Source organism: Typopeltis vanoorti, chromosome 14 (genome assembly GCF_054136105.1).
Source record: "Typopeltis vanoorti isolate ZY-2024b chromosome 14, IOZ_Tvanoo_1.0, whole genome shotgun sequence".
NCBI lineage: Eukaryota > Metazoa > Arthropoda > Arachnida > Uropygi > Thelyphonidae > Typopeltis > Typopeltis vanoorti.
The window spans coordinates 4889-149067 of record NC_143562.1 but is presented as its reverse complement, the minus strand read 5'-3'; the positions used below and the strand labels follow the sequence as shown (position 1 = coordinate 149067).

General features: G+C 37.3%; 1 protein-coding gene across 1 annotated transcript; it reads left to right on the top strand.

The window, feature by feature from the left end:
- Positions 1-33097: 33097 nt before the first annotated feature.
- Positions 33098-100357, top strand: LOC150099116 (EF-hand calcium-binding domain-containing protein 6-like; the record flags this gene model as incomplete). Its single annotated transcript, XM_090404261.1, has 4 exons — positions 33098-33220; positions 75910-76143; positions 79369-79770; positions 100089-100357. Coding segments are annotated over exons 1-4 (1028 nt in total), but the record flags the coding sequence as incomplete, so codon positions are not given.
- Between the last annotated feature and the right edge of the window lie 43822 nt (positions 100358-144179).

Genomic DNA, 144179 nt, shown 5'->3' with positions numbered 1-144179 from the left:
TGCAAACAACTGAACATCCCCCTGCAATCCATTGACAATGTTTGATATAAAGGTTAAACAATACAGTTCCCAGTAATGAGTGCTGTGGGACCCTTCTTGTAACCTTCTGCCTCCTTGATATTGTCCCACCATACACAACTGTCTGATATCTATCAGACGGCCAATTCTGAATCCAGTTGATTAACCCAGCATCTAAACCCACATGCTGTAACTTAAATATCAGCTTATCATGTGACACCCTGTCAAATTCCTTTGCAAAATCCAAAAAAAAAAAAAATGGCAGTATATGCCTTTCCCTCATCAACAGCTGTTGTCACTTTAGTATAAAAGGCAATCATATTTACTAAAGCAAGAGTGCCCCTTAAAAAATCCATGTTGACTCTCACAGACAACTCATCTTCCCAGTGCTGTATGGTCCCCTCACTAATTTCTTCAAGATCTTAACAACTACTGATTAAACACAAACTGGTCTATAGTTAGACTCATCCAGTCTGCTACTGCCCCTATGCAATGGCACTGTCTTACCTTCCTTCCATTCCCTGGGTAAGTAGCCAGACTGTAGCCAGACTTTCACTGAAAAGCCAGGTCAAAGGAGCTCACTTTTTTAGCACAATCTCTGAAAACCTGTGGTGAAATACCATCCAGTCCTACAGCTTTACTGACATCCAAGGTATGCAGTATTTGGAACACACTCTTCTCTTCACTTCTAAACCTCAAACTTGCCCTATTCCTCTAGTGTTAACACTTACTTCTTCAGGATGTAATACTCCAATAAAGTGTTTATTGAACAACTATGTCCTCTGCATCAGTCACTCTATTCCCATTTTTATTCCACAATGTCATTTTTTCACAATCATTTCTCCTCCTACTGGTCACATAGCTAAAAAACTCCTTAGAATATTCTTTGGATCTTAGTGCTAATCTCTTCTCACATTCCAGTTTTGCCTTCCTTACCATACTAGTCACTCTTCTGGCCTGTGTTCTTATATTCTTCATGCATCTGCTCTCCATCCCTCTCCTTATATCTCTTCCATGGCCTCCTTTTTACCTGCAGTTCTTGTTTGATTATTATTATTATTATTATTATTATTACGGGTATCTCCATGGAGTCAGTAGACTCATCGCGGGAGACCCAAACTAGCAAAACAATATCTGTCATATCTCTTCTTGAATTCATTTACAGATGAAGAGCTCACAACAAAGTCAGGCAATGAATTCCACTCATTCACCACCCTCCAGGCAAAAAACCTTGTTCTGACACCTTTGTTAACCACACTCTTCTTTAATTTCCAGAGATGACCTCTTGTTCTTCAATCACTATCACACAGCTGAAACATTTCCCCTGCATCAATCCTATAAAAACCTTTTAGTAATTTGAATGTTTCTATCATATCCCCTCTTCTTCGCCTATCAGCCAATCTCTGCAATCCACAAGCTCTCAATCTATCAATGTAGGGAGCATTTTTTATATCACTCACCAACTTGGTCACTCTTCTCTGAACCCTCTCCACAGCCTCCTCATCTCCAAGGAATCCAGGTGACCAGACCTGAGCACAGTAATACAAATGTGGAAGTATCAATGCTTTATAAAGGGGAATAATAACCTCTTTATCTCTGGATGTCAGTGTGTTCCTCAACAACCAAGTAATCCTATGTGCAATCTTGGACACCTTAGCAATGTGTCCTCTGAACTTCATCTGCTTATCTACCAATACCCCTAAGTCCCTAGCCTCATCAATCTCTTGGAATACCTTTCCATCGATGTAGTACACAGCTGGTAATCTTTTAATCCCAAAATGCAAGACTTTGCACTTTTCCACATTGAACTGACATCCATTTTCTTTTGCCCATTTTACCAGCTTATTTAAATCCTCCTGCAAACTTTCAACATCAGCTTGATTTTTTATTGCACTACACAACTTTGCATCATCAGCAAACAACTGAATATCTCCCTTTAAGCCGTTTCCTATATCATTTATATACAAATTAAACAACATTGGCCCAAGCACAGAGCCCTGAGGCACACCACTGGTCACCTGCCTCATTCTGGACTCGGCTCCTCCATACACCACCTTATGGTATCTCTCCCTGAGCCATTCTCCTATCCATATCACCAATTTAATATCCATTCCCATCTGCTCCAATTTGCGTAACAGTGTTCTATGGGGTATCCTGTCAAAAGCCTTAGCAAAATCCAGAAGTACCACTGTGTAGCCAGTTCCTTTGTCCAACTCTGATGTTATTCTATTATGGATAGTTAATAGATTGCTAAGGCAGGATCTACCTTTAACAAAACCATGTTGGCCTCTATAGAGTATCATATCCTGATCCACCCATTCTTGAATTTTGTCTTTAACCAACTTTTCCAATACTTTTACCACTACTCCTGAGATGGTGATTGGTCTGTAATTCAATACTGCTGTTTTAGAGCCACCCTTATGCAAAGGAACCACTTTGCCTAACTTCCACTCCCTAGGGACCATACCAGAGTTCAAACTTAAATTAAATATCCAGGTAAGAGGGGTTGACAATTCATTTGCACATTCACGCAACACCCGAGCTGATATTCCATCTAAGCCTACCGCAGTGTTTGCATTTAAGTTTCGCAATATATTTAATACCTCTGATTCTTTAGCTTCAATTCTCACATTAGGTATTGCTATAGGTATAGAGATATCCTCACTTGGGTGATAGACTTTTGAGAAGTGATCACTCAGTAACTCGACTATTACATCTGATTTTGTCACCTCAATACCATCAGCACCCACTAAGGTTATCTTTCCGAAGTCATTCTTCCTCATACTTGCCACATAGCGGAAGAACTCTTTGGGATTACCCTTGATCTCTTTGGCTAAGGTCTTCTCATAATCTGATTTAGCTTTTCTTACTATGCTGGTAACCTTCCTAGCTTGAGCCTTGTACTGCTCATGGGTGTCCTGATCGCCCTTCTCCTTGTAAATTCTCCATAACATTTTCTTTTTTTGTAGTTCAAGCTTGATACTACTGCTCATCCATCTAATGCCTGCCTTGTTTGACCTCCTGACCATGGGGACACAATCTGATATTGCTTTCCTCAGATACCCACTGATTTTATCCCAAGCACTGCTAACATCTTTCCCTTGCAATATGTTCTGCCATGGGATGGCTGCAAGCTCACTCCGAAGCTTGTTATAATTGCCTAACCTGTAGTTTCGTACATACCCCTTCTTAATAGAAAAATCCACAGATTTTGCAACCTCCCAAGTCAATACCACATGATCGCTTTCACCAACTGGAGGTAACGAGGTCACCTTACTTATGCATATAACCTCTGAACCAATAACCAGGTCCAACACTCTCACACCACGTGTCCCTTCAGTTACGTGCTGTTTCAAGTAATTATCTCGTAGCAGATGTATGAACTCCATTTCCTTTTTGCTACGTGATATTTCCTCCTTCCAATTGATATCACCATAATTAAAATCCCCCATAATAATCACTAAGCCTTCACTCATTGCACTAAGTTGCTGATGCATGAATTCAATATCTCCCCCTGTACTCCCTGGCCTATAGCAGCATCCAACTGTATATTTGGTTGCGTTGGCCACTATTTCGCACCAGACTGCCTCAAATGAACTCTCATTCACATGTCTATCATCATGATATACTACTTTCTTTGGCTGCAACACATCAGCTATCATCAACAGTACTCCTCCTCCTGTTCTATCTTCTCTATCCTCCCTGAAAATACTGTACCCATCACATTCAATTCCAGTGACCACATCTTCTGCTGACAGCCAAGTTTCACTAATGCCTACAACTTTTGGTGAGATTTCACTGACTAATGCCAAAAATTCTTCTCTCTTATTTCTAATGCTTCTAGCATTGGTATACAAAAATTGCAGATTCCCTCTAGATCTTGTACCGGCTTTAGAACTGATATATAAGTCACTAACTACCGTAGTCCTATGCCGATTTTTTTCCCCTCTCTTCTGCAATTTATTCTGCCTATAAGGATCAATAAATACACAATCAGTGCTAAAGTTTCTCTCTGTTACACTCAACCTTTTCAATATTAGTTTCCCTGCCCAATAACTTCAACCTGTTCAGAAAACAATAACTTCTTCAATCTCTTATGTCCTTCCATGTTAAGATGCAGTCCATCTCTAGCATACAACTGCCTTTTTCCTTCAAACACACTCCAAACATCAACAAACTCCAGACCTCTTTTTCTGCACATTCTTGCAATCATATCATTCATTATCATTGCTCGTCTACTTAACTCGTAATTGTCAAAACGAGGCAGCACACACACTATTCTCCCATTGACACTTTTCCTCTTCACAATATCTAATAATGTTCTTAAATCTTTTCCTACCCGATTTATACTACTTCTCAGGTCATTCGTACCCACCATAACTATCATCTTGTCTGTTTCATGCCCTCTCTTTATTGCTAAAGCCACTCTTTCTATTGTACCATCAGCCAAGCACTCCTCATGCATACCACTCTCCATACCCTTAATCATAGCATCACCATATATTTTACCACTATTAACTTCATTCAAGTTCACACTCATGGACTCATTCTCTACACTATTCAGCATGACTCTCCCAGCTTCATTACTCAACTCTCTATTACTTACCCCCCCACTCTCACTACATCTCATTTCTTCTTGGCCACTTGTGGTTTTATTATGTTGACTCCCAATCACTCCCATACTATTTATTACTGAATCATTCACGAAAGACTCACCCATATGTAATCCTGTTCTAGTTACTTCAGCTAAAGTAATCTCTATAGTCCTAATTTCTCTGTTTAACACATTAAACTCAGCTTTAACTTCCAGTATCTCCTTACCGATCACTTCCACTTCCTCATGAAGAAGATGAAGGTCATTTTTCATTTTCATAAACTCCCGCCGAAGTTCTTCCGCTACGGTCCCGATGTCAGCTTCCATTCCTAAACGCTCCAGCCTATCCCGACACTTCTCACATACGTCGACATTTTCTTTCTTTTCATTTTGCCAGACCGACCACAGATCCTTCACATTTTTCGGTGCATACATGTAGCAGTTTCCGCAACGCATCCATTGCGAAAAATCTAACGCTGAGGCAGCCTTTCGTGTAATAGTAGAAGTCCTGCGCGCCGCTGACGTACGTTTCTTGTTGAACGCCATCTTTACACGTTGATATAGTGAAACAAACGGCAGTGAAAACACAATATATACAACACAATTCTAAACAATAATACCACTGAAGGACACTTGTTTCTAACCGATGCACAATTTTAGCACAATTTGTGACAAAAAGCCACACTATATTTAACTTTAAAAACACGTTTTCTAGACTAGCTTAACTCGACCGCCACATTTACCAAGGACACTAGCGCCATCGTCCAATTTACACCAAATTCTCGTGGAATACAGCTTACTACATATCCAACTGCCAGGATGCATACATACCTCAAGCACCACATGCCACAAAGTCCTGTAGTGTTACACAAAATAGAGTCCTTAAATGGGGGAGGACTTTGTGACATGCCATTTGTAACTATAACTGCTTCCATCATTCAGATAATGCCAAGGAACTACTAGAACTAAATACTAAATGCTCTACTATACTATGTTATACACTCTACTGTAGCTAATTTACTTACAAGATACTATAAGTATAAAATACAGGGTGTCCACAGATGTTTACCTTGATTTCAACTGGATATAATATTTTAACAATGAAACTAACTGAATAAATTTTGTTGCAGGTAAACTTGAGCACTCATAAAGTTTCCATACTGGTATCGTCAGTATTCTGCTTTTGCCACCAGGAGTGCTGATGCTGATTTTCATCAGTAATGGCTTCAGTACAGGAAAAAGCCCAATGTCTTCTGTGACTAGCAGAAACAAAATCTCCAGTTACAGTGCAGCGGATGTTTAGGGCACAGTATGGAAAGAGCACACCTGATGGCAAGCTCATTAAGTCATGGAAGACAAAGTTTTTATAAACAGGTTCAGTTCATAAGGGTACAAGCAGTGGCATTGGTTTCTGAGGAGACAGTTGAGGCAGTTCAAACTGCCTTCACCTGGTCACCGCAGAAGTCAAAATTCAATGTGTGGTGTGGACTAATGCATGATTGAGTGATTGGCCCTTTCTTCTTTCTTGAAAAAGAAATTAATGGGAATGTATACTTAGACATGCTCAATAATTATGCGATTCCCCAGCTACAGGAGATGCAACCAAATGTTATCTTTAACAGGTTGGAGCCCCTTCATTGGTCTCGTGATGTTTGCAATTGTCTTAATTGAGAATTCCCGAATCGCTGGAATTGGCAGTGATTGTCCAATTCCATGGTCCCCGAGGTTTACCGGACATTACACCCCTAGACTTTTTTCTTTGGGGTATGTTAAGTATCTTGTTTATGCATCACCAGTTCCAGACCTTGTGATTTTGTGACTGCGCATCAGAAATGCAGTTGAAGGAGTCACACAACAAATGTCGGAGAATGTGTGGCCTACTATTGATTACCACTTGGATATTTTACTTGTTACTGGCAGTGCACATGTTGAAGTTGTTCATTGACTTTTTCTTCTATATGTTATGCATTGAAGTCTAACTTTATGTTCCATTTCAAGTATCCACTGAAGAGTTATAATATATTATGATCAGGGTAAACATTTGTGCACACTCTGTATATTTAACTGTACTAAATAACGAAAACTTATTCCCTCTTCTACCGAAGATGCATCCGACTCTGACCTCACCTCCTCGGTAACACAAAAATAATACAATATAAACAACTAAACTCCAAAAGCAGCAGCACTTGTATTAATGAAAAAAAATATAGCACAATTTGCTACAGAAGTCACACTGTACACTTTTAAAAACACATTTTTAGCACAGCTCAAATCCACTGCCACGTTTTCAGCAACTCTAGCACCCCCCCCCCCCCATACTTAACTGTGTTTTCTGAGTTATTTCAATTAGTAATTTGATAGATATGATTATTAGCGGCACATAGCGCCAATAAGAAGGAATAAAATGGCGTCCAGATCGCCATCTTTGTCCAAAAATTTTAATATAAAGGATTTTATTCAGTGTACTGTTTGTGAAATGTATGCTTTGAGGAGAGTGGTTGGAGACATTAGACAATGATAGTGGAGTGAATGTGTGCCGAAAGTGTATGGAATGTGAGGATTTAAAGTGTGTTTCAGATCGTGAGAGTGATATCGTTGTTGAAAGTGAGAATGCAGAAAATAGTGATATGTGAGGTATATGAATAGTGATATTTGAGAGTTAGTACCAGATAGCTGTGAGAGTTGCGTTGTAAGTGAGAATGAAGGTAAGAATACAGAACAAATAAATGAATTAACGGATAATAAAAATGATGAGACAGATACAATGAGTGAGATCGCACAGTTACGCGGAGCGATTCATAGGACAAATTGGCAGCTGAAGCATTGGCAAAAATGTTTACCGAGCGTACCAACTAATAAACGGCAAAAGTATGAAAAGAAAAATAAGAGTATGATAGTGAGTGTAAACAAAATGAAAGAGCGAATGTTGTACAGAGATTCTTTTGTAAGAGGTGTGATAGATGAGACCAACCTAGTGTGAACATTAAGGATGTAAGCGAGTCAATTAGAATGCAAAAGCAGAGGGTGAAAGACTTGATAGTATTAGCAGTAATGAATGATTTGAAAGGAGACCAAATGACTATGAGAGAGGATTTGAAGGAATTACTTGAGGTAGCAAAAAGAGAAGAATGAGAGAGTTAGGATGGTGAGTCTGTTGTCATGGGATGACAGTGAAAAGTATAGAAGGAGGGCCAAAATTGCTAATGACTTTATGTGCAGATTATGCAGGAGCAGTGGTGTGTATTTGTAGATGTGTGGAGTGAGGTCGATGGGTGAAAGGATTTATATAAGATAGATGGTTTACATTTGAATGGATTTGGTGTACGGAGACTTGAAAAGGTGTTGTTAAATGAAGTGGAAATGGATGTGCAGAATCAGTGAAACTAGAGTTACTAAGGGTGGGGGAGTAAATATGCAGACCTTAGGGAGACAGTAGAATGTATGAATGTATGTAATATGCCCGAGCAAGTACAAAGGACAACAAATTAGAATGGGATAGTTAGTATAAGGTATCAAAATGGGCTTCTGCAATTCATGTATACTAATGCCAGAAGTATTAGGAACAAGAAGGAAAACATTTTGGCGTTGGTTTGCACTTCCAGGCCACAGATTATTGGCATTAGTGAAACATGGCTGACAGAAGATGATATAGCTAGTGGGATTGAATGTGAGGGTATGGTGTCCAGGAGTGACATGCTGAATAAAATGGGGGGAGGAGTGTTATTGATGGTAGCTGATGAGCTGCAGCCAAGGAGAATAGAAGTAGAATTGCAGGATAGAGAAAAGAGCACATTTGAGGCTATTTGGTGTGAGATTGAAACTAGCAGAACAAAATATACAGTTGGGTTTGGACCAGGTGATAGAATAGATGGTGGAGATAGTATGCATAAGAAAATAGAAGAAATGAGTGGAAGGAGGTTAATTATTATGGGAGATTTCAACTATGGTAACATTGCTTGGAAGGAGGAGAGAGGACACATGGGAGAAAGGAATTGGATTTTATGCGGTTATTAAGGGATAACTATCTGCGACAGCATGTAATGGAAAATACTAGGGGGTCAGAGAGTGCTTGACCTAGTAATTGCATCTGAGAATTTGGCTGTAATGAATATGACCACGTTGCAACCATTTGGTGAGCGTGATCATAGGGTCTTGACTTGGGAGGTGGCTAAATGCGTGGAATTTACAATTAAGACAGGGTATATGTGGAATTATTGGGCTGGTAAGTATGACAAGCTTAGGAGTTTGATTGGTTCAGTGGCATTGCATGTAAAACTGCAAGGGCTGGATGTTGATAGAACATAGGAGGCAGTTAAGAAGTGTTTGCAGGAGGCAATGGCTGACTGTATACCTAGACTCTGAATAATAAATCAAGTAGGGATTAAATGGATGAATAACACCATTAAGCTTGAGCTGCAAAAAAGAAACAACTATGGAGGGATTTTAAGGAGAAAGGTGACCGGCGGCACACGAACAGTATAGAGCACAGGCCAGAAGGGTAACGAGTATGGTAACAAAAGCAAAAGCGGATTATGAAAGAACATTAGCCATGCAGGCTAAAGAGAATCCCAAACAGTTTTTCGATATGTTGCAAGTAAAAGAAAAAACGTATATGGCAGAATGATTTTAATGAACCGATGATAGGGAGGTGACCGAATCAGTTAATATAGTGGAATTACTGAGCGAGCACTTTTCCAAGAGTATATCATCCAGGTGGTGACATTGTAGGAATAAATGAACGAATAGCTTAAATGGGAATTGTGGTGAATGAAGTGGAGGTAAATAGTCTATTACAAAACCTCAGTGTCAATACATTTGTGGGATTGGATGGTATACCAGCTCGTGTTGTACGTGAAGCGGCTAAAAAATTGTCAGTGCCCTTGACCATTTTGTTTAATTTGAGTTACAAATCTGGGTTAGTCCCGAGGGGGTGGAAATAGGGGAAAATAGTTCCACTGCATAAAGGAAGTTCCGAGACTGTTGTTGTAAATTACCGATCGATCAGCATATCAGGAATTGTTATCAAGGTCTTGGAGAAAATAGTCAAGAGGAAAATACAGGATTGGATAGATGAAAATGGGATACGGTATGGGGGACAGCATTGTTTTGTGAAGGGTAGATAATTGCCTCTGTAACTTGCTCACATTTTATAACACAGTGAAGGCTGAACTGGATAAGGGTAATGGGTTTACAGTGATTCTGCTGGAGCTTTTAAAGGCCTTTGACAGGATACTACATGGAATTCTAATCAGTAGACTGCAGCATATGGGGGATGGATATAGGGTTGGTGAGATGGATTAGTGGGTGGTTGATGGAGAGATATCAGAGAGTGGTTTATTCAGGAGTAGAGTCTAAAAGAAGGCCTGTGACTAGTGGTGTGCCACAGGGTTTTGTTCTTGGACCACTATTGTTCAATTTGTTCATTAATGATATAGGAAAGGATCTGAGAGGAAGTGTTCATTTGTTTGCTGATGATGCAAAGTTGGGTAGAGCAATAGTGAGTGCACAGGATGTCAAAATTTTGCAGGATGATTTGGATAGTTTGGAGGACTGGGCTAAGGAGAATTGGTGTCAATTTAATGTGGCAAAGTGTAAGGTTATGCTTTTTGGGGTGAAAAGATTAGCAGCAGTATATCACATTGGTGGAACTGTACTCCAGGAGATTGATGAGCTACGAGATTTAGGAGTGTTGGTGGATAAGGAGTTGAAGTTTAGGGGGCACATTGCAAACGTGGCCAAATCAGCTCATCAAATCACTAGGTTGCTGAAAAATAATTTAACAAGCAGAGACAAACAGGTTATTGTTCCTCTGTATCAAGCCTTGATAAGACACCATCAAGACTACTGTGCCCAGATATGGACGCAGGATTTCTTCTTGTTGGGGAGGAGGTCGAGATGATCCAGAGACAAGTGACCACGATGATAGCAGGTCTATGGAATGAAACTTATGAGAACAGGTTGAAGATTTGTGGGTTGCAGAAATTGGTTGATAGGCAGAAAAGGGATGATATGATTGACACATTCAAATTACTGAGGGGTTTCTATAAGATTAATTCAGAAGATATTTTTGAGAATAGGACTGGTGGTTGGAGGACTAGTGGCCATACATGGAAGTTGGGCAAGAGTTTGGTTAGCAAGAGTGTTAGAGCTAGTTTTTTTTATTTGGAGAGTGATGAATGAGTGGAATAAGCTGCCAGAGCCTGTTGTGGGTGCCGTGACTGTGAATGAGTTCAAGACGAGGTATGATAGATACTGTGTGAATATCAAATAGTTGTTCTTGACACGATGTTAGGGCCTCCCTCGATGAGTCTATCGACTTCTTGGAGTTCTCCCAAATAATATAATAATAATAACTAAATTTATCTCTTTTAGCTCTTTAGCTCATTATTTTATAAGCTAGTATTTTGTCTTGGTCACTAAGATATCTTCATGTGTACAATGAAATACTAAGCATGTGTATGCAAGCACACCAGCAGGAAGTCAAATGGAGATTGGTTTTAAAAAGCTGAAGTCCTAATTGGTGTACATGAACGCAGTTGTGGAATCTTGCTGGTCTTGCAATGATTGTCTTCCAGATTTTTGACAATGTGATGTTTGAATTTGCTTAGGTTTAGAGAATGTTGGAATGCTGTTAAAACTAAAGGGATTTCTTCCCATTGTCTTCCATATTTGAATGCAGATGATCAGTTTTGACGTCTTTTACTGATGAAAGAATGCTGTATTATTCACCTGTTTACTTCCTTCTGTATATGTTCGAGCCTAAGTTCTATTCTCGTTACGATGGGAGGAATCTTTAACTTGGCGATTTTCAATTGAAAGTGAGTTAGCTGATCTCAGACAGAGGTAGCAGGGTTTTTTCTCCCAGAAACTCGGGTTTTTCATCCCGCATACAGCCTAATCGGCCCTTCAGAACACACGCAATTTACAGACATTGAATACCAGTTGTTGTGGAGGTGGGTGGTAGATGGCGTTGATTCGTAGTAGAAGTTCAGTGTAGTGGTCGAGACAGTTGTAGGTGTCCTTCCACGATGAGTCTTCGGACTCCTTGGAGGTGTCAGGAATAATAATAATAATAATACTAAAGCAATGAACCATGACTATTAACTTTTTCTTTTGTGCATTCAATCTACATTCACATCAAGACTCTTCGAAAATTATCTCATAATAGAAACACCTCTCTGACAGATAAGACACGCTTCTTACCTTTACTCCTGATAGTAAAAGTATTTTCTACTTGCCATCAGAGCTCACCTACCTCATTTGTGAGGTCACAACATTGCCTTCTTTGTTAGAAAGACCTAGATTCAAATCTAATCAGTGATTGAAGTAATCTTTGTGGAGCTTTTCATTTGAAGGTAATCAATGAATTTCATATGGAGTTTGCTGTGCCTTTTCTCCTGCCAGTAGATAAACTGATCCTTTGAAGACATATCTCCCTCACTTTGGAAATTATCTTCTCCAAGCTGAAGGAGCATGTGACAAAGTTATTACATAGCTTTCTTATCTTTACAAGGATGAAGACTATTCTTTAGATAGCCACAATAAATTATTGTCTAGGACTAAATCTCCAAAGACTTGAAAGGATGATGGAAATTAGATGTTTTTGTTTAGTTTGGAGAATGGTAAATATTGGTATGCCATACAGTGAGGCTTCATGCACTTTCCTCTTGGTAGGTAAGCAGAGTTGGATACATCCTCTAGCTGACAGGTAATTAAGTTATCATGTGGAGTAAATCATCTTCCTTCACATAATTGATTGCTTAGTATTTTACCAGTAGACCTGGTAGGACTTACTTTCAACTTACTGTCGAAAATTTTAGAATGGACAAATTAATGTTATAACTGAGGAAACAGTAATTCTAAATAATACATTTAAGTAACTCATTCTTAAAAATTCCTAATCTCTTATGAAACATTTTTAAAATGCAAAATTCAAACCTTGCATGATTGCTAGACTTTAAAATAAGAATGCCTATTTATTCTTTTTTTTTCATAATTTTCTTAAATCATCTCATTTTATATTTTCATTTTTATTAAAATTAGTCTCCAAACAAAGTTTTTCTCTTTTCTTTAAATGAAAAATAGTACAGGAATTCATTACACATCGAAATTTATAAAAATCATTCTGCTAGAAAAAATGATAAAAAAAGTTTTACATTTGCTGTATAATTAATTAAAGATTAAAATAAAAGAAATATTAGCTTTTTTTCATTATTGATTTATACATTTTAGGCTTTCCTGATGTGTGATTTAGATCTTAGTGGTCTTGTATCACCTTCTCAATTAAGGCATGTCTTACATAACTTTTGCTTTCCACTCTCTGATGAACAGTTTGAAGATATATTAGCTGATTTGAAGATCTTCAGAGAGAGATTAAATTATTATGAATTCTTGGAAATTTATACAAAAAAGTCAAATGAGGTATGTATATCTACTGTTTCAATAGCTTTCATTGCTTTACATTTAGGGGCAAGGCAGATAAATACTTCTCTTTGTCATTGAGAGATTGAGGTTAAATCTGCCATGGGATGAACATCTGCGAAACTGTTTTTAGCTATGTAGATTTATTACAATTGAAAGAAAAAATAAATCTTTGGGTAGATAATTTTCAATACAAGTTTTCATGCCGGTATCCTACTTATTGAAGGCTCAAAGTTGCATATAACAATAATGTTTATTTTGGGAGCAACATTCTTAGATCACATCTACCCATTAGATACCTATAGATATTCAACCTTTTGGATAGGATTGATATTTAAAAACTTAGTTCATGTAACTAGAGTAGTTATTGCCAACAAAAGAAAATCATGATTTATTAACAGTAAGACCTCTGTGGAGTCTAATGGCTTATTGCAAGAGGTCCCTGAGACACAAAAAGATCATTTTATTGTGCCTTGCTCCCATTTGCTTCTGCACTCTTCACACTCTCAGTCAATGCAACCCACTCACAAATCACTCTTCTTTCAAAGAACCTGTTCCTCATACTCTTGCTCTCACCTTCCTATAAAGCAGTTGAAAGTTTATTTTTCACTTGGTTAGACTATAATAAATTTAGTTTCATCCTTTATCCAAGTGTGAGCAAACAAAGTTTGTGCCTGAAAGTATCTTCAGGACTGGGGTAAGGTGGTACAACACTGGGAAATTTGTTGCAAAGGTGGAGCAAGCTCACAACACTCCTATCTCAGTATCTCCCATAATGCAAAACACATCTCCTTGCAGATATGTATAATGTTATGCATTAAGGGGAGTGCCACTAACCAGACTAATTTTGACCTTTATTGAGGTCTCTTCAGTGGGAGCCAGGCCCGAGTGGAGGTACCAGACAGAAGCATTAGCAAGGTCATCTCTACCTATAGGAGTTGCCAAACGGTGTGCCACCTTTTTATTAAATTACTCTGGATTTAGAGAGAGATGTTGAAAGTTTATTTTTCACTTGGCTAGACTATAATAAATTTAGTTTAATCCCTTATCCAAGTGTGAGCAAACAAAGTTTGCGCCTGAAAGTATCTTCAGGACTGGGGTAAGGTGGTACAACATCGGGCAACTCGTTGCAACGGTGAAGCAAGCTCAAGTGTTTTGCATTATGGGAGATACTGAGATAGGAGTGTTGTGAGCTTGCTCCACCTTTGCAACGAGTTGTCCGGTGTTGTACCACCTTACCCCAGTCCTGAAGATACTTTCAGGTGCAAACTTTCTTTGCTCACACTTCTTCTTCTTATTGTGCTATCTTCTATCGAAGGTCAGCGACCATCTTGGCGAACAAACTGCGCTCTTGTGTTAATCTGAGCAGTTGTGCACTGCTCTTTCCTGTCCACGTCTTGATGTTGTCAAACCATGATATTCTTTTTCTTCCTCTAGTTCCTTTGCCATCAATTCTTCCTACCAAAATAGTTTGTAGAAGTTGGTATTTGCTGTTTCTCATGATGTGTCCAAGATATGATGTTTTTCGTTTCTTGATTATTTGTACAAGATGTTTAGCTTTGCCAATGGATTTTAAGACATCTTCATTGGTAATTTTTTCTGTCCATGATATCTTTAGCATTCTTCTGTATAGCCACATCTCAAAGGCTTCGATTTTCTTGATGGTTGTCGCCTTCACTGTCCATGTTTCAACTCCATAGAGCAGAATAGACCACACGTAGCATTTCAGCATTCGGCATCTGACTTCCATGTTTAGGTCTTTATTGCAGAATAGTGTTCTCATTTTCATGAAGGACTGCCGTGCAACTTCAATCCTTGTCTTTATATCTATTTCTGGATCCCACCGTTCATTAAGCCAGCAACCAAGATATTTATATCTTGACACTTGATCAATATTTTTCCCATTGAGTGTCAGTTTCATTGATGAGGCTGGATGTTTGCTGATGATCATGTATTTTGTCTTCATGTATGTTGTGAGCTTGCTCCACCTTTGCAATGAGTTGCCCGGTGTTGTACCACCTTACCCCAGTCCTGAAGATACTTTCAGGTGCAAACTTTGTTTGCTCACACTGGATAAAGTATTAAACTAAATTTATTATACTCTAACCAAGTGAAAAATAAATTTTCAACATCTCTCTTTAAATCCAGAGTAATTTAATAAAAAAGGTGGCACACCGTTTGGCAACTCCTATAGGTAGAGATGACCTTGCTAATGCTTTTTCCTGGTATCTCCACTCAAGCCTGGCTCCCACTGAAGAGACCTCAATAAAGGTCTAAACTAGTCTGGGTAGTGGCCCTCCCCTTAATGCATAACATTATACATATCTGCAAGGAGATGTGTTTTGCATTACATTATGGGAGGTACTGAGATAGGAGTGTTGTGAGCTTGCTCATTTTTGCAATGAGTTTCCCAGTGTTGTACCACCTTATCCCAGTCCTGAAGATGAAGATCCTTTCAGGCACAAACTTTGTTTGCTCACACTTGGATAAAGGATTAAACTAAATTTATTATATTATATTCCTATAAAGCAGGTTCTATCCCTGTCTTTCCATTCTGTAAAAAAATCTCTTCTGCATTAATCTTGTTACAATTACTTACCAATTTATGTTTCAATCATATGCTCCTCCTGTTTCTATTTATGAGGCTCCACAACTGGTTCTGCAAATCTATCTTCATACTTCACACTGAAAGCCAGTGTGAACTTATTCTTCTTCTCTGGAATAAATCTGCCTAGTAAATCCTCACCCCCACAAAAACTAAATGACCAAATTTGTGTGTAGTAATTCATATGCATCTTGCTTTATATTTACTCTTTATACAATTTATAACTTGTGCCATTATCTGATGTGACGTCATCTGTTTTAATAATACGATCCCTTAAATTTTCTGTCTCTAATCCCAGATCTCTCATCTCAATCTCCTTCAAAATTTTGTATCATTTATATACTTTGTATATCATCCTTGCATAAGAAATTTCAAACCTTACTAGCATTTAAGTGGTGACTCTGTTCAAACAGTCTCTTCAGATCCTCCCATAAGACTACATCAGCAGTGCCGTAACAAGGGCATGCAAAAGAGGCTCCCGCCATGGGCACAACTAGGTTTGGGGCGCAAAATGTAAAAAATAAAAATATACAAATAGTTAAAGAAAAGTCCGCTATTTTATATTGTATTTTTAAATTTCAACAATACACTGCTTTTGACACACAAATTCTGCAACACAGTGCAACTCATTTTGATGGGGTTAATAGTAAGTATTTAACATATTGCATTTAGTAAAATTTAACTTTCTACATTTAAATTTTAAAAAATTTTTGTAATTTTTGGGTTGGGGATGCAAGTTAGACACTTGCCACAGGTGCTTCATACCCTCATTACTGCACTGCACAGTTCCACTTCTTATAAGTTTTCTCCCAACTTTGCATCATCTACAAACACATATCTACACTTTATCCTAGGTCCTTATATGTGTACTAGGTTGTTTCAATAAGATGACAAGGACTTTATGAGAAGGACCTAGATAGAGAAGTAGGTGTGATATATGAATGAATATTTGTACACATGATTTTTGAGCATAGATGTTTTATGAATTAAATTTTTATGTTTTATGACTTAATGGCATTGCTGTTGTCTCACCATGGCACTAAGTGCTTTATTCTGACATAGAAGAAATCAGAAATGTCCAACCATGAAATGACAGTATGCTGTGCATTGCCAGTATTAGGAAATTGCTTCTCAGCAAAATGCTCCTTTGTTGACCTAAGGCCTCTGGCTTCCTTATAATGCCATTAATACTGTGTGTGTGTGTGTGCGTGCGTGCGCGCATTCGTGTGTGTGTTGGATGGCATGCTCTTATTGTGCAGTTTGGTGATGTTGTCATACAGCTACAAGAGTGTGATTTACAAAGTGTCAGCTGTAACTGATCCAGCTTGTTACCACAGCATGTATGCTCTCACCTGTTAAGAAGCTAGCAAGAAGAACAGTGTTATGCTTTCAAGACATTGTTACTATGTTCTCCTTTTTGATGGCAATGATGTGATTTTTTTATGCATAGGGAGATGAAAGAGAATCTACTTTTGTTCCACATGCTTCTATTAACTGGCAGTAAACTTCTGCATGTGAAGTACCCTCATCAAGCATTACTCAGATCATGGCCATTCTCATAGGCTTGTGAGTAAAGAAACAATGGCAATAAATTCTCTCCCTCCAGACTATGCATATTCATGAACCTCTTCTAAATTATCCATTTGGTTAACTTTTTTCCTATCTTTTATGCTTCTGTAATTTGACTCATTCACTAATATCAAGGCACAAAAATTATGATGACTAGCTGTTGAGAACATAGTGCCTGGTTGACAAAGTTATCAGTGTATCCGCTCTCCTGCCAAAAGGCTGTGGGTTCGAATCCTGCATGGATGGATGTTTGTGATTGTCTGTGAAAATATTAGTGGTGACGATGGGTGGTAGATGGCATTGGTGTAGATCAGTGATGGCGAACCTTTTTACCCAGGTATGTCAAACATCGTTTTTTTTTTAAATATCGACGTTGTTGATGTGCCACTTGCATACATGCATTATAAATTTAACTATTTAATCATAGATGGTAACTTATACATATCATATTAGGCTATTTATTTAATAGGACATTGATATACAATCTATGAATTCATATTATACAGTTAATTTAATAAACTGAAATTATTGAAATTAGTTTTTTCATCAGAATACCAATATTTTTCAACATCCAAGGTATGTTACCTGAAACCCTCAAGTGTGTCAGGGCTGACACGCGTGTCATAGGTTCACCATCACTGGTGTAGATGATGATGGTAGTTGTGGTTCGTTGTAGTTGGTGGAGACAGAGTTGTAGAGTAGGTACCCTCCCTCGATGAGTCTTTGGACTCCCTGGAGGTGTCACATAATAATAATAATAATAGTGTGTAATGTGACATTACCAGTGGTTGCATACTGATTGCTATATAATGTATGGGACAGTTAAGTGATAGTACCAGTTTGATAGTTTAATTTTTTCATAATTTTTCATTATTCATTGGACTATTATCAAACCAACTTTGCATTGCTATTCAGAGTGAACTTATCTGAAAAAATGTATATTACACATTTTGAGCCTTTTAAAAATCAACTTGCATCTTTGGATTAAGAATTTTAATGTATTATTTTATATTTTAAAAACAAAAAAAAAGTATTATTTTCCAGCTTAAGTTGTTATAGCAAAATTTTTTATATTCTGTTTTTGTGGATATTTTTCAATGACTTGAACTATGGTAGAGAGATAGATGCGCTGAAAGAAGAAGGAGAATGCCTCGGGAATGAATTGAGAAGCATGAAAGAAGATATTAGGCAACTGGAGACAATGAATGCAAAGTGAATCAGAGTAGGAGTGATAGAGAGTTATAGGAATTATTATTATTATGTGACACTTCCAGGGAGTCCAAAGACTCATCAAGAGAGGGCACCTACTCCACAGCTCCATCTTCACCACTCAGTCCACCAACTACAACAAACCACAACTACCTTCATCATTTACATCAACACCATCTACTGCTCACCACCACCCGTATTTTCACAGACGATCACAAACATTCATGCCAACAGTGGGATTCGAACCTGCAGCCTTTTTGGCTGGAGAGAGTGTGGATACGCTAACCTCTCGGCCAACTAGGCTAGCAAAAAAAGTTCCATTGAGGTAGATAGAAGAGGAGAGAATAGGAGAACCAGTAAAAAAATGAGAAAAATGAGAGAAATTGCTGGAACCAGTGATGGAGAGATGACAGGACAATAGGTAAGTTTGGGAACAAAGGAAGAAAGGGTTAGAGGGGAGAGAGAGAGAGAGAGTGTGTGTGAGGGATGCAGGTGAGCAAGGAAGAAACAGAGTAGTAAGAGGTGTAATGCATGGAGACCCTATAATCCGTGGTGTACAAGACAGAATGAGTGAAGAGTGTTTCCTGGACAGAACGACTGAGGAGTGTACATGATACATAGTGTGACTATGACTGTTAAGTAAGGTGAAAGGGTGGATGAGATGATTGTGATTCTGGCATGAATGATTTTATGGAAAGTGTGAATCAGGTGGAAAGAGATCTGATGTTCCTGTTTTAGGTTGTATGGAAGAAGACAGAGTGTGAAGATAGTATCTGTGTTGTCTAGATATAATCATGCAGCGCTGCACAGAAGAGCATCAATAATGAATAGTATAATAGCCAGAATGTGTTGAAAGAGAGGCTTGGAATATGTTGATGCTTGGAGGGTATTTATATATCTACATCAAGACATGGAGGAACTGTATGAGAGAGAGAGAGAGATAGCTGACATTTGGATGAGGAAGGACGTAGGAATCTGGAGAGAATGCTGTTCTCTGAACGAGTCAGTGTGTCAATGCAGGGAAACTAGAGTTATCAGGGTGGATGGTAGCAGTAGGTTTCCTCTTGTGGGAATAGGTGCTTGGGAGAGGAATATAATGGGTAAAGCTGAATCCATTGGAGTCTGGAGGGGATGATGATAGGTATAGAAAGAATAACAATGCCTTGAGTCTTTATGATAATGTCAGGAGTATCTGGAATAAAGGAGACGAATTATTTGCACAGATAGCATCAGCCTGTTCAATGAGTATTGGGATCTCTGTGATTTGATTTATAGAAAATGATATACTGACAGGAATAGAGGTAGCAGGGTATAGTATTTTTTCCAAGGTATAGCATTTAAGTGATGATTTTTTTCCTCTCAGAATGGATTTGGATGACAATAGCACTAATAGTTTTGAAAGCATATGGTGTGAGGTGTAGAGATGGGCAGGCAGAATATTTACTGGGGTGTTGTTACAAGCCACAGACCATAAACAGTGAAGAGCAGGAGATGTTTAGGCAGTTGAGAAAGATTTACGCAAAAAAAAGAATTCAAGATAATAAAGGTGGTATGAACACTGAAGAAAAAGATATTCAAGAAGATTGTATTTCCCCACTCCAGCTACAAGTTGTTGGTTCAAATCTCACTCTGGCATAGATGTTTGTGATTGTCTTTAGGTGGGGATGAATTTCATCCCTCGTTGTCACACCACCAGTCTGTTTATTGGAGGACTGAAGTCACTTGAAATTCGATGTTTTGAAGTCTTTCACTTGGTTATACTATAGCAAAGTTATGCAGAAATCATATATTTTCCATATGCAAGTAGTGAAAAGCTGTATCACCTTATTAAATTAATCTGGATCAGAGATGATGTTGAAAGTTTTTCATTTGGTTATACTGTAAAGTAAGATGCCAGAAATTATATTTTTCGTTTAATTCTTTATCCAATTGTAAGCAAACAAAGTTTGTTCATGAAGTATATTCACAAATTTGCTACATGAGAGGCTAATGTGTATATAACGCTATGCATTATGGAAATATAGCTTCTGCATTACTTCAGCCCTGGTATTCCTTCTGTGTCTCGCTGATGAGATCTCAATAAAGTTTGAAACTGGTCTGGGTAGTAGCCCTTCCTATAATGCATAGCATTATACACATCATACAGGATGTGTGCCGTGCATTATGGGATACTAAGGCAATGGATATGGAGTCATTAGCCTCTGCTACATGTATATAGATACTAAACACTTGACATCATATAGCACAGTCATAAACTTTGTTTGCTTACAGTTGGATAAAGGATTAAATCAAGAATATAATTTCTTGTCATCTTTAATTTATAAATTAGTGTTCAAAACCTAAGGGTGAACACTATTTCTGAAGAGTACATCTGCAAATTCAGATGAATCAGCTTGTGGCAATTTGTGTAAGTGACGATTTCAAGTAGAAAGCAGGTACACATTCAAATTTTTGAATCGCGTGCAAAGGGATCAGTAGCACTCAACGAGATTAATGGCAGAAGGCAGCACTAAGCAAATTGTGTTTGAAGGAAGCTCTTTTTCTTGGGTGTCTTGTAATATCTCAAAAATATTATCTGCGTGATTTAATGCAGGTAAGAATTATTGGAAAGCCTGAAGAAGGCTGCATAATTACTAGTATTGCCAGAGAGCTTGGAATCTGACAGTCTGGTATCCATGTTCTGGGCAATGTGTCAAACCAATGGAATGTGTTTCAGACATATGCTAAGAGGTTGCGGTTGCCCTTGCTCCACAATAGAAGCATGAAGACAGATTTTTGGTTATAACAGCAAAACATAATCAATGCACCATGGCAGTTCTGCTTTCAAGTTGGCTCCATTCAAATACAGGTATGCAGATATCTTGACAAACTGTGGCAAGATATCTGCAAACAGGTAGGCCTACATACCCAAAGACCTGAAGTCTGTATTGTTACATCCTGAATAAAGAACTTTAAAAAGGAAACAATTCATTCAGGATTTAACATCAGAAAAATTAGCTGAGGGAAAAAACTTGTACTTGAGCAGAAGAAATAAAGTATTAACTGTAAATAGAAATAGAATTACCTCCTTTTAGTAGATTTGTAATACCATGTAAAGAACTTTGTGTATAAATCAGTATTATATGAATGCATCATGTATACAATAAATGGGTAAATTAGATGTAAACAATAGCCCAAAGGACACAGGCGGGCCTGAGGCATTGGCAGTCACGGAAAGCGACGCACATTCGTTTCCCGGAAGACGCTGCTAGAGATCTCGCGATGTGCCAAAATCCCCGCGGACGAAGAAAGTAGCGGGCGGGAAAAGATTGCAGAAAGTAAGATGGCGCTATTGCAGCTAGTAACAGGGTGATAAAAAGGGAGTGAAGGAAGAATAAAAAGGGTTTGCACCCCTTTCTCAGGGCTCTTTTTTCCGACTATTTTGCTGGATGATGATTCGACTTCTCCCGTGGATCGGAAGTTCCTGATGGTGTTTCTTGGTGATAGTACGATATCAAACGGTGCACTTTTCCCTTCGATGTCGTGAGATGTCGGCATATGCTGTCTTCACTCCTTCGCTGAAAGTTCCGATGGAATAATTTCGGGCCATCCTCGTTTCTACAGGACGTGCCCTGTAGAAACGAGGATGGCCCGAAACAGATCAAAAATAGATGAGGGGAAAACGCCAGGGGCAGAGCATAGCTTAATCTGATGACCATAGTGACCCACAGAGCCGGCGCTAGGGTCTTTGGCGCCCGCATGCAATTTCTATCTAAGCGCCCCTGTAATGATCTGGAAGAGTGTGGTTCTTTTACGATAATAAACATTTTAATTATTTGAAATTTCTTAAATAAATTTTGACGGAACAGCCACATGTTGGTTCGCTAAGTGTAACAAACCGGTGGTGTTGGCTAGGCAGGATAATCATTAAAAACCAGAATATTCAAAAAATTCTCAAAAGTTAAAGAAAATTTTGATAAAGCCACTTCGCTTTAATCGTTGAATCGTTGAATACAGGGATTATAGCCTTCTCACCGACCCGAATTGCTAACAAAATTAAAATGAATTTAAATTAAAATTTATTTGAACTGAAGTTTAAAAAATTCTTGCATTTTACAAGTTACTAAATTCTTAGTAACTTGTAAAAATATTTTAATAATTTTTATACGTGGAACGAACTATCTTTTAGAAAAATAAAAGAAACTCAAAATAGATGAGAAAATAAGAAAAGAATTCAGAAATAATTAGAACATTTAATATAAGTATTCAAAAAATGGCATCTTTACAGAATAACAGAAAATAAATTAAATTACATAAATATACTTGAAATTTTTTTTATTAAAATTTCAAGGTTTTTGATTTCATATTCATAAAATTAGAAATAATGGTCTTAACATTTAATTCCGCACATATATCATTTTCAATAGCTATTAATGCTAAACTAACAAGCCTTTTTTGTGACATACTTGTTCTTAAGTAGGTTTTAATCAATTTCAACTTGGAAAAGGAACATTTACCACTCACTACACTAACAGGTAAGTTAATAGTTTTCTTAAAGCAATCGAAAAGTTAGGGAAAGATAAATTATTGGACACAATAAAATTAAGAATATCGAAAGGGCTTTAGAATATTTAAATTATCCTTCTGAAAAATATTCTGGAAAGCACATAACTCATCATATAATTCTATTGCATTTACGTCTTTATTGTTGCAGTCCTTCAAGAGAATCTCTACATCGTCATAATTTTTTCGTAAATGTTCGTTATTAATTTGTAGTAATCTATACAAGAAATTGAAATTATCATAATATCTTTTTAGTTGTTCAAAACGTTCTATTACCGAACACATTGCAATGTCTATAAGTGTATGAAACACATTCACTCTAAATTTATCTTCTGGCGATTGTGGCGTTTCATCATGATGCTCTTAGTCAAATTGTCATGTCTTCTTTCGTCGTTGAACTTCCGTAATTGAAAAAACTTCAATAATTGCAAAGAAACTAATTGTATCTGCATTCACTTTGGCTGCATCGTTAATGATTAAATTTAGAGTATGAGCAGCACATGGCACGTAAAACGCTCGAGGATTTTTGCTCAAAAGCAAAGTTTGGAGCCCATATTTTTTCCCTTTCATATTTGCCCCATTTTCATACCTTTGACCTTGCATGTCTTCAATGGGAATGTTCGATTTTTCCAGTTGTTCCATTATTGTTGCACATAAACCACGTCCGTTCGAATCTGATATATCTGCAAAACCTAAAACGTTTTCCCTGATCTTGACAATTCCATTGTCACAGGAAACAAAGCAAATAATAATGGTCATTTGTTCTACTTTACTTGCATCAGGTGTGCAGTTTAAAATTATGGAATAATATTTAGATGTTCTAATTAATTGATAATAAAATTGTATCCCTGACTTTCCTTTGTGTACCCTATTGTATTCGTTGTAGGGCCCTTTCAACATGAGTTTCCATAACGGGATCAAACATAGCAAACAATTCGACTATTTTAAAAAATTGCCGTTACCTATTTCATAAAATTTCTCAGATGATCCACGAAAAGCTAAATTTCGACTACCAAGGAATTTTATAATTTCAATCAAGCATTCTAAAACACTTGTCCAATGTTTCTTTTCCATTTCACACATGCTTTGAGTCTGGAAATCAGTATTAGTTATGTTCTTTTAAATTTTTAAAACTGCAAATTGTAAACAGCCAGCTGATCAAAGAGGCAGCAATATAAATTTTTTTAAAAATTTTTATTCGGTGTATCCAGCGTTATTTATTTTAATATTGATCATTCTAAGACTTTTTTGTTTTTATGATAAAAATTTTGTTTCTTAAAACTTAACTTATGAACTGGTTCCTGGCGGCAACACCCCCATCGTACTGCTGCCCGCATGCTCTGCATGCCCGCTTCCACCAGCCCTTGTGACCCACCACGTGGACACAGGCTTATGGAAGTATTGAGAGGTAATTCAAACAAAGAAGGACAGTTCAGACGGACCTGGAGATCCTGCCCCCAAGAAATGGTAAAGTACAGATTTTGTTGTATAATTACTCAGTCAGTAAAAGGAAAAGATCATTGTAGTGTAATAATTGAGTGTGGACAATATTTAAGAACTTTAAGTGATTATTTAGCAGTTGCTGAGGTATATAAGACAAATTAGAATGATCATAGATGATTGTGACTAGTTTAATGTGCAAGGCTATCATAGGAAGTAGAAAATTGATTAGAAGTGTATAATGCATATATTAAGTGTGTTTAATCTCTAACTTAAAAGAAGGATTTATTGTTCATTCATTAGAGTATTAATCAGTTTGATACAGTTTGATTTAGCATGTCATTGAACTAATTGAAAGTGAGATTGGTCTAAATGTATATGTCTTTAGATTCCAATAAATGTTTTTTCTTCTATACCTCAGCTTTGCCTGTGATGATATGAATCAAAACTACCACTCATTAATCTGAACCATAGCCCGGCAGGGGGGGGGGATTGAAAGAAAGGTATAACATGTTGTTATAGAGGTTACATCTGCAAACCAGAATTTACTTGGACACTGTAAAGCGTTTAATTTATGAGTTTAAGCACTAAATTTATTCACGTATGTGCACTAAAAGCCTGTAAAAGTCTCCCTGAATAAGAGTCCCCTCTATTCTAAGATATTGGCTGGTGAAGCTTTAAAAATTAAATAAATTTGTCAATATCTGAAGGGGAGACTGCCCTAGAAAAAAATTAGAGGATTCGTTTCTTTTAGCAAGGAATAACCTTTAACAGGCAGGGTAAGCACGTCAGTAAAATTAGGAGTCAGCTAGATATATAGAATTTGTTTTCTTATAGAATGAACATGTAAGAAGTGATACAGATATTAGAATCAGGGAAATTTGGTAAGTCTTGTAGTTATTGTAGAGAGGTAAAATTCATGAAGGAAGTAAATCATTTTAGGAAGAGTAAATATTTAACAATGGCACAGCCAGCAGGATGTGATTAGGTCCCAGAAAAAATTAAGTAAATTGACCTATCACAGTAAGTTGGTCTTTGGTTCATATCAGGCAATCAGAAATTTATTGGAAATAGTAGAAATTTTGAGAAAATTATCTTATAATTTAGTGTAAGCTCAAGTACAAGCATGGCTCTCTCTCCCTACCAGTTCGAAGATTAATGATACTGAATTTTTTCGTACGATAAACCCACAGCAAGTATTCCCCCAGTTCTCTGCTGAGGAATCAGATGATGTGTTAACGTTTTTGGTTATATTGAGGAACTGAGAAAAATCAGTAGATGGAGTGATTTCCAACTCCTTATTCTGCTACGCAGCAAGCTAGTGGGGAAGGGCTTGGCCTTCCCCACTAGCTTGCTGCGTACTCTACTCACTCTACTTTCACTACTCTTCACTGATTCTGAAGGAGACCCTGAACTATTCAAAATTCAAAGGAATCCTTATATCTCAGTTTTCGAGGATAAAGAATGTAGGGCCTAATTTGTGGAAGCTGCAGAAAATGGTGCAAAAGGATAAAGAGAGTGTGTCTGATTTCCACAACAGGTTGCTGACCCTCTCCAGTAATTCCTAAACGTCTCAAGTGAAGACAAGCACCAATTGGACTAGGCAGTCTTCCAACACTTTAGGATTGGACTAAGACCAGAACTGAAGGAGATGGCTTTCGGTAAGGAAATAACCAACTTAGAAGAGTGCTATGCCACCGTAAAGGAGAAGGAACAGATGCTTGGAGACATTTGTCTCGCATCTACTGCCAGCTAGGTTAACGTGATTAAAGAGACGAAGAGTTCCAACTGCGAGAACAAAATTGAGAATGAATCTAGCTCATGTATAGGGACAATAAGGATCAAAGGGATAGTGAGGAAGTAAGAGAAAATTCAGTCAACACTAATCAAGAGGCTGAAATTAAAATGAACATCACAAAAGAAATAGGGCTAACAAATATGGAACTACACACTTTCATAGGACATGATGTTGAACGGCTACAACAGCCTTTAATAGACCGTTTTGATGCTGCACTAAAGCAGCTGGCGGCAGTAATGGAAAGGACTTCAAAATCACCTATATCTCAAACCGAGAGGAGTAATGAATTCATCAGACAAGAAGTAGAAAGAATTCAACAGGCTATGATAGACTGCCTTGATGCTGCACTAAAGCAGCTGGCAGCAGTGACAGAACAAAAACCTGAGAGTCTCTACCTAAATCTGAACGAAGTAGTGGGCAAGGAGAAAGAAAGGAGACTCCTCGATGTTTTAATTGTGGCAAGATTGGGTGGGCATTTAGCCCGAAATTGTTTTAGTAACAAGATACCCTCGAACAGAAATAAAAGATATGAGCCGAGATTTGGGCACATGCCTCATATTTTTGAAGGTAAACCATGGAGGAGTGGAGAAAGGAATCATGAACATCTAAGATCGAGAATGAAAATCAAAGGGAATATACATGGATGTTATTGTAACATATTGCTAGATACTGGTTCCTGGACCTCTGTAATTACTGAAGATTATCTTCAAGAAATAAAATCCAGTGTATGGCAAGGTAGTTATAAACTAAAGAGATCGATTAGATTATCAGGAATCTCAATATGAGATATATGTAACAAAGAAGGTTAGAGTAAAATTGTACTTACCTGAATTTAACATGAATGTTTGGCAAGATTTGTTAGTCCTCCCTAGGACATCGCGCCGAAGTGCATAAATCATCTTGGGAATAAATTTTCTAGAGAAGTACAAATTCTCATGCGACTTCTCTGATGCAAATCAGAGTTATATGTAACAAAGAAGATTGTTATGATCCACATCTCCCATGGATCAGAAGTTCCTGATGGTGTTTCTTGGCGATAGTACGATATCGGACAGTGTGCTTTTCCCTTCAATGTCTGAATTTCTGAAGGTACTAAAGCGTGAGATGTCGGCATATGCTGTCTTCACTCTTTTGCTGAAAGTTCTGACGGAATAATATCACGGACGTATCCTGTAGAAACGAGGATGGCCCGAAACAGATCGAGAATAGATGAGGGAAAAACGCCAGGTGCAGAGCATAGCTTAATTTGATGACCATAGTGACCCACTACGTGGACGCAGGCTTATGGAAGTATTGAGAGGTAATTCAAACAAAGAAGGACAGTTCAGATGGACCTGGAGATCCTGCCCCCAAGAAATAGTAATGTACAGATTTTAGTTCAGTAATGTACAGTCAGTAAAAGGAAAAGATCATTGTAGTGTAATAACCGAGTGTGGACAGTATTTAAGAACTTTAAGTGATTATTTAGCAGTGGCTAATGACCATAAGACAAATTGTCTGGAATGATCATAGATGATTGTGACTAGTTTAATGTGCACGACTAACATAGTAGGTAGAAAATTGATTAGAAGTGTATAATGTGTATATTAGGTGTGTTTAATCTCTAGCTTAAAAGAAGGATTTATTGTTCATGCATAAGAGTATTAATCTGTTTGATACAGTTTGATTTAGCATGTCATTGAACTAATTGAAAGTGAGATTGGTCTAAGATATGTCTTTAGATTCCAATAAATGTTTTTTCTTCTATACCTGAGCTTTGCCTGTGATATGAATCAAAACTACCACTCATTAATCTGAGCCATAGCCTGGGGTGTGTGTGTGTGGGGGGGGGGAATTGAAAGAAAGGTATAACATGTTGTTATAGAAATAACGATTGCAAACCAGAATTTACTTAGCCACTGCAAAGCATTTAATTTATGAGTTTAAGCAAATTTATTCACCTATATGCACCAAAAGTCTGGAAAAGTGTCCCTGAATAAGAGTACCCTCTATTCTAAGATATTGCCTTGCACAGCTTTAAAAAATAAATTTGACAATATCTGAAACGGAGACGACCCTAGAAAGAAATTAGAGGATTCGTTTCTTTTAGCAAGTAATAACCTTTAACAGTCAGGATAAGCTCGTGAGTAAAATTAGGAGTCGGCTAGAGGTATAGAATTTGTTTTCCTTATAGAATGAAGACATAAGAAGTGATACAGATATTGGAGTCAGGGAAATTTGGTAAGTCTCATAGTTATTGTAGAGAGGTAAAATTCATAAAGGAAGTAAATCATTTTAGGAGGAGTATTGATCCTTATTCATCCCTATAAATGAGCTAGATTCGTTCTCAATTTTGTTCTCACAGTTGGAACTCTTCGTCTCCTTAATCACATTAATGTAGCTGGCAGTAGATGCGGGACAAATGTCTCCGAGCATCTGTTCCTTCTCCTTTACGGAGGCATAGCACTCTACTAAGTTGGTTATTTCCTTACCGAAAGCCGTCTCCTTTAGTTCTGGTCTTAGTTTAATCCTAAAGTGTTGGAAGACTGCCTAGTCCAATTGGTGCTTGTCTTCACTTGAGACGTTTAGGGTACTGGAAAGGATCAGCAACCTGTTGTGGAAGTCACACACACTCTCCTTATCCTTTTGCATCATTTTCTGCAGCTTCCACAAGTTACATTCTTTATCCTCGAAAACTGAGATATAAGGATTCTTTTGAATTTTGAGTAGCTCAGGGCCTCCTTCAGAATCGGTGAGGAGTAGAGAAAGGTCTTGGCCTTCCCCACTAGCTTGCTGCATAGCACAATAAGGAGTTGGAAATCACTCCATCTACTGATTTTTCTCGGTTCCTCGATATAACCAAAAAATGTTAACACATCATCTGATTCCTCACCAGAGAACTGGGGAATACTTGCTGTGGGTTTATCGTACGAAAAAATCCAGTGTTGTTCATCTCCGAACTAGTTGGGAGAGCCATGCTTGTACTTGAGCTTACACTAAAATATAAGATTATTTTCTCAAAATTTCTACTATTTCCAACAAATTTCTGATTGCCTGATGAACCAAAGACCAACTCACTGTGATAGGTGAATTTACTTAATTTTTTTCGGGACCAAATCACATTCTGCCAGCTGCTGCGCCATTGTTATTGCCCACTTCCTTTAAATCTTACGTGTTATGAGTTTCCTTAAAGTCTTGCCTAATGTGTGTGGTTTTCCTCAACCCAGTTTATAAGACCATCTGCAGATTTGGGATGGATGTCTCCAAGTATCTGCTTCCCCTCCTTAACCGCCTTGCTGCATTCATTCAAACTAGTCACTCTTTTGATGAAAGCAGTTTCTTTTAGCTCCTGTCTCTCTCCTTGCCTGAATTGCTGGAAGACAGCCCAGTCCAGATGGGGTCTTTCCTCACTGGAGACACTTAAAGCACTGGCCTCCGTTAGCAATCAATTCTAAAAGTCAGAAACACTCTCCCTATCTTTCTGAATACATCTCTGGAGCTTCCACAGATTAGGTCCCAAATTTCTCAGTTTATAATATTGAGAAATTAGTACCTCTCTGAATTTGGAGTACTCCAGAGTTTCTCTTAGAATGGAAGAGGAGTACAGGAAGGCTTTCCCTTTCCAGTCAGCTTGCTGCAGAGTAGAACCAGTAACTGAAAGTCTGTCCATCCTCCAGCCTTTCTAATTTCCTCTATATAATTAAAAAACACGATCACGTCATCTGTTTTCTCACACGGGAATTGAGGAAACACTTGTTGCGGATTTAAACACCAGAAAAACTCATTGTCATTCATCCCTGCAGTGCTATTTGGGATGGACACGCTTGCTATCTAAGTTTAACACAATTTCTTTTAATCTACCTTTTCTGACAAATTTTCAATATTTTCTGAATGGAATTCGAAACCTACTTGCTGTGATTTACTTATATTCTTGATTTAATTAAGTAAGTCACATCCTGTCGGCTGCGAATTCCATTCAGAAAATTTTGAAAATTTGTCAGAAAAGGTAGATTAAAAGTAATTGTGTTAAACTTAGATAGCAAGCATGTCCATTCCAAATAGCACTACAGGAATGAATGACAATGAGTTTTTCCGGTGTATAAATCCGAAACAAGTGTTTCCTCAATTCTCAGGGGAGGAAATAGATGACGTGATCGCATTCTTTAATTATATAGAGGAACTGAGAGAGGCTGGAGGATGGACAGACTTTCAGCTACTGGTTCTACTCCGTAGCAAGCTGACTTGAAAGGCAAAACCTTTCTGTACTCTTCTCCCATTCTAAAAGAAACTCTGGAGTATACTCCAAATTCAGAGAGGTACTAATTTCTCAATATTCTAAACTGAGAAGTTTGGGACCTAATCTGTGGAAGCTCCAGAGATGTATTCAGAAAGATAGGGAGAGTGTTTCTGACTTTCAGAATAGATTGCTAATGGAGACCGATGCTTTAAGTGTCTCCAGTGAGGAAGGACCCCATCTGGACTGGACTGTCTTCCAGCAATTCAGGCAAGGATTGAGACAGGAGCTAAAATAAACTGCTTTCAACAAAAGAGTGACTGGTTTGAATGAATGCTACAATGCGGTTAAAGAGCGGAAGCAGATACTTGGAGACATCCATCCCACATCTGCTGCTAGTCTTATAAACTTGGTTGAGGAAGACCACACACATAGGCAAGATTTTAAGGACACTCATAAAACGTAAGATTTAAAGGAAGTGGGACATAACAATAGCGCAGCAGCAGGCAGGTCCCAAAAAAATTAAGTAAATTGACCTATCACAGTGAGTTGGTCTTTGGTTCATTTCAGACAATCAGAAATTTGTTGGAAGTAGTAGAAATTTTGAGATTGCCTGATACGAACCAAAGACCAACTCACTGTGATGAGTCAATTTACTTAATTTTTTTGGGACCTAATCACATCCTGCCAGCTGTGCCATTGTTAAATATTTATTCTCCCTAAAATGATTTACTTCCTTTATGAATTTTACCTCTCTACAATAACTACAAGACTTACCAAATTTCCCTGACTCTAATATCTGTATCACTTCTTACGTATTCGTTCTATAAGTAAGACAAATTCTGTATCTCTAGCCGACTCCTAATTTTACTGATGTGCTTACCCTGACTGTTAAAGGTTATTCCTTGCTAAAAGAAATGAATCCTCTAATTTCTTTCTGGGGCTGTCTCCTCTTCAGATATTGACAAATTTATTTAATTTTTAAAGCTTCACCAGCCAATATCTTAGAATAGAGGGGACTCTTATTCAGGGAGACTTTTACAGACTTTTAGTGCACATAGGTGAATAAATTTAGTGCTTAAACTCATAAATTAAACGCTTTACAGTGTCCAAGTAAATTCTGGTCTGCAGTCGTAACTTCTATAACAACATTTATACCTTTCTGTCAATCCCCCCCAGGGCTGTGGTTCAGATTAATGAGTGGTAGTTTTGATTCATATCATCACAGGCAAAGCTGAGGTATAGAAGAAAAAACATTTATTGGAATCTAAAGACATATACACTTAGACCAATCTCACTTTCAATTACTTCAATTACATGCTAAATCAAACTGTATCAAATTGATTAATACTCTAATGAATGAACAATAAATCCTTCTTTTAGAGATTAAACACATCTAATATACACATTATACTCTTCTAATCAATTTTCTACCTACTATGTTAGTCTTGCACATTAAACTGGTCACAATCATCTATGATCATTCCAGACATTCTTATGGACATCAGCAACTGCTAAATAATCACTTAAAGTTCTTAAATATTGTCCACACTCAATTATTACACTACAATGATCTTTTCCTTTTACTTTCTGGGTAATTATACGACAAAATCTGTACTTTACCATTTCTTTGGGGCAGGATCTCCAGGTTCGTCTGAACTGTCCTTCTTTGTTTGAATTACCTCTCAATACTTCCATAAACCTGTGTCCACATGGTGGGTCACTATGGTCATCAGATTAAGCTATGCTCTACACCTGGCGTTTTTTCCGCGTCTATTCTCGATCTGTTTCGAGCCATCCTCGTTTCTACAGAATACGTTCGTGATATTATTCCGTCGGAACTTTCAGCAAAAGAGTGAAGACAGCATATGCCGACATCTCACGCTTTAGTATTGCCAGAAATTCAGACATCGAAGGGAAGAGCGCACCGTCTGATATCATACTATTGCCAAGAAACACCATCAGGAACTTCCGATCCACTGGAGAAGTCGAATCATCATCCAGCAAAATAGGCGAGAAAAGAGTCCTGAAAAAGGGGTGCAAACCCTTTTTAGCAACCTGTGACTAGCTGCGATAGCACCCTCACTTTCTGCAATCTTTTTTTGCCCGCTACCATCTTCGTCCGTGGGGATTTCGGCACATCGCGAGGTCTCTAGCAGCGTCTTCCAGGAGACTGTGAGTCGCTTTCCGAGATTGCCAATGCTTCAGGCCGTCCCGTGACCTTTGGACTATTGTTTACGTGTAATTTACCCATTCATTGTATATACATGATGCCTTCATATAATACTAATTTATACACAAAGTTCTTTACATGGTATTACAAATGTATTAAAAAGGGGTAATTCTATTTCTATTTACAGTTACTTTATTTGTCTGGTCGAGTACAAGTTTTTTCTCTCAGCTGATTTTTCTTACTTGTTAAATCCTGAATGAATTGTTTCCTTTTAAAAGTCTTCATTCAGGATGTGACAGCATCTCTTTATCACAGTTCATGGTAGAGCATGTTTTCAGTGGTTTTATATCCATAACAATTGGACAAGACGCTAATGGACTAATGTACTCTTTACAAATGAGAGTCATTTTAGTCTTTCCTCCGATTCTAGAGGATGGTTGATCAGGCGTAAAAGTGGTACTGCTTATCATCATGAGAATGGTATTGAAAGGGATAGACATGGCAGTGCTAGGGTCATGGTGTGGGGAGGCATTATGCTTAAAGGATGCACTGATTTATATTTGCTGGAAAAAGAGACTATAACTGATGAACAATATTGCAAAGAAGTTCTTCAGCATGTTCACTTATTCCATGGTGCTGTAAGTGAAGAATTCACTTATGGATGACATTGCAAATTCCACTTCGTACAAAAGCAGTGGAAATACTTCTGGAGACCGAGGATATTAATCAAATTGAGTGACCAGCATGCTCTCCAGATCTTTGTCCTGTAGAACCTGTTTGGGATGCAAATAGGAGATGCTTTGCTGCTCGTAAATCCCCTCCAGAAAAAGAACAAGGCCTTAACTGTGCTCTGAAGGAGCAGTGTGCCAGTTTTCCTCAAGAGCTCCTGAATCACTTTGCTGCTAAGCATAGTTTGACATTGTGGGAGCTGCATTGTAGTTCAGGGTGGAAATATTCAATACTGAAATGTCTTTCTGCATAGTTTTTCTGTAATCACTACATTAATACCTTAACTACATTATACTATAATGTAGTTAAGCTAGTAAAGCTGAATCATTCAAATAGAACTAATGAGGATATCTCTTACCTAGTGAAGAACTATAGGAGCACAGTCAACCACAAATAAAGGGTGTTGAGCAATCAACCACCTACAGATAACTGCTATGTGATCAACTTGTCCACACCCTAAATAATTGTGAATTTTTGTTTAATGATGGCAAAAAATTTGCAGTAGCATCTAGTGCCATTAATAAACTGTTAAAAAACATACCAAAAGAGAGAAAATTTCTTGAAATTATTGTAGTGGATAAATGTTGAGTGGTGCTAGTGTCCTTGGTGAAAGAGGTGGTCGTGTTTAGTTAGGCTAGAAAATGTGTTTTTAAATTTAAATATATGTGGCTTTTTGTCTCAAATTGTGTTGCAGTTGTGCATCGGTTAGATACAAGTGTCCTTCAGTGGTGTTATTGTTTGGAACTGTGTTATATATGTTGTGTTTTTGCTGCCGTTTGTTTCACTACTTCAACATGTAAAGATGGCGTTCAACAAGAAACGTATATGTCAGCAGCGGTCAGGACTTCTACGTGAAAGACTGGCTCAGCGATAGACTTTTCGCAATGGATGTGTTGCAGAAACTGCTACATGTATGTGCCAAAGAACGTGAAGGATCTGTAGTCGGTCTGGCTAAATGAGAAGAACGAAAATATCAACGTATGTGAGAAGTGTCTGGATAGGCTGGAGCGTTTAGGAATGAAAGCTGACATCGGGACCGTAGCAGAAGAACTTCGGCGGGAGTTCACGAAAATGAAAAATGACCATCTTCTGCATGAGGAATTGGAAGTGCTTAGTAAGGAGATACTGGAAGTTAAAACTGAGTTTAATGTGTTAAACAGAGAAATTAGGACTATAGAGATTACTTTAGCTGAAGTAACTAGAACAGGATTACATATGGGTGAGTCTTTGGTGAATGATGAAGTAATAAATAGTATGGGAGTGATTGGGAGTCGACAAAATAAAACCACAAGAGGTCTAGAAGAAACGAGATGTTGTGAGAGTTGGGGGGGGGTAAGTTAAAGAGTGTTGAGTAATGAAACTGGGAGAGTCGTGCTGAATAGCATAGAAAACGAGTCCATGAGTGACGCTTGTATGGACTTGAATGAAGTTAAGAGTGGTAAGATATATGGTGATTCAATGATTAAGGGTATGGAGAGTGGTATGCCTGAGGAGTGCTTGGCTGGTGGGACAATAGAAAGAGTGGCTTTAGCAATAAAGAGAGGGCATGATGCAGACAAGATGATAGTTATAGGGGTACAAATGACCTGAGTGGTGGTATAAATCAGGTAGTAAAAGATTTAAGAACATTGTTAGATATTGTGAAGGGGAAAAGTGTCAATGGGAGGATAGTGTGTGTTTGCTGCCTCGTTTTGACAATTACGAGTTAAGTAGATGAGCGATGATAATGAATCATATAATTGCAAGAATGTGCAAAAAAAGAGGTCTGGAATTTGCTGGTGTCTGGAGTCTGTTTGAAGGAAAAAGATAGTTGTATGCTAGAGATGGGCTGCATCTGAACATGGAAGGACATAAGCGATTGAAGAAGTTACTGTTTTCTGAACAAGTTGAAGTAATTGGGCAGGGAAACTAATATTGAAAAAGGTTGATTGTAAGAGAGAGAAACTTTAGCAGTGATTGTATATTTATTGATCCTTGTTCGCAGAATAAATTGCAGAAGAGAGGGAATAAAAATCAGCATGGGACTACTGAAATTTGTGAACTTGTATATCAGTTCTAAAGCTGGTACAAGAACTAGAGGGAATCTGCAATTTTTGTATAAAATGCAAGGAGCATTCGAAATAAGAGAGAAGAATTTTTGTAATTAGTCAGTGCAATCTCACCAAAAGTTGTAGGCATTAGTGAAACTTGTCTGTCAGCAGAAGATATGTTTGCTGGAATTGAATGTGATGGGTACAGTATTTTCAGGGAGGATAGAGAAGATAGAACAAGGGGTGGAGTACTGTTCATGATAGCTGATGTGTTGCAGCCAAAAAAAAGTAGTATATCAAGATGATAGACATGTGAATGAGAGTTCATTTGAGGCTGTCTGGTGTGAAATAGTGACCAACGCAGCCAAATATACAGTTTGATGCTGCTATAGGCCAGGGGGTACAGGGGATATTGAATTCATACATCAGCAAATTAGTGCAATGAGTGCAGGTTTAGTGATTATTATGGGGGATTTTACTTATGGTGATATCAATTGGAAGGAGGAATTATCACGTAGCAAAACGGAAATGGAGTTCATACATCTTTAAAAAAAAAAAAAATCAGCTAACCCATTTTTATTCCCATATACGAGGAGTAGGCAAGGCCATTTAGCCCTATTTAACTTTCATACAACGTTCATACATCTTCTATGAGATAATTATTTGAAACAGCACATAACTGAAGGGACACTGATGTTGATGTGAGAGTGTTGGACCTGGTTATTGGTTCAGAGGATATATGCATAAGTAAGGTGTCCTCGTTACTGCCAATTGGTGAAAGCAGTCATGTGGTATTGACTACGGAGGTTGCAAAATCTGTGGATTTTTCTGTTAAGAAGAGGGTATATATGGAACTATGGATTAGGCAATTATAACAAGCTTCGGAGTGAGCTTTCAGCCTCACTCCGAAAACAATATCATATTGTGTCCCCATGGTCAGGAAGACAAACAACCCAGGCGTTAGATGGATGAGCAGTAGTATCAAGCTTGATCTGCAAAAAAAGAAAATGTTATGGAGAATGTACAAAGAGAAATGCGATCAGTACACCCATGAGCAGTACAAGGCTCAAGATAGGAAGATTACCAGTATGGTAAGAAAAGCTAAATCAGATTATGAGAAGACCTTAGCCAATGAGATCAAGGGTAATCTCTAAGAGTTCTTCCACTATGTGGCAAGTAAAAGGAAGAATGACTTCGAAAGGATAACTTTAGTGGGTGCTGATGGTATTGAGGTGACAAAATCAGATGTAATAGTCAAGTTACTGAGTAATCACTTTTCAAAAGTCTGTCGCCCAAGTGAGGATATCTCTGTACCTGTAGCAATAACTAATGTTAGAATTGAAGCTAAGAAATCAAAGGTATTTAATATATTGCAAAATTTAAATGTAAAAACTGCTGTAGGTTTAGATGGAATATCAGCTCGGGTGTTGTGTGAATGTGAAAAGGAATTGTCAATCCCTCTTACTCGATATTTATCTTAAGTTTGAACTCTGGTATGGTCCCTTGGGAGTGGAAGTTAGGCAAAGTGGTTCCTTTGCATAAGGGTGGGTTTAAAACTGCGGTATTGAATTACAGACCAATCACCATCTCAGGAGTAGTGATAAAAGTATTGGAAAAGTTGGTTAAAGACAAAATTCAAGAATGGGTGGATCAGGATATGATACTCTATAGAGGCCAACATGGATTTGTTAAAGGTAGATCCTGCCTTAGCAATCTATTACCTTTTCATAATAGAATGACATCTGAGTTGGACAAAGGAACTGGCTACACAGTGGTACTTCTGGATTTTGCTAAGGCTTTTGACAGGATACCCCCATGGAACACTGTTATGCAAATTGGAGCAGATGGGAATGGATACTAAATTGGTGATATGGATAGGAGAATGGCTCAGGGAGAGATACCAGAAGGTGGTGTATGGAGGAGCCGAGTCCAGGATGAAGCAGGTGACCAGTGGTGTGCCTCAGGGCTCTGTGCTAGGGCCATTGTTGTTTAATTTGTATATAAATGATATAGGAAATGGCTTAAAGGGAGATATTCCATTGTTTGCTGATGTTGCAGGGTTGGGCAGTGCAATAAAAAATCAAGCTAATGTTGAAAGTTTGCAGGATGGTTTAAATAAGGTGGTAGAATGGGCAAAAGATAATGGATGGCAGTTCAATGTGGAAAAGTGTAAAGTCGTGCATTTTGGGATTAAAAGATTACCAGCTGTGTACTACATTGATGGAACAGTACTCCAAGAGATTGATGAGGCTGGGAACTTAGGGATGTTGGTAGATAAGGAGATTAAGTTCATGGGACACATTGCTAAGGTGTCCAAGATTTCACATAGGATTATTTGGTTGTTGAGGAACACACTGACATCCAGAGATAAAGAGGTTATTATTCCCCTTTATAAAGCAATGATACTTACTTCCACATTTGGATTACTGTGCTCAAGTCTGGTCACCTGGATTCCTTGGAGATGAGGAGGCTGTGAAGAGGGTTCAGAGAAGAGTGACTAAGTTGGTGAGTGATGTTAAAAATGCTCCCTACATTGATAGATTGAGAGCTTGTGGATTGCAGAGGTTGGTTGATAGGCGGAGAAGAGGGGATATGATAGAAACATTTAAATTACTGAAAGCTTTTTATAGGATTGATGCAGGGGAAATGTTTCAGCTGTGTGATAGTGATTGAAGAACAAGAGGTCATCCCTGGAAATTAAAGAAGAGTGTGGTTAACAAGAGTGTGAGAACAAGGTTTTTTGCCTGGAGGTCGGTGAATGAGTGAAATTCATTGCCTGACTTAGTTTTGAGCTCTTCGTCTGTAAATGAATTCAAGAAGAAATATGACAGATATTGTTTTGCTAGTTTGGGTCTCCCGCAATCAGTCTACTGATTCCATGGAGATACCCGTAATAATAATAATAAAATGTGTTTAAAAATTTGTAACATTTTGAATAATTCCAAAATGACATGTAGCAATCTCCCCAAACCACAACTAGCAGCCATCAAGTCATTGAAAGCTGATAAGTGTATTGTTATAACTGAAGCTTTCAAAGGTAATGCTGTAGTTGTTTTTAAACACATCAATTAATCCTCATGAAATGAATAAGTTAGTGTCTGACAGCAACACCTATCACTTTGTTAATTATAATCTAACAAAAAGTTAAGTTACTTAAATCTGTCACTTCTTCACCATCACACATTTAAAAAGCTCGTACTATACAGCAATCCTTCGATTATTACGCCTAATGCATTCCTTAAAACAGGCGCATTAATTGAAAATGCACTAATCGAATATAATAACCTATGGGAAAAAGTATAATTTGTTCCTCAAATTTCTTTTCAGAACCTTAATTTTTTTATAAAAGAATTAAGGTATGTCTCAGGACCTAGTTAAAGGAAAACCATGAAGCTGAAAGACAAAAAACATATTCAGAATATCAATTTTATTATTCTACTTCTTAACAAAGAATTGAGCTAACGTAGTTTGGTGGGCATTTTGTTTCTTTTTTTTCATACAACTGACGGTATGGCCCTATTGCCTCTTCTACTCTTCTGCAAATTTTACTGCTTTTCTCTTCATCAGGGTCAGCCTCTAAGCATTGCTGCTTAAAAACTTTGATTGTACGAAAAATATTTTCAAATTGTCTTCATATTCTTCAGGATCTTCCTGCTGTGCATCTAAATTTAGCAGGTTGGAATCCCTCAATTCTTCAGAATGAGATTTAATTATCTCTTGGACATTATCATTGTCAATCTCATCAAAACCCAATTCATGTCCACTGTTGGCAGTTTCCTCAACAACATTATCCATTTCATTTGAAAAGTTTCCGAAATCTTTTGCACAATGTGGAAGAATGTGCTTCCAAACAGCTCGCATATTGCTTGAAGTAATTTCATTCCAATATTGATGAATATTTTCATTAGCAAATTTAACATTAAATTTCTTCCAGAATTCTACTAATGTTATATAATTCTTACCAGATGTTGCTTCTGTTGCCTGTTTAAATGTTCTTCTCAGGTAGTATGCCTTAAAGGTTGCGATAATCCCTTGGTCCATAGGTTGTATGAGAGAAGTTGTATTTGGAGGTAAAAATTTGGAACATGTTATACATGGAAGTAGAGTAGCATGCCATTAAAAATAACTTTATAAAATGTTTTAAATCGATAACTAAATTATTTTATTTCATTCTGGAGAGTGATTTTTTAAAATAGTTAGCCATAAAAATGTATAGATTGAAAATTTTTCAAATCTGCAACATTTATTTTTAACATGTATATGGGTGCACTAATCGAATTTTACAGGCACACTAATGGAATTTAGGTATCTAAAAAAAATGGCGCACTAATCGGGGGCACGCTAATCGAGGGATTACTATATTATGCACACACACTCCTAGAATTTATGGTGTTTCTAAAGTATAAAAACATCATATTCCACTCAACCCAATATTTGAAAGTACTGACAGCCATAGCAAAGAAACTAACATGAACAATAAAGAGTTGGTAGATCATACCCCTTTCCTATATAAAAGACAATTAACACTTCAGAAACAAATTAAAAACATAATGCTCAGCAAAGATGATTTATTAGTGAGTTTGACATTTTCCCAGTTTTTACAAATGTTTCAATCAACGACACATTTCTTCTCTTACTGAAGAAATTCCTGTCTGATATTATGACCCTCTTTGACCAAGTATTGCATTTTGGTTTGCTTAGTGTGGCAAAATAATTTTTCCCTACAAACAGAAGGTACAGCCATAGGCTCAGCACTGTCCCATTTATTACTAATTTTTATATGTAAGCTTTTGAGCAAAGTGCTCATTTTGTTACTTTAAAACCTACAATTTGGATATGTTGATGATGTTTTCATTATCTGGCCACACAGCCACCATATGTTAAAGATTTTCCTCAGCCACCTCAACAAACAACATGAATGCATGCAATTTATCACTAAATTTGAAAATTAAATCTTACTTCTTTTTTGGATGCACTTGTTACATGTCTTCCCTCAGGGCCTACTGCAAGCTCATACATATTATGCCTATACCTACATACTAACTCTTTCCACCACCCTTTACAAAACCTCACGTCACTTCTTCTCTTCTTAAGTATTCTGAAGTTGAGCAGGTTCTTCTCTTAGCAGTAGCAAAAACTTTCCTTCTACTTTCTTCTGTTCTGCGCCTTCAAGGTTGTGTATTATACCTGTCTCCATTCAGCATGCCATGCCACCTAGCATTGTTTTCCTTACTCTTTCTCTGGATCTTTTTCGTCTATTTTTCCTTCGATGGCATCCCTGATGATTCCATATTCTCTCAGAGTATGTCCGATCCAGTTTCCCTTTCTTCTTTTTATCCTCTTTAAAGACTTTCTTCTTCTGCTCTTTTTAAGACCTCTTCATTAGTTATTTTATGTCCATTTGATTTTTTCCATCCTTCTCCAAATCGACATCTCAAAGCTTTCCAAAAGGTAGTGGCCCTTTGCCTTTAATACAAAGCATCATAGATCTCCTCCAGGAGATGTGCTCAGCATTAAGGGTAAATATTAAGATTAGTGATCAGAGCTTATTCTACTTTTACCATGAGTTGCCTTGGTCTTGCACTATGTGCAGGGTCAGCTAGACTTGAAACACTTGCAGCCTCAAACTTGACTTGTTTGTTTGTTTGCTTACTTGGGAAATGGAGTAAAACCAGGTTTAAAATAGCTTGGTATCTTTAACATTTATTATACCCAAGGTAAAATACTTCTTACATTTATATCTCCTCCTGAGATTTTTATTTAATAAGGTTAAAACACCTTATGGTAACTTGTTCTGGTAAAATACTTATAAGCTCTGTATTACTAAAATCTTGGTATTTCTAGCCTGGCTCCCACTGATGAGACCTCAATGAAGGTCGAAACCAGTCTGGGTAGTGGCCCCTTGCCTTTAATACAAAGCATTATACATCTCCTCCAGAAGATGTGCTCTGCATTAAGGGTAAATATTAAGATTAATGATCAGAGCTTATTCTACTTTTACCATGAGTTGCCTTGGTCTTGCACTATGTGCAGGGTCAGCTAGACTTGCAACACTCTCAGGCGCAAACTTGACTTGTTTGCCTGTTTCTTACTTGGGAAATGGAGTAAAACCAGGTTTAAAATAGTAGCTTGGTATCTTTAACAACTTAATTTCTTCTTTCTTCAATGTCCTAGTTTCAGCTGCATATAGGACAACACTCCACACATAACATTTTATTAGTCTTTTCTTTAGGTTTCTTTCCATTTTACTTCTGAATAAATTTCATTTCTATTAAAGGAATCTCTTCCCATCGCTATCCTTGCTTTTATGTCACTTTTACATGCTAATCACACTTCCTAGATATTTAAATGTCTTTACTTGATTCAATTTTTCCCCATTTATTTTGATATCCATATTTGCCTGTTTCCTTGCTACTTTCATTACCTTTGTTTTTCTTATGTTAATTTTCATTCCATAATTAAGACAGGACTCCAGTAATCTGTTCAACAGGTGTTGTAGTCCTGTTTCAGTATTTGATAATAATGCCTTGTCATCTGCATATCGTATTGCAAATATCTGTCTAATTCCAATCTTTATTCCTACTTCTGAATTCTCCAGTGCTTCTTTTAACATTGCTTCGGAATACATGTTAAACAAAATTGGTGACAGAGAACAGCCTTGTCTTACTAATTACCCAATGATACCTTGTTCTGTTGTATCATATATGTCTCTTACCATGGCAGTTTGTCCCATGCATAGTGAAATGATTAGCCTTCTGTCTTTCCAATCTGTGCCAATCTTTTCCATTATTTCCATCATCTTATCCCATTTTACAATTTCAAAAGCTTTTTCAAAATCTGTATAATAGATATTAACTTCTTTATTCACTTCCAGACTTCTTTCACTTATTATCCTTAACAGTCCAATTGCATCTCTTGTTCCCCTACCCTTCCTGAAACCAAACTGATCTTCTCCAAGAAATTCTTCCACCTTTGATGCACTTCTCTATGTTAAGATTCTCATAAGTATTTTTGATGTATGGGAAATGAGACATTGTTCTACAATCCTTGCATCTCACTTCAATACTAACAACCTAAAAAAACAGTTCTGCAAGAATTTGCTCTGATGCACAAGCTCTTAAGCAGGAAATATAAATTATTAGCAATACATTTATAAACAATGGCCATAACAAAAATGCCACCAATAAAATTATTCATAACACTGTATCTGAAATGGAAATAATATAGATTATTTTCATATATAGATTTTTTTCTGTACATTAAAGGGTTATCAGATGAAATGAATAGAATATTGATGAAACTGGACACACAATTCCAGAACACAAATGATGTGATTTGAGAGGCAATTTTTTTTTTTAAATCAGGCCTCTTGGATCATGCTAATAAATCTAATTCCCAGGCTGGTTGCCACATTTGTTAGTATACCACTCTCCAACCAACAGGCTTTAGGTTCGAACCCTCTGTGCACATGGATATTTGTGATTGTTATAGATGGGAGAGAAATTTCATTTCCCAGATTACTGTAGTGCTTATTGGAGGCCAGAAGGTGCTTGAAAAAATTCCATGTTTGCTCTATGTAACAAATAAATAAAAATATAAAATTAATAAAAAAGAGAAAAAGCCTGCCCCCATGTATTTGAAGTTTTCACCCTTTTGCAAATAGGAGTGACATAAAAATTTACAAAAGATACTGTTCAGCAGAGTAGCAAATAAAACTTGCAGCCCATTTCCTGTTTTCTCAGTAACTGGCTGACTTTTTTACTTATGAGATTATGTTCAAAAAAAAAAAAAAATCAGCTAACGCCTTTTTATTCCCGTATATACGGGAGTAGGCGAGGCCATTTAGCCCTATCTAACTTTTGGAGACTGAGTGGGCAGTTCAATCTCCACTGGTACCCAATCAGAGACAGATGGCCCAAGGCTATCACTAATTAAGCGGTACGCAGTGAAGAGAGACGGCTCAAATGTGCCGCCATCTCGTGGTCTCTAACCCTAACACAATATATTTAATGTCTGAAATAATGTGGGTTCTACGGTCGATTTTCTTGAGTTTACAGGACGAAAAACCCGAGTTTCCGGGAGGAAAAACCTGCTTGCCCATGCCAGAGATCGACTAACTCGGGAACCGGTCGAAAAAAGGCTTAGAAAAATTTCCTCTAGTCGCCGACTAGACTCGAAACCAAGACTTCCTTCGTGCGGCCTAGCGCGGTGGTGTGCAAACGCCACATCCACTGAGCTAATTGAAATACAGCAAAAACAAGATATTCAAATAATAATTTGATTCTTGATATAGCACAGATTCTACTCAAGAATCTAAGGATAGTCTGTCAGGTAGTAGTATCAAAACTTGTTAATGTTCAATAATTGTGATGTCAGGTCTCTTGTGTTCTAAAGGCTGATCAGTTTGTATTCTAAAGTCCTAAAGAATTTTTATTGTTTTGTTTTCCAGTACTGTCTAGATTTTATGCTGCCACTAGTTATCAGAAGTAGGAAACCTATATTTTTTGCATACATGCCAATGAATTATTTTGAGAGCTTGATCATGGCAGTATTTATATTCAGTTTGGGCTATCTTGCTGCAAGCACTGAGTAGAGGTTGAACAGTTTCATCTTTCTAATCACATAATCTTCATTTACATAATCTGTTATTATTGATGTTCTTGATTTTTGCTGTGATTGCATTAGTCTGTGATGCCTCTTCTTCTACAGCTAAAATACATCTTTCTGTTTCTTTCTTTTTTTTTTTTTTTTCAATATATATCCATGTTGTAGCCATTGCCACATCTTGGTCATGGCAATTTTTTCCCAGTGTCATGCAGAAATTGCCCATGGATGGGTTTACTTTTCCAGCACATATATCAGTTATTTTGCTGTTCATTTTTGTAATTCTATTTATTTCCTGTTGCTTTTAAAAAGCTTTCTTGTGAAATAGCTTGAAGCATTTGCTCAGTGCTGTTGTAAATGTAATTTTTCTAAAGTAATTTCTTCTTCAACAATTTGTCTAACTTGCAGATCCCATCTACCTGTTCTTCTTTGCAGATATAGCTGGTTGACATACAAAGTGATTTTTAATGCTATGTTTAATGTTAACAACATGTCTAATCAGTTTGTAGATGTAATGCTAGATGCAATGTTATTAATTTTTGCACTTTGCAGTCGAGTTTATCCAGGCGTTCTTTCATTTTATCTACTACAGCTGGCTATTGGATTACTGGTACAGTTTAGAAGTTCATTGCTCAAATTGTGTTTAATCTAATAAGCTTTGTTCTGATAACATTCTCGACAATTTTCTTGTATTCCACTGCCATTTGTTGTTTAACTTTCAAGAGGAGAATATCATGGGCTTCTAATATATCTATTTCTCCTGATTATCAATTAAAATAGCTAATGTCATTAATTTTTCCTCATATAATAAATAAAATTCCATATTTATCCCAATAAAATCCCATTTTGAATACCCTGATTGAAAATACAAACCATATTCAGTAATGAGTCTGTTTGCTGTTCCAGTTTTCCATATAACTTCAAGTCATTCATATACAGCAAATGGAAAATTTGAATGTTATCTTTAGGAATTTCATATACAAGTTTTCTTTTCTTAAAAATCATAGGCCACACATGGGCTACTCAAACATATCAAAGAAATGTTTGAGTAGCCCATGTGTGGCCTAATCAAAGCCATATACAATGGAAAAAGAATGTCCTTACCTCTACAAGTCCTCTGCATCATTCACAGATGTCTTTGTGCTGTCTTCACAATTTTGGCAATGTGTCCCCTAAATTTCAGATCCTTATCCACTATCACCCCAGATCTCTTATATCCTCCACCTCCGACAGTATATCGTCACCAAGCATGCATCCCATCTTTGTTTCCCAAATTTTAAAACCTTACATTTTGCACCATTGAACTCGAATCCCCCATTCCCGTGCCCAATCACTCAATATATCTTGTAAGGCCATAACATTTTCTCTACTCTTCATGATTCATCCCAACTTTGCATCATTTGCAAATAACTGAATTCCTCCATCCAAACCTTCGCCAATATCATTAATATACAAGTTAAACAGTAATGGCCCTAAAACAGACCCCTGAGGCACATCACAAGTGACTTTCCTCTTCCTCTTCCTGGATATTGCTCTCCCATAACAACTTGTTGATACCTATAAGACAGCCAGTCTCCGATCCGATGTACTAATCTAATATCCAATGCCATCCGCTCTAGTTTGACTTTCAACTTAGCATGCAGAAATCTATCAAAAGCTTTTGCAAAATCTAAGTATTACTGTGTATCCCTCTCCTCTGTCCAAGGAAGCAGTCACCTTATTGTAATAAGCAAGTAGATTACTAAAACAGGACCTCCCTTAAGCAAATCCATGCTGTCCATCAAAGATAATACCATTGTTGTCAACCCAATTCTGGCTACTAGTTCTCACAAGCCTCTCCAACAACCTAACCACAACACCTGACACACAGATAGGCCTATAATTTGATGCTTGAGTTCTGTCACCTCCCTTATTAAGTGGCACAATCTTGCCCTCCTTCCACTCCTTAGGAACTTGACCCAGTGCAAGACTCATTAAAAAAATATGTCAAGGCAAGTGTCAACCCCTAGGCACATTCCTTCAGAATACATGGTGATATATTATCAAGTCCCACAGCCTTATTATCATCTAGTTTGCTCAACTCCCTATACACCTCTTGCTCACTTACAGTCAGTCTCTCCATGAAGTCGCATTCACAAGATTGAAAGACCTTTATGAACTGCTCATTTTTCACAACAATGTCTGGTCAAAATTATGCTCCAAATATTTTGAAGTTAGCAAGACAAGAACATGAATATCTTCCCCAAGGTGTGTTCAGAAATTCATAATTTATGTTTTTATACTTTTTAAGATATATCTAAATGCTTTGCTCAGAAAGAAGTCAAAGGACACTCTCCATGGGCAAAGCACATTGTGCCATGTGATGATTCATATTTTTCTAGCTGGCATATATTGGAAGATTATTATGCTCCCAAGTCAATGCAACTGTGTCCGGGTGAAATTGATGGAGTTTGAAAGAGGCATTATGATAGGAGGCGGTAAAACCCTAACATAGTAAATGCTGTTAGATCTGCCTGTCCCGAGGCATTAGGTAGTAGCCTTGCCACTGGACTTACCTGGTAACAGTGGCGTAGCTAGAGTTTTTGCTGCCCGGGGCGGATCCTGAGTTTGCCGCACCTCTCAATGCACACCAAAAATACTACAAAAAGTCAAAATGACATAGGAAAAGAAATTAAAACACTATGCTTTTAGTGTTATGTTTATTTTAGTTGTAAGTATAGTTGTTGAAAACTAATTATTAATTAAGTAATACTCAAAATTACTAAGTTAACATAAGTAGAATAATCGTCAAGAAATAAAATTGTCTCACGTGAAAATTGCCGCCCAGGGCAGACCCCCCCCCCCCTCTACATTCCCATCACTACGCCAGTGACAGGTTAGTAACCTGCCCTGGAGAAATTCAAAATACTTTCAAGTCTCATGCAAAGAAAAGCCAGACGGACTATCAGGGAAATGACCACAATTCAAGAAACTGTAAACGAAATTGGAAAAAGGAACACATGATGAAGATTGCAACATGGAATGTGAGAAGCATTGCAGATGAAGAAGAACTTGATAAACAACTAAATCAAGCTAACATAAAGATATATAGTAACAGAAACAAAGAAAAAACAAAAAGGTACAAAAGAAACAAACAACTGTATACAAATCTACAGTGGGATAAAAAAAAAGAAAGAGCAAAAGCAGTATAATGATTATGGTACATAAATCCCTGAAAAACAATATTGTATATTACAACCATTTGAATGATAGACTAATAGAAATTAGATTCAAGACATTAAGAGGCCACATAACAATAATTGGTGCATATGCACCAGAAGAGGTAAAAGAAGAAGACAGTAATATATTTTATAAAGAATTACAGAATGCCATAGATAAAACAAACAAAACTGACTATTTACTACTAGCAGGAGATTTAAATGTCAGGATAGGAAACAAAAAATACAAAACAAACAGGTAAATTTGGCAAAGATATGTGTAATCAAAATGGTCGCAGACTTGGCGATTTTGTCATTTATCATAATATGAGAATAATGAATTCAGCATTTAAACACAAGGAAATACATAAATATACTTGGTCAGCCCGCGAATACAAATCAGTAATTGACTATGTCATTGCAAATTTTAAAGTAGCGGAGTTAATTTTAGACATAAGACTTAAGAGCAAATTTGATTCTGATCATTGTATGGTATCAGCAAAAATTTGCTTTAAGCCAAAGTGGCTAAAAACACATAAAATTTAAAATTCTTACCAACAAGCTACAAAATTTCTTCATTACAGAATCCACAAGTTAGACAACAATATCAAAAATGCACAAGCTTAAAAACAGAAACCACATATGAATCAAATGATAGAGGATGAATGGGAAAATTTGAAACAAATTCTCACAAAAACAGCAACAGACACCTTAGGAATAAAGTGCAAATGGATTAGAAAAAGAGGACTACGAGACTGAAACAAAGAAATAGAAAATATAATAAAAACAAAAAAAAACGGACAATTACCAGAAATGGCTAAATTCCAAAACAATAGAAGCAGAAATAAAGTATAAAAGAAACAGTGCAATTGCAAAACGAGAAGTAAGGAAAAAACATAGAGAGAGATGGAATAATTTCATAACAGAACTAGAAAAGGATTTATTTAAGTGATGACCCAAAACCTATAAAGTAATAAAATACATGAATAAAGAAATAAAAGAAAAGATAAAAATGCAAACAATAGATTTAGAAAAATGGGTGACCTATTTCCAAAATCTCTGGACAGATGAGAACAATGAATTAAAATTTTATAAAACAAAGAATGCCCTAATAGAAAATATAATGTAGAACTGAAAAATACAATAAAGTAGATAAAAAATAGGAAAACGCCAGGAGAAGATAACATAAATATAGAACTATACAATAATGCAGGTGAAAAATTTAATGAAAGACTTCTGAAATTTTTTAATATGGTTTGGATGTCTGGAATAACTCCTAACTCTTGGAAAAAAACACTGGTTATCCATTCTATAAAAATGGAAATAAAGAAGATTGCAATAACTATAGTGGAAATTAGTCTGCTGAATACAGGATATAAAATATATGCAGGAATATTAAAAGAGAAGCTAAGCAATATCGTAGAGGGCAAACTACGAGAAGAACAAAATGGTTTCCAAAAAGGCTGATCCTGCATAGATCCAATTTTTACTTTAAAATTATTAATAGAAAAGAGAAGAGAATTTCAAAAAGAAACACACATAGCCTTTATTGATTATGAAAAAGCGTTTGAAAAAATTAGCAGATAAAAATTATTTAAAATATTAACTGATTTAAACATACCAAACCAACTTTTACAATCCATTCAAGAAATATATATACATCATCATCATCAAATTCTTGACATGTACCCTCAAGGGGTGAACAGGATATGATAGTAGTACATGAAAAAATTACATCATTAGTAACTTCCTATCTACAATTTTCCTCCAAATCAGTCTGTTACTTGTCAAGACTCCAACATTGTCAGATCTTATATTTCTATCATCTAAGGCACTTTGTACTGTATCAATCCACCTATATCTTGGTCTTCCTCTGGGTCGTTTTGCTGCCAACCTGGCAGAGAACACATGTTTTGCTAATCTTTCCTCGCCCATTCTGTTTAAGTGACCATACCATCTGAGATTAGCTCTTCTAACGCATTCCTGGATGCCGACAATGTCAAGTTCTTTCCTAATATCCTCGTTTTTAATATGATATTGCCACTGATGCCATCGGGTCATGCCTCTAATCTTTATTAGGACTCTCATATCTGCAGTCTCTAGTCTTTGGTCAAGTGTTTTACTTCTAACCCAGCTCTCAGATCCATAAGTTAAAACTGGTTTGAACACTGTGTTGTATACAGCTAATTTAGTGTTCCGACTAATTTCTCTCTTATTCCATATGAATTTATTCAATTGACTTCCTACCATACCAGCTTTGTTGATTCTGTTGTCTATTTCTATATTTAATTTACCATCTTCACTAAAAATCGTGCCTAAGTAGCTGAGTTGTTTTACTTGTTCCACAGGTTCCCCGTTCACAACACAGCTGACATTATCAACAATTCTACATATTTTCGTGGTCTTTGTCTTTTTAATGCTGACCATCATACCATATCTATTACAACAGTTATTCAATTTAGTCAGGGAATCTTGCAAACTTGTAGCGGATTTATTCAGAAGTATAACATCTTCCGCATAAAGCAAATAGCTAACATTAACATCTCCAATTCTGATATCATGTTTAATACCACTTTCCTTCATAATATGATCCATATAGATAATGAATAACAGAGGGGATAATGTACATCCTTGTCTCACACCAGATTTAAACATTAAACCATCTTCCTGGACATCCTTCAATTATAACTGTTGACTTACAACTCAAATATGAACTAAGTATTGCTTGATATAATGCCCCATTGACACCATATAACTGTAATGTATTGAATAGCTTCTTTCTTGGCACCTTGTCATATTCCTTTTCCAGATCGACAAAACTTAAATACAGATCTTTTTATATTCCCATGCTTTCTCGACTATATGTCATAAAGTGAAGATCTGATCCTGACAGCCTCTATTTGACCTGAATCCAGCATGTTATTCACCAAGCTTTTCTTCCACAATTCTTCTCAACCGTTTCTCAAGTATACTTTATTATTATTATTATTATTATTATTATTATTATTATTCAGGCCTCCAAGGAGTCAAAAGACTCATCGAGGGAGGTCCTTTCTAAGACATAAAGTCTGTCAAGACTCATCGAGGGGAGGTCCCCCCCCTGAGAAACACAAAGTTTATCATACCACTCCTTAAACCCACTGACCGTTCTCGCTCCCACCACTCCATCAGGCAATGCATTCCACGGCTCAACCACCCTCCACACAAAGAAACCACTCCTTACCCTCTTGCTCACAGTTTCCTTTCGTAACTTCCAGGGATGGCCTCTTGTCATCACTCCTTCCCGCTGATCAACCAAGCGAAAGAACTCCCCAGTGTCAACCCTGTAACCACCTCTCAACAGTTTAAAAGTCTCAATCATATCACCTCTCCTTCTTCTATCCACCAAACTCTGCAGTCCACATTCTCTCAGCCGATCCTCATAACTATCCTTGTACAGTCCTGAAACCATCTTTGTCATCCGTCTTTGTATCCTTTCCACAGTTAATTTATCCCCTTCAAATCCTGGGGACCAAATCTGAGAACAATAGTCCAAGTGTGGTCTGATCAGAGACTTATACAACGGAATGATAACCCTCTTATCTCTGCAGGTCAGTGTCCTTCTCATAATAGCAGCAATCCTCTGTGTTACCTTCACCACCTTTGCAATATGTCCCCTAAACTTCAGGTTTCTATCAATCATCAACCCCAGATCTCTTGTCTCCCCTACTTCCTCCAGTATAACTCCTCCCATAGAGTATGCAGCATCCCATCGATGTTTCCCAAACCTCAAGACCTTACATTTTGCTGCATTAAACTGACACCCCCATTCATTTGCCCATCTATCTAGCTTATTTAAATCCTCTTGCAGGGCTACCACATCTGCACTATTACTAATAATCCTTCCAAGCTTCGCATCATCTGCAAACAACTGAATATCCCCCTGCAATCCACTGGCTATGTCATTGATATAAAGGTTAAACAATATAGGTCCTAGTACTGAGCCCTGTGGGACCCCACTTGTAACCCTCTGCCTCCTGGAAACTGCTCCACCATACACAACTCTCTGATACCTATCAGACAGCCAATCCTGAATCCAGTTGACCAATCTGACATCCAGACCCATGTGCTGCAACTTAAATATCAGCTTATCATGTGGCACCCTGTCAAATGCCTTCGCCAAGTCTAAGAAAATTGCAGTATATGCCTTTCCCTCATCTAATGCTCTTGTAACTTTATTATAAAAGGGTAGCATATTGCTAAAACAAGAGCGTCCTTTCTCAAATCCATGTTGATTCTCACAGATAACATTACCCTCATCTGCCCAATGCTGTACACGGTCCCTCACTACTTTCTCCAAGATCTTAACAACTACTGATGACACACAGACTGGCCTATAATTAGACACTTCCAGTCTGTTACCACCCTTATGCAATGGCACTATCTTACCTTCCTTCCATTCCCTGGGCACCTTTGCCAAAGCCAGACTTTCATTGAAAAGCCACGTTAAAGGTACTGTCAATTCCCTAGCACATTCTCTCAAAACTCGTGGCGAAATACCATCCAGTCCCACAGCTTTACTGACATCCAGAGTACTCAGTATCTGAAACACACTCTCCTCCTGTACCTCCAGACCTCGTACCAGTCCTATCCCTGTAGCATTAAAACTGACTCCTCTAGGATGAAATACTCCAATAAAGTGTTCATTGAACAATTCCACTATGTCCTCTGCATCAGTCACTCTATTCCCATTTTTATCACACAATATCATTCTTCCACAGTCATTTCTCCTCCTACTGGCCACATAGCTAAAAAATTCCCTAGGATTTTCTTTGGATCTTAAGGCCAATCTCCTCTCATATTCCAGTTTCGCTTTCCTTACCACACGAGTCACTCTTCTGGCCTGTGTCTTATATTCCTCATGCATCTCTTCACCTGTCTCCTTATATCTCTTCCATAGCCTCTTTTTCGCATGCAATTCCTGTTTAATATTGTACTTGCATACATTTTGCCAGGAACACTGAGTAGAGAAATACCTCTGTAATTCTCACATTCAGTTTTATTTCCCTTTTTATATATGGGCACTATTAGAGCTCTACTCCAATCATCGGGAATTCATCCCTTTGTCCAGGCTTTCTGAACTATGCAGTGCAGCCACTGTAAGACTTTTATACCACCATACTTCAGCATTTCTGGAGTATTATCTACTCCTGCTGCCTTTCCACAGTTCAAGCCTTTGATTGGCATTTTTCTACTTCAAGTATGGATATGTATTCCTGACTGTATGCCTGTTGAGTGTTTTTTACCACTATGCTATCACTGCTTGTTTCATTTAGCAATTTTTCGAAATAATTACTCCATACTTCAAGGATATCTCTTTCTCCTGTTTTCATGTCACCTTTATCATCACTAACTCCTTTTACAGAACTCTTTCCTCCATTACTAAGCTTCTTCAACAACCTCCAGAATATCTTACCTCCTTCTTGATATTTATTTTCTATGTTCTTACCAAAGTCCTCACCATGACTTTTGTTTAGCTAGTTTTACACAGTGTTTCGCTTTCTTACATTTGTCTCTGTATTCTCCAAGAGCAAAAGCTGACTTATTTGCCAGGAACTTTTGATATGATTTCTTCTTTTCCTTCACTGCCTCTTTAACTTCCTGTGTCCACCATGGAGTCCTGATTTTCTATCCTTGCAGACAACCTCACCACATGCCTCTCTGGCTGAATCAATCAGAGTTTTCTTCAAGGCTTGCCACTGAATCTACAAGGTTTGGTTCCTGTTCTCAAACGCGCTCATTTTTTCTTCAATAATCTTTAAGTATGTTAGTCTACAATTCACATCTGAATGCTGCTCAACTTTTATTCATTTTAAAACTTTCTTACATGTTATTCTTTTCAATATGAAATTCAATTTTATCCTGCTCAACACTAAATAGTGATCGCTTCCAATTTCAAATCCTCTGTACACTCTGGTGTCTCACCAGGGAGAAAACATCACTATCAACAATAACATAGTCAATGAGACTTTTCTTATTCCTTGCCTCCTCTCTCCATGTGAATTTTTGCACATGTTTATGTTGGAACATGGTGTTAGTAATAACCAGTCCATGTCCTGAGCAGAAATCCAACTTTGAATAAGAAACTCAAAGTGTTTCATGCCGAATATAGAAACTATATAAAGTTCGGTGATTCCAAGTGTAAGCAAATACCTGGATAGTGTAGCAACTGACCCTTAAGGTAGTGCAAGCTGAGGCAACTCATAGCAAAGGTGGCACAAGCTCCGATCACTATTCTTTATATTTACCCATAATGTGAACTTAGCTCCTAGGAGCTGAGTTCACATTATGGGTAAATATAAATCACTACCCTGCTCCTAGGAACTGGGTAGTGACATACATTATGAGAGAAGGTCACTACCCAGACTGGTTTCAACCTTTATTGAGGTCTCAGCAGTGAGTAGGTAGACCTAGTTAATAATAATAATACCAAGTTTGTAGCGAACTGAACTTGCATCCCTTCTATGAGAATTGCCAAGAGGTGTCCTAATAAATTACTAAATATATGAAGAGCCAAAGGCTTCAATTCAGCAACATAACTTATTTAAGTTAAGGGATATTACATCCCATGTTGTTTCTTAATGTAGAACAGTAATACAGCTCCTAGGAGCTAAGTTCACATTATGGGTAAATATCAAGAGTAGTGATCAGACCTTGCTCCACCTTTGCTATGAGTTGCCTCAGCTTGCACCACCTTAAGCGTCAGTTGCTGCAATATCCAGGTATTTGCTTACACTTGGAATCACCAAACTTTATATAGTTTCTATATTCGGCATGAAACTCTTTGAGTTTCTTATTCGGCTAAGAAACAATATGGGATGTAATATCCTTTAACTTAAATAAGTTATGTCGCTGAATTGAAGCCTTTGGCTCTTCATATATTTAGTAAGGTATTTGCCATTATTATTAGCTTTGCTCTTTTCTCCAAATTTTACCTAAATATTTTTGTATGTCTGACAATCATTTCCTACTCTGCTATTCAGATCCCTAACAAGGACCAACTTTTCCTTTTCCATTGTGTCAGTTGATTTTTCTAAAGCATCAAAAAATTCCTCCACTTCTACCTTAGTAGAATCTTGTGTGGGACCATAAGCACAAATAAGTCTCATTGTCCAGTTCCCCATTCTCATATTTGCCCACATTACTCTACTTGAGACTGACTGCCATTCAAGAAGATTAGCCTCGTATTTTGTGTTGAATACTATGGCTACTCCTTCTTTTCCTTAATTGTCATTGCCTGAATATAACATTTTGTATCTATTGCTCAGAAAGATCTCACCAGTTTTTGTCTTTTTTGTTTCAGTCCTATCATGTCGATCTGGTACTTATCTAATTCTTCAGCTAGCTTCATTCAGGCTTCTTATATTGATAGTACCGATCTTTAACTCTGGTGATGTTGATTTGCGGTGTGTTTTCAGATTACAGGAAATAAAATAGCAGTTAAATTAGAAGACATCTCAGAATGGAAATATACTTCAAGAGGAGTACAAGGATGTACTTCTCACCTCTGCTTTTCAATATATATATGTAAATAAAATTATAACAATCTGGAAACAGTATAACCCATTTGGTATACAAATAACCCCACAAATGAAGATAGATACACTACTGTTTGCAGATGATCAAATAGTATTAGCTACATCAGAAGATGATTTACAAAGATCATTAAAATCATTAAATAATATCTCAAAACAATATAATATGACAGCATCTAAAAAAAACAACAATAATGGCATTCAAAGGAGAAAACCCAATAAGAAGTAAACTATGATAGATAATAAAATATTAGAACAAGTAAATACTTTCAGATACTTGATATGTGATTTATCATACGAAGAAGAAAAAGACATAGACAAAAAATATCAAACTTTGTTAAAGTAAATGGCATAATAAATAATATATTTAAGCCATCCCTAGTATAAACACACACTAGAATCATCCTATATAATATCTTGTCAAAACCATTATTATTATTATTATTATTATTTCGGGTGACTCCAAGGAGTCGACAGACTCATCGAGGGAGGCCCTAACATCATGTCAAGAACAACTGTTCGACATTCACACAATATCTATCATACCTCGCCTTGAACTCATTCACAGTCATAGCACCCACAACAGACTCTGGTAGTATATTCCACTCATTTACCACTCTCCAAGTAAAAAACCTAGCTCTAACACCCTTGTTAACCACGTTCTTGCCCAGCTTCCACGTATGGCTCCTAGTCCTTCCACCACCACTCCTATTCTCAAAAATATCTTCTGGATTAATCCTATAGAAACTCTTCAGTAATTTGAATGTCTCAATCATATCACCCCTTTTCCACCTATCAACCAATTTTTGCAACCCACAAATCTTCAATCTGTTCTCATAAGGTTCATTCCACAGACCTGCCACCATCTTGGTCACTCGTCTCTGGATCCTCTCCACCTCCTCCCCTTCAAGAAGAAACCCTTTCGCCCATATCTGGGCACAGTAGTCCATATGGGGTCAAATCAGGGCTCGATATAGAGGAACAATAACTTGGTTTGTCTCTGCTTGTTAAAGTATTTTTCAGAAGCCAAGTGATTTGATGAGCTGATTTAGCCATTTTTGCGATGTGCCCCCTAAACTTCAATTCCCTATTCACCAACACTCCCAAATCCCTGGCCTCATCAATCTCCCAGCTTACGGTTCCACCAATGTGATATACTGCCGCTAATCTTTCAAAATGCATACCCTTGCACTTTGCCACATAAAATTGACATCCATTTTCCCTAGCCCAGTCCTCCAAACTATCCAAATCATCCTGCAAAATTTTGACATCCTGTGCACTCACAATTGCTCTACCCATCTTTGCATCATCAGCAAACAAGTGAATACTTCCTCTCAGATCCTTTCCTATATCATTAACGAACAAATTGAAAAGTAGTGGTCCAAGAACAGAACCCTGCAGCACACCACTAGTCACAGGCCGTCTTTTGGACTCCACTCCTGAATAAACCACTCTCTGGTATCTCTCCATCAACCACCCTCCTATCCATCTCACCAACCCTATATCCATCCCTATCTGCTCCAGTTTACTGATTAGAGTTCCATGTGGTATCATGTCAAAGATCTTGGCAAGGTCTAGTAGAATCACTGTAAACCCATTACATTTATCCAGTTCAGCCGTCACTGTGTTATAAAACATGAGCAAGTTAATGAGGCATGATCTACCCTTCACAAAACCATGTTGCCCCCATACAGTATCCCATTTTCATCTATCCAATCCTGTATTCTTCTCTTGACTAGTTTCTCCAAGACCTTGACAACGATTCCTGATATGCTAATCAGTCGGTAATTTACAACAGTAGTCTTGGAACCTCCTTTATGCAGTGGAACTATTTTCCCCTCTTTCCACCCCCTCGGGACTAACCCAGACCCTAGACTCAGATTAAACAAAATGGACAAGGGTATTGACAAATCTTTAGCCGTTTCACGTACGACACGAGCTGGTATACCATCCAATCCCACAGATGTATTGACATTGTTTTGCAATAGACTACTCATCTCAACCTTATTCACCACAATTCCCGTATAATCTATTGGTTCATTCAATTCTGCAATGCCACCACCTGGATGATATACTCTTGCAAAGTGCTCGCTCAGTAATTTAACTATATCAACTGATTCGATTACCTTCCTTCCATTGGCATTCTTTAAAATCATTCTGCCATATACATTTTACCTTTTACTTGCAACATATCGAAAAAATTGTTTAGGATTCTCTTTAGCCTGCATGGCCAATGTTCTTTCATAATCCTTTTTTGCTCTTCTTACCACACTCGTTACTCTCCTGGTCTAGGCTGTATACTGTTCATGTGCCTGCCGGTCACCTTTCTCCTTAAATTCCCTCCATAGTTGTTTCTTTTTTTGCAGCTCAAGCTTAATGGTGTTATTCATCCATTTAACTTCTACTTGATTTATTATTCGGACTCTAGGTATACAGTCAGCCATTGCTTCATGCAAACACTTTTTAACCGCCTCCCATGCACTGTCAACTTCTAGCCCTTACAGTTGTACATGCCATGCCACTGTATCAATCAATCTCCTAAGCTTGTCATACTTACCAGCCTGATAATTCCACATGTACCTTGTCTTAATTGTAAATTCCACACCTTTAGCTACCTCCCAAGTCAAGACCCCATGATCACTCTCACCAGTAGGTGGCGACGTGGTTATATTCATTACAGCCAAATTCTCAGATGCAATTACTAGATCAAGCACTCTCTGACCCCTAGTATTTTCCATTACATGCTCTTGCAGATAGTTATCTCTTAATAACCGCATAAAATCCAATTCCTTTCTCCCATGTGTCCTCTCTCCTCCTTCCAAGCAATGTTACCATAGTTGAAATCTCCCATAATAATTAACCTCCTTCCACTCATTTCTTCTATTTGCTTATGCATACTATCTCCACCATCTATTCCATCACCTGGTCTATAGCAGCACCCAACTGTATATTTTGTTCTGCTAATTTCAATCTCACACCAAATAGCCTCAGATGTGCTCTAGTCTCTATCTTGCAGTTCCACTTTTATTCTCCTTGGCTGTAGCTCATCCGCTATCATGAATAACACACCCATTTTATTCTCCCTGTCTCTCCTGAGCACACCATACCCCTCACATTCAATCCCACTAGCTGTGTCATCTTCTGTCAGCCATGTTTCACTAATGCCAATAACCTGTGGTCTGGAAGTGCCAACCAAGGCCAAAAATTCTTTCCTCTTGTTCCTAATACTTCTGGCATTTGTATACATGAATTGTAGAAGCCGATTTGTCCCTATTTTGATGCCTTATACTAACTATCCCATTCTGATTCATGGTCTTTCCTTGGGCATATTACACACATTCACACACTTAACGGTCTCCCTAAAATCTGCATATCTACTTCCCCACTCCCTTAATAACTCTAGTTTCCCTGGTTCTATACATTCACTTCACTACATTCGACAACACCTTTTCAAGTCTCTGTACACCAAATCCATTCAAATGTAAACCATCCATTTTATTTAACTCCTTTCGCCCACAAATTCCACACCACTCATAATTAACGCATAAAGTCATTGGCAATTATGGCTCTCCTTCTATACTCTTCACTATCATACATCGGCAACAGACTCACCATCCTGACTCTCTCACACTTTTCTTTTGCTACCTCAAGCAATTCCTTCACATCCTCATTATTGCCTTTTTGTTTCCTTTCAAATCATTTGTTCCCGCAACCACTATCAATTCCTTCACTCGCTGTTTTTGCATTCTAATTGACTCACTGACATTCTTTACGTTTGCACTGGGTTGCGAAACATGAACCATAAAAATGAAAGACGAAATTCTCAGAAAAACAGCTGGATATACCAAGTGGGACCATAAAACAAATGAAGAAATTTTACAATCCCTGAAAATAAAACCAGATAATTACTACATAGGATAGTATAAACAGAAATGGCTAGAACATTTAAATCGAATGGATGACAGCAGACTACCAAAAATATTATACATATACAAAATAAGTGGAAAAAGAAGAATCGAAAGACCAAGAAAGATTTGGCATGAGACCAGAACAGGCCACATGGCCTAAAATTCATGTTAGGAAGAGAAGAAGAAGATGATAGGATGCAATGTTGCAGACCTACCTGTATGAAATTTTATTGTTGACAAATTGGGTCATTGCAGGTTGACAATCAGTGATACCATACTGAAATGGAAGAACAGAGATTCACTTCAAGTGCTACTGATAGTGCACAGCTCACCATACACACCAAGCATGACTACGTAGGATAGGGTGATTATTATTATTATTCAGGCCTCCATGAAGTCAAAAGACTCATCATGGGAGGTACTTTGTAGAAAATACAAAATCTATCATTCCACTCCTTGAACTCATTGACCTTTTTGAAGTTTATTTTTCACTTGGTTAGAGTATAATAAATTTAGTTTAATCCTTTATCCAAGTGTGAGCAAACAAAGTTTGCACCTGAAAGTATCTTCAAGACTGTGGTAAGGTGGTACAACACTAGGGCACTCCTTGCAAAGGAGGAGCAAGCTACCAACACTCCTATCTCAGTATCTCCCATTAATGCAAAACACATCTCCTTGCAGATATGTCTAATGTTATGCATTAAAGGGTCACAACCCAGACTAGTTTCGTCTTTTATTGAGGTTTCTTCAGTGGCAGCCAGGCCCAAGTGGAGATACCAGGCAGAAGCATTAGCAGGTCATCTCTACCTATAGAAGTTGCCAAAGAGTGTTCCACCCTTTTTTAATAAATTACTCTGGATTTAGAGAAAGATGTTGAAAGTTTATTTTTCACTTGGTTAGAGTATAATAAATTTAGTTTAATCCTTTATTCAAGTGTGAGCAAACAAATTTTGCACCTGAAAGTATCTTCAGGACTGGGGTAAGGTGGTACAATACCAGGGCACTCCTTGCAAAGGTGGAGCAAGCTACCAACAATCCTATCTCGTTTTGCATTATGGGAGATATTGAGATAGGAGTGTTGGTAGCTTGCTCCACCTTTGCAAGGAGTGTCCTGGTGTTGTACCACCTTACCCCAGTCCTGAAGATACTTTCAGGCGCAAACTTTGTTTGCTCACACTTGGATAAAGGATTAAACTAAATTTATTATACTCTAACCAAGTGAAAAATAAACTTTCAACATCTTTCTCTAAATCCAGAGTAATTTATTAAAAAAGGGTGCACACCATTTGGCAACTCCTATAGGTAGAGATGACCTGCTAATGCTTCTGCCTGGTATCTCCACTTGGGCCTGGCTCTCACTGAAGAGACCTCAATAAAGGTCGAAACTAGTCTGTAGTCCGGGTTGTGGCCCTTCCCTTAATGCATAACATTAGACATATCCGCATGGAGATGTGTTTTGCATTATGGGAGATACCGAGATGGGAGTGTTGGTAGCTTGCTCCACCTTTGAAAGGAGTGTCCTGGTGTTGTACCACCTTACCCCAGTCCTGAAGATACTTTCAGGCACAAACTTTGTTTGCTCACACTTGGATAAAGGATTAAACTAAATTTATTATATCATTGACCATTTGTGCTCTCTCACCACTCTGTCAGGCAATGCATTCCACAGTTCAACCGTCTATGCAAAGAAACCATGTCTCACCCTCTTATAACTTCTGCTTCCTTGATATTGCCTAACCATACACAACTCTCTGATACCTATCAGATAGCCAATTCTGAATCCAGTTGACTAACCTGACATTTAAACCTATGTGCTGCAACTTAAATATCAGCTTATCATGTGACATCCTGTCAAACGCCTTTGCAAAATCCAAAAAAAAATGGCAGAATATGCCTTTTCATCAACTCTTCCTCTTGTCACTTTATTATAAAAGGCAATCATATTCCTAAAGCAAGATGCTCCATAACATATCCATGTTGACACTCACAAATAACATTACCCTCACTGCCTAATGCTGTATATGGTCCCTCACTAATTTCTCCAAGATCTTAACAACTAATGATTAAACACAAGGTGGTCTATAATTAGACCCTTGAGGTCTGCTACCACCCTTGTGTAATGGCACACTATCTTACTTTCCTTCCATTCTTTGGTATCTTTCCTCCACCCAGACTTTTATTGAAGAGCCAGTTCAATGGAGCACTCAGTTCTTTAGCACTTTCTCTCCAAACCTGTGGTGAAATAACATCCAGTCCCACAGCTTTACTGACATCCAGAGTACTCGGTATCTGGAACATACTCTCCGCTTGCACCTCTAAACCCTGAGCCTGCCCTATCCTTCTAGTATTAAAAACTTCTTCTCCAGGATGAAATACTCCAATCAAGTGAACAACTCCACCATGTGCTCTGCATCAGTCACTATGCTCTCATTTTCATTTTTCAGTGTCATTCTTCCACAATCATTTCTCTTCCTACTGGCCACATAGCTAACAAATTCCCTAGGATTTTCTTTGGATCTTAGTGTGAACTTCTTCTCATTATGTTTTGCGTTCCTCACCATACCAGTCACTCTCCTGGCCTGCGTCATATTCTTCATACATCTGCCCTCCAACCCTCTGCTTATATCTCTTCTGTAATCTCTTTTTCAACTGCAGTTATTGTTTGATATTGTTTGATCGAATTGTGTCCACTTCTTCACTCGTCAAATACAGCTTACTATTTACTATTACTATACTTACTGTTATACAGCTTGCTTACAACTGCTAACAAATATTCCTTCACAGTTTCCCAAGCACTAATGATATCCTAGCCTTCCATAGTTGATATCTAATACTATTATAATCACCTGCCTTATAATTCCACATACGTTCCCTTTTCTTTGATATTCCTGCATGTCTATTCATCTTCCACGTTAAAATCACATGGTCACTCTCTCCAACCGGTGAGAGAGATGTCATCTCACTTATTATCAGCATCTTGTGATGCTATGACCAAATCCAATGCTCTTGAACCTCTCGTTCCCTCTGTTACATGTTGCATAAGACATTTGTCCCTCAAGAATTCTAGAAATTCCATTCCCTTATTACTACATGCATTTTCCTCTTCCCAGCTTATACTGCTGTAGTTAAAATCTAGCATAACAATCATTCTTCTTGCACTTGCCAAGCTAAACTGCCTAAACATTACCTAATCCCCAGCCTCTGTGCTCCTTGGCTTGTAGCAACACCCCCATAAATATCCTGTCTTGCCCATCTCTACCTCACACCATATGCTTTCAAAACCATTAGTGTCACTGTCTTCCAAGGCTTCCACTCTTAGAGGACATATGTCATCACTTATCATAAGCAGTACACCACCACCATGTTTTCCTTTCATCTACAACTGAAAAATGCTGTACCCTGCTACTTCAGTTCCTGTTATATCATCTTTCGTCAACAATGTCTCAGAGATCCCAAAAATCTTTTGCCAAGCTGATCAGCGCCACCAATTCATTTCCTTTATTCCAGATACTATTGGCATTAGTATAAAGCATAAAAATATCACTGTTTCTGGACTCAGCGTTACCTGATGTCGTCCCCCAAGCACCCATTCCCACAAGGGGCAACCCCTGCTACCATTCACAATGGGAATTCTAGTTTCCCTGCATTGACACACCGACTCATTCAGAAAACAGCACTCTCTCCAGATGTTTCTCATTCAAGTGCATGTAGTCGCATACAGTTTCTTTCTGTCTTTCTCAAACGCTGCTCCAAGCATCCACATATTCCTATCCTCTCTTCTGACACATTCTGGCTGTTATGCTATTCATTATTTCTGCTCTTCTGCTAAGCTCCTCATTATCATACCTGGGCAACACACACACATGATCTTTCCTCTCTGCGTTTTCTTTTGTATAACCTCAAGAAAGAATCTCATATCTCTCGCTGCCCGATTTACATTGCCTCTCAAGTCATTCTTCCCTACCATCACAATCATTTCATCCATCCTTTCACCCCTCTTAATTGCCATTGCCACACTTTCTATCATTTCTCAAGGCAAACACTCCTCTGGTATCCTATCTTGCACACTACGAATCGAGTCTCCATACATCACACCTTTTACCACTCTGTTCCTTGATTGTTCACCTGCATTCCCCCCCCCCCCCCCCCGTATCCCTTTCTCTACGTTCCCCTACTTACTTGCTGTCCTGGCATTGCTCTATCCATAGTTCGAGCACTCCTTCGCATTCTTCTGATTTCCTCTCTCTCTCTCTGACTATTTCCATTCTCTCCTCTGCAATCATTCCCATAACTTCCTCTCATTTCCTCTCTTCTACTGTTTCTGTTCTCTCCTCTTCTATCATTCCCATACCTCTCTTCTCAATCCCATAACTCTCTCTCACTCTTACTCTGATTTGCCTTACATTCATCTCTTCCATTCTCCTAATCTCATCTTTCATACTTGTCATCTTATTCCTGATACATTCAACCTCCTCTTTCAGCTCATCTATCTCTCTGTGCAAGTTAGTCTCTCTTACTTGCCATTCATTCTCCCAATCAAGACAATCTCTGAAAATTTCACAGTCATTAAAACCTTCCACACTTCTGACTGTTATTTTTTCATTCATATTTCGCTCATCATTCTCTCCTATCACACTACTCATCTCCAGACATTAATTTCCCGTTCCTGACTCAACTAGTCCTGTTATTGAAATATCTAATTCATTTAATTCCTCCCATTGCTGACATTTTGCACATTTACAAACTCCCCCCTTCTCTCACCTGCCACATATTCAACTCCCGGGATGCATTCATGGCACAGAGTCCTTAAATGGTGGAGGACTTGGTGACATGCCATTCGTAATTGGAGCTGCAGCCACCATCATTCCTTATTGCCAAGGAACTACTAAACTAAACTCTAAATATATATAAGCGCTATATAAACTATAAATGCTCTATTATATATATATATACATACAAATGCTATATTCAACTATACTGAATACTGAAAACTTATCTTCGTATATATGTGTCCAACTCTGACCTCGTCTTCTCGGTAACTGAAAAATAACACAATATATAACAACGAAACTCAGCACCACTAAAGAACACTTGTATTACTGAAAAAAAATGTAGTAGCACAATTCACAAAAGAATTCACACTATACACTGTTTAAAAAAACACTTTTTATTACCACAGCTCAAATCTACCACCACTTGCTTCAACAACTCTGTAAAGCCTGCCAATTGTCAGCCAACATATTGAATGCAGAGTTCTTGCCAACAACTTGAATACAAATCTGCACAAAAACATTCAGGACTGAGACTCACAACATGCATTTCCTTGGTATATGACAACAATATACAAACCCCCACATTACCAAACCAATATGCATTGTCATCTTTGATGGTACAAAAAGTCTGTACAGTGGGATGTGGAATCTTGGAAAGCTTGTTATGGAGCGAAGAATCAGGTTACATCATATACCAAGCAGATGGACTTGTGAGGGTGTGGTGGATGCCCTTGGACATCTCTTACCAGTGAGCATAATCCCAACCATGAAATTCAGAAATGGTGGTGTGATGGTTTGGCCTTAGACATTGTTAGCATCCAGGAATGTGTTAGCAGAGCTAATTTTAGGTGGTATGGTCACTTAAACAGAATGGGAGAGGAAAGATTAGCAAAATAAGTGTTCTCTGCCAGGTTGGCAGGAAAAAGACCCAGAGGAAGACCAAGATATAGGAGGATTGATACGGTATAAAATGCTTAGAAGATAGAAATATAAGATATGATAATGTCGGAGTCTTGACAGGTAACAGATTGATTTGGAAGAAGGAAAATTGTAGATAGGAAGTTATGGGTTTTTTTTTTTTTTTTTTATGTTGGGCCTATATATGAGAAGTTGGCTGGTCAACCTTTAGTACCGTATATGTGGGATGAGAAAGGAGGAACTTGTTAACATTCGATTTGAAAGCCTGTATATTGTATTCCTTGGGAAATACCTCAGGGGGAAGACTGTTCCAGAGTTCAGCAGTAGCAGGGATGAAGGAGGAGGAAAAGAAATTTGTTCTGTGGGTTTCAAGGTGTACTATGAAGGGATGTTGGGAGGTGGCTGTACATATTCCAATGAGTTTAGTACAGAGTGGGGGAATTATTGATGTTGTTTCAGATGAGCATTTTCCATGAAAATATTTGTAGAATATACAAATTGCAGAGACTAAACATCTATGTGAAAGTGGGGAGAGTGAGTCAGTAAGAGATGGATCATTTATCAGTCTAATTGCTCTCCTCTATATTGTTAGTAATTGTTAGTAGTCTCCTCTGTAAGTTAGTAATTTTTTTCATGTAATGCTATCATATCCTGTACACCCCTTGAGAGTACATGTCAGGAATTTGATGATGATGGCAGCCTTGAACTCCTGTTTGTGGTGCTGTAACATTAAACTTTGATAGGTGTCTGGACAATGCAGTGCTTCCTACTTTGTGTCATTTCTATGGAACTGACCATTATCTCTTTCAGCAAGACAATGCACCTTGTCATAAGGTTGCTGCTGTTGTAATTGCCTGGTCTGTGGACATTAACATCACCACACTTGACTGGCCTCTACAGAGCCCTGATCACAGCTATATTTGAACACCTCTGGAAAGAACTGGAGCATTGGTTGAAGTCAAGGGATGTCTGTCCCACAGCAGTCCAAGACCTCATTACATGGTTTCAGGAAAAATGGTTCAAAATTCTCATTGATCGCTATCGTATGCTTGTGGAAAGTATGCTCCATAGGTTTGCTTCAGTTATTGCAGTGAAAGTAATTCCTATATCTTATTAAGGTGGGTGCCATGGCTGTTTGTTCATCACACTATGGTGTCTGTCAACATTTTTACAAGCAGTGTATGTCATTTATGTTTTAATTTTTATTCATATAAATCACAGGAAAAACCAATGTTTCTATACTGGTGTGCACTTAAAAAAAATATAAGCATTTGCTATATTATATTAATATAAATTTCATGTTTATGAAGATAGAAGCATGAAGTACTCCAGACCTACCCCAAGGTATATGTTTCAATATTCATTATTTACATATTTCATAATACTTTTATCTCTAAATGACAGGTCAAAATCACTGCATTCCATCACAAGGGTGCTCCTTAGTAAAATAAGTGTGCTCTTTATATTGATTTGAAATTAGAGGAGCTACATGAAATAACTTCAGAAATAGTATAATGGCAATGTTGTTTTCCATGATTTCAACAAGAAACTAACATGTGTTTTACTTAACATCTGGTATTAGCAAAATCTTCATTTTGCTAATACCAGATATTTCTACTGATTTTAGGATCAGGAGGTGGGATGGAATCAGATGCATTCTTGCAGTCTATTCCATGCAGTATTTGAGTTCATTTTCTTCTTTTTGAATTTCTGAGGATCATTTTATCAAATAGAATTTTATCCTCAAAGAATATTATTATTATTTTTCTGACCTCCATAGAATCACAAGACTCATCGTGTGAGGTCAACACTAGAGATCATAAACTCTATTATACCATTCCTTAAACTTTTCCGCTGGTTGCACTTTCACAAGCCCCTCAGGTTATGCATTCCATGCACCTGACACTATCTCTCTCCATGCAATGAACTTACTTCTTATCTTTTAACTCACTATTTCCTTTTACAACTTGTATGGATGCCTGTTCTTGCTCCTTCCCCTTGTTTTAACACATGAAAAATCTTCTCAGTGTTAATATGACAATAACCCTTCAATAACCTAAAAATCTCAATCCCTTTGTCTTCTGTTCATCAAATTGTATAGTTTGCATGCCTTTGGTCTACCCTCATATCCAACACTGTACACTACTGATATTATTTTAATTATCTGTCTCTTTGCCCTCGCCAAGATTATTTGATTCCATTCAAACCTCGATCAGAACGGAGCAAAGAAATCCTAAGTAGATCAAAGCATTATACAATGGGACCACCACTCTTTTATTTCTGGTGGTCATTATTGCAACAGTTCTCTGAGATGTCTTCACAACCTGTGCAGTATGTCCTCTGAACTTCACATTTCTATCAACTATCAATCCATGATTCCTTGCTTCCTCCACTTCTTCAAGTATAACTCCAAGTGAGTATGAAACATCCCATATGTGAATCCTAAAATTTCAAACCATACTTTTTGTTGCATTAAACTGATATCTGCTTTCATTTTCCCATCTTATTGAAATCCTCTTGATGAGTTGGAATGTGATCACTGTTACTGATAACTCTCTTAAGCTTCACATCATCATCATCATCTGTAAATAACTTTCTTCATCCTCCTTTACATTCCTATTCCTCATTCATGCATTCTGCAATGCAAGAAACAATTAGATTCCAAATAGGGTCTGAAATAGTTGAATGATGGAATCTGTTGTGTTTGGGAAAGGTTAAGAAGCAAAAGAATTAAAAAAACATGCTGTACTCTATTCACTCCTTCTGTTGAACAAAGTTGTCAGATCAATGTCATTGTCAGATCATTGAAGTGTTTAATTTTAGGTCAAAATTGGTCTTTACAAACATAAAAAGTCACTATCCTTACTCTTGATCTTAAAAGCACACCTTGCATACACACACAATGATTCTAGAGCTAATAACACACACACACACAAATTGGTTCCCATTAGGCATGGTAATGAGATTTCAAGTGTTGCCTTAATGGTCTAAAATTATCTTCCATATTTTAGTTACCTTTGATAGTTATATATTTAACTTCATAGGAATGTTATAAAGCTGTGGCTGTAGCTCCAGAAAGAGCTTCTCAGATTGGATTATTGCTAAAGCAGAATGAAGTCTTTGTGTTGAATGTGATTATATAATTCATTATCTGTAATATATTATTATTATTATTATTTAGGCCTCCAAGGAGTCAAAAGACTCATCACGGGAGGTCCTTCCTAGGAAACACAAAGTCTATCATACCACTCCTTCAACCCATTGACCGTTCTCACTCTCAACACTCTATCAGGCAATGCATTTCGCGGTTCAACCACCCTCCATGCAAAGAAACTACTCCTCACCCTCTTGTTCTTCATAACTTCCAGGGTGGCCCCTTGTCATCACTCCTTCCTGCTGTTCAACTAAGCGAAAGAACTCCCCAGTCTCAACCCTGTAACCACCTTCAACAGTTTAAAAGTCTCAATCATATCACCTCTCCTTCTATCTACCAAACTCTGCAGTCCACATTCCCTCAGCCGATCCTCATAACTAACATTGTTCAGTCCTGAAACTGTCTTTGTTATCTGCCTCTGTATACCCTTTCCAGTTAATTTATCCCCTTCAAATCCTGGGGACCAAATCTGAGAACAATAGTCTAAGTGTGGTCTGATCATAGTCTTATACAATGGAATGATAACTATTTTATCTCTGCAGGTCTGCATCCTTCTCATTATTGCAGCAATCCTCTGTGTTACCTTCACCACCTTTGTAATATGTCCCTTGAATTTCAGGTGTCTATCAATCATCAACCCCAGATCTCTTGTCTCCCCTACTTCCTCCAGTATATCTCCTCCAGTAGAGTATGCAGCATCCCATCGATGTATCCTAAACCTCAAGACCTTACATTTTGCTGCATTAAACTGAGACCCCATTCATTTGCCCATCTTTCTAGCTTTTTCAAATCCTCTTGCATGACTACTACATCTGCACTATTACTAATAATCCTTCCCATCAGTGACCTTAATATTTTATGTCTGTCTAAATGTGGACAGGATCTTTTGGTGAGTAGATTAAGGCATGACAGCAGTGAAGATGCTTTTTAGAACTCTTTCCAATGTTTGTAGGGTTTTGTTAAGAATATGTGGGATGTAACTGATTTTTTGAAATCACTGTTCTTTTGGAGAGGTTGTGTGTGAGATTTATTTGTTATTACAGTGAAAGCACCTTTGTGATTAATGTATTGAATACAGAGGCTGCTGCTTCACATCATATTACCTAATCCCATAATGCAATGCACTCCCCTCCAAAAAAAATATCGTAAGCAGTCTGTAGTGACTGCTTATGATCTTTTACTTTTCTACAAAATATGATTATGAATAAAAAAATAAACGTAACTTAATTTTAAATATGGGGGCTGTATTTTTTGAAAAAAATTAGGATTTTCATTAATTTGTAAAAGACTTGTTTGACATAAATAACTATTTGGAATAAATTTTCTTTGAGAATGAAATATATTATGAACTAAGCAATTAAACACAACTAACACAAAAAATTGATAATGATATTGGTTTTCCAAGCTGATAGAATATTTAAGAGAAGTATGAGAGAATATCTTTTTTTCTCCCTGGCATAAAATTATAGTTATGCAATAAAATAAATAAAAAAATAATTTGTAGATATTTAGTCTATCCAAAATATATAAAACGCCAATTACCGTGCATGTGGCAAGGAAATTTTTCTTGTTATAAGTAACTGAAATATAGCTTTGAACATGATGTGATGGTGTTGAAGTGTTGTTGTCCTGAGCTTGAATAATTATCCACCTTGTAATGGATATGATGGCCACCTTCTATATCTGATGCATGTTCTTTCAAATGTAGTATGCATTGTATCTAGGTTTTACTGGATAGCAAAAAAGTTTATATATGTCCTTCCTGGTAGAGAAGTTAATCATGGTTGCTTTTCAAAAGAAGACATGTAATTGATGATCCATTCAGAGGGCTAGAGCAGTAATTTTCTCATAGAGTTTCTCATTTGAGGCTTTTCTAAAGATATTTCCAGAAAATGTTCAACTGAACTGGCTTCATTATTCTCCCATTTCCTTAGTGCAAATATTATTATTATTATTATTATGGGCAACTCCAAGGAGTCCATAGACTCATCGAGGGAGGCCCTAACATCATATCAAGAACAACTATTTGATATTCACACTCTATCATACCTCACCTTGAACTCATTTGCAGTCATGGCACCACAACAGACTCTGGCAGCTTATTCCACTCATTCAACACTCTCCAAGTAAAAAACCTAGTTCTAAAACCTTGCTAACCACACTCTTCCCCAGCTTCCATATATGGCCCCCTAGTCCTCCCACTACCAGTCCTATTCTCAAAAATATCTTCTCAATTAATCTTATAGAAACCCTTCAGTAATTTCAATATCTCAATCATATCACTCCTTTTCTGCCTATCAACCAATTTCTGCAACCCACAGATCTTCAACCCGTTCTCATAAGGTTCATTCCATAGACCTGCTATCATCTAGATGATATCAATGCTCGATACAGAGGAACAATAACCTGTTTGTCTCTGCTTGTTAAAGTATTTTTCTGCAACCAAGTGATTTGATGAGCTGATTTAGCCACTTTTGCGATGTGACCCCTAAACTTCATCTCCCTATCCACCAGCACTCCCAAATCCCTGGCCTCGTCAATCTCCTGGAGTACAGTTCCACCAATGTGATATACTGCTGCTAATCTTTTCACCCCAAAATGCATAACCTTACATTTTGCCACATTAAATTGACATCCATTCTCCTTAGCCCAGTAATCCAAACTATCCAAATCATCCTGCAAACATTTTGACATCCTGTGCACTTACTATTGCTCTACCCAACTTTGCATCATCAGCAAAAAAATGAACAGTTCCTCTCAAATCCTTTCCTATATTGTTAATGAACAAATTGAACAGTAGTGGTCCAAGAACAGAACCCTGCGGCACACCACTAGTCACGGGCCGTCTTTTGGACTCTACTCCTGAATAAACCACTATCTGATATCTCTCCATCAACCACCCTCCTATCTATCTCACCAACCTTATATCCGTCCCCATATGTTGCAGTTTACTGATTAGAATTCCATGTGGTATCCTGTCAAAGGCCCTAGTAAGGTCCAGTAGAATCACTGTAAACCCATTACCCTTATCACTGTGTTATAAAACGTGAGCAAGTTACTGAGGCATTATCTACCCTTCACAAAACCATGCTGTCCCTCATACAGTATCCCATTTTTATCTATCTAATCCTGTATTTTCTCCAAGACCTTGACAATGATTCCTGATATGCTGATCGGTCGGTAATTTACAACAGCAGTCTTGGAACCTCCTTTATGCAGTTGAACTATTTTCCCTTCAGGACTAACCCAGACCTGAGACTCAAATTAAACAAAATGGTCAAGTGCACTGACAATTCTTTAGCCGCTTCACGTACGACACGAGCTGGTATACCATCCAATCCCACAGATGTATCGACATAGAGGTGTTGTAATAGACTATTCACCTCTACTTCGTTCACCACAATTTCTGTATAAGCTATTGGTTCATTCATTCCTGCAATGTCACCACCTGGATGATGTACTCTTGCAAAGTGCTCGCTCAGTAATTCCACTATATCAACTGATTCGGTTACCTCCCTATCATTGGCATTCTTTAAAATCGTTCTGCCATATACACTTTTCTTTTACTTGCAACTTATCAAAAAAACTGTTTGGGATTCTCTTTAGCCTGTATGGCTAATGTTCTTTCATAATCTGCTTTTGCTTTTCTTACTACACTCGTTACCCTTCTGCCTGCACTTTATACTGTTCATATGCCTGCCAGTCACCTTTCTCCTTAAATTCCCTCCACAATTGTTCCTTTTTTTGCAGCTCAAGCTTAATGGTGTTATTCATCCATTTAACCCCTACTTGATTTATTATTCGGACTGTAGGTATACAGTTAGCCATTGCCTCCTTCAAACACTTCTTAACCACCTCCCATGCACTATCAACATCCAGCCCTTGCAGTTTTAGATGCCATGGCACTGAACCAATCAAACCCCTAATGTAAGTCAAATATGAGTCGCTCTCTTCCAACGTAGCTTCAATCCTGATAAAACATTTCTTGTTCTTCTCTCTTGTGTCTTTCCTCCAAATCAACTTTCTCACACTTTGTTCCTAAATGACCGCATCCAGAATTTGTTCATTAAAACAATCAATAAGCTCCTCATCCCACTCTGACTACTTACTATATATGGCACTAATGCAGCCTACATGACAGGTTTGCAATATCTTATGTGTGGGGATTAATATTTAAACAAGTAAACAAACAAAAATTGGTTAGCACCTGCTTGACAGATTACAGGCTATGGGTTTGAATATCATTGTGGCAAATGGAATATTTGTTTTAGTCCCACAGTGAAACTGCCATGCATTCTTATGTGGAGGACTAATGTGGCTTGAAAAAAATTTCATGTTTGCTCTTTAGAGATTACTATAACTGACCTTGTTGCATCAGGGGGCAGGAGAATCTCAACCTAGAGAGTAGAGCAGCGTGATAGAGGATGAGACTAACAAGCAAAATATGAATGAAAAAATAAGAGTGTGGGAGTGTGGAAAGTTTGAATGATTTTGACATTTTTTGGAGATGGTCTTAATTGGGAAGATGAATAGAAAGCAAGAGTGGCTTATTTGCAGAGAGATAGATGAGCTGGAAGAGGAGGTGGAATGTCTCGGGAAGAGAAGACTGCAAGGCAAATCAGAGTAGGTGTGTGTGTGTGAGAGAGAGAGAGAGAGAGAGAGAGAGAATGGGAATGATAAAAGAGGAGAGAATAGAAACAGTTGGAGAGAGGGAATGAGAAAATGTGAGGGAGTGATGGAACCAGGGATAGAGTGATGCCAGGAAGGCAGGTAAGTAGCAGAACACAGAGAGAAAGTGTTAGAGGAGAGAGAATGAGGGAAACAGGTGAGCAATCAAGGAATAGAGTGGTAAGAGGTGTGATGCATAGAGACTCGATGATCCATGGTGTGCAAGATGGGATGTCAGAGGAGTGTTTGCCTGGAGGAATGATAGAAAGCGTGGCTATGGCAATTTAGCAAGGTGAATGGATGGATGAAATCATTGGGATGGTGGGCACAAATGACTTCAGAGGCAGTGTAAATCAAGTGCCAAGAGATCTGAGATTTATGCTTGAGGTTGTACAAAAGAAAACACATAGAGGAAACAGTGTGTGTGTGTGTAGCACAGGTATGATAATGAGGTGCTTAGCAGAAGAGAGTAATAATGAATAGCATAATAGCCAGAATGTGTCAGAAGAGAGGATAAGAATATGTCGATGCTTGGAGGGCTTTTGAAGACAGTAAGAAACTGTATGCGAGAGACTACTTCATTTGAATGAGGACCATCTGGAGAGATTGTTGTTTTCTGAAAGAGTTGGTGTGTCATTGTATGGAAACTAAAATTTTCAAGTTGGATGGAAGCCCCAAGCACCCATTCCCATGAGAGTTTTCCCCTTGTGGGAATGGGTGCTTGGGGGAAGGGGGACGACATCAGGCAACACTGAGTCCAGAAACAGTGACATTTTTATGCTTTATTTATCTGCCAGAAGTATCTGGAATAAAGGAGATAAATTGGTGGTGCTGATAGCATCAGCCTAGCCAAAGATTATTGGGATCTCTGACACGTGGTTGATGGAAGATGATATAATAACAGGAATAGAAGTAGCAGGGTACAGCATTTTTTGGCATGATAGGAAGGGAGAATGCTGCGGTGGAGTACTGCTTATGATAAGTGATGACTTATGTCCTCTAAGAATGGAGGCTTTGGAAGGCAGTGACACTAGTGGTTTTGAAAACATATAGTGTGAGCTAGAGGTGGGCAAGACAGGATATTTATGGGGTGTTGCTACAAGCCAAGGTGCACAGAGGGTGGGGAGCAGGTAATGGAAGTGCAAGAAGAATGGTTGTAATGGGAGATTTTAACTACAGCAGTATAAGTTGGAAAGAGGAAAATGTATGTAGTAATAAGGGAATGGAATTTCTAGAATTCTTGAGAGACAAATGTCTTAGGCAACATGTAATAGATTGAACAAGGGTTCAAGAGTTTTGGATTTGGTCATAGCTTCAGAAGAGCTGATAATAATTGAGATGACATCTCTTCCCCCTAGTTGGAGAGAGAGTTGAGCATGTGGTTTTAACTTTGAAGATGAATAGACTTGCAGGAGCATCAAAGAGAAAGGAACATATGTGGAATTATAAGGTGGGTGATTATACTAATCTTAGATATCAACTTGGGGCAGTTCCATGGAGAGCGGAATTGGAAGGCTGAGATATCATTAGTGGTTGGGAAATTTTGATGGAATATTTGTTTGCAGTAATAGTATGCTGTATTCTGTGAGTGAAGAAGAGGACACAATTTGGTGTAAAGTGGATGATAAACAATAACAAACAGGAACTGCAGATGACAAAAAGGTTATGAAGAAATATAAGGAGAGGTGTGGAGAGCAGATGCATGAAGACTATAAGACTCATTCCAGGAGAATGACTAATATGGTAAGAAAGGTGAAACTGGAATATGAAAAGAGATTGGCTCTAAGATCCAAAGAAAATCCTAGGGAATTTTTTAGCTACGTGGAGGAGAAATGATTGTGCAAGAAACATTGTGGGATAAAAAATGGGAATAGAGTGACTCATGCAGAGGACATAATGGAGTTGATCAATGAGAACTTTATTAGAGTATTTCATCCTGCAGGAGTAAGTTTTAATACTCGAGGGATACGGCAGGTTCGAGGTTTAGAGGTGAAAGAGGAGAGTGTGTTCCAAATACTGAGAACTCTGGATGTCAGTAAAGCTGTGGGACTGGATGCTATTTCACCACTGGTTTTGAGAGTAAAAAGAAAGTAAAAAAGAACTGACAGCTCCATTGAACTGGCTTTTCAATGAAATCTGGCTATGGGAAAGATACCCAAGGAATGGAAGGAAGGTAAGATAGTGCCATTGCATAAGGGTGGTAACAGACTGGAAGTGTCTAATTATAGGCCAGTTTCTGTGCCATCAGTAGTTGTTAAGGTCTTGGAGAAATTAGTGAGGGACCATATACAGCTCTGGCAGATGAGGGTAATGTTATCTGTGAGAATCAACATGAATTTGTTAAGGGCGCTCTTGCTTTAGTGATATGATTGATTTTTATAATAAAGTGACAAGAGTAGTTGATGAGGGAAAGGCATTGACTGCCATATTTTTGTATTTTGCAAAGGCATTTGACAGGATGCCACATGATAAGCTGATACTTAAGTTGCAGCACATGGGTTTAGATGCCTGATTAATCAACTGGATTCGATAGTTTGGCTGTCTGATGGTATGGTGGGGCAATATCAATTAGGTTGAAGGTGACAAGTGTGTACTGAGTCCCACAGGGCTCAGTACTGGGATCTGTATTCTTTAACCTTTATATCAAGACATTTTCAGTGGATTGTAGTGTGATATTCAGTTATTTGCAGATGATGTGAAGCTGGGAAGGGTTATTAGTAATAGTGCAGTTTTAGCAGCACTGCAAGAGGATTTGAAAAAAGTAGACAGTTGAGCAAATAAATTGGGGTGTCAGTTTAATGCAGCAAAATGTAAAGTCTTGAAGTTTGGGATACATTGATAGGAGGCTGCATACTCGATTAGAGAAGCTGTACTGAACAAAGTAGGGGAGAAAGAGATCTGGGTGTGATAATTTATAGAAACTTGAAATTCAGGGAACGCATTACAAAGGTGGTGGAGGTAACCCAGAGGATTGCTGCAATACTGAGAAGGACGCTGACCTGCAGAGATAAAAGAGTTATCATATATTGTATACGACCCTGATCAAACCACACACATAGACTCTTGTTCTCAAATTTAGTCCTCATCCTTTGAAGCAGATAAATTAGCTGTGAAAGGGTACAGATGCAGATAACAAAGATGTTTTCTGGACTGTACAATGGTAGTAATGAGGATCGACTGAGGGAATGTGGACTGCAGAGTTTGGTAGATAGAAGAAGGAGAGATGATATGATTGAGACTTTTAAACTGTTGAGAGGTAGTTATAGGGTTGACACTGGGGAGTTCTTTCACTTGGTGGAAAAGCAGGAAGGAGTGATGACACGGGGCCATCTCTGAAAGTTACGAAAGGAAACTGTGAGCTGGAAGGTGAGGAGTGGTTTCTTTACAGTGAGGGTGGTAGAATCATGCAGTGCATTGTCTGATAGAGTGGTGAAAGCAAGAATGGTCAATGCATTCAAGGAGTGGTAAGATAGACTTTGTGTTTCCTAGGAAGGATCTCCCACAATGAGTCTCTTTACTCCGTGGAATCCTGAATAATAATAATAATTTAGATGATTCCTTAGTCCACCTGATACATAATATGGGCTATATGTCTGCCGTCACTTGAGTGTAGGATTGCCATGAAACTAGTAATAAATACCTGAATAAACTATCAAAGACCAAATAAATTATGAATATTTTATAATGGTTCCTAAAACTTTATTGAATTTCCTAATTATCTTGTGTTTTCATAGTTATTTTAATATTACCTTTAATTTGTTTTCACATATTAGGATATGGAAAATTGGATTAAAGCAGTCACTAAACTCACCCCTTTCAAAACTTCTGAACCTACTGCTCTTTCAGCTGAGGAGGCAGAAGAATTTTTACGGGAAGCTGTACGAGCCAGACACAAGCTAATTCTTAAAGATTTTGTTGCTCTTGATATTTGCAAAGTTGGCATTGCATATAAAGATGATGTCAGACGACTTTTTAGTAAATATGCTCTTAGAATGAATGAAGAACAGGTTTGTTTCTTTAAATATTTTCTAGTTGTGCGTATTTCTACCTAACTGGTATCCTCTGAAATTAAATAATCTACTCATTAATTCATATAAATTTATCTTATTTTAGTATCAGTGGAATTATTTTTCTACATTATAGACTAATACTAGTCTGTAAATGATTATTTACATTTTATTTGAGGTAGAATTTTATTTGTGAATTGTCTTACTGACATTAATCACATTTGTCATAACATCCTCTTTCAAATTTTTAGTGCAGAAAATATGTGTAATAACAGCTATTTATAATTTATCATAAAATATTATTCATGTTTAAAATTAAACTTATGTTTAATTTAAATGTCTTAATTTGTAAAATTTTCAGCTAAGTTTCATTGCCATTGTCTCCACAATTATAGAAAACAAAAAAGAGAAAAAATTCAGTTGGGAAGACATAGAAGACAATTGTTATCTTCCACTTCCAAGGTAAATTTGATTCTTGGGTTTATTGAATTATTATCAAGAAATTCCTGAAGATCAGACATGGAGTTCCAAACAGCAAACACATCATCAACATATCTGTACCAAATTGATGGTTTAGGTGAAAAATCTTCCAGAATATATTCAAAATGTTCCATAAAGTAATTAGCTAGAAAGGGAAGACCCATAGCTGTTCCCTCTATCTGTTTATACAGTTTGTTCTGCAGCTAATGTATCCTGAATTAATGACAAAGTCAAATAATTTTACAATATCAGGAAAAAGTCATTATGAAGTAATTGAAATCATATCTGAGGGATATTTGTAAAGAGAGACTACATGAAAATTTACTAGATCTCTGGGTTGTGAGGATATTCCTAAAATTTCATTCTTAAAATCTATTGAATTTTTTATGAAGGAAGCAGAATTTCCAGTATATTAGACTATATATTAGCAGAAAGAATATTAGGTATTTTGAGACTTTATATGTCAAACATGCCACACAGTTCATAATAAGTCACATAATGGTACATTTTCTTTATGCAATTTAGAAAGGCCATACAGTCTTGTTGTAAAAGCATGATTAACTTTTAGCATTTGTACTCTTTTTTTATCCCTATAATGAACTTCATCTATGATGATGTTGTTTTTGGATTTGTGATTGAGTTGGGATTCTTGAGTTGGGATTCTGATCAAAAAAATTTTACAAATAAAGACATTTAAAGTAAACATAAGTGATTTTGGTAATAATATTTTATGATAAATTTCAGCAGATTTTTAAAACTGACTTTGTCTATTTCAGGAATTGATGAAACTGGTCTTACAAACATTCCTCTAGTTAATTCCTCTCGATTATTATAGAAAAGGAGGTAATCACTAACAGACCACAATAAAGAAACAAACTGGAAGAAGATAATGATCGTACTCTCTATCAATCTCGACAACCTTTGACCCACACCCAATCTATCAGCCTTGGAAATATTTAGAATAGCCACACAGGTTTCGTGAAAACATTCTGTTGCTTATGTAGATGATGTTAAAAAGCAGATTTACAGTGAACTGTGAAATGGATGGAATCTACTCTCTGTCTATCGATTAAGTTGTGAATTGCCAGTTAGTGAAGCAGTCGCCTGTTGATGACTCCATTATTTTTGAGAGTATTAGGTGAAAGTGAAATGACTAATGTTTAATAGATGATTTTATCTCCTTTCTTTTCTTTTCTTCTTCCTCTTCCTTGATTTACTTTTTTCATTATCTTTCATATAATGTTCTTCATATTATTCAGATGAAGTTTTTGATCAAAGATAACTACATGGTTCACCTTTCAAGTTGGAACTTTGATAACAACAACAGCCATTTTAGGATTATGCTTCACGTTTCCCCTGGCATTTTTGCATACTTCACCTTATCTTGTTAAATGATGAGTGAAGAGGATGTTAAAATTCTGGCATGGGAAGATGAGGGAGGCAATCATTCTATATCCAACTCAGCCAACCTTGTTCCAAAATATATATAAAAATACAATAGGTAGAAAAGATACTAAATTTTATGCAGAATTTAAAATTTTTTTTCAGGAACCACCTAGACTGAGATTCCCATTTTACATCCTCTGGCATCTCTCATTAGGAAGAAACATGGACTTAATTGCTAATTGCCAATGGTAGTGCAACTAGTCTGCACTTGGTTTTGCATCATAATGAGTTAGTAATAGCAATTACAGCTAAAATATAAACTATAATATTTAATGAGTTACTATTAATATGAATATGAGTTAATGACTATTTTAATGCTTGTAAATGCCTGTGATAATCTGTACATTTGAAAATGTACACTTACTTCTTTCTTTTTAAATTATCCTCCTCACTGCAACTTCCTGCTCTTAAAGCATATTAAAACATAGCAGTAGGTTTCTTCTTGATAAGTACATATACGTATAAATGTACTTATACATATAAGTACATTTTCAACCTTTCATCTGAGGATTCATATGAAAAGTTAAATTATGGTTTGTAAGTTTTGTAAAAATCTAAGACAGATGTATTATAATTTGGTTTATCTGTGAATTGATATGGGTAGGACTGATTAGATTAACTTCTCATGGTAGTTTCCTTTAAATGTAGTGTAAAATAATATCTTTCAAGACAAAATGTATGCGATTACATATATGCCTGAAGTCAGTGGTGCACTCAGGATTTAATCTTGGAGGGGGCTGGGCGCTCAGGATTTAACCTTGCGGGGGGTTAAATAGACGATTTGAGAATACACACTACGCATCGCATATGATCTATGACTGAGCATCTGCAGTGATCGCTAATTCATACATAGTATAGAAATAGAAGACACGACACAACATAAATAAAAAAAAATGAATTTCAATTAGGAAAAGATTTTTGGAAAATTTTCTAGTGTTTTTTTTTCCTTTGGGGAGTACCCGGGCTCCTTGGCCCCTCCCCCCCCTCTGGGTGCGCCACTGCCTGAAGTCATTGAAGTTTGTATGTTTATATATGCAGTATCCAATTTTAAGAGAGTACACACAGTTGTTTCTTGATGCCAGCTGAATTTTCTATTAATTATGCTTATTGTATTTGTAATTATTACTTGCATCTCTCTGTCTTTCTCCTTCATTTCAAACACACATAGAGAGATATATTTAGAAAAAATATCCCACACCCATTTCAAAATTCTTTGTTAAATTATCCAGTTTGGTCATTAAGTATATTGTAAGAAGTAAATTGAAATAGAATTTTATACAGTAAACTACTGTTTTACAGTTCAGAGCTCTCTGGCGTAAACTTCCCAAGAACAGATTTGGCCAACTAAAGTATCGGGAATTCATTAAGGAATATAAAAAGAAATCACAGACAGCACAACCATCTCCCACTCCATCTTCAAGTTCCAAGTACAGTGAATCAACAGATGAAGGGCAACGTATGGAAACACGATCTTCACCATCTTCTTTACTCTGCAAAACTCCCTCTCCAAAGTTGGATCATTCTCCTGATAACAGTCCCTCTGATATGAAACTAGGAAAACCAGGCATTCATCCTGAAGAAGCAGAACTTCTTATGAAAAGGAGGGAGAGATTAGATGAAATAGAACAAGAGAGACGACATACACGAATTGTACCGCCTGATAAACAAGGAAAACCAGCTGAAGGAAATCTTAGATTAAAGGTACAATAATGTTACATATAAGTTATGCACTTAAGAATGCTTAAGAGCATTTGATTTTTTTATAAGTTGAATATGCATGTTATATGCTCAGTGTTTTAGACAACAGTCACCAAATTCACACCTGGTTGCATTTTGCATGTATTGCACATCTGGTGAGAGCTCAGGGTCTCTGAAGCCCTTTGGTCAGAAAGACCTGGGTTCGATTCCCATCAGTGAAGTGAGGAACCTTTATCTGGTCTCTTTCGACTAAAGGGGAGTTAGCTGGTCTCATACGGAGGTAGAGGTTTTTTTCACAAGGGAAAAAACCCAGATTTTTCATCCTCCAGAACAGGCAAACCCGGCCTCGTCAGCACACATGGATTACAATCATGAATACATTTCAGCCATATGCCGGTCCCAAGTCTGGATAAAATTGGGGAGTTGGAGAATGCAATGGTGAACTACCCTGTAAAAATCTCACCAAGAATGCTTTGTGGGCAATGCTTACAAAGACATCTATGGTTGGAAACGACTGAAAGGGAAAACCAAGTAGGTGGAAGCTAAGTGTGTCCATGTAACGTGTTATACAAAGCTGCATCAGGCAAACAAATACGTACACATTCATCATATGGTATGTCATTTCAGTTTCAATCTTATCCTTCAAAGAGTATTATCCTTTGAAAACTAATATTTCCAAACTGCCTTCATTACATAGAAAATATCTAAAAAGTAATGTTTTGTTCTGATGAATTTATATATCATCATCATCATAACACTAATTACGGATATAGACCATATTGGTCTGGTCCAGTCTCATTATCCATCCTGTATCCTTTTTTGCGGTCTACCCTGTCTTCTCTTTCCATTTGGCTTATATTGTAGTATTTGTTTAGGATATCAGGTATTGGCCATTTGGTTTACATGTTCTATCCATTTTTATTTATAATTGTTTAGTTTTTCTTCTATTGATTTTGTTTTTAGTTCTTTTAAAATGTCTTTGTTCCATTTTTGATCTAAAAATGTGTATTTTGCAGTTCTAATAAATCTCATTGAACTTGTTTTTATTCTTTGTTTATCTTGTTTGTTTATTGCTCAAATTATTTCACTACCATATAGTAATGTGTGCACTGCTAAAGCATTGTATCTTTTCAAGAGTGTTTCTTTTTGTACTATATTTGGATTGAGTGGTCTATTTATCAGGCCTATAATCTTTAAAAATTTTGACGTTTTTAATTTTATGTCTTTTTCTCCTTCATATTACCACATGATAAGTTGATAATCAAACTACAGCAGATGGAATTAAATTAGAGACTGGCTATCTGATAGGTATCAGCAAGTTGTGCATGGGGGAACAATATCCAGGAAAAGGAAAGTTACTTGTGATCTGCCTCAGGGGTCGGTTTTAGGGCCATTACTGTTTAACTTGTATATTAATGATATTGGCAAAGGTTTAGATGCAGGTATTTAGTTATTTGCAGATGATGCAAAGTTGGGACGAATCATGAAGAGCAGAGAAGATGTTGTGGCCTTACAAGACTTGAATAAATTGAGTGATTGGGCACGGAAATGTGGACATGAGTTCAGTGTTGCAAAATGTAAGGTTTTAAAATTTGGGAAACAAAGATGGGATGCATGCTTGGTGAGGATATGCTGTCAGAGGTGGAGGAAATAAGAGATCTTGTGTATGATAGTGGATAAGGATCTGAAATTTAAGGGACACATCGCCAAAATTGTGAAGACAGCACGAAGACTTCTGGGAATGATCTGGAGGACACTGACTTGTAGAAGTAAGGCTGTTCTTGTTCCATTATTTCTTGTGCCCAGATTTGGTCACCTGGTTTTAGAAGGATAAAGAGATGTTGGAAAGAGTCCAGAGGCAACTGATTACAATAGTTTCTGACCTCTGGAATGTCGAATATGAGGAAAGATTGAGAAGATGCAATTTACAGAGTCTGGTCTAGGAGGAATATGGGAGATGTGATAGAGACCTACAAGTTAGTAAGGGTTGTTATTGGATCAATGTTGGAGAGGTTCTACAGAAAGCAGTGGAAAATCAGGGGAGAAACAGAGATCATCCCTTGAAACTATAAAGAGAGTGTGAGCAGGGGAGTGGGAAGCAGGTTTTTTTGCATGCAGATTTATGAATGATTGGTATGCCTTGCCTGAGAGTGTGGTGTCTGCAGAGAATTTTGTGTTTAAAGCCAGAATGATGAGCTGTGGGTATGGTAATAGGACCTCCTAAATGAGTCTCTGACTCCATGCGGTCTTAGGTAATAATAATATGATATTTCACATCCAAGAAAAATGAAAGTATTTATGTGTTCTATTATTTTATTATTAATAACTATTTTACTTCTAACTGGAGTTTGTCTACAAAATGCCATTGTTTTAGTTTTATCTATGGAAATTTTCTTTCAAAACTGTTCTACTATAACGTTTAAATTATATATTGCTCTTTGTAAATTGTCTTTGTTACTTTCAAGTTTTATGTCCCATACTGTGACATAAATTGATTGTTTTCTGTGCTAAGTGAAGTTGATAAAATATCAAACACATTTGTGTAGCATGATGATTGGGAACATAACACATAATTACTTCAATAAAACTTACAATGGATTATACTTGGCTTGTCAAGAGCTCCTGAAAAGATTAGTAGTATTTTATGTTATCATTGGCGATTTTACTAGAATTTTATGTAGTATTGTTTTCTTTTTGTTTCTTGGTGTGTCTGTGCGATTTTTGTATGTTTTCTGTGTTATTTTAATTATTATTTTTAAGATAGCGTACATATGGCACCAATAAAAAAAAATGGCAGCCAGGTCGCAATGTTTGTTTAAGAGTTTTGATATAAAAGAGTTTATGCAATTATGCTGTCTGTGAGATGTATGCTTTGCGAAGAGCGGTGAGGGTCTGGTTAGATGGTGATAGTGGAGTTAATATGTACAGAAAGTGTAAGGAGAATGAGGATCTCAAGCCTGTTTCGAGTGGTGAGAGTGATATCGTTAAAGATAGTCAGAATATAGAAAATAGTGATGTGATAAGGAATTGCGAGGTAGTACCAGATAGGTGTGAGAGCGTCGTTGAAAGTGTAAATGAAGGTAGAAATACAGAACAAATGGATGATTTAATTGATAATGAAAATGGTGAGATAGATGCAAGTTGTGAAATCGCCTGGTTGAGCAGAGTGATACACAGAGCAAAGCTCCAACTGGAGCGTATGGAAAAATGTGTGCTGAACGTACCGACTAATAAACGGCGAAAGTCTGTTACAAAAAATAATAGAATGTTCATAAACGTAAATAAAATGAAAGAGCGAGTGCTGTATGGAGATTTGCTATTGAGATGTGTGATAGTTGAGAGTTTGACGAAATCGTACCAGCCAGGTGCAAACATAAAGAACGGCAGCGAATCTATTCGAGTGCAAAAACAGAGGGTGAAAGAGATGATAATTGTGGCAGGAACAAATGATTTGAAAGAAGACAAAATGGAAATGATAGATGATGTGATAGAGAATTACTTGAGGTAGCAAAAGAGAAGAGTGAGAGAGTTAGGATGGTGAGTATTTTGCCATGCTATGACAGTGACGTGTTTAGAAAGAGGGCCATAATTGCCAACGACTTTATGCGTGGGTTATGCATGGAGAGTGGTGTGGAATTTGTGGATGTGTGGAGTGAGTTTGATGGGGAAAAGGATTTACATAAGATGGATGGGTTATATTTGAATTGATTTGGTATACGGAGGCTTAAAAAAGTGTTGATGAATGAAGTGGAAGTGGATGTACAGACTCGGGAAAACTAGCTTTATTAAGGGGGGGGAGTAGATATGCAGACTTTAGGGAGGCAGTTGAGTGTATGAATGAGTATAATATGCCTGAGCGAGTACGAAGGACAACAAATTAGAATGGGATAGTTAGTATAAGGCATCAAAGTAGGGATGGGACTAATGGGCTTCTGCAATTCATGTACACTAATGCCAGTAGTATTAGGAACAAGAAGGAAGAGTTTTTGGCCTTGGTTGGCACCTCCAGGCAACAGGTTGTTGGTATTAGTGAAACATGGCTGACAGAAGATGATAAAGCTAGTGGGATTGAATGCGATGCATATAGCGTGTTCAGGAGTGACAGGAGAATAAAAATGGGGGAGGAGTGTTATTGATGATAACTGATGAGTTGCAGCCAAGGAGTATAGAAGTCGAACTGCAGGGTAGAGAAAATAGCACATTTGAGGCTATTTGGTGTGCAATAGAGTCCAGCAGAACAAACTATATAATTGGGTGCTGCTATAGACCAGGTGATGGAATAGATGGTGGCAAATAAAAGAAATGAGTGGAAGGAGGGTAATTATTATGGATGATTTCAATTATGTTAACATTGACCTGGAAAGAGGAGAGTGCACATGGGAGGAAGGAATTGGATTTTATGCAGTTATTAAGGGACAACTCTCTGCGACAGCATGTAATGGAAAATACCAGGGGGAAGAGAGTGCTTGACCTAGTAATTGCATCTGAGAATGTGGCTGTAACAAACATGACCATATTGCCACCAATTGGTGAGAGTGACCATAAGGTCATGACTTGGGAGGTGGCTAAAGGAGTGTAATTTACAATTAAGACAGGGTATGTGTGGAATTACCGGGCTGGTAAGTATGACAAGCTTAGGTGTGTGTTTGGCTCAGTGGCATGGCATGTAAAACTGCAAGGGCTGTATGTTGATAGTGCATGGGAGGTGGTTAAGAAGTGTTTGCAGGAGGCAATGGTTGACCGTATACCAAGAGTCCGAATAATAAATCAAGTAGGGATTAAATGGATGAATAACACTATTAAGCTTGAGCTGCAAAAAGAGAAACAATTGGGGAGGGAATTTAAGAAGAAAAGTGACCAGCAGGTGCAGGAACAGTATAAAGATCAGGCCAGGATGGTAACAAGGGTGGTAAGAAAAGCAAAAGCGGATTACGAAAGAAAATTGGCAGTGCAGGCTAAAGAGAATCCCAAACAGTTTTTTCAGTATGTTGCAAGTAAAAGGAAAAATGCTCATGGCAGAATGATTTTAAAAAATGCTGAGGGTAGAGAGGTAACCGAATCAGTCGATATATTGGAATTACTGAGCGAGCACTTTGCAAGAGTATATCATCCAGGTGGTGACATTGCAGGAATGGAAGAACCAACAGCTTATACTGGAATTGTGATGAATGAAGTAGAGGTAAATAGTCTATTACAGAACCTCTATGTCAATACATCTGTGGGATTGGATGGTATACCAGCTCATGTCATACGTGAAGCGGCTAAAGAATTGTCAGTGCCGTTGACCATTTTGTTTAATTTGAGCCTCGGGTTTGGGTTAGTCCCAAGGGGGTGGAAAGAGGGGGAAAAATAGTTCTGCTGCATAAAGGTGGTTCCAAGACTGCTGTTGAAAATTACCGGCCAATCAGCATAACAGGAATCATTATCAAGGTCTTGGAGAAAATAGTCATGAGGAAAATACATGATTGGATAAATGAAAATGGGATACTGTATGGGAGACAGCACGGTTTTGTGAAGGATAGATCATGCCTCAGTAACTTGCTCAAGTATTATAACACGGTAACGGCTGAACTGGATAAGGGTAATGGGTTTACAGTGATTCTACTGGACCTTGCTGAGGCCTTTGACAGGATACCACATGGAATTCTAATCTGTAAACTGCAACATATGGGAATGGATATAGGGTTGGTGAGATGGATAGGAAGGTAGTTGATGGAGAGATATCAGAGAGCGGTTTATTCAGGCATAGAATCCACAAGACAGCCTGTAACTAGTGGTGTGCCACAAGGATCTGTTCTTGGACCACTGCTTTTTAATTTGTTCATTAATGATATAGGAAATGATCTGAGAGGAGCAGTTCATTTGTTTGCAGATAATGCAAAGTTGGGTAAGGCAATAGTGAATGCAGATGATGTCAAAATTTTGCAGGATGATTTGAATAGATTGGAGGTCTGGGCTAAGGAGAATGGATGTCAATTTAATGTGGCAAAGTGTAAGATTATACATTTTGGGGTGAAAAGATTAGCAGGTGTTTACTACATTGGTGGAACTGTACTCCAGGAAATTGATGAGCCACGAGATTTAGGAGTGTTGGTGGATAAGGAGTTGAAGTTTAGGGGGCACATTGCAAAAGTGGCCAAATCAACTCATCAAATCACTTGGTTGCTGAAGAATACGTTGACAAGCAGGTTATTGTTCCTCTGTATTGAGGCTTGATAAGACCCCATCTCGACTACTTTGCCCAGATTTGGTCACAGTAGTCGAGATAAATGATTTTCTTCTTGATGGGGAGGAGGTGCAGAGGATACAGAGACAAGTGACCATGATTATAGCAGGTCTATGGAATGAACCTTATGAGAACAGGTTGAAGATTTGTGGGTTGCAGAAATTGGTTGATAGGCAGAGGAAGGGATATATGATTGAGACATTCAAATTACTGAAGGGTTTCTATAAAATTAATTCAGAAGATATTTTTGAGAACAGGGCTGGTTGTGGGAGGACTAGGGGACATCCATGGAAACTGGGCAAAAGTGTGGTTAGTAAGGGTGTTAGAGCTGGGTTCTTTACTTTTAGAGTGGTGAATGGGTGGAATGGGCTGCCAGAGTCTGTGGTGGATGCTCTGACAGTAAATGAGTTTAAGGCGAGGTATGATAGATACTCTATGAATGTCGAACAGTTGTGATGAACATGATTTGGGGGCCACCCTCGACGAGTCTAAGGACTCCCTGGAGTTGCCTGTAATAATAATAATAATATTTTATTATTTATCACAGAATTTTTGCCCAAGTGTCAAGGGCATCTTTAGTATGATTTTCATATTAAATAAGTAGCATACGAGCTACTCCATGAAGTCCTTAGACTCATCGAGGGAGGCCCTAAATATCATGTCAAGCACTATCCAACATTGCGCATTATCTGTCATACTTTGCTTTCAACTCATTCAGAGTTATGGTACCCACAACAGACTCTGCCAACCTGTTCCACTCATTCATCATTCTCCAAGCAAAAAACTAGTTATTAACACTTGCTAATTACACTGTTACACTCTTACTCAGTTACCTAGGATGGCCCATAGTTCTCCCACGACCACTACCATAATCCAGAAACCTCAACAAGGAAAATGCATGAGATCTTTGTACATGTTATTGAGTAGCATAAATTACATTAAGACCCTCACTGTACTACTTTAAACAAGAGATATAACCCATTGCCAAAGAATCTACGAAGAACTACTATTTCCCACAATAGGGATAATTTGATCATTTTGGTTCAAATTCAGACGGCATAGTAAGGTTCCACAATTTTCTTTGTAGAAGTATTTCATAAGATAATTACTCTTGTCGAGGACCTTAATCTTCTTCCAAATTAAGTGATGTTTAATAGAAATAGCCGTTCTGGCTGTTCAATCTCATGGAATTTAATGTAAATATCAAACAGCAACAGCTCTTTGCTGTTTCTTAAGTAGTAATATTTGAGCGTTTTTTTAATGATAAGAAACACACAACTAAATTTTCTATTTCATGGCATTAATATAAACAATTTTATATTTAAAATGTAATATGTAATATATTTATGAACATTAAAAAATTTCAGCAGACAGCTGAATTTTTTAATGTTAATTGTTAGTGGGGAAATAAATGTAGTGGCTGGAATAATGAGATTTGAAAGAAATAGCTATCATTTACATGTTTCAGCTGACTAAACAGTATTAATATTTTACTTAATTTATTGAAAGGTAAAATGAAGTAATAGATTACATATACCCTCTATGAACACTTTCAAACCATTCAAAATTAGACAATAGTTATTATTATTAACATTTGACCTCCATGGAGTTAAAGACTCATTGTGGGAGGTATAAACTATTGTACACAATGCTTATCCATCCGTGCCTTAAACTGATTCAATGTGTCTGCACGCTTAGGTAATGCATTCCACTCTCCATGCAAAGAACCTACTCCTCACACTCTCCTTATACAGTTTCCAGCAATGACCTCTTGTCCTAGCCCTCCCCTCCCCCATCCTGTGACAAATCTCCTCCATGTCGACGTAAAGAACAACACCTGACTAGCTTATATGTCTCAATCATACCCCCCCCCCTCCTGTGTCAGTGTCCTCTGCATCACTGCCATTATCATACTCCTTATACAGTTTCCCATGATGACCTCTTGTCCTAGCCCTCTCTCCCATTCTACAAAAAATCTCCTCCATGTCGACGCAGCAACAACCCCCTGACTAGCTTATATGTCTCAATCATATCCCACCCCCCTCTTCTTCCTCCTATTCATGAGGCTCTGCAACTTACATTCTCTCAAATATAAAATATTTGATAAAAAATAAAATATCTCTCAGTATAAAATAGACAGCAGTTACTTGTTTATAATTCAGTACATGCAATCTAGAGGGGAAGATGTTATAAGATATCTTTGAAATCAGCATAAACTTTGAGCCGGTCTGTACAGGAAATGTTTCATTCATTTTTACTACATCTCTACAGGAGTTAAGCATTCCATATTATTGAAATGAGTAGCCTACAAAAAATCATCTGTCAAATTTTAAGTTAACAAAGATATAGAGACTGTACTGAAAATTATCTTTTCCCCTTGTATAAACATAAAAATTTAAGTTTTTAAAAATTTCTCTTCATTGGATATAAATTTTCAAATTTCAAAATGAGATGCAAGTTATGCAGATTAACATCATTTGTTGGTAATGAAAACAGACCAACTCTTATCTTGATTTGCATGCATGAAAATTTGCTAGGAAAGTAAAGTAAAAATCGTAGATATTTCAATGAATGTTCTGTGAAAATGTTATTTATAAATATGTAACAATCATTTTTCAATCCAAGCAGTTGAAAATAGCATGAGAGTAATTTCTGCAATATTGCTAGTAAAATCAAAGACCATACACTACTTGTTCCATTGCATATATATATTATTATTATTATTATTATTTGACACCTCCAGGGAGTCCAAAGACTCATTGAGGGAAAGTGTGTGTGCCAACAGCATCAAACGATTGGACCCCTTCCAACTACTAACCGTGCTCAAATTTACTTAACTGAGCCATTAATAGCAGAGGCTCTACCAATCGACCAACCTTTGCCGGCACATGAAATTAAAGTTGGCAAAGTTCTCCTCAGTAAATAAATTCATTGCTAAGACCCTTAAGCTCTTGTCATCTTGCAAAATAGATCATTATTTTTATTTTATTTTCATGCATGTGATATATTTTTTCCTTGAGAATAAACATCATATATATATATCAAAAAAATAAAATAAAATTTATAAAGCTGCATGCTTTATAAATTATATAATCTTCCACAAATTTGTCATTTTTTTTGGCAAAATGTTATTGGTGATTTGTACATTGAAACTCAGATGAGACTGTTGTGAAATAAAGACTTGGTGATAGGGAGTGATATCAAATCTGGATATGGGAAAAAGCTTAGTCATCTAGAATATGCACATATATGCAAAATTCTTATTCATTGCCAGACCATGAGAAATGAATATGTGCATATTTGTATATTAATTATACAAATATGCACATATTTGTATAATCAGAAATTAGATTATCAAAAGTTAGTGTATGGAAAATATTTACTGAAGAAAAACATATTGGAGGGGTGCTTCAGGGTCAAAGCTGTATAACTGAGAGGAGACCTCCACATAGCCTTTAAAGGAATGCAGAGAACCGACCAGGGCTTCTGACCTAATGTCCAATCCTCACCTTCTCGTGATGCACCCGTTGGGTATCTACTTTGATACTGAACGAACAAGGATGGGCTGGCAATTTGGGATTTAGCCGACCAAATTGTATTCTTATTGGTTAAACCAAAATAAAAAATGATGGTACAACATGACAAAATTTCATGCCGGCTGGGGCGTCGCCCGGTTAAACAAGGCCCCCGTTGTTTTCGCCAGGGAAGCAGGGCGAACAGCAAAAAGTCAGCTACTGGAACAAATCTGAAAACAAACCCCAACTCAACATCACCAGAGTTAAAGATTGGTACTATCAACATAAAAAGCCTGAATGGCAAAGAAATGGAGCTAGCTGAGGAATTAGATAAGTACCAGATCGACATAATAGGGGTGACTGAAACAAAAAAGACCAAAACTGGTGAGATCTTTCTGAGCAATAAATACAAAATGTTATATTCAGGCAATGACAGTCAAGGAAAAGAAGGAGTAGCCATAGTATTCAACACAAAATACGAGGCTAATCTTCTTGAATGGCAGTCAGTCTCAAGTAGAGTAATGTGGGCAAATATGAGAATGGGGAACTGGCACTCTAGAAAAAGCAACTGACACAATGAAAAAGGAAAAGTTGGTCCTTGTTGGGAATCTAAATAGCAGAGTAGGAAATGATTGTGAGACATAGAAAAATATTTTGGGAAAATTTGGAGAAAAGAGTCAAGCTAATAATAATGGCAAATATCTGTTGGATTTCTGCTCAGGACATGGACTGGTTATTACTAACACCATGTTCCAACATAAAAATGTGCACAAATTCACATGGAGAGAAGAGGCTAGGAATAAGAAAAGTCTCATTGACTATGTTATTGTTGATAGTGATGTTTTCTTCCTGGTGCAGGACACCAGAGGTACAGAGGATTTGAAATTGGAAGTGATCACTATTTAGTCTTGAGCAGGATAAAATTAAATTTCATATTGAAAAGAATAACATGTAAGAAAGTTTTAAAGCGAATAAAAGTTGAGCAGCTCTCAGATGTGAACTGTAGACTAAAATACACAAAGATTATTGAAAAGAAAATGAAAGAGTTTGAGAACAGGAATCAAACCTTGGAGATTCATTGGCAAACTCTGAAGAAAACATTGATTGATTCTGCGAGAGAGGCATGGGGTGAGGTTGTGTGCAAGGATAAAAAAATCAGAACTCCCTGGTGGACACAGGAAGTTAAAGAGGCAGTGAAGGAAAAGAAGAAAGCATATCAAAAGTTCTTGGCATATAAGTCAGCTTTTACTCTTACAGAATACAGAGACAAATGTAAGAAAGCTAAACAGTGTGTAAAACTAGCTAAACAAAAGTCATGGGAGGACTTTGGCAAGAATATAGAAAATAAATATCAAGAAGGTGGCAAAATATTCTGGAGGTTGTTGAAGAAGCTTAGGAATGGAGGAAAGAGTGCTGTAAAAGGAGTTAGAGATGATAAAGGTGACATGAAAACAGTAGAAAAAGATATCCTTGAAGTATGGAGTAATTACTTTGAAAAACTGATAAATGAAGCAAGCAGTGATGACAGCGCAGTGGTAAAAAACATTGAGCAGGCACGCAGTCAGGAATACATATCCATACTTGAAGTAGAAAAAGCCATCAAAGGCTTGAAATGTGGAAAGGCAGCAGGAGTAGATGATATTCGACCAGAAATGCGGAAGTGTGGTGGTATAAAAGTCTTACAGTGGCTGCACTGCATAGTTCAGAAAGCCTGGACAGAGGGACAAATTCCCGATGATTGGGGTAGAGCTCTCATAGTACCCATATATAAAAAGGGAAATAAAACTGAATGTGAGAATTACAGAGGTATTTCCTTACTGAGTGTTCCTGGTAAGATCTATGCAAGTATACTTGAGAAACGGTTGAGAAGAATTGTGGAAGAAAAGCTTGGTGAAGAACAAGCAGGATTCAGGCCAAATAGAGGCTGTCAGGATCAGATCTTCACTTTACGACAAATAGTCGAGAAAGCATGGGAATATAACAAAGATCTGTATTTAAGTTTTGTCGATTTGGAAAAGGCATGTGACAAGGTGCCAAGAGAGAAGCTATTCAATACGCTGCAGTTATATGGTGTCAATGGGGCATTATATCAAGCAATACTTAGTCTTTATTTGAGTTGTAAGTCAGCAGTTAGAATTGAAGGAAGTACAGGAAGATGGTTTAATGTTAAATCTGGTGTGAGACAAGGATGTACATTATCCCCTCTGTTATTCATTATCTATATGGATCACATTATGAAGGAAAGTGGTATTAAACCTGATATCAAAATTGGAGATGTTAATGTCAGCTGTTTGCTTTATGCGGATGATGTTATACTTCTAAATAAATCCGCTACAAGTCTGCAAGATTCTCTGACTAAATTGAATAGCTGTTGTAATAGATATTATTATTATTATTATTATTATTATTATTATTATTATTCAGGCCTCCAAGGAGTCAAAAGACTCATAGAGGGAGGTCCTTCCTAAGACATAACGTCTGTCAAGACTCATCGAGGGGAGGTCCCCCCCATTAGAAACACAAAGTCTATCATACCACTCTTTAAACTCACTGACCGTTCTCGCTCCCACCACTCCATCAGGCAATGCATTCCACGGCTCAACCACCCTCCACACAAAGAAACCACTCCTTACCCTCTTGCTCACGGTTTCCTTTCGTAACTTCCAGGGATGGCCTCTTGTCATCACTCCTTCCCGCTGATCAACCAAGCGAAAGAACTACCCAGTGTCAACCCTGTAACCACCTCTCAACAGTTTAAAAATCTCAATCATACCACCTCTCCTTCTTCTATCCACCAAACTCTGCAGTCCACAATTCCTCAGCCGATCCTCATAACTTACATTGTACAGTCCCGACACCATCTTTGTTATCTGCCTTTGTATCCTTTCCACAGTTAATTTATCCCCTTCAAATCATGGGGACCAAATCTGAGAACAATAGTCCAAGTGTGGTCTGATCAAAGACCTATACAACAGAATGATAATCCTCTTATCTCTGCAGGTCAGTGTCCTTCTCATAATAGCAGCAATCCTCTGTGTTACCTTCACCACCCTTGCAATATGTCCCCTAAACCCCAGGTCTCTATCAATCATCAACCCCAGATCTCTTGTCTCCCCCACTTCCTCCAGTATAACTCCTCCCATAGAGTATGCAGCATCCCATCGATGTTTCCCAAACCTCAAGACTTTACATTTTGCTACATTAAACTGACACCCCCATTCATTTGCCCATCTATCTAGCTTATTTAAACCCTCTTGCAGGGCTACCACATCTGCACTATTACTAATAATCCTTCCCAGCTTCGCATCATCCGCAAACAACTGAATATCCCCCTGCAGTCCACTGGCTATGTCATTGATATAAAGGTTAAACAATATAGGTCCTAGTACTGAGCCCTGTGGGACCCCCACTTGTAACCCTCTGCCTCCTGTAAACTGCTCCACCATACACAACTCTCTGATACCTATCAGACAGCCAATCCTGAATCCAGTTGACCAATCTGACATCCAGACCCATGTGCTGCAACTTAAATATCAGCTTATCATGTGGCACCCTGTCAAATGCCTTCGCCAAGTCTAAGAAAATTGCAGTATATGCCCTTCCCTCATCTAATGTTCTTGTAACTTTATTATAAAAGGCTAGCATATTGCTAAAACAAGAGCGTCCTTTCACAAATCCATGTTGGTTCTCACAGATAACATTACCCTCATCTGCCCAATGCTGTATACGGTCCCTCACTACTTTCTCCAAGATCTTAACAACTACTGATGACACACAGACTGGCCTATAATTAGACACTGGCAGCAATAAAAAGACAAAGACAATGAAAATAGGCAGAATCATTGAAAATGTCAACTGTGTTGTGAATGGAGAACCTGTGGAACAACTAAAACATTTCAGTTACTTAGGCACAATTTTTACTGAAGATGGTAAATTAAATATAGAAATAGACAACAGAATCAGCAAAGCTGGTATGGTGGGAAGTCAATTGAATAAATTCATATGGAATAAGAGAGAAATTAGTCGGAACACTAAATTAGCTGTATACAAGACAGTATTCAAACCAGTTTTAACTTATGGATCTGAGAGCTGGGTAAGAAGTAAAACACTTGACCAAAGACTAGAGACCACAGATATGAGAGTTCTGAGAAAGATTAGAGGCGTGAACAGATGGCATCAATGGCAATATCATATTAAAAATGAGGATATTAGGAAAGAACTTTACATTGTCAGCATCCAGGAATGCATTAGCAGAGCTAATCTCAGGTGGTATGGTCATTTAAATAGAATGGGAGAGGAAAGATTAGCAAAACAAGTGTTCTCTGCCAGATTGGCAGGAAAACGACCCAGAGGAAGACCAAGATATAGGTGGATTGATACGGTACAAAGTGCCTTAGACGATAGAAATATAAGATCTGATAATGTTGGAGTCTTGACAAGTAACAGACTGATTTGGAGGAAAATTGTAGATAGGAAGTTAGTAATGATGTAATTTTTTCATGTAGTACTGTCATATCCTGTACACCCCTTGAGGGTACATGGCAGGAATTTGATGATGATGATGATGAAACATATTGGAGAAGGAAATTAGAAGTATAATTGACAGCTGTTACTTTACACTTATGATAGATGTGGATGACTTCTTTAAGGTATTCTTCAAGATAAACTCATTTCTTGTTTGTTTTATTTCATTTAAGTCCTACAACACTGGTGAGGGGATTTAACACTTTCAAGTCGGGAACTGTTTTGCATGTTTATCATACTGACACGACTTTTCATTATCGTTTGTGTGCTGCTTCCATGGCATGCAGGCATGCCAATCTCATGCAAAGTTTTCATGCCATGTTAGTTGCAACCAATTAATAGAAGTTTATTGCCACTTTCTTGTATGCCGCTCCTAAATCAAGCTGGTTGACGTACTCACTGACACAGAGTTTATGCAGCATGTTCTGTGCAACTCTTCTGGTAGTTTTTTATATGAAGTCAGCAGGGCTGTAATCAGATTAGATTGTGCCCTGAGACAAACAATTAAATATCGCCCCTGATGGATTATAAGACAAAAATATAAGAAAATCTTCAGTTGCTATTTTGTTTTATTACAAGAGAAATATTAATGCAAAACAGTCATCATCATCATCATCATCATCATCATCAAATTCCTGCCGTGTACCCTCAAGGGGTGTACAGGATATGACAGTACTACATGAAAAAATTACATCATTACTAACTTCCTATCTACAATTTTCCTCCAAATCAGTCTGTTACTTGTCAAGACTCCAACATTATCAGATCTTATATTTCTATCGTCTAAGGCACTTTGTACCGTATCAATCCACCTATATCTTGGTCTTCCTCTGGGTCGTTTTCCTGCCAACCTGGCAGAGAACACTTGTTTTGCTAATCTTTCCTCTCCCATTCTATTTAAGTGACCATACCATCTGAGATTAGCTCTGCTAACGCATTCCTGGATGCTCACAATGTCAAGTTCTTTCCTAATATCCTCATTTTTAATATGATATTGCCACTGATGCCATCTGTTCACGCCTCTAATCTTTCTCAGGACTCTCATATCTGCGGTTTCTAGTCTTTGGTCAAGTGTTTTACTTCTGACCCAGCTCTCAGATCCATAAGTTAAAATTGGTTTGAACACAGTCTTGTATACAGCTAATTTAGTGTTCCGACTAATTTCTTTCTTATTCCATATGAATTTATTCAATTGACTTCCCACGATACCAGCTTTGCTGATTCTGTTGTCTATTTCTATATTTAGTTTACCATCTTCAGTAAAAATTGTGCCTAAGTAGCTGAAATGTTTTACTTGTTCCACAGGTTCTCCATTCACAACACAGTTGACATTTTCAATGATTCTGCCTATTTTCATTGTCTTTGTCTTTTTATTGCTGACCTTCATACCATATCTATTACAACAGCTATTCAATTTAGTCAGAGAATCTTGCAGACTTGTAGCGGATTTATTTAGAAGTATAACATCATCCGCATAAAGCAAAGAGCTGACATTAACATCTCCAATTTTGATATCAGGTTTAATACCACATTCCTTCATAATGTGATCCATATAGATAATGAATAACAGAGGGGATAATGTACATCCTTGTCTCACACCAGATTTAACATTAAACCATCTTCCTGTACTTCCTTCAATTCTAACTGCTGACTCACAACTCAAATAAAGACTAAGTATTGCTTGATATAATGCCCCATTGACACCATATAACTGCAGCGTATTGAATAGCTTCTCTCTTGGCACCTTGTCATATGCCTTTTCCAAATCGACAAAACTTAAATACAGATCTTTGTTATATTCCCATGCTTTCTCGACTATTTGTCGTAAAGTGAAGATCTGATCCTGACAGCCTCTATTTGGCCTGAATCCAGCTTGTTTTTCACCAAGCTTTTCTTCCACAATTCTTCTCAACCGTTTCTCAAGTATACTTGCATAGATCTTGCCAGGAACACTCAGTAGGGAAACACCTCTGTAATTCTCACATTCAGTTTTATTTCCCTTTTTATATATGGGTACTATGAGAGCTCTACTCCAATCAACAGGAATTCGTCCTTCTGTCCAGGCTTTCTGAACTATGCAGTGCAGCCACTGTAAGACTCTTATACCACCATACTTCAGCATTTCTGGTCGAATATCATCTACTCCTGCTGCCTTTCCACATTTCAAGCCTTTGATGGCTTTTTCTACTTCAAGTATGGATATGTATTCCTGACTGCATGCCTGGTCAGTGTTTTTTATCACTGTGCTGTCATCACTGCTTGTTTCATTTAGCAGTTTTTCAAAGTAATTACTCCATACTTCAAGGATATCTTTTTCTCCTGTTTTCATTTCACCTTTATCATCTCTAATTCCTTTTACAGCACTCTTTCCTCCATTCCTAAGCTTCTTCAACAACCTCCAGAATATTTTGCCACCTTCTTGATATTTATTTTCTATATTCTTGCCAAAATCCACCCATGACTTTTGTTTAGCTAGTTTTACACACTGTTTAGCTTTCTTACATTTTTCTCTGTATTCTGTGAGAGTAAAAGCTGTCTTATTTGCCAGGAACTTTTGATATGCTTTCTTCTTTTCCTTCACTGCCTCTTTAACTTCCTGTGTCCACCAGGGAGTTCTGATTTTTTTATCTTTGCACACAACCTCACCACATGCCTCTCTGGCAGAATCAATCAATGTTTCCTTCAGAGTTTGCCACTGAATCTCCAAGGTTTGATTCCTGTTCTCAAACTCTTTCATTTTCTTTTCAATAATATTTCTGTATTTTAGTCTACAGTTTACATCTGAGAGCTGCTCAACTTTTATTCGCTTTAAAACTTTCTTACATGTTATTCTTTTCAATATGAAATTCAATTTTATCCTGCTCAAGACTAAATAGTGATCACTTCCAATTTCAAATCCTCTGTACACTCTGGTGTCCTGCACCAGGGAGAAAACATCACTATCAACAATAACATAGTCAATGAGACTTTTCTTATTCCTAGCCTCTTCTCTCCATGTGAATTTGTGCACATTTTTATGTTGGAACATGGTGTTAGTAATAACCAGTCCATGTCCTGAGCAGAAATCCAACAGATATTTGCCATTATTATTAGCTTTGCTCTTTTCTCCAAATTTTCCCAAAATATTTTTGTATGTCTCACAATCATTTCCTACTCTACTATTTAGATCCCCAACAAGGACCAACTTTTCCTTTTTCATTGTGTCAGTTGCTTTTTCTAAAGCCTCAAAAAATTCCTCCACTTCTACCTTAGTAGAACCTTCTGTGGGACCATAGGCACAAATAAGTCTCATTGTCCAGTTCCCCATTCTCATATTTGCCCACATTACTCTACTTGAGACTGACTGCCATTCAAGAAGATTAGCCTCGTATTTTGTGTTGAATACTATGGCTACTCCTTCTTTTCCTTGATTGTTATTGCCTGAATATAACATTTTGTATTTATTGCTCAGAAAGATCTCACCAGTTTTGGTCTTTTTTGTTTCAGTCACCCCTATTATGTCGATCTGGTACTTATCTAATTCCTCAGCTAGCTCCATTTCTTTGCCATTCAGGCTTCTTACGTTGATAGTACCGATCTTTAACTCTGGTGATGTTGAGTTGGGGTTTGTTTTCAGATTTGTTCCAGTAGCTGACTTTTCGCTGTTCGCCCTGGTTCCCTGGCGAAAACAACGGGGGCCTTGTTTTACCGGGCGACGCCCCAGCCGGCATGAAATTTTGTCATGTTGTACCATCATTTTTTTATTTTGGTTTAACCAATAAGAATACAATTTGGTCGGCTAAATCCCTAATTGCCAGCCCATCCTCGTTCGTTCAGTATCAAAGTAGATACCCAACAGGGTGCACCACGAGAAGGTGAGGATTGGACATTAGGTCAGAAGCCCTGGTCGGTTCTCCGCATTCCTTTAAAGGCTATGTGGAGGTCTCTATGTGGAGGGATACTGCACAATAAAACTGTTTATAAGCTCTTTTAAATTTAAATTATAAGCTATGTCCGCCTCTATCGATATGGTTGCTAGACCAACCAATCTTTGGGTCATTGCAGTTTGCAAATAAATGCCCTTATTAAGCCGCTCCACGAGGCAGGCTGCCTCTATGCTATATCCTGTCGACAGTACTGGAAGTCAGCATATGTAATCTGTCTTAATGACATTGAAATTTTCAAATAAAATTGAAATTTCACATGTAAATGAAAATTTGGACAAATGTTAGGATAATTATTATAATTACAGCTATTTTGCTTGCTTCAGTTTAGGAGTACCCCTGTTTAGATGTCATTGGCTATTTACTCATGGATTCTTAGGGCATTATGAGTGTAGATGTACTAAAAAGTATATGTAGCCTAAGGAATAGAAAATGCACATACCTTTTTCTGGGTGTTGTGGCTTTTCCTCAGTCTGCGATGTCGAAAACTGCAGAGTGTGTGTGTGGGGGGGGGTAGGCAGTTTGGTAGAATAAGTTAGAAAAATCTGGGTTTTTTTCCGTAATATATAGAAACATATACTTTTTATATAGGGTGGGGAAAAAGTGAAAGGGTTAATTTTTTTAAAATAGGGAGGGGGAAGGGGAAAGGTGGTTGACTAGGTGTGGACCGTTTCGACTATTCGTGGTCGTCATCTGAACACATTGGGAAAGCCCAATGTGTTCAGATGACGACCACGAATAGTCGAAACGGTCCGCACCCCGTCAACCACCTTTCCCCTTCCCCCTCCCTATTTTAAAAAAATTAACCCTTTCACTTTTTCCCCACCCTATATAAAAAGTATATGTTTCTATATATTACGGAAAAAAACCCGGGTTTTTCTAACTTATTCTACCAAACTGCCTACCCCCCACACACACACACACTCTGCAGTTTTCGACATCGCAGACTGAGGAAAAGCCACAACACCCAGAAAAAGGTATGTGCAATTTTCTATTCCTTAGGCTACATATACTTTTTAGTACATCTACACTCATAATGCCCTAAGAATCCATGAGTAAATAGCCAATGACATCTAAACAGAGGTACTCCTAAACTGAAGCAAGCAAAATAGCTGTAATTATAATAGTTAGTAAAGAGGAGTAACATGGGAGTGTTCCCAGAAATAATATACATGTTAGGATAATTGTTTTAGTTAGATGCTGTGTTTAGGAGTACAACAGATGGTTTTGCTTGAGTCCATGCAGCATAGTTTGGGAGGTGACATGTGTTTCATTAGGTAGTGCCATTTCTATCCCAGTTGTCTCTAAATTGACAAAAGTTCAACAACTGCAAATGTTTCTGTACCTTATTTAATGATAAAATAAATCTACTTCTTTTTCTTGTGCCTGCTGTGCTGTTAGTGATTTATATTTTGCTAACAAATCCCTTTTTCATCTCTTCATAAGAGTTTTTTAAGTCATACCTTCATAAATGCAAATATGAAAGTTTCAAGGATCATCTATTCTTCTTCTTCATTCCACCCCCGGATACTTATAACACAAGCACACATATAATATCGCAAGAGTAAATTTTTCATAATCCATTTTACAGTACTGAAAGTATTTTTACTCAAACATATTCTTTCTCTTCCTTATATTTGCTGATTTTTTTTTTTTTACATATTTTAATAAATGAAGTATAGTAACTAATCAAATATATCATTCTCCTTAATTATTGTTTTTTAATATATTCTGAAAAGTACATTCCTTCTCACCTATCCCCCCCCCCGTCCTTGATGTTGGGTTAGTTACAATCAAAGAAACTGTTAAAAAGTTCGACGACATACAAGAATGAAATTGCCGGTGAACTGGCTCGCTTCATCAGATGGTCATGGTCGCAACCAGTGAGCCACGATCAACCTGACCTGAAAATGTTAAAATAATCATGTAAGCTTTCACTATCCATAAATGTGTTGTATCCTTTTTGTTTATATTATATACAGCTGATTAACATATTATTTACAAAATGAAGCTAGCCTTGTCATGAACTCTTGGCTGATATTTATGGCAAAAAAGTTTGTAATATCTCTCTTTTTTTTGTTAAGTTGAGATCTTGAAATGCTTATTTCTGATATCTTCCTTCTTAATTTTTAGGAGGCGATTCTTCAAGAAGCACCTAATTTAGTCAAGACATTTTCTGCTATGAAAATTCCCATTTTGAAACATTTTAGAGAACTTCGTCATAGATTTCGACGTCTAGACCCTAAAGTTACTGGAATTGTGAGCTTTACTGAATTTCAAATTGTATTACGACAAAGCAGTGTTATGCTATCAGATGAAGAAATATTTGACATATTAGAATATTTTGACCCCAATCTTACAGGCACAATAAATTATAAAGATTTTCTCAAAGTATTTGTGTGGTATGCATAAAAATTTCAATGTGTATAGTGTATAACTTTCCAATTAGAAGTCATTATTTAATTGTGAAAATCACTCACTCTTGTGTTTTTATTAAAATGGAAAAATTCGTTTTGCAATAAACTCAATTTTCTAGCGATGTCTGAAGGCTAAACTTACTGAATAATTCCTAGTAGCAGTGTAGTCAATATTTAACAATTATTTTAGTGTCTTAAAATAATACCATTGGCATTTATTTTTCAAATTGCATTGAAATTTACACTTTTCAAATCAAACATGTTTCGTTATTTTATTTTCCAAAAATGTTAAAAGTGATTTAAGATAAGTTGATATTTTTTTACTAGATATTAGGATCAAAAGTCTGTGTTTTTGTCTTTTGTCAAAGCATAATTTTGCCATCACTGCTCCTACCAATACCATGCTTGAATGGTTCTATTGCATATCACCCACAGAAAAAAGAAAACCCAATACCTTTCCACACATACATGTCTAGATGATTTTGATAAATGTTCTCTATTCTGAATCCCATGGCTCTGAGAGCATTCTTCCAATTTTATGAAGATTTACATACTGAAGTTCAATTCCTGTTCTGTGTTAGCCTTTGATAATCTGTTATTTCACTGTATGTAACCACCCTGCAAATTTGCCCATGAACAATCCTATAATAAGAATTGTGATAACTCTTTTATGTGGTTTCTCCTGTGAAAGATCTCTGTAAAACATTCCTGAGAGTGAACGTAAAAAACATTGAAATATTTGAAAGTACTTCAGGATTGCAATTAAAACTGAACAATGGACTCACTCCATATGATGAAATTCGCCTCCCACCTAAAGACAATCATAAACATCCATCCAGCTTGGAGGTGACAGTTAGAATATGCTAACCACTGAGCCAAGATAGATTTTCTCTCTTCAGTCCTCTCCAAAGTGATGTAGTTATCCATTGATACCATAAGCAATTCTATGCTTCCTTGAAGCAAAGAATTGAGCATAGATCTTTTTACATATGCCACGGAATAAAAAGATATGCTAACCTGTGTCACCTACATTTTATCTTCTCTTCAAGGATTAGCCATTTGCCTGTTCTGGCTTCACTGGTCTTTCCATCTTGTAACTAGTCTTCCGCTCTCTCTCTCTCTCTCTCTCTCACATTTTGGTCTATATCTATCCACCTCTTTTTGTAGGTGATATCTTTCCATCTTAAATAGATATAAGTATTATGGATAAGCTTGCCTAATCCCATGAGTTTCACTTCATGTGGCAAACATATTTGACCTACTCTGGTAAAAGGTTATATTAAATAAGTTCTAATCACGTGTTTCCTCCACCATGAACATGAAAAAGGGATAGCGATGGTACTGTCCATTTCAACTCTTTCTCTTTGCTTTTCTTCCCATATTCATGCTAATTCTAGTGTCTTTTTCACTATCTTTGTCTGGTATAAACCACCTTGCTGTTACGTTTCCCATGCATTGCAGTGCTTCCTTTGGACATGTGCCAAGGAGTATCCGGGTAATTACGCATTACTTTGGCCTGCATTGGCAAACTAAGTGGGCCTGTTTGGACTCCTAGGATCAACTAAGTAGTGAACTTGGTTGCAAGGGTTAATGGTAGTTCAATATTCAGGGACAAAGTACCTTCTGTAGTATAGTATCTGAGTAACTGTTTCATTTTTTTCAAGCACATTTTTTGCTAGATAATGCTCGTGTGTGTCTTTCCACCTACAGGAGACCACCTAGGATGTCAATGAACAAAAAATCCCTGTGGCATGACTTGTTCATCATATTTCTTAGAGAAGGCTTCCAATAAGGACAAATGCCATAGACATTATCAAGTGATGATAATCACTTGATAATAGAAACAAAAGTCATCTCATGCACATTTAGATCTACCACTGGTTCTTATCATCCATGCAATAAGTGAAAAGCTGATATTATTATAATTATTGCACCCCCCCATGGAGTCGACAGACTCATCGTGGGAGGTTCATTCAACTTACAACATATTTATCATATAGCATCTTAAAATCATTAACACTCCTTGCATTAACAACACATTCTGGTAATGTGTTCCTTCACTGACAATTCTCCATGTAAAAAATCTACTCCTCGCACCCTACTTCACCACACTGTTACATAACTTCCAGGAATAACCTCTGGGTCTTTCTCTCTCACCTTCTACTCTTTTTATAATCTCCTCTGGATTAATCTGATAAAATCCTCTCACTAACTTAAACGTCTCTATCATATCACCCCTCTTCCTCTGATCCACCAAACTCTGCAATCCACATTTCTTCAACCTCTTTCCATAGCCAACATTCCAAAGTCTTGATGTTGTCTTAGTCACTCATCTCTGGACCATCTGCAATGTCTCCACATCACACTGAAAACCAGGTGACCAGATCTGAGCACAACAGTCCAAGTGTGTGCTGACCAGTGCCTTATACAGTGGAGAAAGCTAGTAGGGAAAAGTTCTTTACACTGCCACACTTTTCAATAGCAAGATCTTCCAAAAAGTTAAATACTACATACTTATGATTCTTTTGTGGAAACATCATATGAGCAACACTCAGTAAGACTATGAGCAATGCCAATAGGTGAATACCAGACATATCAGCAACTCATATTCTAGACATTGGATATTAGAATCAAATCTCCATGTCCAGATAACATCTATTCAGAGCTTAAAGAACAAGCAAGGAGTGAGGGACATGAGGTGAATCTTAACAGATGGGGATGTCATATTTTTCTGTCCAGAAATATTATCGTTACATTTTATGACTCAAACCACCAGCATTGGTAAGAGCAGGATATCTCAGTTGTTCTCTTAACTCCTACATTTGTAGTCTACTAAATTATTTAGATGTCAGAAATATGGCCTGTGAAACTTCCTGTTGTGAGTGTATAACCTGTGCTTGATGGAGCAGAAACAGTGTGATAATACATCTCTGCAAACGTTGTCTCAGCAGCATTGTACATTCTTTCAATATGTAGCCAACAAAAGGAAGAATGATTATGGAAGGATGACAATGATTGGAGAAAATGGTATAAAGACAGCTGTTGCAGAAGGTTTGGTGGAGATTCTTAATGAGAAGCTCATAAAGGTATTTCAATTTTGTGAATGTGACTTCATGGAGAGATTGAGAGCAGTTGATGATGGGGAAGAGAGACTGACTGTAAGTGAGCAAAGTGGTGTATGGAGAGTTGAGCAAACTAGATGTAAATAAGGCTGTGGGGCATGATAATATATCAGAACGTATTCTGAAGGAATGTGCCTTGACATTTTTTTAATACGAGAAGTTTGTGAGAACTAGGATCCAGAATTGGGTTGACAACAATGGTATTATCTTTGATGGACAGCATGGATTTGCTAAAGGGAGGTCATGTTTTAGTAATCTACTTACTTATTATAATAAGGTGACTGCTTCCATGGATAGAGGAGAAGGATACACAGTAATATTCTTAGATTTTGCAAAGGCTTTTGATAGATTACCGCATGATAGGTTGATAGTCAGACTAGAGCGGATTGGATATTAGATTGGTGCATTGGAGATTGGAGACTGGCTATCTGATAGGTATCAACAAGTTATATGGGGAAGCGATATCCAGGAAATTGGAGATATTGGAGAAGATTTGGATGGAGATATTCAGTTGTTTGCAGATGATGCAAAGTTGGGACGAACCATGAAGAGTAGAGAAGATGTGGCCTTACAAGAAGACGTGAATAAATTGAGTGATTGAGAATGGGAATGTGAGATCAATGTTGCAAAATGTAAGGTTTTAAAATTTGGGAAACCAAAATGGGATGCAGAATTTATGCTCGGTGAGGATATATTGTCAGAGGTGGAGGAAATAAGAGAGCTGGGGATGATAGTGGGTAAGGATCTGAAATTTAGGGAACACACGTTGCCATAATTGTGAGGACAACACAAAGGTTTATGGTAATGATGTGGAGGACACTGACTTGTACAAGTAGGAAGATTCTCGTTTCATTGTATAAGACTTTGATTAGGCCACATGTGGACTATTGTGCCCAGATTTGGTCACCTGATTTTCAGAAGGACAAAGAGATACTGGAAAGGGTCCAGAGGTTAAAAAGCGTTTAATTTTCTTGACCAAAAAGCAATATAATGGGATTATATTGATCAAGTGCATATAATAAATAATGTTATACCAACTAGCTTCACCAACTAAGGCTGTTGCTTCAGGGTACATAACTGATGTAAGGCACTAAAATGTAAAAAACTGTTACACACTATCATCAACCGATTCCAATTATATTAAACAAAGAACAGAGCGTGTACAATACGTGCATAGTGTAGTGTGTGCATGATCTCGCTTGTTTTTATTTAGGAACTTTCTATAGTTGGCACTGTAATTCAGTTCTGGCAAGTTGAGAGATGTTATAAGGGTCTTCCAGATCAGGAGTAAGATTAGTCCTTGGTTCCTGTTAAGGTTTTGTATACAGTGGGCAACTGTTGTGGCCTCTTTAAAAATTCGGGAGCGGAAGTCCTCTATGTAAGGAATTGTGCTTCTATCCCAAATCTATGGTATGGTTTGTTCTTGATTTTTTCCGATTTTTCTGTTATTATTGACGTCATGTATGTGTTCTTTTTGCCTAATTTCAAGGTTCCTTGAAGTTTGGCCGATGTAATTCAAGCTGCACGAGCAGGGTATGTTATAAACGCCAGCATATTTGGAGAAAGGATGGCTATCTTTTGCAGATCTTAAGAACTGTCTAATAATTTCTGTAGGTTTAAAGGTCACTGTTATTTTACGTGGTCTAAGGAGTCTTGCATTCTTATTGGAAACTGTCACTAAGTATGGAATAACGACAGTAGAAATATAACGTATATCATCTCGTTGTCTTTGTTGGGGTTCAGAGTAAAGTATCTTGTGGACGAGTCTTCGAGGAAATCCATTCATGGTAAGTTTGGTAGATATCAGGGATAGTTCTTCTTGGAAAGAGAGAGGCATGGTTCTTCAGCTTGTGTACAATACTAAGTTTCTGAGAAATTTGGTGGGTGGAAGTGAAATGTAAATAACGTCCTACATTGATAGGTTTGCGGAAAACTAAGAGGTTGATATCACCATTCGGAAGCTTAATTAAAGTGTCCAGAAATGATAATTGGTTATCTTTTTCAAGTTCTAGAGTGAATTTGATTGTGTGGTGTAGAGAGTTGATTTTGTTAAGAGAGTCGAACAGGTCCTTTTTTGTGTGGTTCCAAACAATAAAGATATCGTCCACGTATCTCCACGATACTGTGGGTTTAGGGTCTCTTTGAGATAAGATTTTACTTTCAAAATCCTCCATAAAGAGATCAGCACAAGATGGAGAGAGGGGACTGCCCATTGCAAGACCAGTCAATTGCTGATATATGGTTTTATTTCATAAGAAAAAGTTTAATGTTAAACAATGACGGAACAGAGAAGTAATGTCTTGTGGGAGCAAACTTCCTAAAATGTTGATGACTTCCTCCACATGGAAGTTAGTGAATAGAGATGTAACATCCAGGTTGGCGAGTAGATCCGTATTGGAGATAGACATGTTCAGTTTCTCAACAAAATGTTGCGAATTTCGTATATAAGTATCCGAATTATGGATCGAAGAAAAACAAAGACATTATCATATTAAAGGCAGATAAGGGAATTTCAACAGTGATTTTAAACACCAGTAATTACGAAGATAAGATTAACAGCTTACTGTCAGATACATCAACCTACTGTGTCCTAGTCACAGATCCAACACTAATGAATCACAATGACACCAACGATTTAATACGTCACATGGTGAACTGATCTATAGACTTAAAACGAAGATTGAAATCCATGCATCCACTAACACGAAGACTATATGGTGTTCCTAAGGTACACAAAAATGGAATACCAGTATGCCCGATTGTAGATGGAATCAATTCGCCAACTTATCTAAACACCTGGCAGGCCTCAAACCACAAATCCATGATTCGGATACTTATATACGAAATTCGCAACACTGGAGGAGGAGCTAAAGGATCCTCCTCACCCATAGCCAAGTTAACTTTTCTTATAGCCCTCACTATTCTTCCTTGAGATTGATCTAACCTCCTCAGCGAAGGTGAACCTCAAATTAGAATGATGTCGCTTGCCAATCTACCATGAGCTTCATCCTCCCTTGTCCTGCTTCTTTTGCTCAGAGAATAGTGTATTCGTCCTCCACCTAACAGGAAGAGGTTGGGGTATCACCCTTGAAATCAATATTAGTCTGTGCGATTAGCCTACTGGCTTTTTGCTTCGCAAGCATAAACCTAGGGAAGCAGTTTCCTAGGTTCGATTCCCATTGCTGACGGGAGGAGCTAAAGGATCCTCTTCACTCATAGGCAAGTTAACTTTTCTTGTCGCCCTCACTATACTTCCTTGAGATTGATCTCCCCTCTACAGGGAAGGGGAACTTCAAATTAGAACGATGTCGCTCGCCTATCTACCATGAGCTTCAACCTTGTCCTACCTCTTTTGCTCAGTGAGTAAGGTATTTGCCCTCCGCCTAACAGGCAGAGGTTGGAGTATCACCATTGGCATCACTATTAGACCATGCGGTTAGCTTACTGGCTTTTTGCTTCGGAACCATAAGCCTGGGGAAGGAGTGTACTAGGTTCCCTTCCCGTTGCCGATGGGAGGAGCTAAAGGATCAACCTCACCAATAGCAAAGTTAGCTTTTCTTTTCGCCCTGACTACACTTCCTTGAGACTGATCTTCCCTCTGCAGGGAAGGTGATCCTCAAATTAGAAAGTTGTCGCTCGCCAATCTACCATGAGCTTCATCATTCCTTGTCCTGCCTCTTTTGCTCAGTGAATAGAGTATTCACCCTGCACCTAACAGGAACAGGTTGTAGTATCGCCCTTGACATCAATATTAGTCTGCACGGTTAGATTACTGGCTCTTTGTTTTGCAACCATAAGCCTGGGGAAGAAATATCCTAGGATCAATTCCCGTTGTGATGGGAGGAGCTAAAGGATTCTCCTCATCCATAGCCAAGTTAACTTTTCTTGTCGCTCTAACTATACTTCCGTGAGATTGATCTCCCCTCTGCAGGGAAGGTGATCCTCAAATTAGAACGATGTCGCTCACCAATCTACCATGACCTTCAATCTCCTTCCTACCTCTTTTGCTCAGTCAACAGAGTATTCCCCCTCCACATTACAGGACGAATTTGGAGTATCGCCCTTGACATCAATATTAATATGCGCAGTTAGCCAACTGGCTTTTTGCTTCGCAAACATAAGCTGGAATATATAAGTAAAATATAAACTGGAAACTACACATTACCGATGTCATGAATATAGTAAGGATTATGTTAAACTGACTTTACTACCTAAACAGATTCTTAAATTTAAACATGCTAAAAATATTATATTCTGCCTGGATTCAAAGAACACTAAAATATGGTATATTAAGTTGAGGAGGAATCTCTTGCATTATGCTGAAAGCTTTAGTCTCGATTCAGAATAAAATCATTAAAATCTTAACTTGACAGAAATATAAGGATTCTGCAATGTGTAATAAATATATCATACTAAACATACCATCCCTTAGATATTTATACGTCTATAGGGTACTATTATTCATAAAAAACAACAACGAATACGTAAATATCAAGCAATATGCTTTCCTTAGTAGACATAAGGGCCTAAAATATATAGTTTCAAAAACAAATAAAGAAGAAACACACAAACATTATACTTATTTAGCACCAAAAGTATTCAACACACTACTTTTAACAATAAGAAATGAAACTAGCCCAAACAATACAAAACTCTAATCAAAGGGTATTTATTTTCCCACAGATATGAGGAAGCTCTGTGTAAATTATTGATTTTTAGCATACTTTTATTCGAAGATCCAGTCTCATGTGTACAACGTAAAAATTTAAATGCTATTTAACTGCTTTGCTTTATTTTGTTCCCAACTAATTGTTTTGTAACTTTTTCTGTACTTGTTATCATGGCTCCTGTGATTTTATCATGTAATTATATTATAAAAATATGTAATATAATATGTATATTATATGAATGTACATATTTCTATAGAATGAAAATGCCTCACATACATCTTTGTAACTTTATGCATATTGTAACCTGGATGACCTGTTGTTCTTAGGTTACGCATATGATTGTTTCAAAATTTTGTACTATTATAGGAAGCTATAATACAAATAAATGAAATAAAGGCTGGGGAAGGAGTGTCCTAGGTTCGATTTCCGTTGCCGATGGAAGGAGCTAAAGGATCCTCATCACCCATAGCCAAATTAACTTTTCTTGTCACGCTCACTATACTTCCTTGAAATTGATCTCTCTTCTGCAGGGAAGGTGATCCTCAAATTAGAACGATGTCTGTCGTCAATCTACCATGAGCTTCATCCTCCCTTGCCCTGCCTCATTTGCTCAGTGAATAGAGTATTCGCCCTCCACCTAACAGGCAGAGGTTGGAGTATTGCCCTTCACATCAATATTAGTCTGCACGGTTAGCCTACTGGCATTTTGCTTCGCAACTATAAGCCTAGGGAAAGCTTGTCCTAGGTTCGATTTCTGATGCGGATGGATGGAGCTAACGGATCCTCCTCACCCATCACCAAGTTATCTCTTCTGGTCACACTCACTATACTTCCCTGAGATTGATCTCCCCCTCTGCAGGGAAGGTGAACATCAAATTAGAAAGTTGTCGCTCGCTAATCTACCATGAGCTTCATCATCCCTTGTACTGCCTGTTTTGCTCAGTGAATAGAGTATTCGCCCTGCACCTAAAAGGAAGAGTTTGGAGTATCGCTCTTGACATGAATATTAGCGCAGTTAGCTTACTGGCTTTTTATTTCACAACCATAAGCCTGGAGAAGGAGTGTCCTATGATTGATTCCCATTGACGATGGGACTAAGTAAAAGTTCCTCCTCCTCCATAGCCAAGTTAACTTTTCTTTTCACGCTAACTATACTTCCTTGAGATTGATCTCCCTTCAGAAGGGAAGGTGATCCTCAAATAGGAACGTTGTCGCTCGGAAATCTACCATGAGCTTCATACTCCCTTGTCCTGCTTCTTTTGCTCAGAGAATAGAGAATTCGACCTCCACCTAACAGAAAGAGGTTGGAGTTTCACCCTTGAAATCATTATTAGTTTGCACGGTGTGCTTACTGGCTTTTTTGCTTCCCAACCATAAGCCTGTGGAAGGAGTGTCCTAGTTTCGATTCCTGTTGCCGATGGGAGGAGCTAAAGGATCCTCCTCACCCATAGCCAAGTTAACTTTTCTTGTCACCCTCACTATTCTTCCTTGAGATTGATCTCCTGTCTGCAGAGAAGGTGAACTTCAAATTAGAACGATGTCGCTCGCCAATCAACCATGAGCTTCATCCTTCCTTGTCCTGCCTCCAGAGCCATTTCTACATTTTGCGGTGTCCTATGCGAAATGGAAAACTGAGGCTCATGAAAATTAGTAACATTGATGGAAAATTTAAAATGAAGAATATCTTGTTAATTAATTAATTAAATCAAATATGAAAAATATTTATGCACATAAACAAGTATGGTCTTTAGCAGCAATTTAAGTGAAAGGAAAAATATTAGTTAAAAAATAAATGTGTTTGCATGTAAATGATATAATATTTTATTATGCAAGTACATATTATCATAGTGTACTTACATAGGATTTTATTAATTTTAATTTGGAAAATGACTTTTCTGCTGATGGAAATGTAACTGGACTAGTCAATAATGTTTTAAATGTCATAGTAGTATCTGGATAATATCCGACAAATTATTTGCAATTATGAATTTTAAAATATTAATGGATGCATCTTTTTGAACAATATTTCTAAAAATAATCAATTCATTGTAAAATTCGGATTCATCAATGTCTGCATTTAATTTTTGATACAGCTTTTATAGCAAAATTTTAATTCATTTTCTGTCATTTTCCTTATTAATTTCATATAAACAAATCCAAATGATTTTTGGTGAATTTCATATAATTCAAATCTTTTTTTGACAGATTGTAGAGCAGTATCTAAAATTACAAAAAAGAAATTTAACCTAAAATTATCTTTGTTATCACCTATGTGTGAGTCATCAGGCATTTCATAATCAAAAAATACTTTTCTTGGACGTACTCGATTTTATTTAAATTTAATATCTATTTCTAATAGATTTGACAGTTCTTTAGCAATCTCAATCTCTATCAAATCCTGATATTCTCTTCTCTTCAAAGTACTGCAGTAACTTTAATATGCTTAGTTGCTACATCTATGAGAATTTTTGCATTTTGTAATACTTTACTTACTAAATTAACTTTTGACAAAAGTTCATACCAAATTACAAGGCTTAATATAAACTCAAATGAATCTATTTGTTCATATATTGAAACCACTTTTACTTTGATAGTATTATCTGATGCAGTTTTAAATAATTCTTTTAGTGCATTTAAAAATTCTGGAATTTGAAAACATACAGCTCTAACTGATTCTATTCTACATTCCCATCTTCTATCACATAACGGTTTTGGAGTTAATTGATTAACAAATTTCTTTAATATGTCCCAACGTGAAGTTGAGGCAGCAAATAATGTATATATTTTTTGTATAACATTAAAAAAAATTATTGCTATAATTGATGATTTTGCAACATCCCCTAAAATCAAATTTAAATTATGACAAGCGTAAGGAGTATAAAATGCCTTTTCATTTTCATTTAAAATGTAAGCATGGACTCCCTTATATACTCCTTTCATATTCGCTCCGTTATCATACCCTTGCCCTCTACAATCTGACAATTTAAGATTTAATTTATTCAAAAGTGCTTTTATATTTTCATATATACCTTTACCAATAGTCATTAGTTGTTAAAAACTTCAAAAAGTGTTCACGAATTTCAATATCTGCTTCAAATATATGTAAAAATCTAAAAATTACTGAAATTTGCTCCTGATGACTAACATCAGGAGTACAATCGAGAATTATTGAATAGTACAGTTCTTTTTTGTGATAGTACTTTTGAGTAATTATTGAATAGCCTGTTGTATCATATTTACAATGTTTTGTTGAATTTTGGTTCCAATATCATCAATTAATTCATTTTGCACAATGGATGATAGATTCGAATTTTGTTTCTTACCTATAATTTTTTTTCCGAACATCTCATTAAATGATCTTTTCAAAGTGGATCAAATTCTGCAATTAATTCTTTGATTCCAAAAAATTTACCATTATGGGCTGTGTACAAAGTATCAAAATTACCTCTAAAAGCTAAATTATGTTCAGATAAATAAAGAACTGCTGCTACTATTCGTCTTAAAACATTTCTTAGCTGTTTTGCTTCAAATTTTAAGATATTTTGATTTGCCTGATCAATTGTATTGTGATTTTTTAAATTACATTCCATTACATGCATTTCATGTGCCCTCGATTTTGTTCATGCGACTTTAATTTTTCACTTACATGTCACTAGTCACAAAAGCCATTATTAGAAAAAAATTATCATCAGAAGAAAATAATTTGCAACGAAAACAAACAATAGATTTGGGAGAGTTTGAATATACAAGCCATCTTCTGTTTTGCTTCTCTCCATTTGCAGTTGTCCTAACATAGTGAGCTGTGGAAAATCACCTCTTGTCATCTTTTGGAAAATCATTTTCAGTTAGAGGAGACGGTGGACCACGTTGTACAATTTGTGTTAGTGTCGCATTGTTCAAAATTTTGGGCCATGTTGCTGGATCATCAATAGTAAATAGTTCACCTTCCTCTGGTGTCTCAGTTTTAGGATCTTCAATACTCATTGTTTGATCAAACGCGTAATGTTCTCCGCTTCCTTTGAGTATTTCAGAACTCTCATTATTAATTAATGTTGAAGCCGAAGAACCGTTTGTAGTTATTTCAGAACTTCCGTTATCAACTGATATATCTGACCAAATATATGAGTTCAACTTCATAAATTTAAACAGTGAATTTCTTTGACGTTCCTCAGCCGCTTTTTTTTTCTTTCGTTTTCGCTTTCATTTTTCATGCCCACTTGGGTATTTTCTTCCATAATAATCTCTCTCACGACCAGTCATACTCTAGAATTAAATACAATAGATTTCATTATAAAATAAGTTAATGAATTAAAACAAAATTACTTACCTGATAAATAAAATGTATCTAAAATAGATAATATTGAAAATAAATAAATCTAATATAGATTGAAAACTGCTATTGAAGAAAAATTCTGATGTCGTATAACCTAAAACCAGTACAAAATTTACTTTTTTAAGATGTTTTCCAAGTAATGTCACATACAAAAATTGACATGACAGTACGTTGATACTTGTTCATAAAATCATAAACTAAAATAAAAAAAACTCCTTAAAATTATTAAAAACACCTGTTTTAAAATGCACTTTTCCCTATTTGTACAATATTGTTACATATCTTAGAGTAGTTTCAAATACTACTGCTCCAGCGCTACGAGCTTATTTAGCTTACTATAACAACAGTAGTTGGTTGTAAAATTATAAACATATATTTTTCTATATAATATAATATTTTTATATAATAATTACAATAATAATTTATATAATAATTAAAATAAATTAATTGATTTTCTGTTTTCAAATTTTTGAGCTTTGCGAGGCCATGTACCATCGCACAGTTCGCACACCCATGAATACGGCATTGCCTGCCTCTAAATAATCATAATTTAAATTTATGAATATGCTTACGTATTGTTTATCTTAGTATGTTTATTAGTTTTAGTTTCATAACACGCAATGTCGGCACTTGCGATGTGCCCGTTATTGAAATTGTTTTGTCTAAAATGATTTGTAAAGCAGTTAAAAATGTATGTACTTACATGATTTGAATAGTTGTGTTACTTTAAAGGAATTTTATTGTAGTTTAGAATTATTAAGCGTTTGTGTTTTATGAAGACATTCTCTTGTCGCTAACGGAGACACCGTGTCAGCCATTCTCGCTTGCCACTTTCATGGAGTGCAAATGCTCGCAGAGAAGTTTGATGTGTGATTGACAGCTCACAAGTTCGATATCGAAGCAATTGGAGAGTAAACAAGATAGCGTTCAGAAAGAAATTAGAACACAGGCCGTCAGATATTTAGATTCGAAAGAACTTAAGTCTTTTATGTGACAGTCGGAGGAAAATTAATAGTATAGTCCAAAAAAAGGAATCGTGGAACTATTAAGTTTAAGGTGGAATAAGTATTGATAAATAAAAGGGAAATATTGCTATAGGCCTTTTAAAAGGAATATTGGAGGAAACGCTAATTGAAATATTTATAGTAGGTTCCGAAAAGGGAATCGTAGAATTGTAAATTTTTTAAAGTGGAAGAGTTAAGACTGTCAACAAACATAAGTGAATAAAAGAAGTTGCTATTTACATTCTAAAGGAATGTTCGAAAAAACACTGATTAGAAAGTTTCATCTGTATTAAGGACGACAAAACTAACTATTATTTCTACTAAAAAGAGACAGAATTGAGTTAGGAAGAATTAATGTGTGTTACGTGAGTGATGAAAAAGGATCCTGTGAAAATAAAGAATAAAGTCACATATCTTCGGAAAAGGACCTTGACAAAGAAAGAAACTATATATGAACATTTCTTCATTGTGCAAACAAAGCGTTTAGTCTAGTCTTAAGTGTAAGGTTATTTTTAAAAGCCCTTGGATCCATTTAAATTTGTAGTTAGTTATGCAATATTTGTTTGAAGTGTATATATATTGTTTTTGTTATATTAAATGTGTTTATTTTGTATTTTGGTCTTGAGTCAGTGATTTATTTGTATTCTGAAAGAAATAGTAAAAAAGACGTCATTGCACCAATCAGAGTAAACTTAAACTCTTGTGAAATAAATATAAAGAAAAAAAAATGTTGAACAGAGATTATCTCTGTAGACAGGATAATATTAAATAATTAAAAATCCTATATTTAAATAATGGCGAAGCCTGTAGGATTAATATTATGATATCCTCTATATTAACAACATCTATATAAATATAGGTAAATCTCCAATTATTAACAAGCTTCATCCTACTTTGTCCTACCTCTTTTCCTCAGTGAATAGAGTATTCATCTCCACCTAACAGGAAGAGGTTGGAGTATCGCCCTTGACATCAATATTAGCCCACGCGGTTAGCTTACTGGCTTTTTGCTTCACATCCATAAGCCTAGAGAAGGAGTGTCCTATGATCGATTCCAGTTGCCGACGGGAGGAGCTAAAGGATCCTCCTCACCCATGGCCAAGTTATCTTTTCTTCTCATCCTCACTATACTTCCTTGAGATTGATCACTCCTCTGCAGGGAAGGTGAACCTCAAATTAGAAGGATGTCGCTCCCCAATCTACGATGAGCTTCATCCTCCCTTGTCCTGCCTCATTTGCTCAGTGAATAGAGTATTTCCCATCCACCTAACAGGAAGAGTTTGGAGTATCGCCCTTGACATCAATATTAGTCAGCGCAGTTAGCCTACTGGCTTTTTTGTTTTGCAACCATGAGCCTAGAAAAGGAGTGTCCTCCTATGATCGATTCCAGTTGCCAACGGGAGGAGCTAAAGGATCATCCTCACCGAGAGCCAAGTTAACTTTTCTTGTCGCCCTCGCTATACTTCCTTGAGATTGATCTCCCCTCTGCAAGGAAGGTGAACCTCAAATTAGAACGATGTCGCTTGCCTATCTACCATGAGCTTCATCCTCCCTTGTCCTGCCTCATTTGCTCAGTGAATAGAGTATTCGTCCTTCACATAACAGGAAGAGGTTGTCGTATTACCTTTGACATCAATATTAGTACGCGCTGTTAGTCTACTGGCTTTTTACAACCATAAGCTGGAATATAAGCATAATATATGCTGGAAACTGCATATTACAGATGTAATAAATAAATTAAGGATTATGTTAAACAGACTTTACTACCTAAACAAATTCTTAAATTTAAATATAGAAATATATTCTGCCTGGATTCAGAGTACACTACAATATGGTATATTAAGTTGGGGAGGAATCTATCGCGCTATGCTGAAACGTTTAGTATCGATTCAGAATAAAATAATTAAAATCTTAACTTGAAACAAATATAAGGATATTGCAGTGTGTGATTAATATATCATACTAAACATACTATATCTTAGATATTTATATGTCTATAGGGTACTATTATTCATAAAAAACGACAACAAATATGTAAATAGCAAACAAGATTCTTTCCTTAGTAGACGTAAAGGGCCTAAATTATATAGTTCCAAAAGCAAATAAAGAAGCAATACACAAACATTATTCCTTATTTAGTGCTAAAGATATTCAACACACTACCTTTAACAATAAGAAATGAAACTATGCCAAACAAATACAAAATTCTAATCAAAGAGTATTTATTTTCCCACAGAAATGAGGAAGCACTGTTCAAAATAATTGTATAAATTATTGGTTTTTAGCATATTTGTATTCGAAGATCCAGTCTCATTGTAAAACGTAAAACTTTCAATGTTATTTAACTGCTTTGTTTTATTTTGTTTCCAATTAATGATTTTGCAACTTTCTCTGTACATATTAGCATCTCTCCTGTGATTTTATTATGTAATTATATTATAAGGATATGTAATATGTATATTATATGAATGTACATATTTCTATAGAATGAAAATGCCTCACATACATCTTTGTAACTTTATGCATATCGTCACCTGGATGAGTTGTTGCTCTTACGTTACACATATGATTGTTTCAACATTTTGTACTATTATAGGAAGCTTACAAATAAAAAACATAGTGTGCAAGGAGTGTCCTAGGTTCGTTTCCATTTGCCGATGGGAGGAGCTAAAGGATCCTCCTCGCCTCGTCAAGGAAGTATACTGAGTCCTCGCACTCACTATACTTCCTTGAGATTGATCTCTCCTTTGCAGGTAAGGTGAACCTCAAATTAGAACGATGTCGCTTGCCAATCTACCATGAGCTTCATCCTCCCTTGTTCTGCCTGTTTCACTCAGTGAATAGAGTATTCACCTTCCACCTAACAGGAAGAGTTTGGAGTATCACCCTTGAAATCAATATTAGTCCGCACGGTTAGCCTACTGGCTTTTTGCTTTCCAAATTTAAGCCTGGAGAAGGAGTGTTCTATGATCGATTCCTGTTGCTGAAGGGAGGAACTAAAGCATCCTGCTCAGCCGTAGCCAAGGTAACTTTTCTTGTTGCCCTAACTATACTTCCTTGAGATTGCTCTCCCCTCTGTAGGGAAGGTGATCCTCAAATAGGAACGTTGTCGCTCGCCAATCTACCTTGAGCTTCATCATCCCACGTCCTTCCTCTTTAGCTCAGTAAATAGAATATTCACCCTCCTCTAACAGGAGGAGGTTGAAGTATCACCCGTGACATCAATATTAGTCAGCGCAGTTAGCCTACTGACTTTGTTTTGCAACCATAAGCCTGGAGAAGTAGTGTCCTTTGATAGATTCCCTTTGCCGACGGTGGGAGCAAAAGGATCCTCCTCACTCATAGCCAAGTTAACATTGCTTTCTTCCTTCACTATACTTTGTTGAGATTGAACACACCTCTGCAGGGAAGATGAACCTCAAATTAGACGATGTCGCTTGCCACACTACCGTGAGCTTCACCTCCGTTGTCATGCTTCTTTTGCTCAGAGAATAGAATATATTTGCCCTACAACTAACAGGAAAACGCTGGAGTATCACTGTTGAAATCAATATTAATCCGCGTGGTTAGCCTACTCTATTTTTGCATTGCAAGTATAAGCCCGGAAAAGGAGTGTTCTATGATCGATTCCCGTTGCTGATGGAATGAGCTAAAAAATCCTCCTCACCCATAGCCCAATTAACTTCTTGTCGCACTCACTATACTTCTTTGAGATTGATCACCCCTCTGCAGGGAAGGTGAACCTCAAATTAGAACAATGTCGCTGGGAAATCTACCATGAGCTTCATCCTCCCTTGTCCTGCTTCTTTTGCTCAGAGAATAGAGAATTCGACCTCCACCTAACAGAAAGAGGTTGGAGTTTCACCCTTGAAATCATTATTAGTCTGCGCGGTGTGCTTACTGGCTTTTTGCTTCCCAACCATAAGCCTGTGAAAGGAGTGTCCTAGGTTCGATTCCCGTTGTTGACGGGAGCAGCTAAAGGATCCTCACACCATAGCCAAGTTGACTTTTCTTGTTGCCCTCACTATGCTTCCTTGAGATTGATCTCCTGTCTGCAGAGAAGGTGAACCTCAAATTAGAACAATGTCGCTCTGAAATCTATCATCAGCTTCGTCCTGCCTCTTTTGCTGAGTGAATAGAGTATTCACCCTCCAACTAACAGGAAGAGGGAGTATTGCCCTGGACATCAATATTAGCCAGCGCAGTTAGCTTACTGGCTTTTTGCTTCGCAACCGTAAGACTGGGGAAGGATTTCCCAGGTGGAGAGAGAATACTCTATTCGCCGACGGGAGCCGATAAAGGATCCTCCTCATCCACAGCCGAGTTAACTTTTCTTGTCATCCTCACTATACTGCTTTGAGATTGATCTCTCCTCTGCAGGGAAGGTGAACCTCAAATTAGAATGATAAAGCTCGCCAATCTACCATGAGCTTCATCTTCCCTTGTTCTGCCTCTTTCACTCAGTGAATAGAGTATTCCTTCCACCTATCAGCAAGAGGTTGGTGTATCACCCTTCACATCAATATTGTTCCATACGGTTAGCCTACTGGCATTTTGAATTATAAGCCTGGAGAAAGATTGTCCTAGTTTTGATTCCCATTACCGATAGGAGGAGCTAAAGGATCCTGCTCACCCATAGCCAAGTTAACTTTTCTTGTCGCCCTCACTCTACTTCCTTAAGATTGAGCTCCTTTCTGCAGGGATGGTGAACATCAAATTAGAATAAGTTTTAAAAGAGGTATACCGTGAGTAGACCTATCGATACAAAATTAATAACGGGCAAAACTCACATAAGGAAATCACTCACCAAACTAAAATTGGCTTCATCCTCCCTTGTCCTGCTTCTTTTACTCAGAGAATGGAGTATTCGCAGTCCACCTAACAGGAAGAGGTTGTACTAACGCCCTTCACATCAATGTCAGTCCGCACAGTTTTGCTTCACAACTATAAGTTTGGGGAAAGATTGTCCTAGGTTCGATTCGCGTTGCTGACGGGAGGAGCTAAAGGATCCTACTCACCCATAGGCAAGTTAAGTTTTCTTGTTGCCCTAACTGTACTTTGTTGAGATTGATCTCCCCTCTGCAGGGAAAATGAACCTCAAATTAGAACGATGTTGCTCGCCAATCTACCATGAGCTTCTTCCTCCCTTATCCTGCCTCATTTTGTGAGTGAATGGAGTATTCGCTCCCACCCTAACAGGAAGAGGTTGGGGTATCGTCCTCGACATCAATATTAGTCCGCGCGGTTAGCCTGCTGGCATTTTGCTTCGCCTCAATACGAAGCTGGAATCCGCATATTACAGATGCCATAAATAAATAAGGATTATATTAAAGAGACTTAACTACCTAAACATATTCTGAAATTTAAATATTCTAAAAATGTTATATTCTGCCTGGATTCAAAGTATACTACAATATGGTATATTAAGTTGGGGTGGAATCTATCACACTACGTTAAAACCTTTAGTCTCGACTCAGAATAAATTATTAAAATCTTAACTTGAAACAAATATAAGGAAACTGCAATATGTGATTAATATATCATACTAAACATACTATCCCTTAGATATTTATACCTCTATATGGTACTATTATTCATAAAAAGCAACAACAAATACGTAAATATCTAACAAGATGCTTTCCTTAGTAGACATAAAGGCCTAAAATATATAATTCCAAAATCAAATAAAGAAGCAATACACAAACATTATGCCTTATTTAGTGCTAAAGATATTCAACACACTACCTTTAACAATAAGAAATGAAAGTATCCCAAGCAAATACAAAACTCTAATCAAAGAGCGTTTATTTTCCCACAGAAATGAGGACGCTCTGTTCAAAATAATTCTATAAATTATTGGTTTTTAGCATATTTTTATTCAAAGATCCAGTCTTATGTTTAAAACGTAAAAATTTAAATATTATTTAACTGCTTTGTTTTATTTTGTTTCCAATTAATGATTTTGCAACTTTCTCTGTACATATTAGCATGTCCTCTGTGATTTTATTATGTAATTATATTATAAAGATATGTAATATGTATATTATATGAATGTACATATTTCCATAGAATGAAAATGTCCCACACACATCTTTTGAACTTTATGCATATCGTCACCTTGATGAGCTGTTGCTCTTAGGTTACACATATGATTGTTTCAATATTTTGTGCTATTATAGGAAGCTTACAAATAGTAATAAAAAAGTCTGCAGGAGTGTCCCAAGTTCGATTCCAGTTACCGATAGGAGGAGCTGAAGGATCCTCCTCACCCATAGCCATGTTAACTTTTCTTGTTGCTCTCACTATACTTCCTTGAGATTGATCCCCCCCCCCTCTGCAGGGAAGGTGAACCTCAAATTAGACGGTGTTGCCAAACTACCATGAGCTTTATCCTCCCTTGTCCTGCCTCATTTGCTCAGTGAATAGAGTATTCGCCCTCCACCTAACAGGAAGACGTTGGAGTATCTCCCTTCATATCAATATTAGTCCGCATGGTTAGCCTACTGGCTTTTTGCTTCGCAACTGTTAGCCTGGGGAAGAAGTGTCCTAGGTTCGATTCTCGTTACTAACAGTAGGAGCTAAAGGAACCTCCTCACCCATAGCCAAGTTAACTTTTCTTGTCGCCCTCACTATACTTCCTTGAGATTGATCTCCCCTCTCCAGGGAAGGTGAACAAGTTAGAACCATGTCGCTAGCCAAACTAAAATGAGCTTCATTCTCCCTTGTCCTGCCTCATTTGCTCGGTGAATAGAGTATTAGCCTTCCACCTAACAGGAAGAGGTTGTAGTATTGCCCTTATTATTATTAGTCCGCACAATTAGCCTACTGGCTTTATGCTTCGCAAGTATAAGCCTGGGGAAAGATTGTCGTAGGTTCGATTCCAGTTGCGATGGGAGGAGCTAAAGGATCCTTCTCACCCATAGCCAAGTTGACTTTTCTTGTCGCCCTCACTATTCTTCCTTCCTTCAGATTGATCTCCCCTCTTCAGGGAAGGTTAACATCAAATTATAATGGTGTCACTCGCCAAACTAAAATGAGCTTTATCCTCCCTTGGCCTGCCTCATTTGCTCAGTGAATAGAGTATTCGCCCTCCACCTAACAGGAAGACGTTGTAGTATCGCCCTTGTCATCAATATTAGTCCGTGCAGTTGGCTTATTGGCTTTTTGCTTCGCAACCATAAGCCTGGGGAAGGAATATCCTAGGTTTGATTCCTTTTTCCGATGGGAAGAATTAAAGGATCCTCCTCATCCATAGCCAAGTTAACTTTTCTTGTCATCCTCACTATACTACTTTGATATTGATCTCCCCATCTGCAGTGAAGTGAACCTCAAATTAGAACGATGTAGCTTGCCAATCTACCATGAGCTTCATCCTCGCTTGTCCTGCCTCATTTGCTCAATGAATAGAGTATTTGCCCTCCACCTTACAGGAGCAGAATGGAGTATCGCCCTTCGCATCACTATTAGTCCGTACGGTAAGCCTTCTGGCTTTTTGTTTCACAACTATAAGGTTGATAAAAGATTGTCCTGGGTTCGATTACCGTTGACGATGGGTGGAGCTAAAGGATCCTCCTCACCCATAGCCAAGTTAACTTTTCTTGTCACCCTCATTATTTATCCTTGAGATTGATCTCCCATCTGCAGGGAAGGTGAACATCAAATTAGAACGATGTCCCCCACCAATCTACCATGAGCTTCATCCTCCCTTCTCCAGCCTCTTTTTCTCAGTGAATAGAGTATTCGCTCTCCACCTAACAGGAAGAGGTTGAGTTATCGTCCTTGACATCAATACTAGTCTGCGCAGTTTGCCTACTGGCTTTTTGCTTCTCAACCGTAAGCTGGAATTTATGTAAACACTTCATAACAGATGTATACCAAAAAAAAAAAAAACATGTTTCATTTTATACATTTCAAAAACTTTTCAGAGAACTATCATTATGTTAGTTTTGTCAGTGTTGCTTGTCTGTGCATGATGCACATTGAACCGATTTTTTTTCTACTAATATGCTGCAAAATTTTGCAATTGTTTTTGTGGCACATGATGTGCATCAGTCCTATTTTTATTATTTTTTTTTATAGCCTGTGTAGCTCAGTGGATGTGGCGTTTGCACACCACCGTGCTAGGCCGCACGAAGGAAGTCTTGGTTTCGAGTCTAGTCGGCGACTAGAGGAAATTTTTCTAAGCCTTTTTTCGACCGGTTCCCGAGTTAGTCGATCTCTGGCACGGGCAAGCAGGTTTTTCCTCCCGGAAACTCGGGTTTTTCGTCCTGTAAACTCAAGAAAATCGACCGTAGAACCCACACTATTTCAGACATTAAATATATTGTGTTAGGGTTAGAGACCACGAGATGGCGGCACATTTGAGCCGTCTCTCTTCACTGCGTACCGCTTAATTAGTGATAGCCTTGGGCCATCTGTCTCTGATTGGGTACCAGTGGAGATTGAACTGTCCACTCAGTCTCCATAAAGTTAGATAGGGCTAAATGGCGTCGCCTACTCTCGTACATACAGGAATAAAAAGGCGTTAGCTGATAAACAAAATGCCTTCAGCGTTTAATTATTTTTTATTTCTAAGCTTGCTATAATTCTGAACAGTTGTGCGATTTTGTTCTACTTTGCATGATGAACAACAGTCCAATTTTGTTCTACCCCGCATGATGCGCAATAGTCCGATTTTTATCTACTCTGCATGATGCCCAATGGAACGAGTCCGATTTTCGTCAACAACAGTTCGATTTTCGTCTGCTGTGCATGATGCGCAATGGACCGATTTTATTCTACTGCGCATGTTGCGCAATAGTCGAATTTTCGTCTACTGCGCATGATGCGCAAAAGATCGATATTCGTTAACTGCGCATGATGCGCAATTGACCGAGTTTATTCTACTGTACATGATGCCCACTAGTCCGATTTTTAAGATTCTAGATATAAATATTAAATAAAATTGGTCATAAGACAGATCCTTTGGGCACATCACAGTTTTGTAGCTACCTGTAACTGTTGTTTATTTTTAAATTTGTGATCTCACATTTAAGTAATTTTTGAACCAGTTTAGGGCAATACCTCGTATTCCTATGAATTTCAAATTTTTTGAAATTAAAATTTCACGGGATACATTGTCAAAAGTTTTGCATATATCTAGATACACTGGTAATGTTAGTTTATGTTCTTCTATGGTGGTAAAGAACTCTATGAAGTTCAGTAAAGCATGTGTGTGCTAAACGTTTGCATGAACCGAAATTTGGAAAAATTTGTTATTATCCAAAATTTCATGAGTCTAATTTTTACCAGTTTCTCTAATATTTTCGTGATGACCGGTAGAAAAGAGTTCGGTCTGCAATTTTTCATGTTATTATTGTTTTTCTTTTTGTAAATAGGTATAACTATGGCTTTCTTAATATCTGATGGAAACGTGCCTGTGATCATTGATAAGTTCAAAATGTACATTACGGATTCCATAATGTACATTTGGCATTCCTTCACCATTCTTGTGTTAATGCCATCGTATCCTGAAGTTTTTGTTGTTTTTGTGCTAACTGTAACAATTTTGATTCCGTTTTCACAAATAGGGAAATATATATGGAGTTATCAATTCTCCTTGGAGTGCAATTCTGAGGGTGGTTTTATCATTTATCAGAATTCTTTCATTGATGTTGGAAAAGTGATTATTGAATTCTACAGAAAGTCCTCTGTCTCCATTTTCTCCGTTCATCTCAATATCTTTAAGAATGGGAGGGTTTGTTTGTGTATATCAATTTGTTTATATTAATTATTATACACAAACCGATTAATTTATTCACAAACTTCCATTGTTTTCTGGGATTACCTTGGATTTTTAATGGCATTTTAGGAATTCATTTCTATAGTATTCATTTTTGCTTTCTTTTAATTTATGGTGTATTAGATTTCTATAAAACTTGAAACTGTGTTCATGATATTGATCGTATGGGTATTCTTTAAACCTTTTATACAATTTATCTCTAACTTTTACATAGTGTCTGATTTCATGGGTAATCCACGGTTTTGTTTCTTTCGTTTTGTCTATTATTTTAACTTTAATCGAGTCTTGCATTTCATTGTTTAATATTACAATACATTTATGATACGAGGTGTCAATATTTGTTTCCATCGTTATCTCTATCAAGGAAAAAGTTCTCAAGTTACTTTCAATACTCTGGAGTGAAGTGTTCTGTCGGGAATGTTTAAGGTTATACTATCTCTGGCTGTACTTACAAACGCACTTTAATACCGAACGGAAAGTTATACTTGAGAGGTTGGCACCGAACTGTTGCTTGGATTTTGTTTCCACTTGAAGCACTATGGAATACATTATCTAGCCCTTTCCTAACAGGGTGGAATTCTTTCGTCGGGACATTTATATATTGTTCACGTCCATATGTGACATGTAAATCTAAATAACCATGAGAGGATCCACTATTCTACTGCAATTCACTATTCATATCCCCAATTATGAAATCATTATCAGTTTTGATGTCATCTAGACTACACTCGAGTTCTTGTATAAAGTTGAACTCTGTGTAGTAATCCGACCTATATACATCCTTTATATATATTCCTTAATATGTTATATATTCTGATCTTCTAAATATAAATTGACATTTTCAGCTGTTTTCATTTTTATATTAATAACTTTATTAACAGATATCGAATTTCGAATAAAGAAAATTACACCTCCAGAATTCTAGTAATTTCTGCAATGATAGTAATTTTTAAATACACCTAATTGGTACAATCAATTTTTTCTTCTTTAACCCAGATTTCTGTTTATATCGTAACATCTGGCCGATACATTAAATCGTCCAGGACCAGATCAAAGTGTCCTAATTTATCTGGAATACCTCTTTTATTTATATGTAAAATATTCAAGGTAGTTACACTGTCGGAGTATAAAATGTTTCTCAATTCTACTGAATCATGATTCAAATAAAATTTTACAAATTACTTTCGCTGTTTTCTTGGAATTTAGACAAGTCTTTTTTTGCATCTGAATCGCCATATTTTCGATGTATTGTCTTTCTCATGAAGAGTTTGCCCTGTTTGAATGAGATATGTGTAGTGGAGTTTTTCAGGTTTCCAGTTGAGTTCTCGTTTAGACAAATTTCACTATCCTTAAAAATCTCACATGTAGCAGTTGTACTTTGACAATATTTGATACTTTGTATCCATTCAGCCATTGGTCTCTGGTTGCTTTACTTTTAAATTTTATAATCCTAAGCATTGCTCTGTTTCTTTGCTCACTACGAAAACGATGTACAGCCTCACTATCATTTTCAATATAACTGCTCTTGATTTTGTATGCAAATTTTCTCGCGTGGCTTGAGGAACACCAACGATTTCCAGATTTTAGCTAATTGCCTCTTGATTCAGATTACCCATGGATTCGAGAATTTCTTAAGCTCCCTACTCAACTCCATATTTGCGTTTGTCTTAAGTTCCTTCACATCTTGTTTCAGGCTAGTAATGATCACCAGAAATTGACATTTTTTTGTTGCAGGTGTATTAAGTAGAACTTGTTAATTCGTTGACGTTTGCTGAGAGTGGATTTTTAATGCTTTCATTATGGCCATTAAATCTGCTGTACATATATTGTCCATATTACTAATCTCTGGAAAGCATGAGTCATCAACCCTGGGGAAATTTGCCGGCAGGCGTTGGCTATCATTGGAATGGTGTTCGTCGTAGAATAAACAGTTGGAACATTGAGCAGATCGTTGTTGTTCGTCGAATTTGCATGAAGTGCATTTCCAGTTTTTTTTTCCTGACCATACAGAGCTTTTAAATTGACTATTGCTGAGACCTAGCATAAAACCAATAACTATTTTTACATTTATCTAAACACTTCATAACAGATATACACCAAAAAAACATAATCTTTCATTTCATACATTTCAAAAACTTGCAGCAGACCACCATTATATTAGTTTTGTCAGTGTTGCTTGACTGTGCATGGTGCGCATTGAACCGATTTTTTTCTACTGATATGCTGCACAATTTAGCAATTGTCCTTGTGGCACATGATATGCATCAGTTCTATTTTGATCTGCTGAGCAATTTTTATAATATTTAAGAAACAAAATGCCTTCAGCATTTAATTATTTTTTATTTCTAAGCTTGCTATAATTTTGAGCAGTAGTGCGATTTTGTCCTACTGTGCATGATGAACAACAGTCCAATTTTGTTTTACCCCACATGATGCACAATAGTGCGATTTTCGTGTACTGCGGATGAATGGACCGATTTTAGTCTACTATGCATGTTGATGTTGCACAATAGTCTGATTTTCGTCTACTGCGCATGATGCACAAAAGATCGATTTTCTTTAACTGTGCATGATGCGCAATCGACCGATTTTCATCTACTGCGCTTTAGTTTCATCTACTATTGTTTTTCGGTCAATAAATAGTTTCATTATATGCTTTTGTTTCAATAAAGTAGGTGTTCTGTTTTTCGTTTGATTTTCATGTTCTTCGCGCCCCCTTTCGGTATTTTGCGTCACCCAAAGGTGGCCCTCCCCTTTAGCTGAGATTCACTACCTTATGCCATTGAAAACGCGGATTGAAATATAAGCTGTATATTTCCGCGAAGGGCAGAAAGTTATGGGGTAAATTAAAGGGGAATAACTTTGGGATTTCAAACCATAATATATTAATAATAAAAGACTGGTTAACAGGAGAAAGAGGGGTGATTTGATAGAGGTCTGTAAACTTTTTATTGGGTGTTATAGCATTTCGAATGATGAAATTTTTCATTGGAACATAAAATGCATGTGGACTTAAGAGGAATACGGGTGCATATTGGTGTCATTGTTATAGCACTTGCTTGAAATATCCTTTACGTTTATAGTGAGAGTGCGCAGTTCTCTAACCTATTCTATTATATAAACCTATTTATCACTGATCCTCGGTAGCTCAGTCGGTATACATGAAGCATTTTGTGCGGAAAGACATGGAATCGATTCCTATCCCAGTTTTACCATTGTCTGGGCTCTTTCGATTAAAGGCGAGTTACCGGTCTCCCACGGCGGTTGAGAGTGTTTCACCAGGAAACTCGTGTTTTTCATCGCGCAACACATATGAAAATTCCACTTAATGATGAAAAAGTGGAAGAAGTAGAATGATTCATATTCTGGCAAAGTGGATAACCTACGTGACTAGTCTAAACATGATAGTGAAGCACTGCTAAAGAACCTTTTGCTCTTCAGCGGTTACAGCCACTCTGGAAGGTCACTAAATACAGCTAACTCAATAGTACTTCATCGATACCATAGTTAACTCTATTACTCTAAAAATATCAGAGCAGGAGCTTGCTAAAGGAAAATTGGAAACACTATTAACCTTCGAGATGATGTGCTAAAGAAAATCTTTGAGGCATAACACGGGGGACATGCAGCAAATTACAAGGTTAGAAGTGAAATCCGTCCACTGCCAGAACACACGAAAATATTATAGCTAAGATACGGAGGAAAAGGAACCGGTTACTGGAATAGCTAATTTAATTAAAACAGCAGTATAGTAGTGCTTGACCTCTGAAAAGAAAAAAAAACGAGGCCTCCTAGAATCACCTGGACAGATAATATTAGAAAATGGAGTAAATCTTCGTTATATATCTTGTTAATGGGATCCCAAGGTAAAACACCCGGAGAGAAACTCTCGGGTCTGTTACTTTTTCAGTGCTCTACGGTCTTCGTAGATTTTGAGCGAAGAAGACTATTTATCAAATATTTCATTAAGATCCAAAATGTTCATAGATTAATCTCGAATTATAGAAAGAAAGGGAAGCGTAATGGACATTTGTTCCCGTTGACTACAAAAAGGGATTACAGCCAACTACGAATGAATAACATTTCGGTTCTTATAATTGATTCATAATTTGAAATATATTTCTTACACCATTAATACTATCAGTTCATTTTGATTTCTGGTCCAAGTTAATGTACTGTTTAATTTATTTTCTGGTTATTCTTAGTTTTATTTGAGCGCCAAACATTGCTTGGTTCATATAAGTGCACGAAAGCCCTCTAAATGATAACTTGTGGGATGCTGTTCTGCAGATTGCTGCATAGAAAGGGATATCTTTCCAATGTTAACTTTCTTCATCAACGTAGTTGTTCGTTCAGAATCTGGTTTTGCGTAAATATAAAGAATTGTTGTGTCACGCATTCAATTTTTCAGTGCATCGCAACTTGTTGAATAGATTTTTCCCACTTCTATAAAATTGTTTAATGAATTTCTATGACGAATTATTTATGCGCTGAGAACTTCGGTAACAAAAACAAAACACACCACCTTTACTAACCAACAGACGCTACTAATTATTTCATAAAGATCAGCCGAATCAGATCTACTACTTCGTTTTTCACTACGTCTCCGTAATGCTCGGAACATTTTCTCAAATATTCCTCAACAAAACAGTAGCTTGTCTGAACTCTCACATTTATACGAAACGATCACAAAATATATTATTAATAGTTAAAAACCAGAAAAATCTGTGATCTGAAATATTCTTACCTTACAGATGTAATAATTTTCATGTGAAGCAGAAAGTTCCTTTTCGTTTACAAAGTCATCTGGGGATGATGAAAAATATTGTCTTCGTATACCCCTTCTGTTAGCGCAGTCGATACGATCATACGTTCTCTACTTCCGTTTGGTTTAACAAGTGTTTCAAAACTTCTCACATTCTTCAGTGGGTTTCTATTCGTGTCCCTTTTCTGCAGGTGTACTACACAGAGTGCAGATGTCTAGTTCCTTTTTGAATCCCTTTTCCAATTAATCCACTAAAAACGGAAAGGGAATTCCGACCCTAATTGAGCTTTTAGATTAACATATTTTATTCAAAACAGATACAATTTCCCATAAAGGACTATTTTGTGTCTTAAATTGCTTTCTTTCTTTATATTTTTAACATATATTTTTCTAAATCTTATATCGTAATAACTGTAAGAAACAATTTACTGGTAATAAGAAGAAACAAAAATCGTTCGTGTTGCATAATTGCAAGAGCAAAAAAAGCTCTGGCCAGAAAGATCTGCTTCACTGCTCTTGCAGTGAAGGCTTTGTGTTCCTACGTCTTTTGTGTGTCTGAAGTAGTAATTATAGATTATGGCCTTGACTACAATGAAGATATACACTTATTTGAAAGAAGTCAACGGACTCCATACTGTGAGGAACAAACAGCCATGGTGCTCCACCTTGATCAGACGTAGGACCTCCTTTTGATAACTGCAGCAATCATACTGGACATACTTTCCTCAAGCGTACGATAGCGATCAGTTGAATTTTGAATCATTCTTCCTGTAGACATGTAATGAGGTGCAGGACTATTGTGGAGTGGCGGTCCCTTGACCTCACCCGATCCTTCAGTTCATCCAACAGATGTTCAATATTTGAGATCAGTTATACGTGGAGGCCAGTCAAGTCTGGTGGCATTCATGTCCACAAACCACGCAGTTACAGTAGCAGCCTAAGGACACAGTGCATTACCTTGTAATGCCCCTAGAAACGCACAAAGTGTGTTTTAGTGGTTTGGCTTTGGAGGTCTAAAGCCAAACCACTGAAAACATCGCCATACCATTCTGAATTTCATAGACGAGGTTATGCATTCTGGTAAGAGACGTTCACCGGGCATCCCCCACAACAAAACTCGTCTGTCTGCTTTGTAGTGGTGGGGGGGGGCTGGATAACACAGCTTTCCAAGCTTCCATGTCCCAATATACGAGCTCTTTGCACCACTGAAGAAAACGTTCATGAGCCCCGATTCTGAATATTTTTGTGCAGATTCGTGTTGCAGTGCCTGGAACTCCGAATTCAACGTGTCGACGAATGAATGGCAATTTTTTGTATATTATCCTAGGTCACGTACGTTAGGCGAGTGTGATGGGTTTTCCACCACACTTACCAACAGTTGACTCCCTTCGCTTCCATCTGAGTATGGTATTACTGTTGTTACCTGGGATAGTTCAACATGTTGACCGGAAGAGATACGAGGGTAGTCTGAAACGTTCTCGGCCTCGACCATAGAGGGCAAACTATCGGCAAGTTTTTTTTTTAAGTTGGTACACCTGTTATAAGCATCCATGTGATGTGAAATGCAAGTCATTCTATCAAGTAGTTTGTTTTATACAGCTGTCTGAACCCATTTTATACTGTTGTCTGTATCCCTTGAAATGGATAAAATGGAGTGTCGTGCGGTTATAAAATTCTTTGCTAAAAGAAGATTTAACGCCAAAAGTAATTCATTCATAAAAGTTTATGGGCACTCTTCTCCTTAGTCTTCAACAATTAAAAAATCGGCTGTCGAGTTTAAACTTGTCTGTACCAGCTTTAAAGATGATCCACGTGAAGGAGGTCCAAAAAGTACCAACACCAGAAATCATTGATTAAGTGCACGATATGGTATTGGATGACCGGCAAGTCAAAATGCGTGACATTGCTGAGACAATAGACATTTAAAAAAAAAAAAAATGTAGGATATATTTTGCATGAAGAATTGTACATGAAAAAGCTTTGCGCAAGATGGGTGCCGCGCTTGCGCACAAGCAGGTCAAAAACACACGCGCATGAAAATCTCTGAAAAGTGTTTGGAGCGTTTTAACAAGAATAAAACTGATTTTGTGCTTCGGTTTATTACTATGGATGAGACTTGGATTCACCATTACGCACCTGAATCCAAACAGCAGGCAAAACAGTGAACAGAATCTGGTTGTTCAGCGCCAAAAAAGACAAAGTTGGTCATGGCATCAGTGTTTTGGGATGCTAAAGGCATTTTTTAAATTAATTATCTTGAAAAGGGTAAAACTATAACCGGGGAATATTATTCCGATCTTCTAACCAGACTAGACGAAAAACTTCGTGAGAAAAGACTGGTTTGCAGAAAAAAAAAATCATATTTCACCAAGACAAGGCACCTGCCCACAAAGGTGTTTTGTCAATGGGAAAATTAAGGGATCTGTACTGTGAATTGTTGGAACATCCACCCTATTCCACAGATTCGGCTCTCTCTGACTTCTGTCTCTTCCCAAAACTAAAACTCTTCCTCGCTGGTCAGCGTTTTTCTTCGAATCAAGAGGTGATTGCAGCTGTAGAGGGGTATTTTGCTGATCTTACTGAGAAGCACTACAGGGACGAGATAGTGGTGATGGAGCATCGCTGGAATTAATGTTATAGTCTTAAGGAAGATTATGTTGAAAAATAAAAATAATTTTGAAATTATAAATTCGTTTTTTCATTGTAAAGCCTAGAACTTTTCAGACCACCCTCTTCGGTCTGCAACATGGCATCATATCACAACCCTTCTAGCATTTCCCTTCTCACAGCCATTCCACCCGGACGAAGTTTCTCTGACTCGGGATCAGGGCCATCCCCAGATTAGATCGCGTCCTGCGGAAAACCATTAAATATCGCCCTTGATGGATTTTTTTTATTAGAAGAGAAACATTAATGCAAAAATTTCAATTAATTGACGTTGAAATTAATTAATTTTTTTAAATAATGATTCCATGCGTTAATGATGCATAATCTAAAATTGCCACGTACCCCTTGATGACCTTTCACGTACCCCCGGGGATAAGCGTACCACACTTTGAGAAACACTGATCTAATAGGTAGGTTCTAAAATGTTTTATTTTAGTATGCCTGACTATAATTTTTTTATTATTAAAATATAAAAGCACATAAACTAAAGTAAACGTTGCATTATTGTAAAACATCGTATTGCCGTAATAAGGCGCTTACCGCAATATGGCTGAACGAGCGTCCTTATTAAGCGACGCCATGAGACTAGCTGCCTCTATGCTACACCCTGTCGACGGTACAGCTCGGGAGTATCATATTCCTCCAATTTTATGGGTTTCTAACTCGTGACTCGTTACGTGGCTCGAGATGTGCCTTACCCATGGTGTGTAGGGGGGTAGTCCGTTGTTGACTTCATTCCAAACGGTAATTGCAAATGTGGTTTTTAACTGAGTGTATGGGTAAGGTTGAAGTATTCATCTTCTGTGTGCAAATAGTGATATGTAGGACATGAAGTTTATCAAGATGAATTGATCATTTTTTTTTGTATAGAAAACAGATTTTTCTGATAATTCAAGTTTTGTTGTCTGCCTGTTTGATTCCCACTGCCGGACTAATTCCCAAGTTCCAACTTGACGAGTCACAAAAAGTGCCATCTGAGGCGGGGTGAAATAATGTCATTAAGATTATGACGCCTAGTCAGCTCCATTGCAAGAAAGAAGACCTGTCTCTCAATAATGGGATTGCTTACCACGGTGTTGTGAAAGATAATTTCCACAAGGTTATCAGAAAGTGAAGCAGTCTTTACTGTGTGCTGTAGCATATGTCAGCTGTCTATTTGTGGAGCTTTGTCTTTTTCTAGAGAAGTGAAGGCTCTTTTTCCGAATCGTAGAGCATGTTGAGAGGCTCAGTTCTTTGATGCATAAAGAATGATTCCTTTAACTTCTGCAAAGGCTTTGCAGGTGTCATTTTTCGATGGTCTTCCATTAGCTTTCTATATGTTTTGATAGTACTGAGAAGTTGCAGACTGATTTCATTGGGATTCTCTGTGATTACTCCACATATGGTAGAAGGGACATGGAGACTTACTGACGTCTTTTTCTAATAAAAAATTATATTTTGGGGGTGCATCTGTAAAGTTTATGTATCTACTTCCTGATCTTATCAGAGTTCCTGTTCTAGAGTGCATCAAACGTGAAGCATGGTTGCCTCTAGGAATTGATATTCCTTTTAGGCTAGATAGTTCTTTGCTGCTGGTAGCATAATTTGAATACCTGTTCAGGTTGCTTTGGTGAGAGCACTTTTGAGTGAATACGTTAAGCTTAAAAATAGATTACAAATCAGCGACTGTTGATTGCTGATTACAGCAGCAATGTAGGTTCTTGAGTTTAAATATATTCTGTATTGTGTGGAAAGCTTTTGTTAAAGATACACTATTTGCTATCTCTCTCTGTCCATTGTGCTCCAGGATATAGTTGCTGAAGAGAAAAATCAGGATCTGATACCTGAGATGGAAACTGTGTGCCTGATAAAGTGCGCTATGAAGGGTTTACCCTTGCACCTCTCTTTTTTGTGAAGATGTAGTTCTCTGAATATATCAATAACCTCATGATAATTTATTATATTCTGGAAGAGTTAAACTAAAGCTAAGCAATGTTCTTGCGTTTTGTCAATCCAGTATAGAGCAAAGTAAAAATCGCCTGCTAGTGTGAGGTGGTCCTAGTTAGCAATGTGAAGGTGGCGGCGGATGAATTCCAATACCCGCTAAAAGTTTTTCATCCTGTGGTATGTAGACATTATGTGTATTTTCTTTCTGGTAGGTGATGTAATGAGTACACAAATTAGACACCCTTGAAAGAAATGACAGATTTCGTATTAGGGTGTGCAATGAGAAAAATTTTACTCATTTATCGAAAGAAATCAGGGATTTGGAGGATTAGCATGTTTCTTTAATTATGTACTCCAATTGGAACTTCTGATCCATGCAGTTATAAAGTAGAACATTAATGTATGGTGTAAGTTCAGTGCTTTCCCTGGTTGGAAATTTTTTTTTTGTATGGAGTTAATGTACTGTGTAGCTCAGTGGATCTGGCGTTTGCACACCACGGCGCTTGACCGCACGAATGAAGACTTGGTGTTTCGGATCTAGTCGGCGACTAGAGGAAATTTTTCTAATTCTTTTTTTCGACCGCTTCCCGAGTTAGTCGATCTCTCGCATGGGCAAGTGGGTTTTTTCTCGCAGAAATTCAGGTTTTTCGTCCCGTAGACTCAAGAAAATCGGCCGTAGAACCCACACTATTTCAGACATTAAATATATTGTGTTAGGGTTAGGGACCACGAGATTGTTGAGGCACTTGTTGAGCCGCCTCTTCACTGCGTGCCTCTTAATTAGTGATAATCTCGGGCAAGCTATCTCTGATTGGGAACCAGTGGAGATTGAACTGCCCACTCAGTCTCCAAACGTTAGATAGGGCTGAAAAGCGGCCTCGTCTACACCCTATATGGGAATAAAAAGGCTTTAGCTGATTTTTTTTTTTTTGAGCATAATTATTTCTAGATAGTAGTCAAGGATGTATTGTGAGACGAGCGTGTGGCCTAGATGTGCAGTAAATTCTCTAGCATAATATACGGACCGCATGCCGGATGTGGCCTTCGGTGTAAATTGAATGATAGAAGAAGAAAATATTTGATAATATTAAATGATTTAAAAATTAATAGATTCACATATTGTTAATGTAAATAAATATTTTTATTTACATTTACATAATAATAGAGTTTGTTTACATTGCCTGCATCGTAATTGAAACTGAAATCAATTTTAATATTTATTTAGCGCGTGCGCTAAACAAGTACTAAAATTTGATTGGTCAATTTCTTAACTTCGTACAAGCGATACCGCATGAAAACGATGAAAAACATTAATTAAAAAAATGAAATGCAAAACATTAAAATGCCATTTTAATAAACGTATCTATTGAACTTTATATACATTTTATTTTTCTATAAAATTCAAGTTTTTAAAAATTCAGCCCGCGTAAGTGCAACAGTTAGTTGATTTAGCTGTCACTCCAACTGCTCATATCCTTCTTATACAGCTTCCACGAACGAATGACCCCTTGCCTCCACAGTCTCCCCATTCCATGAAAAATTTAATTTACATTATCATCTACCAATTTAGAAGACTCAGTCATATCCCTTCCTCCTCCTTCTATCAACGAGAGTCTGTCTTCAACTTGTCTTCATACTCAATATTCCAGAGACCAGAAATTACCTTGTTCATTCGTTTGTGCACAAATCTTTCCAATATTTTTTCATTCTTTTGAAAATCAGATGACGAAATCTGACGAAATGGCCAGATCATTCAAAAACTTATAAATTGGATTCATAACATTCTTCTGCCCTGGCCTCACAATTTTAGCGTTGTGTCCCCGAAATTTTAGTTCCTTGTTCACCATTACTTCTAGATATTATTCCCACCGATTTTATACTCTACATCCCATCTTTGTTTACCGAATTTTAAAATCTTACTTTGCAACATTGAACTGGTAGCCTCACCCACGTTCCCATGCATGCAATCCCTTGAAGTCCTGTTCAAGAGATTGCATGCATGGGAACGTGGATGATGTAAAGTCCTCTTGCATATTTCTTCACAACTTTACATCATCTGCAAACAATCATATCACGATTAATACCTTCGCCTGTATAATTAACACAAAAGTTAAACAGCAACGGCCTGAAAACAGCTCTTGTGACATACTAGCAGTGACTTCCTTCTTCTGGGATATTGCTTCTCCATACGCAACTTGTTGATATGTAGCTAATTTTATTGCCTGCTTCCTGACAGTAGAAACATTGAGCAGCTATAGTGATATAAAAGCTATATGGTTCTCCGTCTCTTTCTGTGTTTATTAGTTTTAATGTGTTGTTGCTAAAGTAGATCTAAGACTCTATTCTAAAGATTTTGATGGCAGCAAACTCATGTCTGTGGTAGAGGAGACACGTGTCGTTGTAACGTGCACGTCATTTTGCCTTGTTTGGATAGTAGCCTGTGGAGCATTTGGTAGCTTTTTTAGGTGGGATATTTGAAACTCTTACTTTCTTGGGTGTGCCCGCAATTGGTCAGGCATTCACATGGCATGAACCGATGTTTGCATTTTTTTTTTTTCATTTGTCTCCTTCCACGATATGCTATTGAATTATATTTCACTGCAATAGCTATTTAAATGTCAGCAATTTTTTTATGTGTGACACGTTGCTTTAATCGTTCTAAATATTGTTCTAACGGGATATTTTCAATTGCAAAAATGATTAGTGTATTGGGAAATATAGTTAATTATATACAGTACAAAAACCTTATTTGTACGAGCGGAAGTCATCTCAGTAAGAAAATTAGAGAGTGGCTGTTTGCTACAATATCGATATAAGAAAGAAAATGTTTGACTATTACGTTGGGTAAAGCTGTAAGTAAAATCTTTTCTTTGTTTACGATCATCACGAGAACTGATTCCGCTGAGCCGGGAGAGATATCTGCTGTTAGCGGTGAATCATTACTACCCACTCCTTGCCGTTCACGATTTTTTGTTGACCGGCTGTGTCCAGTTTGTAGGGAACGTAAACAGCTGGAAAGGTTATTTCTGACAGAGATGCATTCTATGCGGTGGAAAAAGAGTTTTTACTCAAAGACCAATAGCTTATGATGGAAACGCATATAATAAAAACAAACTCAATTGCGCGATTGATCTTAGGTATAGGATTATTTTTATATAGTTAACCCTAAATGACATAAAAACTGGACTAAAATAAGATTTAAGTAGAAGTGATCCAAGATGCCTCAGTCCACTTCGATGATGAGGCGTTATTTTCTTTCTTTAAACTCTCTCAAAAATAAATTCTTATTATGTAGTACATCAAGGTCTCATACGGAGGTGACAGAGAGTTTTCCCTCACAAAACATCTGGTTTTTCTTTCCGAAACCAGGCAAACCGAACAGTAGAACACACACAGTTCACCAACAAAAGCACCCACACCCCCACCCACAAATAGGCATAGTGCTAACTACCTAATCCTCGAATTATGATTAGGAAATGCAAGAATATCTAGAAGGTCGTGGGCGCTTAAACTGCCAGTTAGAACAACTGATGATAATGATGATGATGTACAAAGTAAAAAAGGAAACATTATTGCTTTAGAATTTTACATCATCCGAAATTAAAAAAACAACAAAAATAACAACAACATGTATTTTTGTGTATACAAAATATTTTTTTCAAATATTCCTTTTTTTCAATTATAATTTACTTATGGATACGACTTCATAAATAGAGTTTTTCACAGAGAAAGATAGCTCTCCGGGTGTTGCACTCGGGAGTTTTAGCATTTCCAGCGCTTCTCGTCGTGTAGTTTGAAGCGAGCCTTCAAATGGTATCCAGAAAGTGCACAGAAAATGCTTCGCTTTTTTACATTTTCTATCTTTACAACCTCATCACATGCCTTTCTGGCTGAATCAATGTTTTTTTTTTTTCCTGGATGCTTTCTTCGATCAAGGATTTGCCATTGAATCTCCAAGGTTTGGTTCTTGTTTACAAACTGTCCATTTTTCTTCAATGAAGATTGTATATTTTAGTCTACAGTTCACCTCTGAAAGCTTCTCAACCTTCAATCAGTTAAAAATTTTCTTACACGCTCTTCTTTTCATTATGAAATTGAATTTTATCTTGTTTAAAACTTGGTTGAAAATATACCTTCCCCACTCAGTCAAATTCATTTGCTGCCTTTATCGCTTCTCTAATATCACCAACCACTCTGAGCTCCTTAATTTCCTCTCCTTAAAAATGGATTTTCTCCAGTCCCACTTCCTCAACGGCGAAATCATTCTTCTAGGATATTTTTGATGTCCAAGACATCAACTGGCTTTCCTCCCCCAGTTGTGGAGATCTTGCAGGCAGAGATGCTGAACTATTGGGCCATCACTACTTTTCCGGTTAATATACTAACAAGAAGGGATTTTAACACTAAAAGAATATTAGTTGTCTTCCCGCTTCCTAGTAGTAATGCTGATAGGTTGTGCATGCTTTCAAACAAAAGCATGCACTTGAAGCAGCGCATCCTTATATACTGCATGGAAATAAGTCAACAGAGACCATAGTGTGAGGAACATACAGCCATGAAGCCGACTTTAATAAGATGCAAAATCTCCTTTTGCTGCGATGATACATCAATCCTAGGGAACTCAAGTGTACAATAACAATAAATGAGTATTTTAAACCTGTAGGCATGTAATGAGGTCCTGGACTGTTGTGGGGAAGACGTCCCTTGACTTCACCCGATGCTCCAGTTGACCCCAGAGATATTTATTATGGTTGAGATCAGGGCTCTCAGGAGGCCGGTGTGGTGGTGATGATCATGTTCGCCAGTTATAGCAGCAGCCTTATGAGACGGTGCATTGTTTTGCTCAAAATGACGATGGCCAGTTCCGTAGAAACGCCACAAAGTAGGAATCATTGCATTGTCCACAATGTTCAGATGCCTCTCGGAGTTTGTGGTGCCACAAACAGAGGTTCGAACCGAAACTACGAAAAACAGGACAGGACCAGACCATCACATCGCTAACTTCGAATTTCATAGTTGGGGTTACACACTCTGGTAAAAGACGTTCACCGGGCATCCGCCACACTCACGTCCGTGAGTCTGCTCGGTAGAGGATGTAGCGTCATTTGTCACTCCGTAATAACTTTCCGAGCTCCCACAATCCACTGTGCAGGATGTTTGCATCATTGAAGATGCTGCATGTTGGTTCGAGTAATGGGACTTGCATATTGCGGTCCTATCGTGGATATTGATGGTGTGAGCCTCGGTTCTGAATGTTTTTATGCAGATTTGCGTTCCATTCGATGTACAGAACTCCACATCGAACGTTTCGGCTGGAGAATGGCGGCCGAAACATATTATCCGTCGTATCACCCTATTATCACGTTCGGTGACTATGGTGGGTCGTCCACTGCGGGTTGACTCACGTCGCTTCAATCTCAGTATGGTATGATTGTTTGTTGACCTGGGATGGCCCAATTTGTTAATGGTTTGCCTAAACAGATTGGCCTGTATCATGGCATCCTATCACAACGCTTCTTTCAAACTGCGTCAGTTCCTTTTTCGCAGCCATTTCACTCGAACGCAATTGCTCCGAGGAGGATTAATTCTTCGAATTTATACCGGCTGGAGTAATCTCCACGGAGATCCCCCATAGGAATCTTCGTGGAGATTTTCCCAAGAAGTGCATGGTATGCACTATTTTTTTTAGGTGGGGGGAGTATTTTTTGTTGGAGATATATTATTCAGTTAGTACTTGCGTTTCGTGTATTTTGTGTGCATTTGACAGACTGAAAAATATTATGTAAAAAATCTTTTCTCCAGACCAGAGAGTGAAGAAGAGCCACTGATAGTGAATGAGAAGGAAGTGTATGAGAAATTGAGTAAACCTGTGTCGATCGCGTGTCCTGAGGGAAGGTTAAGGGAATTAACAACATCTTTCTTTCCTTTTTAACACAGGTCCTATTTACCCAAGTTCCATTTGATAAATTGCTACATCACAAACTAGTAATTAAACTAGAACTGTTGGGTTGAATACTAGATTATTTCACTGTACTGGAGGATTGCATTGTACTTTCTGATAGGTATAATCAATTTGAGTATGTGGGCGCAATATTCCAGAAGAGGAAAGCCACTAGTCATGTGCCCCCATGGGTCTGTTTGGTTGCTATTGCTACTTAATATAATATTGAAAAGGTTTTGAATGGTGATATACAGTTATTTGCAGATGATGAAAAATTGGGAAGAGCTATGACGAGTACAATGGATGGTAGAGCCTTAAACGTGGACCTGAATAGACTTCTGAATGGGACCAGTTCAACCTAGCACAATGTGAGGCTCTAAAGTTTTGCAAGAACAGATGGATGCGAGTATAAGATTTGTGGCTGATATTTTAGAGAAGGTGGAGGAGATGAGGGATGGTTTCTGGTCTCTGGAATGCTGAGTATCAAGAGGGATTGAGGGAATGCAAATTGCAGAATCTGTTGGATAGAATGACATGTGTGTGTGTGTGGGGGGGGGGAAAGACATGATCGAGACAAATAAGTTGGTAAGGGGTTAGTACCGGACTAATGAAGATCAGATTTTTCATAGAAACTGGATGGCAACCGGGAACAAGAAGCCATTCCTGGAAGTTGCATAAAATGGCCTGAGTTTTTGCGTGGAGTGTGGGTAGTAGTTGGAATGCGTTGCTCGGAAGTGTGGTTAGTGTGGTGACAGTGAATACATTTGAAGTTACGTTATGATGAACTGTGTGTGTATGATGGAGGACATCTCGCGATGACTCTTTGACTGCAGAGACATATAATAATAATAATAATAATAATAATAATAATAATAATACAGGCATCTTCTTCTCTTCATGTAACTTCCTCAGTGAGAGGATGCAACACCATGTCCTTCCAGTTCTCTCTCTTGATGGCTTTCCTTATTGTTTCTGCATAGCCATATGATCCTGTCCATGATCTTATATCTTCAAGAGCCGTGCCCTTCGTTTTTTGTTTCTTGATCCTTTTCCTTCTAAAACTGTGAAAATCCTCTGTCCTGCTGAACCTCTCAGTACACATCCTGCCAATCTCATCTTTCTCTGGATCATTTCCTGTAATAAAGATCTTTGTGTTCTCATTCTCTGCAGGACATCTGTATTTGTCACATGTTCTGTCCATGAGATTTTCAGAGCTCTCCTATATCACCACATTTCAAAGGCTGTTATCTGTTGCCTTACTCTCTTCTTGAATATCCAGGTCTCACTTCCATATGTGAAAATTGGCCACACTAATGTTCTTATCATTCTTTTCTCTGTCTCGATACTCACAGAACTTCTGAGCAGATCTTTAATTTTCCAGAAGGCATCTCGAGATATCGCTGTTCTTATTTTTATTTATCTGTCTTGCTTTATATCTTTAGTAAAGTAGGTGCCTAAATATTTGTATTCTGTTGTATGTTCAATTTTCATATTGTTTATGAATATTTCTGGCTCGGATCTGCTTTCTTTTGAGATTATCTTAAATTTGTTTTTTTTTTTTTTTGCATTTATATCTAATCCAAATTCTTTACCTTCTTCAATTAGTAGCTGCAGTAATTTGATTAATTTGTTTCTGTTTTCTGTTATTAGAATGGTATCATCAGCATATCCAAGATTGTTGTATTTTATGCCATTGATACTAATTCCTGTTTTTTTTTTTTTTTCAATCTTTTTCATCACCGTCTCACTATAGATATTAAATAGAACCTTCTTTAACTCCTCTTTTTTTTCACTTCAGAAGTCTGAGAGTTAAACAGCTGCATTTTCTGTTTGGTGTAAATTATTTTTATAATCTTAAGTACATGATTAAATACAGTCCGGTCGTACGACACGTTAGGTTCCAAACAAACGTCATATAGTGTAACAAATCATAGGCTTCTTTATGACTTGTAAAATGCATGTATTCGATAAAAAACGTTTAAAGCAGTCATATATATGTGCGTAAATAACGTAAATAAAGCATTCGTTCACTTCAGTTACGCAAAAGAAAAAAATTAGAACAATTTCGGAAACGTGAAAGTTATTCTACATGGCTTCGCTTGTTAAGGGAACTCGCCAACCACCTAGAACGGGGCTGTCCAACCTTAGGTAATCCGCGGGCCGCATCACAATGCGTATCTAGTAATTTGGTGAGCAGCAGCGACACAACCTCGAAAGCTGAACAAACGAAAAACACTAATTGAGCACTAATCGCTAGCTCACGTTCCCCGTGAGCGCCCGGAGCATGCGTGTTAGAACAAAACAAAGATCGCTTCTTTGACACATCTAATATTTGCAAAACACGTGGGTATACAAGTGATGTAAACGCACCAAATAAAATAACCAACATGGAGATTATCGATTAGTGATAGAATTCAAATATTTAAGACGCATTCGATTCAAATTGTTATTTATTTTTTTCGCTCGTGAAAATCAAAACCCACAGGCGAGCAGCATGCGCCAGCCTGTTGGTTTTGACATGTTTACTGATAATCGTATTGTCACGTTTATTCTCACGTTTACTGATAATTGTAGTATTCATTATTGTAGCACTTTTCACTTTGCCTTTGTTATTAACAACTATAACAATAATAGCGCGAAGTAAGTTTAGCCTGGGCCACTCTCAGTGTTCGATATAAATAGTCCTTATAAGGACTGGCTTAAAGGGGCGAAGCAAGAATGCTTTTCATATTCCCCGTTATCTGTAGAGGACAGTGTAGGGATAAGGTGTTATTGAGCTATTAAAGCTCTGATCATGGCAGGAGGGTAACAGCAACAGCCGAACCTCAGTTAAAACTTCATTGGTACAGCATTGCCATCGATTACCCTCCAAGGGTATTGGATTGCCTTAATTCCACACCATCAGTGTTCGATATGTCATCCTCACTAAATTTAATAATTTTAATCTTAGTATGTGATGTAACAGGTTTGTTCTTTTCAATGGAAGTAATAACAGTACCCTAATCTTGAATTCTGTTTCCCATTATTAACAACAATAAAAAATTGTTATAAACGTTTGTAATTGACAGCGAAACACTAAAACACAAAAAGGTGTAGCGAGCAAACGACCGTCGTAAATAAACAAACAGTCACGGAAACTGCGCGTCGGTTGATTCATGGGAACGTCTCATTGCTAAAGTAGTCGTCAATTTATAAAATTTATACGACATTGCATTCATGTTAGTGAATGAGGTGTTGTATAAATGGACAATGGTCATAAGTGAAAAGAGTCGTATGAGCGGATCGTCGTAAAGGAAAGCGCCGTAGGCGGGTATTACTGTAATAATAATAATAATAATAATTTTTTTTTTTTTTTTTTTTTTTAAACATTTTATTATGTCTCAGTATAAATTACATACAATAATAATATTTACAATATTTACAATAAGGTTTATACAGAATTTTTGAATTTAGAATATAATAATAATAATAATAATTTTTTTTTTTTTTTTTTTTATAAACGACTTATTTGTTTTTACAATGAAAATGATAAGGTTTACTATCACACAGAGTATCTGCACACACACAATGAAAAACATATTATCTTTTCTGTACAGTACGAAAATTCGATATACAAAATGCAGAGTACATTTTATAAATATGAATATACATATTTTTAAACTAGCTAAATATGGATTGTCACCAATGTGCACACAATTCATGATACAATGCAGTAATGCAGCATACACACACAATTCAATAATAATAATAATAATAATTTTTTTTTTCTTTTACATTTTATTATGTCTCAGTATAAGTTACATACAATAATAATATTTACAGTATTTACAATAAGGATTATACAGAATTTTTTTATTTTTTTATTTTTTTTTTATGTCTCTGATGAATTGCATACATAGTTGCTGTAGTAATTATATGTGTATAATATTTATAACGCATTACAAGTGTGTATAACAGATACTTGCAAGTTAGTAATTTTCTTCCTCGAAGCTTAGCAGAGCTTATCTGAGGAAGATAATAGATGACAGAGGGTGGTGGTTTCATGGTTGTGTTCCTATAGTGGTCACAAGCCAGGTGTTGTTTTTACTGTTTGTTGGTACGTGCTTGAAAGACTTCGTCTGCTATTACAGTTTAACTTTTTTTTTTTTCTTTTTTTTTGTGCAAATAGGGTTGGATTTAGACATGGGGTGTTTGTTTCTTTGTGTTCTTGTAGTGGTAGTTTTTTGAGAGGGGGGGTTGTCGTAGGTTTGTGTGTGTGTGTGTATGTGTGGTGGGGGAGAAAGAAACAGGAATTGCTCTAATTTTCATTTTCGCTATAATATTTATATAGTGCCTGTTTCAGCTCTCTGTATGTTCCTAGGTTTCTGTTGTCGAACGGCAGTTTGTTTATCATGTCAGGTACGTAGAAGTTTCGGGTGGCCTTGCCGTGGTGATTGCTGTACTTATATGTTATGTAGTTTGTTGACTGTGGTCTTGTTATTTGATATGTTGTTCTGGTTACTCTATATGTTGGGCTGTAGTAGTGTTTTAACATGACTGTGTAGTGGCGTAAGTGTTTCACCTTAAATATTTTGTGTTTTGTCCATGCTTCCTGCATAAGAGTGGGTTGTTCCCAGAATATCAGTGTTATCATTTTATCTTGCAACCATTGTAGCCTGTTAAGTCTGTAGTCTGCGCAGTATGCGTATGATGTGATTGCATATCTTAAAATGTTTTCACATAATGCTTTATAGATTAGTATTTTTATGTGGGTTGGGGCAATGTCTTTTAATCTGTATAGTTTGCTTGCTATTATCCTAAGCTTGGTATGTAGGTAGTTTGTGTGGCTATTCCAACTTTGATCTGCATCGAAGTGAAGTCCAAGGTAGCGTGTTGTTTTCACCTGTGTGATGGTTGTGATTTTAGGTTCTGCACTTTGTGTATAGGAGGATGAATGTTTGATAGTGAGGTATTTAGTTTCTATGGGCAGGGTTTGGGGATTTTTGAATATCATTAGCTTTGTTTTTCCAGGGTTTATATATATGCCGTTTTCGGTTAACCAGTTAGTGATTTGATTGATGTCGTGTTGCATATTTTTGTAAGCGATTTTAGCAGTGTTATGAATGGATACTATGGCAGTGTCGTCTGCATACTGGAAGATTTTACTTTTTAGGGGGAGGTGGCTTATGTCGTGTGTGTATATGTTAAATAGAATGGGAGATAGGACAGCTCCTTGCGGTACTCCACAGGTTACATGTACCTCTTTGCTGTGTGCTGATCCTATACGTGTGATGTGCTTTCTGTTTTTCGTGTATGCTTTAAACCACTGGAGTAGACGACCTCCAATTCCGATATGGGTAAGTTTCGTTAACAAGGTTTTATGTGTTAGTGTGTCAAATGCTTTTGTTAGGTCAATGAATACCACTAATGTTATTCTGTTTTTATCCATTGCAGCGTTTATTAGATCTGTGAAATCTTCCAGGAGTGTTGCTGTTCCTTTATTTTTTTGAAAGCCATATTGTGTTTTGGGTATGATTTGAAATTTTTCAACGTATGTGGAGAGTTTCTGATGTACAATGCGCTCCATGATTTGGTTGATTACAGGCAGCGTGGCGATAG